We start from the raw sequence: 144,179 nt of genomic DNA, 5'->3' as shown, positions 1-144,179 counted from the left end.
AGTACACAATGATTGCATGAGGATTTGGATCTTAACCTCTTATCAGTATAACTTTCCCAAATACTCTTTCTCATTCCTTAGGTTATTTTTGCATGAGATGTGCCCCAGCTGAGAAGAATCTCTAACATTACTGGCATTCTGAGAAAGTTAAATGATACAATTAGTTTTAATTTGAACTTGATAACTGTCAAATTGCTTGTATTTATATATAACGTGTAATGAAATCATTAGCAATATTGGATGAGTTCAGTGATTGCTTTTCTTTATATCATGTCTAGATGAGAAAAGAATGAATATAAACTTAACGTCTTTAACACTGCTTAAATTTAAAGATACTCTGTTGCTTGGCAGGAGAGAAAGAGGAGTCATGCAGGAGTTAGGAGTCAGGGTGGCTTTGCACCAACCCCATTCATGCCTCTGCCTTGCTTCCAGATTCTTGAGAAAGCCATGCAGAGCATGCTGCAGACACACATCCTGAGACAGGAAGGGCCACTCCAAATGGCCCTGAGCTCTCTGAAGACCTACAGCTCGGGACACCCATGGACAGTGGTGTAGCCCTGAGGAGAGAAACCAAGGCCAGGTTGGATTTCAGTCTCTCAGGTGCTGTGGAAGCGCTCATGCAGTACAAGCACCTACCTCTGCTTTCCAGAGCCCACAGGTCTCACCTGGATGAAATCGTGATACCTGTTGCCCCTTCTTGACCATCTGTAAATAAATGCAGTCCTTGTAACTGTATGCACACACATTTGTGCTGGCTTGTGCCTGCATGCTGTAACTTACTGAAATCACGAAAGCTCTAATAAACTTAAACAAGAAAAACTGGTCCTGGAAAGAAATGTCCTTTTTTTTTTTATTTAAAGAAAAGGAAACGAAAAAAAATACATGGAGATTAAAAAAAAGGGTAGAAATAATACAAAATTACAGACAAACAAAAGGTAAGAAATTGCCGGTTGATAAGTTACAAATTGTCATCTTCAAAATAGCTGTTCAGGTTATAGAATTAAAGTATTTAGAATGACATTCAAAAAAGTGACCCTACAAACCATTCTCCTCTATGATCGAACAAAAGCTCAGTAATATGATTATCAGTCCTACACATTTGTTTTACATCTCAAAGAGGGTAAGATTAACCATATCAAAACAGAACAGAACATTTAAAAAAGAAATAAAAAACAATTTAAAGAAATACAGATTTCAAAGCAAGTCCACTGGAGATCTTCATTATCTAACTGTCTCTAGCTTCTTACACATAGTTGTCCCTATCTTCACCCACTTTATATACTTATTGCATATTATAGAACTAATCAAATCATTACAGTTCTATAGGCTTCACTGAACCTGATGTCAGTTTCTGATCTCCTGCTTGGGAAATTTTCAGCTATTACTTCTCTAAATATCCTCTTGACATCCTTTATGTTGTCTCCTTCTTTTTCATTCATCCCTATCATTCTTATGTTATTCTTCTTTGCATCATCTTGCAGTTGTTGAATTGTTGTTTCCTGATTCCTGGTTATTTTTAAAAGATCTTTCCTTTCCTGTTCACTAGCTGCAATCCGGTCTTCAAGGTCTGAAATTCTATCTTCACTTTCATTAAGGCGGTTTTTACAACATTCAGTGGAGTTTTTTATTTCCTGTATATCTCTGTGCATCTGCATTATGTATTCTGTTTGTTTCTTATATTGCTCTTCTAGGGATTCTATCTTTTTGTTTAGTTCCTCCAATTTATTATCTGTGTTTTCTTTAGATATATTCAGAATCTCTTTCATTTCTTTTATCATTTCTTCTTTTATCTGGGAGATTATTTTCAGTTTGAATTTCTTTAAAGCTTCCTGGAGTTGCTTGTCAATTTCAGTAGCTATTGTGTCCGATATTTGAGGTGGATGGGATATATTTTCTTCTATATACATTGGTCCTAGGGTTCTTGAGATGGGCTGGAGGTTTGAGGTTGTAATTTGGTCTTTTGTTTTGTCATTTTCCTATATTTCTGTGTTTCAAGTGTTATTTGAAAGCTTCCTCAGGATCTGTTGAAAATCCCCTTCTATGTTTGCAGCTCCTGAGACTCTGGCACCACGCTACCCCAAGCCATTGGGCCTGCAGAACCAATGGCCCTCCTCTGCCTGCTCAGAACTCCGCAGTTCCAGACAAGCTGGGCCTCAGGGACACTGTGCGCCCACCTGCCCCTTGGAAGCTCCACAGCTCGTCAATTGCAGCCGGGTTAGGGTACTCACCACAGGCCGCGGTGCCTCAGGAACCTGTGATCCCTCCCTGCTTGCAGAGATATCCACAGTCCTCCAGACACATGGAGAGGCCGATGCAGGCACCCCAGATCCGCCCAGCTCCTCCTCTGCACACCGATGGCCAGGCGTGGCCGCAAAACAGGCTGGGCTCGGGGGATAGTGTGGGCCCACCCACCTGTCGGGAGCTCAGCAGTTCTCCAAGTGCAACCAGGATGGGGAGGCGGATGTAGAGGCCTCAAACCCACCTCTCCCCTTCACTGCACCTGGAAGCCTGGAGGGACCCAAACAGTCTGGGCCGAGATATCCACAGTCCTCCAGACACACGAAGAGACCGATGCAGGCACCCCAGATCCGCCCTTTAGTGTAGTTGAGTTCTAAGAGCCCTGTCCTACTGGAAGGCAGGGTGTAAAGGGGAATGGCTAGGGTCAGAGATGAAAGTTGGGAATTTCAGGTGTCATCAGAGGACATCACTCATAACTTTAGAGAAACCTTTCCCATTCCATCATGGTCCAGCTAGGCTCACATTTGTAATCCCAAGGTGAAATTATTGGAATTCTAGTGAGTTAACTTCAGACTAACACTTCCAGTGCAGCCCAAGGCTAGAATAAAACACTAAGCCATATATTCAATTATGGGGAGCCAAGATGTCCTAAGTCCAGCCAAGATGGTGGTTCACCAGAACAAAGGCCACACCCAGGGCCACACCCAGGTTTAATAAATTCTCCATGAAGTGAGTTTGCTTGGGATGATTGACAGTGAAAATGGTGCAAAATATGACAGCCATGACTGTTGTGAGCTGGGCTAGGTAGAAGACTTGAGACCACCTCTGTGCTAAGCAGAGGGAAAATTTTCAGGGAGAGCAACCTGCATAACGCAGCTGATGTGGCATTTAATAATTTTGGGTTGTTGCTTCAATTTTGATGCATAATCCTTTTCAACCTGTGAAATCACAGCCTCTTTCTCAAGGCTGGATTCCAGTGGACAGTGTGGAATACATCGCCCCATCCTGCTCAGCTCAACCACATATCTGGGGAGTTACTTGAAAGGGTAACACTGACCTGTCAATTTGCTTCAGAGATGATACATTGGTTCCTCAGCCAGCCCAGTTTTCATTGCTTAAAGCCAAATGAAAGGACATAGAAATAGCCTGGCCAGCTCTGTGCAAATCAATATATGGCACTAGGGCCAAGTTTATCCAAAATGGAGACAGTCGCTCTTCTTTCCAAGGAGAGTCATCTGACTGGTTCCCCACCATAACAGTGATTTTAATGTAGGCTCAGATTCAGTTTCCTAAAGCCAGGCCTGGGGAGAACTTACTGTCTCAGAAACACTTGGTTTAACAGAGTTAGACAGGTGCCAATGATTCCTTTCATATACTCACATGGCTGTTTTAAGTAGTGTAGTATTCAAATGTTTTTTATCATACTATTCTTTCCACAAATAGTCTTTAAATGTCTATTTTGAGTTTGGTATTGTGATGGGGAAAACCTGAGTAAATCTTAAATAATGTTGGAATGGATAGAGAGGCCGGAAAAGGTCAAGGTTAAAAAGAAATATTTAGAGTGAAATCTGAAACAAGAAATGGAGCAGGGAGAAATAATACCAGAGAGGGATTTGGAGAAGGGAATCAGGAATATCAAACAAAGGATTCTGGCAATTGTACAGTTTCCAAAATAAGGCAGAAATGTAATAGTGCAAGGTACATAGGTATTGTAGAGCCTGGAATTTCCAGGTATCTTCCCCAAGGCAAAGCTTGAAGGCAGAGATTTGGCTCTAAATTCTCGTGGGACAAGACCTGACCTGACCTGGCATTGATTATCAGAGTTTTATTCAAGCTCCATTTAAAAAGTCACACTACCTGTACCATTAGCCATACTTCAAAAAACCAGTCTATTTGGATTTCCCAGCCTATTGACTATTATGATTCTATGCTGGTTTCCTGAAGGGTTATTCTGCAGACAGATATGTGACCTGTTTCAGGAACAAAAGGGGAAAGTTCTTTAGAATCTGCAAAATATAGACTTCCTTCTACCTCAGGGGGGTGATTTTCATGTTCTGAAGTTAGCATCAGGGCACTGAGCTATGATCCAACTTCACCATCGAAACTTTCCAGTAGATTCTCAGTCCAAAGGCTTGCTGGACAGGCCCCATTGTGTCTGGACACTTTGCCTTTATTAACTGTATTTCACTCCTCAGCTCTGTAATCCTCAACTCATTGATTCCCTCTGCAACTTTGGTCGATGATTAGATACAAATCCAGTGTTTGATCCTTCATGAGCTTTTGCTCATCTCCTGGAAAGGATGTTTGAGCTAATATAACACTTTGCCTATGGCTCCTTTTTAAACTTTATTACTTCTTCCTGTGTACCAGGGTATTTGGATTTACCTTATCTCCTGTAAGTGCAAACTCCATGAGATCAAGTATAGATCTCATCTTATTCACCCAATCTTAAGCATACCTTAGTCGAAAAATTCTCTCAAGGGATCATACAGGTGCAGAAGTGAGGAAGCAGGATTGCACTCCAGCTTCATATCACCATGACACCTTCAATCTTTACTCTTCACAGCCCGTAGTACAACAATACCAACTCTTTGTTGATACAAAAACCAGAAGTTAGTTTAGAGAATATGATCAACATGTTTACCACTGTCATTTTATTATAATTGTAATATGATTTTAATGTATGAATGAAAAATCAGGGTTTTCAAACATAAGCATTTATTGATCTCTTATTTTTGTGAACCAATCATATGGTTAAGGCTAATAGTCCTCATTGTATTGATGAATAAAGGCAATCACAGAGATGACAAAGGGTTTATATGAGACCCTTATGGTGAGAATGATGATTCCTTCAACTTATATCTATTTTTCCCTTGCCTTTACATACTCATGTAAGCAGATCTACCACCAAATGGCTGGAAACTAAAGTATTTAGTGTCCTCACTTCTTTGTAGCATATTGATGGTATAATGATGGACACTTATCATATAAATGAAGAGGCAAGGAGAAGATATTAATGTTCACTAATCATCTTTTAACTGAGAGATATCCTAGAGTGATCATAATACGACCTTTGGAAAATCCAAAAATGTAAGTATTATCTTTCTCATTTAATGGCTGAGGAAACTGACTTACAGAGATTATGTAAATTGTTCAAATTTGCATAGATAAAAAATAGCAGAATCAGTATCAGAGCCCTTGTTTAAATAGGGCAAAAAGGTAAATGTTTATGAATGTTTATGGACCCATAGAGGATGAAGTCCTTGGATTATTTTTCTTTAATCATTGACTCTTTACAAAACCATTGACTTGTCATTATTTGCATTATTTTTAATGCAAATGGACCCATAGAGGATGAAGTCCTTGGATTATTTTTCTTTAATCATTGACTCTTTACAAAACCATTGACTTGTCATTATTTGCATTATTTTTAAAACAAGAAAGTGCCCATCTTTTGCTATTTTAAGAAATTTAAACTGCTGTTTTAAATTGAAATAATACAGCAACAAATTAAGAAGAAAACAATCTTTTAGCAATGGTGTTAACTATTAAAGCTTTACAAATGAGATTCCAGGCAACTTCTCTTTTAGGTATAATGCACCTTTGACTTATATTTAAGTGGCCAGAAAAGCTCTATTATTTAATAAGGCATTTACAATCTACACATTTGATTACAAAATAAACACAAGGATAAATTTTCCCATTGTTTCCGTACTGCAAATTCTACTACTGTCCAACAATCACAGTTATTTTTTCTTCAGTGTTACGCCAATGACATTTTGTGGAAATCTGCAATATGACTGAGTAAACTTAAACTAAATCAACTGCTTCTCATGTGCAGTGGCACAATTATAAAACTTGCCTGATAAACACTGGTTCTTCTGTCTCTAAACTTTTTTGGTGACTTCATTGATAAATGTGCCCAGTGTACACATTATGGGAACCATTGTTTCTGTAGCACTTAACTATATAGCTCCAGAAGAAGTGTGTAGACAGAAAGATTGCTGATTGAAAATAATTCCAGACAGAAGTGTGATGCAATTGTAGCTTTTCAAGAGGCTAATACCTGACATCTTGATTTATAGCCTTAAAATATGCACAGAGAAAAGATTTATCTCAATTCATCCATCATTCAGGCATCAGGATTAAGGAGACTGTTGTTTGATAAAGGCCTGGACATGATACTGAAACAAGTTGAGCCCCATGGAAAAGACTTCGGTTTAACTCATGTGGATAGAAATAAAAGTAGTGGATATAGCTACAATAAAATTGTAGACATTGCAATCTTCCTAAAAAGCACCTTGGAGATTGTTCCAAACTGTGTCTTTCCTATGGTCTCAGAGTGGTACCATTTATCTGATAGCCAAAAAGATGCCAGTGTGTGAAGTTACAGACCACAGATGTCCATCCTTTTTTATACATGGCATGAGACAAATAGGAGCCTGTGAAATCAATCCCTTGATCAGAGGGAAAGCTGAAAACAAAACAAGAAGGAGTCCTAATGCTTACAGGCCAGAGAGTCACCAGCACAGCCTGAGTCAGCTCTCATCTTTGACCTTGGATATTCCTAATTTTGGTCTTGGTGGTAGCAGACTCAGAGGGGGTGAAAGAGCAAACAAAACAAAGAAACTCGCTGTTAGCAAATCATGTAAGTCTTCAGAAGTCTCCATGTAAGTCTTCAGAAGCTTACACATACCTAGCCCTTGTAAGACTTTGCTAACATGAATGGACCAATCACAGAATGAGTTAAATCATCCTTATGCCAATAGCATTTCCTGTGTTTTTATCTACACTTTTCTCTGACTTCCTTTCAGAGTTTAAAAAATGCAGTGTTTGGACCTGACAATCCTTATGACCCTGAAAAAATATGATCTAGAGTGACTAGCTATTTCTTTTCTGCATCAAGTCCTGTTTCTAATCAACATATGGGTCAAATTTATATGGAAACTAATGCATCTTGCTGAGTATGTTTTCCTAAAGCACTGATTTAACTGATAGCACTTTCACATTATACAGTTAGAGTTACAGAAAGCCCTTTACAATTTAAGATTTATTCAGCAAGGGGATGATAACTTGGGTAATGTTTATGGTAATGATTTGCTTTTTCTACCTCCTGCAGCCATTCTTCCAACCCTAGTACTTACCTCTGGCCAAAGCAGATATTTTTGTTGTTATGACTGAGGTTTTCTCCCAATTAGTTTTTTGAAAGCAGCTTTTACATCTTTGTTCCTCAAACTATAGATGAGGGGGTTCAACATGGGGATGATAATCGTGTAGAACACAGAAGCCCACTTATCTTGGTCCAGGGAATAACTGGATGTTGGTCGCAGGTACATAAACATGACTGTGCCATAGAAGAGAGTGACACCAGTAAGGTGAGACCCACAAGTCGAGAATGCTTTGAGCTGCCCCTCTGTGGAAGTCATTCTGATGATTGTGACGAGGATGAAGACATAGGAGATGATGATGAGGATGGTGCTGAACTCAATGAAGCCACACAAACTGAACAGCAGTATCTCACTGATGTAGGTATCTGAGCAAGAGAGGGCCAGGAGTGGTGGGATTTCACAGAAGAAATGGTTGATGATATTGGAACCACAGTAATTGAGGCTGAAAGTGAGGGAAGTGTGGACCACTAAGCTCACTAGGCCTGTCAAGTAAGAGCCCAGCATGAGAGCCATGCAGACTCGCTTGGACATGAGGATGTTGTAGTGGAGGGGCCGACAGATGGCCATGAACCGGTCATAAGCCATTGCTGCCAGGATGTAGCACTCAGCATCCACAAAACCTACAAAGAAAGGAAACTGTGTAGCACAGCTGGAGAAAGAGATAACTTTGTGCTTTGTTAGGAAGTCAGCCAACATCCTGGGTGCGATGGCTGAGGAATAGCCCAGGTCAACAAAGGAAAGGTTGCAGAGGAAAAAGTACATGGGCGTGTGCAGGCGAGGGTCTGTGATGATCAGAACGATCATGCCCACATTCCCCAGAACATTGAGCAGGTACACAATGAGGAAGACCACGAAGAAGGTGATCTGCAGCTGAGGGTCCTGCGTGATGCCTAGGAAGATGAACTTGGTCTCTGTCGAGTAGTTCTTCTTTTCTTTATCCATGTGTATACAGATCTGGATTTGGGTTACTGCTGAAGGCAGTAAATCAGTGTCACTGGAAACATTTAAATTAGAGCTAAACAACCAGGCCGTTGGAATTTTATATGTAGAAGTAAATGAGGATTTTGTTCAGGGTGACTTGCAAAGGTCCCTCCACTGATGACAGTTCTGGTGACAGTTTTGGTGACTGTGATGGCTGTGTGGCTTCTCCAAGTGTCCACGCACTATAGAAGAAGAGCTGAGCTTCCTGGTAATGCTGTGTTCTGCTTCTCCAAAGACCCCACTGTTCTGCTCTCATTCATGGTATGCTATCAGGTGTGTGTTGGCACTGATTTGGGGAGTTATCCAAGGTATTAGTGAGGAAGAGTGGTTTTGAGTGATCTTTTTATCTGTGGAATACAAAGTAAGCATAAATGCAGATAATGCAAACAATTAATTCTCATTATAGGTCAGGAGAGAGAAGAAAATGAAAGACTCAGAGATCTCAAAGTGTAACACATTTTATGCACCAGTAGAGGATATAAAACCTTCATTGCTGAGGGGCAGAAATATAGGAATAGGTAATGAAAAACTAATTTTTAAAAGACCAAGGATGACTCAACATTTATTATATTGTATAATTCATCAGTTACTTAAAGGTATTATATAAATTCATTCTCACAACAACTCGGAAAAGCGGCTATGAATCATTAACTCTATATTACATCTGAAAAGAACACTAAATACTTAGTCACTTCCATGAAGTCAACAGCCAGTGAGTAGCAGAGCTGGGTCTGACTTACATGGCCCATTTCGCCTTGTTGCCTTCTGTGTATATGTGATTCGGTAACAGGAAATTCAAATTTCATGCAATTTTATTTTTCCCATTCTGTCTCTTTTGCCTGACCTGGGAAATAGCCCTTTAGTTTCTCTGACCTTTGAAGGCTTGGAAGTGAGCAATGTGGATATTTCTTGCATAATTCTGCTGCATAACTGAGTAGCTATTGCTGAGCTCAATCCAGAGTTAAGAGTAATGGATACACGAGGAGGGGAAAGTGAGAGCACTGTACAATTCAGTGGTTACACAGGAGGATCATATGTGTGTGTCTTTTCACTGGCTGGATGAATATCTACTGAATCGCACAAGTGAGTGTGATCAGTGTAAACAAACAAAATCAAATCCAGACAAAACTAAACTCAAGGAAACAGCATATGCTACCTAAACTTGAAGGGAGAAGATGTGCATCTGCTTTAATTGGTTTATTGCTTGTTTTTTCTTAGGGTTGTAGACATTTGTCAAAGGAATTTTCCCCTAAATCCAAGGATTTAAAAGTGGTGAAAGTCTTGTTTCTTGGTTTCAATATTTACATAGAAAATAATCAATCACAGCAAAGAAGGTGATCACAGTAAAGAAAAAATCATCCCAGAAATTTATAAAACACTTATATTAGCTACTGTTCAGTTCTTTCTCCTGCTGTGAATGTGCAGATTATTTCATACATTAGGGCAATCAGGAAACAGAATGGAAATAATTGCAGAGAGAAATTATTTGAAGAATTTATTTCTGATCAAGAAATTATATCCATGATACACAAAGAAATTTAAAAACTCAATAATAAGAAAAGAAACCATGCAGTCAAGAACAGGCTTGAGATTTGTGTAGATACGTGGTGAAGAAGGTGAATGAGCATGAAATAGATGCATGAAAAATTTCAGATGAGTGTATACTCATAACTTCAAAAGTATTCAATGCTTATCTCATGGCACTGATGCATTGCAGGCTATCTCTAACCTTCCAGGAGAAAGGATTTCATTTTCACAGTACATCCGCTTCTTGATAATACTCACCGAGGCCCTGCTATGAAATTCAAAATCAGGGTTTGACTAAAGGAGAAAAGAAAAAAAAAACCTTAATACTTTGCAGTTTTGGGTAGCTAATGTTCTGCCTGTCTGACACCTGATGAAAGTGCAGAATGTTGAGAAAGTATATTCTATTGTCTATAACACTTATTTAATGGGGCCAGCAAAATATTTTTTGGTGGAAATAAAGGTATAAGAAAGCATTGTAGATTTCTATGGCCTGAGTTTGCAAGGCTATATGGAAGGAATAGGAGAGCCAGAGCTTGGAGATCCAGTACGTGTTCTTTGTTTCAGTTATTAACTGTTTGATCTTGGTGAATGGCTACATTTGATGCAGCATCTTTCACTGAGTTGGAGCAGAAGATGGATTCTAGCAAAGTCTCTACTCCTAGCATCTTCTGAATTTTGATTAAGGTTGAAATATCTAAAATCCAAATGCACAGCCTCCTCTCTTTGAAAATTTAGACTGTCAGGGACCTGGCACCAACAGAAACTGTGCTCTATGAGTCACTGGACTGAAAACCCACTCCAAATCAACCACATTGCCTCCCCACCCTGTGGTCTCCAGTGTGATCTAACCTGTTCCCAATGCAGATGAGAGGCGGTAGGTCCCCTTTTCTTGGACGTTTTCCACTGAAACCATACATTTGTACAAACATTGGAAGATGAGGTATCATCCCCATTCCTTGTTCTTCTTACCTTTGCTCCTGTGTGCAGGAAGCACTTAAGTCTCAGAGTTACTACCCATTTCCCAGGAGCAATGTGATGCACTGATTCTCTGCACTCATGGGACACACCAAGATCTGATGAGCCATCATCCTCTAAGGAATTGAACTCTCTTCTTTTAACCTTAATGAAAAAGAAGGAAACAAAGAGATTTGTAAGGCTCTTTCATGATGCCAGAACTCCTTGTAAAACTGCATGGGCTCTTTCATCCAGCCTACACATGCCTACCTGGTGTGATTTCAGGGGTAACTGAGAAAGGTCTTTCTGCTGATGTGTGTAAACTCTTTGAAAGGATATATTGTATTCAATGCCCTATAGAATGACATTAACATATTACTATTAGGGTTAAAGAAAAAAGTAATGAATGGTCTTTATAATTAGAAACAAAGAGACGGGACCCAAGGAAACCTTGGGAGGTATTCTATGGGCTTATCAATTGCATTCTGCCTGTGGTAGAAGTGGTTATGCCACATGTGGAAACTTCATCAGATTATACACATTAACCATGGAGTTCTTTGTAGAATAACAATGAAGATTCATAGCAAGTGGAACCAAAGAGCTGCCAAAAACAAAATGTTGCATAAATTCATAGTTTAAATTTGTATTTGTCTATGAAGAAAATAAAAAAAAATCTATTTAAAAACCCTCCTTCTGTGTCCTGTGTGACCTGTACACTGGACTGTCTCATGGGTAATCAGAAACTCTCAGTGGAAAGATTTGATTGATATTTCATTTCCATATTTATGTGAAAGAAACTTTGGGTATTTTCTTTAGTAAGAATGCCTTTTGGATTTCATATTCTAGAAGATTGAGGAGCTTCATTCTTTTCAATTGTCATTAAATGTTAACGCTCATTTTTTTTTTATTTAAAGAGAAAAAAAGAAAGCAAATAAAAAAACAAAGCAGTAACAGGGTACAAATAATACAGAATTTCAAGAAAAAATATACAGTAAGAAATCACTAGGTAATAGGTTACACACTGCCATCTTAGAAACAGTTGTCCAAATTATAAAATTAAAACATATAAAGTGGACATTCATACAGTGAGATTGCAGACAGTTCCGTTCAATCGTAACGCTCATTGTAATTAAGTTAGCAGGTACCGTTATATAATGAAAAAGATCAGGTGACTGGGCATGCACTCAAAAATCTCCATAAATACAACTGTTTTCAATACAACTGTTGTGTTCCCCCTGTGAGCCTCTCAAACAATCTTACATTTTAGTTGGAGCCATCAATTATCAGGCTTAGAAAAGCTTTTGTTAAAGCTCTAAGTCCTTTCATCTGTTTTGAGTTACCTAACTTATTAATTCACAACTGGTGCGATTATATCAAATTCATTAAATAGTATTTCATACATTTAAAGTACATTTACATAACATGGAGACAGACATAAGGCTCAGATAGTCATATATAAAAGATACTTTAAGGGATATTTGGCACTCCTGTTGAGCAGAAGTGAATTTTTGTTAAGATTGTCCTGACTTGGCATGAGTTTTGTATCTTCTCTCATGAGTTCTATGGTGTATTCTCCCATTAGCATTGCCATCTTACATTTTCCTAAAGCCCCAGAGGAAAAACATCACTTCCACTGAGAGCTCTTTCAAGTTCTAGACACTGGGTATAAGTACTTCTTCCAAAGTAAGTGGCTATATGCAGTAATTCACTGTTTGACATTTAATGCCTCTCCACTTCCCCTCTAATATTTTTGAAAGCCTTTTCTTCCAAAAAACATCAACATCAAGATTACCACATGCCATTCTTCAGAGTGAGCCAGCATTCCCCAGATGATATTAAGTAAGTATTCATCATTTAGTTTTTCTGTATTCTTTATTTAACAAAGGAAGACTTTTATAAATACTCTGCTACTTTGCAGCTATGGTAAAAAAATGATTAATTATACCCATTCTGGGGTCAGGAAAAACTGTGTCTGAATCCTAATTCAGATCCCTATCAGCTATTCAGATAAGTTACATTTCCAGGCCCCAATTTTGGGCATATAAAAAAAAGAAAGTGCTTGTATGTAGAAGGGTACTTGGCAAATAACGACTGCATCATAAATATAAATTCCTGTAATCATCTGGCTTTAGTCCCTTCTACTTTCACCTGGTAGAGAACTGAATGAATAAGTTATCACCATTACCATCAGTTCATTGAGATGGCATCTTTACTAGTCAGTATTGCTTCTATTAGTTGGCCTCTAAATGATAGTTGCTTGGTTAATAATTTCAAGTTCTTTTTTTTTATTTAAGAGGAAAAAGAGAAAAACACAAAACAAAACAAAGCAGTGTAAGGTTACACATAATACAGAACTACAAAAAAAAACATAACAGTAAGGAATCACCTGTTAATAGATTACATATTATCATCTTGGAAGTAGTTGCTCAAATCACAGTATCAAAGAATACAAAGTAGACATTCAAACAGAGAGACTGCAAACAGCTGTGTTCAATGATCCAAAAACATTAATATAGTCAGCTATTTAACACCCCTAAACACACTTGCTGTTATATCCATTAGAGCTCTTTTTTTTTTCCTCCCTCTCTTTTTTACAACAAAATTTACACATTTTGGATTTTATTACTCCTTAGTTCTTATTTCTTTTTTGGGGGGGGGGAGAGAATAAATGGCAAAACATTGGCAAATATGGCAAAACAAAGCTGTAAGTCAAAACCAAGGCTAGACAAAGCACATGATGTAGAACAGAGTACAAGGTTATTAACAATGGTTATCAACGTTGTCTCTTGTTTCCTTAAAAGGAATTGTCTATCTCATTAGATATTATAAAGTTGGACAAAACAGTAGAGAACAAGACCAATAAAACTTAGGCATTGTGAACATTACAGGACTTCCAAAGGAGACAATAGTCAAACCAGAATGGGCATCTTTGTGAATCTTATTGCCTTCAAATTAGTTGCCTATAACCTCAGACTTGCTACTATTGCACAGAATGGAACAGAGTCTAATCAGTCAAGACAAGATCGTGGGAGTATTACAGGACTTCAAAACAAGTTAATAGGAGATCGAAAAGAGTTACTATTATATATCCTAATTTTTTAAATTTTTCCGTTAATTAAAATAAACATAAGAAATAGCTAAATAATTTTTTTAAAGAATACTAGTTACCATAGTGTCTGTCTTTTTCCTTAAAATATTTGGATAAAACTTCATATACTATAGCTTCAATTATTTCCATATCAAAAAGCCCAGAATAAAGCCTTTCTAATTAATAAGTGAAAATTTTATAAGGCTTCAAGGCCACATAATGGGGAATCATGATTATCACATATTTTTATATATTTGAATCATTACTTACATTAGGGAAACTATTCGGTATTCATACATGCGAGATTGATTTATTTCACTTATGAGTATGGTCTCAAGCTGCGCCCATTTATTGATAAATATCTCAATGCGATCCTTCTTTCTAGCTGAATAATACTCCATTGTATAGAAATACCACAACTTTTTTATCCATTCCTCAGTTGATGGACACTTGGGTTGTTTCCAAGATCTGGCGAAATAAATGGGGTCTTTAACTTTTTCCTCACTTTTGAGACCCAATCTTCTGTTCTCCTCCACTAGACTTCCTGCTCCTGAGACCTTTTTGCCCTCTGCGATTTCTGTGACATCTCTAGCCCCTTCTTGCCTCTGGACATTGCTTATGGCAAATCAACTTTTAATTCCTGTACAGATGACACCTTTGTTGGTGGGATGCTAAGCCCTGGCTCACACTGGACAATGTACAGGGTGCTCCAGGAATCTGTGTTTACTCTGCCTCCTACTCCTTGCACACTTCCCCTAATGCTGCACTCTATAATCCTACCTCTTCAGCTTTGATTTATACTTTTTCTTATCCTGCTAATCAACACCTTGTTGCTCCCAATGGAGCCTGGTTTGCCTGTAGTTCTAATATAACTCCTTGTTCCATGCATCACCTGTTTACCCAGTGCCCTGAGCTTTACATATTAGTCCATATCTTTCCCCAAGTGTATTGGTACCCTAGAGATAATGGTAAGAGTCACTTGTTCCCTAGCTTTGACTTAAAGAGTCCTGTAAGAGCAAAAAAAATCCTGCATTATTACCTGTATTACTAAAAATTGAGATAACAAGGTCAATAGGTTTAAGAGTGTCCAGCCTAATAGTCAAAAGACCAAAATTATAGACACTTATGTGTACTCACTGACCAAGATTTAGCAGCCCTTAGTGATTCTGTCTCCAAATTAGAGGATTCTTTAAGTTCACTGACTGAGATGGTTTTACAAAACTGGCGGGGTCTAGATCTCCTGTTCCTAAAGGAAGGAGGCTTTTGTCTGACATTAGGAAAATATTGTTGTTTGTATGCCAATCATTCTGGGGTTATCAGACAAAGTATGGCCAGCCTTAAAGGGCAGCTACAGGATCAAGAACAAGCCAGACAAACGGAACAGAATTGGCTTGAGGGATGGTTTTCTCTATCTCCCTGGTTGACAACGTTAATCATAGCAGCCTCCAGACCTCTGTTAATCTTATTACTTGTTTAACAATTGGACCTTGCATATAAACAGATTAGTAATGTTATACTAAGATGCTAAAAATTAAAATAATTGATTAAAAGATAATTAACAAAAATATTTACTTAAACATGTAGTTATTAGTAATATTGTCATTCTATACTGAGCTCAATACCCTAGTAACCAAACACCAACCACATAGTTATAAATTAACTGACCACGTGGTTCTGCTGTGCTGTAATGCGTCATCCCCCCACCTTAGTGACCTGTGTGCTATGTCAACTTTTGTTCTCCTTGTAAGAGACAAATGATGCGGTGTCAACCACTGTTCCCTTTATGAGAGACAAATGTTCCTGGAATTGGCAGACCAAGGGCTATGAATTGGCTAACCACCCACTGTGAAATGTCTCTTACCTCTGCAAAGGGGAACAAAGGCCCACCTTATTTCTGTTTCTCATCACTATGTACTTAATGATCAATGAGCTAATCATAAATGAACTATAAAAATCAGTCAAAACTCTAACTCAGTTGCACAGTTTGCAAATTCCATCTGCACTGTGTCGCTGGGAGAGCTAAAATAAAAGCGATTCTTTTAAAAAAGACATCTTGTGCCACTTGTCATCTTGGGGTCTTGCCCGTTTTTCATCATGGGGCCCTGTTTTTTGAGTAGAGTACTACATTTGGGGGCACTCCGGGATTACATGGGGACCCCTCCCCACATTTTTTCACCAATCGATCGGCTTGAAACATCTGTAAGTATTTGGATCTTTTATTCTTTGTAATTTGAGTGTGCACCTTTGAAGTTGCAGAGAGCTTGGCTGGTTCCTTCTCCACCCAAGCGGGATGCCCTCCGGAACAGGGCTTCTAGGCCATTTGTGATTTGGGATTTTTTTTTATCTATTTGGTTTTGTGCTTGGCATATTTTTACGGTGGAGCCATTTGTTCATTTGAATCTGTTACCTCAGTACTAACATTTAGATTTCTTTTTTCTCTGAAACTACTGTTGCAGGTTCCATGTGGCTTATTGGACTTAAGGGTCATAATGAAAATTTATTTCCTTTTAGGTCGCTGAACCATGGACAGAAAATCCTTTGTTTTTGTCTTTAATGTTGGTCTTGTCTTTTGTGGCGCCTTGTTTAATGTTTTAGTTCTCAACTGATTATGTACAACCTTGGCATGTCTTCAAAAGTATTTTTCTGGTTAAAATGTAAATATATAACAATACATATATATTTACACACACACACACACACACACACACACACACACATATATATATATATATATATATATATATATATATATATGGCTTTTAAAATCATATTGGCATTACTAAATAAAGCCAGGTCATACTGTTATTGAGCCAGTTTAAAAAGTTACAGTTTTTAAAGTGTAACATTTTAAGATGGTAAAAAGACATAAAATGATTTAATATATTTTAGACTACTAAGAAAGTCACTTCAAGGATTTTGTTAAAATTTTTAATGTTGTCTAAAAAGCTAGAAAAAAGGTAATTGGTAATAAACAGAAACAGAAAAACAAATGTGTTCAGAATTTGACAGCACTGGATCAGTAAACCTTTACTGCAAAATGTTTCCATTAAAATGAGATTGTATTCTAAAAAGGGGAGGACAAACTAGAGCCCTTTGTCATCCCAAGTTTATATAATGATAAAAAGTCAGTGTTGACCATATATAAAATATATTTGCCTATGAAAATAAAAATTAAGAAGGACTGTAATTCTCAGTCCCATCCGGACTAGAAGCCATCAGCGTTCAGAATTCCTGTACTCCTCTTCCTCACCCCCCTTTTTCTAAGGACCCTCGGGGCCTTATTTCTCTTTTGAAATTTGTCTTCTCCATTCATCACCCCACTTGGGATGACTGCCAGCAGATTTTACAAGTTTTGTTTTCAGTAAAAGAGAGAGAAAAAAAAAAACCCTTCGTGTTGTGGGATAAAAAACGGTGTGCATTCCAAATAAAAACCTGTCCTCTGACCCCAAATGCCAGAACCATGTTTTCCCTTTGTCCTGCCCCAATGGGACAACCAGAGGTAAGAAGGCTCTCAGTCAGTATTGCCAGTTGTTCTCAGAAGCCTTTAAGGGCTGCCAGAAAACCCACCAATTTGTCCAAGGTAACAGAGGTGAGACAATTAGATGATGAGTCTTCCTCGGGGTTTCTAGAGAGATTGCTAGAGGCCTATTACATTTATACACTTGTAGATCTGGTAGCACCTAAAAAGGCAAGGGCCATTAATAATACCTTTGTAACTGTCAGCACCTGATATTAAGCAAAAGTTGCAAAGAATTAAGAGATTTTAAAAAATGCCCCTCAGTTAGTTATTAGAGTTTTCTTAAAACTGAGTCTTTCCTCCAGCTGGTGCAAGCCATTCCACAGATTCCAGTTCCTGTGACTAAAAAACAAATATAAAAATTTCTAGGAGCCATAGGATATTGCCTGCTTTAGATTACAGACTCACTAGACCAGGCTTTTCAGCAATTGAAATCAGCCTTAACAGAAGCTTCAGTTCTGGCTCTGTCAAAGTTGCAAAAACCTCTTTCCCTCTATGTTGATAAAAAACAAGGGATAGCAAAAGGAGTACTGACCCAGAGTTTAGGACCATGGCAAAAGCCTATTGCCTATCTTTCCAAGAGACTTGATAATGTGGCAGGGCAATGTCTGCCTTGCCTGCAGATGATTGCCTCGGTGGCCCTCCTGGTGAAAATGGCCCAAAAGGTGACATTTGGACAAAAACTTTTAATTATCTCCTCTCATTCACTGGAGACTCTCATCAAAGCTTCACCGGACGGATGGCTGCCTATCATGCATTACTTCTAGATCTGACTACCATCAGTTTCAAGGGGACAGTGTCTTTAAACCCAGATACTCAGCTGCCTGATGATGACCTCTCCTTGCCCCTCTGATCATTTCATGGGGCTTTGACCAGACTTGACAGATGAGCCACTGTCCTGAGTTCCATCATATTTCTCTGATGAAAGCAGTCACATATATCAAGGTAAGCAGGTCGTGGGAGCCACTGTAACAGACTCTCAGATGCTATGGGAACAAATCTTAGAGCCAAAAACATCAGCCCAATGGGCTGAACTCATTGCCCTCACTGAGGCCCTCAAGTTGTCAGACTGGTAGCGGATATGCATTTGCTACTGCCCATGTTCATGGGGCCATTTATCAGGAATGAGGTTCACTGACTTAAGGGGGCCAAAAGATAAAAATGCTCCCCAAGTTTTGGATTTGTTAGCTGCCATTTGGATGCCAAAGAATATGGCTATTAAATAATCTAACAGATGCAGCTCCCCAAAAAGCAGCCACAAAATCAGTGGGGATTGAGACAATCCCGGCATTGCTACTGATTCCACCCACTCTGTCAGAGCCCCTTTGCACTCAAAAAGACTTACATTTGGCAGCTCAACTCCAAGCAAAGTCTGATATCCCCGGGGGCTGGTACCAACTGCCTCATACTCAAGTCCTCCTCTGCGAGGCCTTGAGATAAAAACTCATCCAACAAGCCAATCAGTCCACTCACATGGGAGGATCAAAACTCGCTGCCCTTTTTGAGATCATTTCTTTATCCCTCAGTTATCGAAGCTTACTCTGTCTGTGACCCTTAGAGACCCTCAGTGCCAGTTGGTAAATCCTAAGCAACCACAACAAATGAAAACTACTTGAAATCATGGGACTATGCCTAAAAAACATTGAGAATCAGAGGTTACAAAAATAAAAATACCTGGACTTTAAGGGAATGAGTACTGGTAGGTAGCTTTTCCTAATAAGTCTTGAGTCAGCCCTGATAGCAGGTTTCCCAATTTGTCCTCCCTTTATCCATGGGGTCTGACAATGGCCCGGGTTTTATAGCCCAGATAACTGAAAAACTAACCCAAGCTTTGCAGATTGATTAAAAACTCCATTGTGCTTACCGGCCTTAAAGTTGAGGACAAATAAAAAGGATAAACCAGCCTTTAAAAATGGTAGTAACTAAGATGACATTCAAAACTGGTGAGAACTGGGTGAGTCTCCTTCCTTTTTCCCTCTTGCATGAACAATGTACCCCCTATGTTACAGTTGTTTCCTCTTTAATGTTCTATGTGGGAGAACTCCTCCTCTTATTCCTAAGATTTCTGAAAAAAAATTAGCTGATCTGGCTAATCAAGATCTTCCTAAGTTCCTCCAGGCCCTTCAACTAGCTCTGACTTCCACAAATCAGTTATTCCGAGAACAACAACCTCTGCCTACAGCCCATCTTGAGGATAAACGTCCTGCCATGAAACCTAGGACACTACTCATCAAGAGACATCACCGTGAGTCCCTCAAACCATGGTGAGAAGTCCCTTACACAGTGGTCCTCAGCACTCTGACTGCCTTCAATGTCACAAAAAAGCCTGCCTCAATTCATCATTGCCACCTCAAGCCAGTTCTGGCCTCTGACAACAATCAACCTACAGATCAGTGGACTGTTGTTCCCTCCAAGGATTCTTTAAAGCTTAAGATTGCCAAATGTATCTGATAATCTTGTTCTTAGGTGTTATTCCTTATGGAGACCCCAAGGAGATACCTTGTAACCCACTGTTTAAAACTTACAATTACTGACTATTTCACTGGTAAATTATTGGAAGCCAATGCTACTGTCTATAAGATAATTAAGATAAATTTATGTTCCCTATTAGATAACATCCCAGCAAAAATTAGACAAAAAATTATTGTTGGGTTTGCATGTCATGCTGCCTGATTGGTTGCTAATAGTGACTTACAGGGACCTATGTATTCAAAAAAAATTACAGTCCACTCGCTGGTATCTTTGTCCCCCAAAGCAATAGCCAGTCTCTGATTAAAGGTGTTCACAATCTGTAGAGAAGAAATATTTTTGTAGACATTGGGGTTGTAAATTTGTATCTCCTTGCCAGGGAAATAAATGGGGTCTTTAACTTTTTCCTCACTTTTGAGACCCAATCTTCTGTTCTCCTCCACTAGACTTCCTGCTCCTGAGACCTTTTTGCCCTCTGCGATTTCTGTGACATCTCTAGCCCCTTCTTGCCTCTGGACATTGCTTATGGCAAATCAACTTTTAAATTCCTGTACGGATGACACCTTTGTTGGTGGGATGCTAAGCCCCTGCTCACACTGGACAATGTACAGGGTGCTCCAGGAATCTGTGTTTACTCTGCCTCCTACTCCTTGCACACTTCCCCTAATGCTGCACTCTGTAATCCTACCTCTTCAGCTTTGATTTATACTTTTTCCTATCCTGCTAATCAACACCTTGTTGCTCCCAGTGGAGCCTGGTTTGCCTGTTCTTCTAATATAACTCCTTGTTCCATGCATCACCTGTTTACCCAGTGCCCTGAGCTTTACATATTAGTCCGTATCTTTCCCCAAGTGTATTGGTACCCTAGAGATAATGGTAAGAGTCACTTGTTCCCTAGCTTTGACTTAAAGAGTCCAGTAAGAGCAAAAAAAAAATCCTGCCTTATTACCTGTATTACTAAAAATTGAGATAACAAGGTCAATAGGTTTAAGAGTGTCCAGCCTAATAGTCAAAAGACCAAAATTATAGACACTTACATGTACTCATATACCAAGATTTAGCAGCCCTTAGTGACTCTGTCTCCAAATTAGACGATTCTTTAAGTTCACTGACTGAGATGGTCTTACAAAACTGGCGGGGTCTAGATCTCCTGTTCCTAAAGGAAGGAGGCTTTTGTCTGACATTAGGAAAAAATTGTTGTTTGTATGCCAATCATTCTGGGGTTATCAGACAAAGTATGGCCAGCCTTAAAGGGCAGCTACAGGATCAAGAACAAGCCAGACAAACTGAACAGAATTGGTTTGAGGGATGGTTTTCTCTATCTCCCTGGTTGACAACGTTAATCATAGCAGCCTCCAGACCTCTGTTAATCTTACTTACTTGTTTAGCAATTGGACCTTGCACATAAACAGATTAGTAATGTTATAGTAAGATGCTAAAAATTAAAATAATTGATTAAAAGATAATTAACAAAAATAGTTATTTAAACATATAGTTATTAGTATATTGTCATTCTATACTGAGCTCAATACCCTAGTAACCAAACACCAACCACATACTTATAAATTAACTGACCACGTGGTTCAGCTGTGCTGTAATGCGTCATCCCCCCACCTTAGTGACCTGTGTGCTATGTCAACTTTTGTTCCCCTTGTTAGAGACAAATGATGCTGTGTCAACCACTGTTCCCTTTATGAGAGACAATTATTCCTGGAATTGGCAGACCAAGGGCTATGAATTGGCTAACCACCCACTGTGAAATGCCTCTGTCCTCAAGCAAAGGGGAACAAAGGCCCACCTTATTTCTGTTTCTCATCACTATGTACTTAATGATCAATGAGCTAATCATAAATGAACTATAAAAATCAGTCAAAACTCTAACTCAGTTGCACAGCTTTGCAAATTCCATCTGCACTGTGTCTCTGGGCCAGCTAAAATAAAAGCACTTCTTTTAAAAAAGAGGTCTTGCGCCATTTGTCATCTTGGAGTCTTGCCCCGTTTTTTCATCATGGTGCCCTGTTTTATTTGAGTAGAGTACAACAAAGAGCTGAGTGCCAATTAGTGACAAGGGAACTATGTGGCAAGGGGAACTTAGAGTGTGAAGTCCTCAGGTGTCCCTGCCTCACCAGAAGGAAATGTTTAATTGGATTAGGAATTTGGTTCCATTTCAGCAATAATTGTCACAACCATGCTTGGCAATATGATCACTTTCAGAATTCAGAAATTATATGAGTCTGAATGAGTAGCAAGCTTGTCTTGGAGAACTGATGCTAGCTTTTATTTCATCCTTACTCTGTTGCAGACCATTACTATCATTTAAATGTAATTTCCTCACTTTACACGGTAACTATGATCCTTTTGTTTTCACATACTGGGTTTCTAGGTGGAAAATTAATAGAAACGAGTGAAAATCATTAAGATGAAGTCTGCTGCCTCTAACACAGACTTCCGACTCTCTGTTCTGTTGTGTCCTGCCCTGGCCTGTTCTCAGAATATTTTCTGACATTAGTGGGTTTTTTATTCCTGGAGGATTGAACCTTAATCCTGAAAATATTTGCAGCCCATTATGGAAAGAGTCCACTGATCCTTGAAAGAAAGCAGGGGTAGCCATGAAATGGCAGGGATAAATAAGAAATTTAGAGAAGACCTAACACCACCACTTCTCAAAATTCAATGAAATCAAATGGGAAATTGTTCTTCCCAATTCATTCCTGGAAGCAAGCATTACCCTGATACCAAAACCAGAGAACAATCCAAATAAGAAAGAGAATTACAGACCATTCTGCCTAGTGAAAATTGAAGCAATATCCTCAATAACATACTGGCAAACAGACTGCAGAATATCATCGAGAAGATTGTACAACATGATCAAGTGGAATTATTCCCTGGGACGCAAGGGTGGTTCAACATACATAAATCCGTACATATAATACACCGTATTGAGAAATCCAAAAGCAAAAATCATTTGATCATTTCAATAGATGCAGAAAAAGATTTTGACAAAGTCCATCACCTATTCATAATAAAAAACCTACAAAAATCAGGAGAGATGATCTTTATCTCAATCTGATAAAAGCCTTTTATTACAAACCAACAGTCAACCTCATACTAAGTGGACAAAAACTGAAAGCTTGCACTCTAAAATTAGGAACAAAACAAGGATTTCTACTGCCTCCACTCTTATTCAATATAGTCCTGGAAACTAGCTGGAGCAATTAGACAAGAGAAAGAAGTAAAAAGAATAAAGATAGGAAATGAAAATGTTAAACTATCATTATTTGCAGAATACATGATACTCTACTTAGAAGACCATAAAAATTCCACCAAAAGACTTCTAGTTTAAGAAGAAAATTCAGTAATATAGCTGGTTACAAAGACAACACTCAACAATCACTAGATTTCATAAACAAGAATAAAAAACTCATGGAAAGAGAAATCAAGGAAACAATAACTTTTACAATAGCATCCAACAAAATGAAATACTTAGGAATCAATCTAGCAAAGGATGTAAAGGACCTCTATACTGTAAACCACAGTACTCTCAAAAAGGAGATTGAGGACGATATTCTAAAATGAAGAGCTATCCCATAGTCTTGTGTAGGGAAATTCAATATAGTGAAAATGACCATACTTCCAAAGCTATTGTATAGATTCAGGGCAATCCCAATCAAAACCCGGTAGCATATCTCAAAGAATAACACAAAATTATTCAAAAATTCATCTGAAACCAGAAGAGACCTAGAGTAGCAAATGTGATGCTGGGCAACAAAGGAAAGATAGGGTTCATCAAAATCCCTGACTTGAAATTATACTATAAAGGTATTGTGATTAAAAAAAATATAATACAACAAAAAACAAAACAAACAAAACCAGACCCAAAGATCAAAGGAACAAATTAGAAGATGGAAAAACAACCCCAGACCACTAAACCATCTTATCTTTGACAAAGGTGCCAAACAAAGTCATAGGAAGAAAAGCAGCCTCTTTAATAAATGGTGCTGGAAAAACTGGCTCTATACGTTCTGAATATTATCTTTCAACGTGTATTAAGCTAAGATCAGAATAGATCAAAGATCTTATATTAAAACAGAAACATTAAATCTGCTGCAAGATAGAGTAAGTAAAGCTCTGGCAGACATTGATGTAAGAAAAGACGTTATGAAGAAAACTTGGATTGAACAGCAAAAATCAAAGACAATTAAGTGAGAATCTCACCCTGATGAAAAACTTTTTAACAGCAAGAGAAATCACTAACAGAGTGAAAAGACAACCCACAATGTGGGAGAAAATATTTGCCAACTCTTCCTCAGACAAAGTATTACTATTGAGAGCACGGAAAACTAAAAAATTTCAGTCTTCCCAGATTTAAAGACCCAATCCAAAAATGTGCATCTGAGGTGAAATACACAGTTCTCAGATGAAAAAATAGAAACAGCAAATAAATATGTGATAAAATGTTCTGCATCACTCGATATTTAACAATTGCAAATTAAATAACATGATATGTCACCTTGCCCCAGAAAAAAAAATGCCTACTGTTAAGAAATCAAGCAATAACGAATGCTGGAGAGGTTGTGGGGGGAAAAGGAATCCTTCTCCATTGTTAGTGGTAAGGCAACCACTGTGGAAATCAGTGTGGAGATTCCACACAGACTAGGTCTACAGGTCCCACTCAACTCAGCTATTCTCCTTCTGGGTATCTACTCAAAAGAATAAAAATCATCACACCACAATGATATATGTGCACCCACGTTTATAGCAGCACAGTTTGTGGTAGCCAGATCTTGGATGGAATGCAGGACCTCTAGCTTGCCAGGCAGGCGATTAAGCTAAATCCCTGCACCACTTTTTTACTTTTTAACTTTCAAATAAAATGCGTTTGGGAGAAAAAACAAGGACTGAGGTAAAGACTTTCAGTGCAAATACCCATCAGAGGAGCTGAGGTCAACATTCCAGAAGACAGCCACCTCCACAAGCCTCCACCATCTTTCATGGGGTATCCACAGTTCCAGGGTGGGTTTTTTTTCTGTAATTATTCTTGGTGGGGAAGGCAGGCAGGAGAGCAGGAGCCAATCAGTGATGAAGAGGCCGGCTGTAAAAACTGTCCAATCAGGCGGGCCAAGGTAGGCGGTCTCTTCCGGTGTCATGGCGTCAATTGCAAAGCCAGGGCAAAAAAGACAACGCTAGATGTTTCCTAGACCACTATTTTTTGCTTCTATTCACTGTGGACTGCTTAGAAAGAACCTGGGAGACCTCCAAACTACGCAATGGTGATGTTATGGGATAGGAGCAAATAAATGGGGTGGAATCCGGTTGGGACCAGTTAGAAGTGGTTTGAAGGGGCTGGGGTTTAGCTCAGCTGCATAAGTGCCTGCCATAAAAACAGGCAGTCATGAGTTCGATCCCCGGTACCAATAAAAAGGAAAAAGACCAAAAAAAAAAAAAAAAGAAAGAAAGAAAAAGAAAAAAAAAAAAACAAGAAACAAGTGGTGAGAAGCAGCTGTGCTGTCTAGAACCTGTGTGCTTAGCCTCAGACCCTGAGGTCCATGAGTGCTAGCAGTGAGTCATCCTCTATCCCTTTTACTTCTCGCTGGGGCCAGGACAGTTCTGGGTCCCTAGAACGCTGTCACCACTGTGATACAACCAGGCCACAAGGCCATTTTTGAAATCGCCTGCTGCCCTTGCTCCTCCAACAGTCTGGGCCCAGGACGGGGCATGAGGAGACCCTGATTCCATTGTGCTTTCAAGCTGGATGCAGGTGTAATAAGCTAGGTCTCTGCTCTTATTCCTGTCAGCCACAGATCTGAAAGCCAGAAGTTTATAATTGTCTGTGCTGCAGGACCTCGTAGCCACAAGTGCTCTCCTTAAAGTTATGCATTTATGTATTTTGTGGTCACCTAAATTTATACTATGTTCTCACATTTCCAACCCCATGACAGGTGTTGGCAAAGATTATGAGAATTCAGAGATGTATACTTCAGTGGAGGATGGCTTTCGAAACACCTGGTGAACTCCTGTGTACGATAAATAACAGTGCAAAGAATTTCTGAGCATTCTTTATGTGACACATGTGCTCATAGACTATGTTTGTGAGAACAGCCATAGAGGTTTGAATTTTGAGAAAAATGAAGCAGATATAAAAGTGTCATCAAGGCCAGGGTAAAGTGTGCTTGCTAAGACAAATTCCAGAAAGGGCTGCCTGTTAAATTCTCTTTGAAAAATGCCTAAATTTAGTCATTTGCATGAACATATACACGTGATTTCCTTCTGAATTGAAAGGAATATGGGTGTCATCTCTGAATTAACAGCTGATTTAATAGGTTGGTTGATCATATACATTGTTTAAATATGGAAATGCTCTGTAATGGACTTTACTAATTTGTGTAAAGAGACGCCCTAAATTGAAATTGTGCAGGGATATCAGTAGTTAAGGCATGAAGGCTTTTCTGCTTAGGGTGGATCACATGAGCATGGAAAGGATGTGGAAGTGACGGGAAGGACACTGTGTGCAAATAGCAGGACATACAACAGAGAGGGTCTTCACTGAAAGTCAGGTAGTTCTTAGGGTAAGCATGAAGTTAAAGTTGAATTATGATACCTTCCTTGAGTTGAATAGCACAAGCTCTGGTAACAATCAGTATTCCACATCCCTGTCAACCCATGAATTCTGCGTTGTTCACTTGAGATCTAGTTTTGATTATCTTGAATTATCACCCAGTATCATGAAGGTGAAATTTGAATTTCTTTGTACCAAGGATCGAACTCATGATCTCAAGTTTGCAAGTTAGGTTTTCATGCTGCTAGCTAAATACCCAGCTCTGAAACTGTTTTCTGTATGTTTTAGATGGTATCATCCTTGTTCCTCAGAAAATGTTGAATATTGTGGAATTTTTCTATATTGTATGGCTATAACTTTTTAAAGCAAACCAGAGGTGTCTTATGCAGTCACTTTTCAAGTTTCACATTTTCTGTGCGGTATCTCAGTGAGGGTTTCTCTATTTCAGACAGCTCTGTAACTTATGCTAGCCCCAAACTCAAGACAGTTCTCCTGCATCAGCCTCCCAAGATATATTTCTTATATCTGAATGGAAAGTGATCACTTATTGACACTGAGCTATAATTTGAAGCTTGCACCTGGTTTCATTGTTTATACGTTTTTTACATACCACAGTTTTCCATGAACATTTGAGTTATTATTTATGTACCATATTTGATGTTATTTATGTTTTGTTCTGTGAAACCAAATTCAAATATCAAAACGCTGCTTAAGTATATTAAGAACAAAGGACTCAGTGGCCTAATTGAGATTTGAAGAGATATCATAGGTCTTACATCAAAGTGATTGATGAGATATTTGTCTGCCTCTGTGCTTTAAGGATGCTGGTACTGCAGGTTCTCACTATGAGCTCTGCATTATAGACAATGCACAGCGACTGTTTTTTTTTTTTTTTTTGTCTTTTTTTGAGAAGGGGTCTCACTATGCAGTTCAGGCTGACCTTGAGCTCACTTTGCAGCCCAGGCTGGTCTCAAACTCGCAAGGATCCTCCCACCTCAGCCTCCTGAGTGCTGGGATTACAGGCTTGAGCCACCAAACCAAGCACACAGGGACTCTTGCAGTGACTCAGCAAAAGAATCAGTGCTCATATTTGGCTGTTACATTAGCTTTGAGTTTCATTATGGCATCAAATTTGCTGTCTCAAAATATGTGTATGTACAAGCAATTAATCCCCAAGATTTGGAATTAAGATATTAAGAAATCAGTCTCCATTCAGCTGTTATGTGGGTTTTATTTGTTTAGTTTAGTTTGTTTTATTAAGACAGGTTTTCTGTACATACATCAGCTAGATTTGAACACTTTATGGAGTGCAGAATTGCCCTAAGCTCAAAGCAGCCATCCTGCATCAGCCTCTTGAGTGCTGGGATTATAGATATGTGTGGTTTTACCCTAGAAAATATTGAGGCTTGTAACTTAGCTGTGTTGTAGATTGGCATAATAGATGCCATCTTGACCTTTGCATTTAACTAGTGCCCTGTATTTCACCAAGAAAAATGGAAAAGTCACTCAGGGTAGAAGACCCAGGAGAAAAGCAAAATTAGCTGTACCCAAAAAAAAAAAATTAACCTGCTCAACAAAAGAAGCAGAATACAGTTGTCATCCAAAAATTATTATAAGATGCTAGCTAAATGATTTCCAACAAGATCTTTTTGTGATTCTATCTTTTAAAGTATCTGTAACTTTCCAGTTCAAAGCCTCTTCTTTAGATCCTGAAATGGGGATGGGGTTTTTTTATACAACTGGTCCTGAGACCAGCTAATGAAATTCCACATTTCTCAATTGGTTTGCTTGTCTTCCTATATTGTTGTTCACAAACTCAACTCAAGCTGCAGAAACCTTTACTGACACAAGCAAACAACAGGATTAAATGACATTGCCACTGAAATGAAAGAATAATAGTGAAAAGAAGAGGAGAAAAAAGACAACTGCCATGTGTTATAATGCCCACCTCTTTGCCCTAGTGATGAAGAGACTGAAACAGGAGAATGGCCATGTATTCAAAGACAGGCTAACCTACATAGCGAGTAGGCTGGCCACAACTCCTAAGTTAGACTATGTCTTTAAATCAAAAAACTAAAATGAAAAACATAAACAACCAAGGTGACAGAAAGACTATTAAAAAAATTATAGAGCTGAGTGAAAGTTGACTTATGCAAAATGGGATTTATTGAATGATGCTGCAGAAGAAGGAAGGCTATGTAGTGGCATCCAGGAGGCAGTGACAAAAACAGATTTAGGAATGGCACCTACTGTGCTACAGCACAACAATGAGCTCCTTCCTCCAATACATTTGCATTTCACTAGAATGAGGACTTTTAAAAGCTCATGGAAATGTTAAATTCATGGCAAACAAGCAGCTTGAAATCCAGGCTTTGGAACATGGCCTTTAGCAGAATTTCATAATTAAATTGAAATAAGAAAAATATAATCCTGCCCTGTTTGCTGTCAAATGAACCTAGTTTAATGGCTCACAACATTGAGAAAGGAAGTCACAAACCAAAAGAAGTTCAAAAATTTTCTTAGAAAAAAAGAGAGAAGAATAGCCTTGAATTTTCAGGAGTGGTCTTCAGTGTTTTGGCCAAAGACCTATTGTCAGGGGTCATTTATACAGGAAAGCCACAATGTGGGTACAGTGTGTGTCTCAGACTACATTCAACCTATAAACTTATAGCTGCTTAACTAATATTACTCATCAGGAGAACAAGTCAGCCAGAAAAGGTATGTGGGAAGAGCCAAGGCATTTTGTGGGAACAATAGTCCAGTTGTTCTGGTCATTGATTATGGTAATTGATGCCTAGCAGGACTTCCTGGAGGAGGTGGTGGTAACTGTAGTACATTTCAAGCTGTTGCTTTTCTCTTTAGGAGCATGTAGACCTGGTCACTGCATCTTCATCTTCAGTTCTGGCTTTCTTCAGCTGTGCCTGTTGCAGTGATTGTTGTATTTAGTTTTTTGCATTGACTCTTGAAGGTTCCAGTTTCCCTCTGATTGTATATCGATTTCTGTCTACATTGACATCCTTTGCTAAAATCACAATAGTATTTGAATGGATAAAGTGATGTTTATACATTTAAAATATTCATTAATACAGGCCAGGGCTTTAAGCTCAGCAGGCAGAAATGTCTGCCTGGAAAGTGCTAGGTTGTAACTTTGATCCCTGGTATCTATAAACAAAAGTAATTTAAACTGCAAGGAAAGAAAATCATTTCATTTGTGAAAATGTAAGTTTACAAAATTCTAACTATGTCAATGGCAAATTAAACATTGTTAATAGTCATATTTAGTATCTAAAGTTGTTGGTTCTGGGGATTGAGGTCAGTTATACAAGAAGCTGCCTGGAGAGCACAAGGTCATGAGTTCAATCCCTCATAAAAAAAAAAAACTCGCATTTGTCAGTGATGCAGTGCTATGAGCACATTTATTGAAACTGATACTTGTTAATTAATAGCCTTAATGTTTCCTTTGTGGTCTATGAAATACCTGCAGATAACATGGCAATTACAGTAAATGATGTACTGTACCCTACAGGATTGCTATTTTCTGAGTTGTTTTAATTTTTGTTTTCCCACATACTTGAAAGTTGAAAATGTTGGCTGATGCTAGCTAGAAAAACTGTGATAATCATTTTATTCAATTTAGTGATATATTTCCCTATATTCATTAAGAACATTTTATTTGCTACAATTACCCCAAGTCAAATTGATAAACAATTCTTAAAGTTACAGGCAGCTGAGTTAGTTAGAAATACAGGCAACCATACCATGATATAGTGGAATGAAATTCCTGAACTTCTATGTCTGGTATGAATTTGTGTTCTCTAAAGTGCAAGAATGAATTTTAGGAACAACAGAGTTGAAGAGCAGAATATATTTATTGAGAGATAGAAAGTGAAAGTATTTTGCTCTAAGTAGGATTTTTTCGAATTGGGAGGTGGAACCAGGGGACTTTTACCTTGAAGTCACTTTCCTCTCCCCTATTCAACCTACCTGTGGCCAGAAAAGAATCTCAATCAGCTACTTGCATATCAGCAATGCCACCTTTAATTAAGCACCACCCAAGTCACAAACTATATGTATGCCACCCACATATTTCCAGAAGAAAATGCCAGACCCCCAGTGGTCATGGGGTTCTCCCCATATTCTTAGAATAAAGGCCATTTTGACTTTGTATTCTGTTTTTTACTACACCAAAAATTCTATCTGAAAGCTTCTATCTGAGAAAAACAGGAGGGATTCTGAGCTTGTAGCAAAAGACTGTGTCTTTTCTAGAGACCTTATGGAATAAAATCATGTGATGAGATAGGTTTAAAGTGGGTTAGGTTACTGAGACTACCAAGGAGGTAAATTAGCACAATAGAGAAGCAAAATATAAGAAATGTAAAAGTGGCCTTTTATTTATAGAATGTGGAGAGGAGCTCACAGCTACCAAGGGTTTGGCTCCCCTCCTCCCCCGAATGACTATGGGGTTATAGGGTATATGTGACTTTTGACTGGATGTGGTGCTTGGAGGGCACATTGATGTCATGCTAGGAGCTGATGGGAATTTTCTTTAGGCCCCTGGGAAAGAAAGAGGAAGTTGTATTCAAGGAGAAAAGAGGAAGTGGCCATATGAGTAAGCATCCCTGATTTCTCATTCTTCTACCTTGAACTACAACCATGACGTCCTGTAAGTGTTTGAAGGTCAAAGCTCTTTCAAGTACATCCTTCGGTTTGAATGAAGAAATCAAAACAAGTATTTTTTCTATCTGTCTTCCTCCATGGCTGTTGGTAAACCATTCATAAGAAATACTTTGAGTCAATTCCTTAATGCATGGTCCATACCATAACCAAAATTACAGGTCAGTTCAGTTTCAGAAAAAGAAGCAGCACTTAAAGGCAGGGTTAAAGCCTTCAATGCAAGTATCCATGGCATGGTGAGATCAACATTGTGTGATACAAACTACTACTGATTTCTCTGACTTCAAGAAAGAGAAAAGTTTATACTAATATTGTTATCCTGGAATGAATCTCCCGGTCTACTATGTCTGATATTAGGATTTTGTCCTGTAAAGTCAAAGAATGAATTTTAGGAACAACAGAGATTAAGAGAAGAATATACTTATTCAGAGAAAAAAGGTGCTTGACAGAGAGAAGGTATCCTGAGCAGGTTGCCAAAGACTGTCCATTCTAGGGACCTTTATAGAGTAAAATCATGTGGTGAAGTGAGTTTAAGGTGGGGAAAACTAGGAACTCACAATGCAGATGGGCATAAGGTGGCAGAGAGTTATGGTAGCCAATAAGATTATAAGTTCAGGTAAAGTTGATTTAATTGGGAACAAAGGGGGAAGGGAGTCACATAGAAAGCAGGCATTCTTAGGCAGCTGTGTGTCTTCCCTTAGGGGTTTGGGAGGGTGACTCCTGAGTTCCTCGGGATGATAGGAACTATTTAGAATGTCAGTCTTTAGGATAAGGATACATTTCTTTAAATGGTGACTCCTGACTTCCTCAGAGTGCTAGGGAACCTTTTAGAATATCAATCCTTAGGATATGGATGAATTTGCTTATCATTTGTCTTGAGCCTTGGTCCATATCATGAGGTGTCAGTCTTCTCCATAGTTGCAAGGTATCTGGTCTCCTGCATGGGCTCCTTGGGGGACCTAGCCATGTCTCATGCCAATAGTATTTAAATAACTCAGGACCGGCACTGTTTAGAAAATTCATTACAGATGTCTTGTGCTCTGGGTGAATGTTCTGGGGATAACAGTGTGCAATGTATATACCATTGTTGCCCCCTGATTGACATGTTTTGGAATTTAATTTTAGTTGATGTGTTCTTTTTTCCTTGAAATCAAATGGATTTGAAAATTAAAAGCCTGAGGAAAGCTCTTCAGTACAGATACTCCTCTGTCGAGCTGAGATCACCACTGTAGAAGAATGGCAGCTCCAGAAGTCTCTGCCATGCAGTCTGTTATTTGGGATCCTCTCTTGCAGGGTGGGGCTCCTTTCCCTGTTTATTTTTGACTCAGAAGGACAGCAGTAGAGCAGGAGTCAATCAGTGATGAAGGGGCAGGCTATATGAACTGTCCAATCAGGTGGGCCACTGCTGGCTGTGACTTCTGTCTGTTCTGGTGTCTCAGCATGATTTACCTGTTCTGAGTGCAACAGTGGTAGCAAAATGCTTGCTGGATCTCATTTAGTACTTTTGATGTCCTGTGGCCTGCTTGGCAAAGAACCTGAGAGATCCTGTAGCCATGGAATGGTGAGGTTGTGGATAGGCGCCCAGAAATAGCGTGGATTGGGCAAAACAGGTTACAAGTGTTTAGGAGTAGTTCCAGTGTCTGGAGCCTCAGGTATTTAGTTAGCTTCAGCTCCTGAGGTTCTCCAGCTTTGGCCATGGTTCATTCACTATCCCTTTTGCCTCTTGCTGTTGGCAAGGGTAATTTGGGGTCCCCAGAACCCTGGCTTCACTATTTCAGCAGCAGACTCAAGAATCATCTTTGAAATTCACTGCTAGCCTGGTAAGTCCACTATCTTAGTCATTGGGCGGAGCTTGGGAAGACCCTGACTATGATGCTTTTGTAGTTTGTAGAGCACTAATGAGCTAGGTCTATGCTCTTTTCTGCGGAGGAGCAGATCTGGAATGTCCAGAGTTTATTAATGTCTGTAATGCCGGGCCTCATAGCCACAATGGCTCAACTTAAACTTGGGCTTCTTTGTATTTATAGTGATCTCCTAAATTTATAGTATGTTCTCCTATTTCCATCCTCATGACAGGTAGTGACAAAGGTCCTGAGAATTCAGAGACATGTAGTACTGTGGCTCAGCGGAGAAAGGCTTCCGAAACAACTGGTGAACTCCTGTGTATTATACAGATCAGTGCAAAATAATTTCTGATCATACTTAATTATTTAGGTGGCACAGACTAGGTTTGTGAGAATAGCCATAGAGTTTTGTATTCTGAGAAATATGAAGCAAATATGAAAGTGTTATCAAGGACGGGGTAAAAATTTGTGAAGGACAAATTCCAGAAAGGGCTACCTGTTAAATTCTCATCAAAAAATTCCAAAATTTACGCATTTGCATGGAAATATACAAGTGATATCCTTCCGAATGTAAAGGAATAGGGGTGTCACCACTGAATTAAGAGCTGATTTAGTAGCTTGGTTGTTAATAGACAATTTAAATATGGAAATTCTGTACAATGGACTTATCTAAGTAGTGTAAATGAGAAGCCCTAAATAGAAATTTTGCAGTGATATTGTAGTTAGGCATGAAGGGTTTTCTGCTTAGTATGGATCAGAGGAGTGTGGAAAAGATGTGGAAGTGGCTGACAGGATACAGGCAGCAAATAGCAGGACATACAACAGAGAGCGTCTTCACTGAAAGTCAGGTAGTTCTTAGAGTAAGTATGAAGTAAAGTTGGGTTCTGATTGCTTCATTGAGGTGATCAACACTAGCTCTGGCAACAAACAATCAGTATTCCACATCCCTGTCAACCCATAATTTTTGTGTTCCATACTTGAGATCTAATTTGATTATCTCTAATTATGCCCCATTGTCATGAAGCTGAAATTTTCAATTTTTTTGTACCAAGGATCAAATGCATGACCTATGCTTTCCAGGCAGGTGTTCATGCCACTGAGCTAAATACGCAACTATGAAAATGTTTTCTGTGTAGTAAGGACGATACCCACATTGGTTCTGAGAAAGTGTTGAATATTGTTGGAATTTTTCTGTATTGTATGGCTATAATTTTTTTTAAAAGAAACCAAAGGTGTCTTATGCAGTCTCTTTTTAAGTTTCACTTTGTCTGTTCGGTGTCTCAATCAGGGTTTGTCTATTTTAGACAGCTCTGTAACTTAGGATAGCCCCAAATTCAAGGAAGAAATCCTTCACCAGCCTCCCAAGATATATTTCTTATATTTGAATTGAAAGTGATCACTTGGTGACAGTGAGGTATAATTTACAGCTTGGGCCTGGTTTCAATTTATATACATATTTTTAAAATACAGCTGTTTTCCACTAACACTTGAGTTATTATTTATATACAATATTTGATGTTATTTATGTTTTGTTCTATCAAACCAAACTCATGTTTCAAAATGCTGCTTAAGTATATTAAGAACAAAGTACTCATTGGCCTAAATGAGATTTGAACAGACATCATCTGTAGTCTATCAAAGTGATTACTGAGATTTTTTATTTAATTTTGAAATTGGTAAAATAGAACAGAACAAGGCAGCATAAGGTCAACTAAGATCACACAGTGAAATTGGTACACACCTTCACAACAGGTTACTGGGATAACAGTATTAGGTATCACAGTATATTTTGTTATCTTTGTCATAGTTGTTCTTTAATCACATATATCAAAATGAGATGAAATATAGAACATTATAGAACTTATCAAAACAGAATATTCAATTGAGCAGTACCATTAATCAGAATAGAGTGAAACAATAATAAAAACATTTTCCTTCAAAGAGATAGTAGAAGGAAGTCCCCATTATTTGCTATGTTCAACTTCCCATGAGATGCTCAGAATTCTGGTTCCTATTTGCTAATGTGGGGTGACAGGAGAAGAGGGGTAGGGAAGTGGGATGTTTGATTCTAGGTGGTGCATCAGTAGGTTTGGGGTTGCTTACTAGGGAGGCAAGCTGGTTGTTTGGTTTCACAGCGCCCTAAGTTCCAACATAGAACGGATCTTAGGAGCTGCTGCTGGTTATCCCCCCGGAAGGGCTACAGTTTTCCAGAATGCCACTGCTCACCAGGGAGGGGAGGTGCTTGCTTGGCTTTCCAGTGTCCTAAGTTCCAACATGGCAGGGATCTTAGGAGCTGCTGCTGGTTATCACGCTGGAAGGGCTGCATTTTTCCAGACTGCCACCGCTGACCGGGGAGGGGAGGTGCTTGCTTGGCTTCCCAGGCAATTGATGAGACATTTATCTGCCTCTGTGCTTTGTGGTTGCTGGTCCTGCAGGCTTCTCACTGTGAGCTCTGCTTCAGAGAAAGTGCACAGGAAATCTTGCCATGACTCATCACAAGAATCAGTGGTCCTATTTGGCTGTTACATTAGCAGTGAGTTGCAATCTAGCATCAAATTTGCTGTCTTCAAAAATGTGTATAAACACAAAATTAATGACCAAGACATGGATTTAAATTTGAACAAATCAGTTTTCATTCAGCTGTTTTGTTTGGATTTATTTGTTTAGTTTAGTTTTGTTTTATTGAGACAAGCTTTCTGTATGTATATCAGGTGGATTTGAACACCCTGTGGAGCCTAGAATTGCCCTGACCTCACTGATGCGTTCCTCTCTCTGCCTTTTGAGTGCTGGGTTTATAGATATGCACCACCACACTTTGCTTTTGATTCAGATTTGTAGGAGAGAATTTAAGATATCCCAAACCTGGGGTCTCAACCTTCCTTTGAGAAATATATGTATGATCCTTTAGGAGGCAGTGACCTTTGAGGATGTGGTTGTGAACTTCAGCAATGAGGAGTGGATTTTGCTGAGTCCATCCCAAAAGAACCTCTACAGAGATGTGATGGGTGAAATCTTTAGGAACATGGCTGCAATAGGTAAGGATGAAATCTTTTTGGCACTCATGCTGTCAGAATATTGTTTGTTGCTCATTAGTGCTGTTTCATTAAAAAGAATATGAAAATATTTTTAAAAATAGCTCAGACCTGGACACATTATATCATAAATCTAAATAAAATCTATTAATTTGTATGCATTACTCAACTGAGTCCTGGTATTTCTATGTCTACAATTCAGGAGGACTTGGGGACATCCAGGAAGCTGAAAAAGAAGGCAAAATTTACTGGAGATACTTAAGGTAATTCACACTCACAAGGAGAGGAATGTTCCTGAGTAATTAGTGAGTCAGCAGAAAAGTGACCACCAAAGAAATGAGGCACCATTCAATTTAATGTCAGTAATATTCCCCAAAGATGTATAAGCTAGTGTATATATGAGGGAATTAAATCATGAAAATGTATGACATTGCATATAGTTGTATACGAAAGGCATACACTTTGAGTTATGACATTCTGCCTTCAGTTTTTCTACCCATATATACATGTGAATACAACACATTCATTATCTAATAATTGCTAAGATTGCAATAGAATTTGAAATAAAACTGAGTGCTCATGTTTCCAAGCCACGGCCTAGACAATTGTCGATTCTGACTAATATTCTTAGTAGGCAGTTGGAATGTTAGTGCACTCATTTTGAATATCAGTATGCAGTTGTCTCTAGAAATTGATCCCCTCATACTTGTCCTGAATATTTTTAAAATGACAAAATCTGCATAAAATACTGATACATGCTTATTCATATACAAAGCAGATCATGTTATAACAGATCAGGCCTTGAAGCTTATCTATCTATCACTGGATTTGTGGAGAAGGAAAATGTTAATAGACTCTCTGTGATTGTGCATTCTTGTAAACCCAGCACACTAGGAATCAGATTTTGCAGAGTGGCAATTTCAAGTTCAAACTTCACAGCTTAATGATCTATGAAAATCTCTTAAAATAGATTTTTAAAAAGCTATAGATTTATGCTAAGACCTGTTCTTCATTCCGAGCCCAGAATGGAAAACAATGTGTTATGTAATGTCAAAAAATAAATAATATAATGTCACTTGCCATAAGAATTAGATGGGTCTTTCAACCATCAATTCAGTGAAATAGCTCAGCTATAAAACCTAAAAGGTCACTGGCTTTCTTTTAGAGGAGAAACCAAAATACAAAATGTGGAAAGAAATGAAACAGAGTTGTTAGAGAAAAGTAAGACTGACCATATGGAAAAGGGGACTACAGGTTAAGTACAGAAGGGAGATTGTGATGGGGAAACATATGAGAATAATCTGCATGTGATACATATATGTACCCATGCCCAAAGTGAAGCTAAAGATTATGCATTTCAAAGTACCAACTTTTAAGATTTCCAAATGTGTACCAGTCTTTTGGTTGTTTTCAACATATCTTACAAGGCCTTTCTGTTGCTTCATGGTCGGAATTTCTTAGCAGGCATTAAAAACAGAACTTGATATTAATGCAGTCATTAAATGGAGACCAATTTCACTGTGAATTTTTCTGTTTTAAATTTAATATAAGGAAAGATTAAATAAGATAAAATAAGTATAAATAATACTGCTTTTAAAGTGAAAAAAACAATAAGAAATTGCAAGATGATGATTACAAATGCTGATCATAGAAATAGTTATGAAATACAAAAGTGAAACATATGAATTGGGGATTCAAACAGTGAGACTGCAAACAGTTTTGTTCAACTCTCGAAAAAAGCTTAGTAATATGGTTATAAATCCTATATGTGATTTTTTTCTTTACAGAAATGACAAGCTAGGGAAATCTTATGGATACACATCTTGGAAGCAGTGTAAAGAAGTATTCCTTTGTACTGCAGAAGGTAATGTGAATGTGAAAGAAACAGAAACACACCACGATGTTCAGATCCATGAAAAATTTTGCAGTGGAGGGAAACCCTATGTATGTCAGCAGTGTGGAAAAGGTTTCACCAAATCTGGACATTGTAAGCAACATGAAAGAATTCACATTGGAGAGAAACCATATGTATGTAAGCAATGTGGGAAAGCTTTTACCAGACCTGAATGTTGTAAGCAACATGAAACAATTCACACTGGAGAGAAACCCTATGTATGTAAGCAATGTGGGAAACGTTTTACCAGACTTGAATGTTGTAAGCAACATGAAAGAATTCACACTGGAGAGAAACCCTATGTGTGCAAGCAATGTGGAAAAGGTTTCACCCAACCTGGAAATTGTAAGGAACATGAAATAATTCACACTGGAGAGAAACCATATGTGTGTCCGCAATGTGGAAAAAGATTCACCAGATCTAAACATTGTAAGCAACATGAAAGAATTCGCACTGGAGAGAAACCCTATGTATGTAAGCAATGTGGGAAAGCTTTTACCAGACCTGATTGTTGTAAGCAACATGAAAGAATTCACACTGGAGAGAAACCCTATGTATGTAAGCAATGTGGGAAAGCTTTTACCAGACTTGAATGTTGTAAGCAACATGAAAGAATTCACACTGGAGAGAAACCCTATGTATGTAAGCAATGTGGGAAAGCTTTTAAAACACAGGGAGCTTGTAAGAGTCATGAAAGAATTCACACTGGAGAGAAACCCTATGTATGTAAGGAATGTGGGAAAGCTTTTACCAGACCTGGATGTTGTAAGAAACATGAGAGAATTCACACTGGAGAGAAACCCTATGTATGTAAGCAATGTGGGAAAGCTTTTAAAACACAGGGAGAATGTAAGAAACATGAAAGAATTCACACTGGAGAGAAACCATATGTATGTAAGCAATGTGGGAAAGCTTTTAACACATGGGGATACTGTAAGAAACATGAAAGAATTCACACTGGAGAGAAACCCTATGTATGTAAGCAATGTGGGAAAGCTTTTAACACACATGCAAGTTATAAGGTTCATGAAAGAATTCACACTGGAGAGAAACCCTATGTATGTAAGCAATGTGGGAAAGCTTTTAAAACACAGGAATATTGTAAGAATCATGAAAGAATTCACACTGGAGAGAAACCCTATGTATGTAAGGAATGTGGGAAAGCTTTTACCAGACCTGGATGTTGTAAGCAACATGAAAGAATTCACACTGGAGAGAAACCATATGTATGTAAGCAATGTGGGAAAGGTTTTAACACATGGGGATACTGTAAGACGCATGAAAGAATTCACACTGGAGAGAAACCCTATGTATGTAAGCAATGTGGGAAAGCTTTTAACACACGTGCAAATTGTAAGGTTCATGAAAGAATTCACACTGGAGAGAAACCATATGTGTGTAAGCAATGTGGGAAAGCTTTTAAAACACAGGGAGATTGTAAGAAACATGAAAGTTCACATTCAATATAAAACCAGTGTATATAGGCATCATAAGAATGGTTTCAGCACATGTACATATTGCATAATGCATGAAAATCTTCACACTGGGCAGAAAACTTACATATGTAAGGAATGTGGAAAAGGTTTCAGCAGAAATGCTCATTGTACAATACATTATAAAATTTACATTGTTGAGAAACCCTGTGTGTATGTGAAGAATGTGGGAAAGCTTTCACCACACATGGATTTTGTAAAATACATCTATGACTTCACACTGGTGAGAAAGCCTATGTATATAACAATGTGGCAAAGCTTTTACTGCATATAGTCATTGCAAAACACGTGAAAGAATTCACACTGGGAAGAACCACTGGCTATGTAAGCAAGTGGAGACACTTTCACCAGCCAGATTGTAAGTGAAATACATGAAAAAACTCACACGAGATAAATCCTATGTGTTATGGGAATACTCTCAGCATGCTTGATCATTGTTACATATCTGAAATAGTTCACTAGGCAGAGATGATATGTGGATTAACTATGTGAAAAATATAGCCATCTTTCTTGTTAAATACATAGAAAAAGCATCACTGTTCAGACAGTTTAGATCTAAGTTTACTTTAAAAACCCCAAGGAGACCTGAAGAAATAATCAATACAGAAATTAGATGTCAATATTTCTTCACAAATATTCCAGAAATGACAAATCTGAGGTGGGGCTCTCCTTAGGTGCACATGTTGCATTTGGTTTTCAGTTAAACACTTGTACCTCTCTAGATTTTTTAATCTAGATGTTTTTGTGCTTCAACATGGCATCTTGTAACTAAACATGCTAAACTGAAATGGGCTTTTCACTTTCAAGTATGGATAGTGCCTCCATACTCAATATTTTGTCTTTAAAACTTAAATTTTGTATTTTTATGGTGAATTTTAATGTTGTTTATTTAAAGAGGAAAAAAAGTGTAGAAATAATAAAGAATTTCAGAAAAATAAACAATAAGAAATCACTAGTTGATTAGTATCATATTGTCATCTTAGAAGTAGTTGTTCAAGTTACAACTTTAAAGCATACAAACTGATATTCAAATAATGACACTGTCATGGTTCACCTCAATGATCCACCAAAAAGTTATTAGTATGCCTATCTGTCCTACACACTTTTTTTTTTCTTAAAGAGGGTAAGATTAAACATAGCGAAACAGAGCAAAACAGTTCATAAGAAAACAAGTTAAGGAAACACAGATTTCAAAGCAAGCCCACTGGAAATGTTCACTGTCTATCTTACTGTCTCTAGTTTTCTTCAAAATAGTTGTTCCCATCCTCACACACATTGAATATATACTGAACATTATAGAACTAATCAAATAATTACAGGATGATGCAAGCTTTTCCGATCTTCAAGACTGATTTTGGCGAAGTCGATAATGACTACCATAATGTCTCTCATTGTCTTTGTAGTAGCTGCCTTTATCTTTATATATGCTGAAATGGAACATAAGAGACTAGACTAATATCACTCTGAACAGTGAATAATAATATCCTGAGAAGGAGAAAGGTGAGGAATTGCCTAAAAAAAGAAGGCAGAGGACATACTTAAAAGTGTATCAGGATTTAAAAGCTAAAGTCTTGTTGCTCTGTTTAGTTTGGTTATATTTTGTTCTGGTCTGTCTACTCATATTAGATTTGAGGGCACAGAGAGATAACCCAAAATAGCACGTTATACCATGGTAATTATCCTTAATTTCCTATTAACTAAAACTGAATCCCTATATTACTTACATTGTCTTCAATGACTGATGTTCTTTGAAGCTGGATTGTTTCAATGTTATTTGGCCTTGACTGATTTTATTCACATTTGGTATGCTTGCTGGTATCAAGTTCAAGAGCAGAGGCAACTACTCTGAAGATGACAAGGTGTAGAAGATATCCATTGGTGGGCTGGGTGTTTAGCTCAGTGGCTTAAGGCACCTGCCTGGCAAGTGTGAGGTCATGAGTTTCATCTCCAGAGCCAAAATAAATAAATAAATAAAAGATATCCATTCCAGGTTTGATTATTTTTTTAATTAAAGAGAAGAAAGGAAATAAAAAACAAAGCAGTAAAAGGGTACAAGTAATACAGAATTTCAAGAAAAAATACCGTAAGAAATCACTAGTTAATAGGTTACATATTGTCATTGCTAGGGTTATTTCCAAAAGATGAAAAATATTAACAAAAGATGAGAAATATAAAATAAAAAGTGTCCTTTATTCTGAGAACATGGAGAGAAATGACCAGCACCCTCACCGCTGGCGTCCAGCAATCTCTCCAGCGGACACGTCGCGTGGGGGCCTATAAATAGCCTCGGTTTGGGGTGGACACCTAAGGCGGGCATTAGGCATACACAAGTAGCCCCTTGGTCCTAGGTTTTGCACCATATGTAAATTTCCAGGGGCTGGAAGATGGCATCACAGGTAACTTCCTAGGGGCAGGGGAGATGGGGCTTCCTGCTTCCGGTTGTGGCTTTCCTGGCTACAGTGTCCTATCTGGGCCAAAATCCTTTTAGCCATCTTAGAAACAGTTGTCCAAATTGTAAAATTAAAGCATATAAAGTTGACATTCATACAGTGAGATTGCAGAAAGTTCTGTTCAGTGATCCAACAAAAGCTCAGTAATATGATTTTCCATCCTACAGACTCAAGCATGTAGTTATATCCCTTAGACCACCTTCCTTTCCTCTCTTTTTTACAATAACAGTTACAAGTTTTGAGTTTTTTTACTCCCACAGTTCTTATTACATTTTTTTGAAGAGAATAAATCCTAACATGACTAAACAAAACAGAGACAGTTAGAACAGAAGGATGGGCATAGTACATGATGCAAAAATAGAATATCAGATGATCAAAAATGGTTACCATTGTGCCTCTTGCTATTTTTAAAAAGAGTTGCTATATCATCAGATATAATAGAATTGATCAAAACAGTACAGAACAAGACCAATCAAACCTACACTGGAAACCTTGCAAGACTTCAAAAGAAGATAATAGTCAAACTATAATGGGCCATCATAATAAATCTTATGGCCTTCAAAGTGGTTGTCTATACCCTCAAACTTGGTACTATCAAACAAAATAGAATATAGTAAAATCAGACATAACAAGATGTGGAGTGCAATACTGGGGTTCAAATCTGGTTAATAGGAAAACAAATAGTTACTATAATTTATCCTGCTATTTTTAAATTTAGTTTTCCTTAATTGAAAAAAATAAAAAATTTTAATTTAAAAAAGGGTGGAGATTGAGATAAAAGAGGACATTGTAATAGAACAACACTGGTCAGAATGGAACAATTTAAGCATAATTGTGTTTCACTCCCAGATAATCTAACATAATAGTAGTCACCAGAGTGCCTCATTCCTTGAATTATTTGAGTATAACTTCACATACAATAGCATCAAGCATATCAAGACAGTGTGAAGCCATTCAACAGAATGAAAGAATTACAGGGTATTTAGAACCAGTTAACAGAAAACGAACAATGGTTTCTATATTATCTCCTTGCCTTTTAAAAATTTTTCTTTATACTATCACATATAGTAGAATATAGTAAGATACATGTTAAAACCAGTGGAAACAGATAGTTTGTTAGAGAGGGACCATTCTTGCACCACTGAGATTGAGCCCAGTGTTGATAATGTTGGTTAATTTTGAATATGCTGGTGAGTTAACGTTGCAAACATTTAGCTGAACACTTTTGTTTATGTTTGGTAGGAATATTAGCCAACAGAGTGTTTTCATTTATATTATTTTTAAGACATTATTATCTGGCTTCATTCTCAGGATAACTTTAACTTTGTCACTTAAAAGAAGTTGATGGTGGGTTTTCCTTCAACTTGATCAAAGAATTGAAAAACAATCAGTATTTATTCTTTATTATATACTGGATAAAATTCACCAGTGCACTTTTTGTATCCCAGCTTTGTTGTTGTTATTAAGAAGCTGTGATTTTTACCCATTGCCTGTGCTCCTTATTGCTCTGTTCATCAGACTATTTCATTCTGATGCGTGTTTTTCTGGGACATCAATGCTCACCACATATCCATTAAGGGTCACATGTCATTTTACTTTCAGATGCTAACATTTACTTTTGTCTCTTCAAACTATCTCTATAATATGTAATTTTGTAACTCCTTTCCCTTACTCAGTTTTTAATGCACACTCTTGCAGGGTTTGGTTACTGATGGAGGAAACTGGGGCTGGTGAGGGCCTGGTCTCTTATTTAAGGCTTCATACCCTGACCTGCCTGCAGTGTCCCCATCTCCTGACCTACTCCCTGTAAACATCTGTCCTACTCCATAGCTACGGTGAGTCCACACGTGGCAGTTCAGATCTGCACCTGGGTGGAAAACATTCAGTCATGTTGGGGTTTGTGACAGACTGGCCTTCTCATACAGAGCTCCCCTGAGTGAGACAGGCATGTAGGAAGGAGCTCTGGAACCATTCCAGCTCTCCCCTGTCCAGTGTGCAGTGTGTGATGCTTTCCTGAGAACTCACTGATGGAGGAGACAGCCTGGACCTGGGTATTTTTTAGCCATGGTTCCTGCTAGGAGACATGGTGTCCTGAACCTCTGCCTGGACCATCTCTGTGACTTGAGATTTCCACAGAGATGTGAGCAGACTCAGTCTTCTTCTACCAGGCTCTAGCTCTATGCTGAGGCTTCAGGTGAAAAATCTGTGACCCTCAATTTATCTTATATACATTTAACCTGGAAATTCCACTCCTAAGGGTCATTATAAAAATGAGATTTACAGACACCATATTCTCTTCTTAATCAGGTAAAATGTGGACAATTAGATACCATGAATGTTCCACAGCACAGCTGCTGAGTTAATTATAAATTACAGCCACTGAAAATGCTAAAAGAAGGCCATGTCCTAGGCCATGTCCCTGATCTTTCCTGAGATGGAAGAGAGCTTGTGTCCTGGCTCTCTCTCCACCCAGCAGTGAAGAGACACAAGCCTGCACAGCAGATGAGGACAGGAGCGAGGAGCTGGTCAGTGGCAGACCCTCGTCCTGGGAGGGATGCCTTTATGGCTTTTCCATTGCATTATTTATAGTGCTCCATTCAATATTGCTGCTCTTCTGTTCAATTCAGTTCAGAATAAATAGTTGGTATTTTCTTGAATAGGTGAGTGGAAATGGATGATTTAATTTTCTTTTATGTGTAATGTAGGATAAGCATATGGAAGAACATTCAAGCTTCACTTTATAGATACATAAAATAAGGAGTCTTTTTATTCAGAAAGGCAACACATCATTCATGACTAACTTTTAAACCTGCCATGTGGATCGTGCTGTGGTGGGTGTCCTGCCCTCCTTACCTGAGAAGTCACTGTGACCATCTGTGTCTGGCACAGGACACCCAGAATCTTCTTCAGAGTCTCTTTTTCCAGCAAGGAGGACTATAATCTTCCTGTGCTCAGGCCACTCAGGGAGTGTGCAGCATGCAGAGGAGCCCAGTACCTCCTGCCTTACACCGTTTTCTACCACAGCATCCATGCTGCAGCCCTGCAGGCCCAATAAGGCAGAGCCCCCAGGGTGCAACAAAGACCCTGCCACCTCAGCCCCAGGGGCCTCAACTCCTGGGTCCTGGCCTCAGCCTCCACCAGGCTCCAGGCTTTGCCATGTATTGGACATTCATAGTGGTCCAGACACACCATCAGTGCCTTGGTACAAAGTCCATTTTCCACAGTGACCCTTCCATTCTGCAAATTTTGATCCTTTCCTTTAAAAAGGCAGTTGAGGCATTGGAGACAAAACCCCACACTTTGGCATTATGTTTTGTTTTTCTTTCTTTCCCCTTCTTGTTTTCTTCTTCCCTTTCTTCTTCTTCTTTCTTCTTCTTCTTCTTCTTCTTCTTCTTCTTCTTCTTCTTCTTCTTCTTCTTCTTCTTCTTCTTCTTCTTCTTCTTCATCTCTTCATCTTTGTCTTTGTCGTTCTCTTGGACTTCTTTGTCTTTGACTTCTTTATCTTCTTCTTGGTTTCTTTGTTGCTTTAAGCATATATTTAGAGGTGCATTTGGCCAAAAACCTTTCTTTGTCTTTTCACTTTCCAGTTTACTGAAGTTTTTACAGATCTCTAATGCAATTCTAACCCTATGTGTTTGAATGCTCAGAATCCATTCTGTGGCTTGGTAGAATGAGGGAAGTAAAGCAGAAACTGAACTTGGGGAAGTTTTTGTGCATTTTAGCATATCGTGCAACAACCCCTGACTCATGGCTTTTTACCTTGAAAATATGGACTTCAGCAGCAAGTGGGTCTGCCACAGACAAAATGAGTTTCCTGTAGGTGTTTCAAACAATCTCATTTCCCCTCAACTTGTGAAGCACATGGTATAAGTTTCTTATGGCCAAACTTGAAAAATTATTTCCAGTACATGAAAGGCTGCCACTGATCCTGAAATGATGACAGAACTTTCTTGTAAACAGATAGTCTGATTCACACCCTGGACAACAGAAACTAAGAGAGTCAGAGATGGCTGGCACAGATAGAAACAATGAGCAAGGGTCCCAGCTCATTCCTTCTTCAAAGATTTCTGTGAATCAAACTCTTGAAAATTTGTGCAGCATTCTGTGTGGGAGAAAACTCTATTCTTAGTCCTAGGAGTTCTGGGGAAGGCTGTTTAGAGCTCTGATGGGAGCTGGGAGATATGGCTGTGCTCTGCCCTTCCCATTGTTGTTCAGCACCTGCTTTCAAACGTGTCAGTGGATGGGGGAACAACACATTTCAGGGATGTGTGCCTGGATGAAACCAGTTTAGGAGGCTCATGTCTGGTGTTGGCCATGTCTGGTGATTCCCTTTGAGTTAGAAGAATTTGCCATTTCCTTCACAAAATGGACTCATGAAACCTCTTTCACACTTGTAATGAAAACCATCTATCTGACTCTTGGTTGTAAATAAAGGTTTCCTGTTTTGGTTTTTGCATTATTGTTGTTTTTCAAATGCAATGAATCAGCCCTTTGTAGCTCCCTTTGTATCACTGAAATCATGGAAAACATTTTCAAAAATGAAAAGATTAGTACATACACAATGGTCTCTACATTTTCCCTGTAGACTTTTTTTCTCTAGGATTTTCTCTTCTTTCAAAGAGCAGTAGCAGCCAGTCTCCTCCAGAAATGTTTGGCCAATCAGAATCTGATGCACTGATATGAAAGACCCAGGGCACTCACTGGTAAGCAGCGGTAGTGTGGACCACTGCAGCCCTTTCAGGGGGGAGAACTAACAGTGTCTCCTGAGATCCACGCCATGTTGGAACTTAGGACTCTGGGAAGCCAAGCCAGCACCTCCCCTCCTTGGTAAGCAGTGGTAGTTTGGCCCACTGCAGCCTTTCCAGGGGGAGAACTAGCAGTGTCTCCTGAGATCCATGCCATGTTCGAACTTACGACTCTGGGAACCCAAGCCAGCACCTCCCCTCCCTGGCAAGCGGAGGCAGGGTGGCAGACTGCAGCCCTTCCAGGGCGAGAACTAGCAGTGTCTCCTGAAATCCATGCTATGTTGGAACTGAGGACGCTGTGAAAACAAATGACCATTCTGCCTCCTTGCTTAGCAATAGTGAACCTACTGCTACATGGCCTAGAGTCAAATATCCCACTTCCCCTATCCTCCTTCCCCTCCTCCTCCCCGCCCATTAGCAAGTGGGAACCAGAAATCTGAGCATGTCCTGGGAGGTTGACCATAGAAAATAAGGGGGACTTCCTTCTACCATTTCTTTGAAGGCAAATATTTTTATTACTGTTTTGCTCTTTTCTGATTAATGGTACTGCTCTATTCAATATTCTGTTTTGATAAGTTCTATAGTGTTCTATATTTCATCTCATTTTGATATACGGGATTGAAAGAACAACTATTATAAAGATAACAAAATATACTGTGATACCTATGACTGTTGTTCCAGTAACCTGCTGTGAAGTTCTGTACCAATTTCACTGTACAATCTAAGTTGGCTTTATTCTGACTTGTTCTGTTGTATACTTTCAAAATAAAATTAAAAAAAAAGAAAAAGAAAGACCCAGGGTAGTAAATCACAGTGAGAGAAAGGTCAGCACTGGGTGGGGACTAGCAGGAGAGAACAGGGGTATGGATGGGTCCAACACTGAGAAGAAAGCTGGCACTCGACAGATGTGAAGATTGTACCAATTGAAGATGTGCTTACGTGTGACTCAACTGAACATGTGGAAACTAATGAAATCTTAACTTAAAATTACCTTAGAATTTAATGTTTCAAAGAACTGTAGACTTAAGAGTAGAAAGGAAAACTGAGAGAAATAAAAGAGGTAAAGGGAAGGGGAAGCAAAGGGTAGGTGCTTTGCAGGACTTGAGCCCTGAGTGGAGCTCAGGAAACCTGCCATGGAGCCAGCGAGAGACCTGCCTTGGAATTCCACCAGACCAGTTATCTGCCCTTTATTTTCAGGTTGATCCCAGAGCTGTTGAGGTCATTGGATGTGGAGCTGGCACAAGATCTGTAAGTAGACCTTGAGTCAGTCCAGTACCAGCCCTGCTTTAGAAAAATCACCAACTGTCCTTGCTCCTTGCAGGGCCCAAAATCTCCCAGGGCCTGTCAGGGACAGCTCTGTGCACAAATGCACCCCAATAAAACTTCCCATTCTCCCTCACCCCACTCACTTCTGCATGCCTCTGTGTTGCAGGAGGCCCCAAGTCTGAGACTCTTTCTCCCTCTAAAGTGTCCCATGTCCTCCTCAGAAACCAACAGACCCAGGACAATTCTGTCTCACTGCAGTTCTCATTTTCAGTGAGCCAGGCTTGACCCAACTCAATCAAATTAGATTGTGCTGATTGTACCACCTTGCTTAGCATCACCTGCCAGGAGCCAAGAAGAGAAACTCTGATCCTGAGAGGACAGGTGTAAGCAGCACTACAGGTCTGGCCTCCCTCCCAAATGGCCCTCCCAGGGTATCCTGTGTGCTAACCATAATCAGGCCTCACTTGCTGTCAGAGGTCCCTGGACAGTGCTGTTACTACCTGTCCTACACTCTGTAGGAATCCTGAAATGCAACTCCCTTTTCTACCCTTGTGGCCCGTTGCCTCTGCGAGAAAGCAAGTGGAGTCTGCAGTGTTACTCTAATGGTTGCTCAACAGGGTGCTGCTCTATAACTATCTGAGAAGTGAGTGGACAGTGGGAGTGCATCCTGCCTGCCTTTCCTCCACCTTCAGTTCGTATGCATCACTTCATTCTGTGTGCCTTTGTGAGTCTCTCTTTCCCCTGTTTTATGTCCATATGTATAGAGGCCAAGAAGTTATGCACATTCACCATAATGTGGGTGGTACATGGTCTGCTCTCCAGGGTGCCTGTGTTTCCTTCATAACATGGAAGCACAAGAGACCAGTGTTTGTATCTGCTCTGGTCATTGCAACATGGTCAATACCTGGTACACTGATGATTTAAGGCACCCACCAGCTCCCTCCATAATGTCTGTGTGGAACTGGGTCATCTGGAATCCCCCAGAGATTCTTGCTCTGGATACCATGGAAGCACATGGAATGACTGCCCAGTGTCCTTCAGAGTGTAGACAACTTCTCCACCCAAGTGATGGATCCTTGGCAGGAGGCAAAGCTTCCCCATGGGAAAGGAAAAACTGCAATGAAGCCAGGGTCCCCGTTCAGAGAAGACCTAGTTTTAGACCCAACTCCTTCTTCCTACTTCCCTTGTCAACTTAGAAAAGACACCATGCCTCTCATGTCCTTTCCAGTGTGTCTCCCTGAGCTATTGAGGTCATATTGGCATCTGTTTCCTAGGGACATCATCAGAGGTGAGAGATGACACTTTTAAATTTGTGGGCTGATGTCATGTGTACACAGTGTACAGAATTAGAGATGAAATGGATGAACGGTTGGGAGGGAGGTTTATACATTACACACAGGCCTAGATCCTTCTGTATGGTGGTGTAAATGACACTCACCTCCTGGACATGTTTGCCTGGTGTCATCATGAGGGGGCAGAAGTTCATCAGATCAGCCATCATTTTGTTCCCTAAGCATCTCAATTTCTTCTATGTATTGGTTCTATGGCCCCAAGTCAGGACCTCACACAGGCTAGGCAAGCAGTATGGATGCAGATGCACCCCCAAATCTACCAGCACTGTGCCTCATTCACACCTGTGTGAGTCACTACACCCGTGACCAGCATGCTCAACTGCTGACAGCTCACCTTTTGATGGCCACCTCCCGAGTAGTCCATTCGTTGACCATAGGTCACAGGTAGTGAATTTTGTTCAGTGAATTAGCCAGACTGAAATTTAGCCCAGGTCCTCACACATGGTAGGCAAGTACTCTATCCTGAGCTCTCTCCCCAATTCCTTACTTGTTCTTAATAACAGAACATGGCAGACGTGATGGGATGTTACTATCAAGGTTCACACATAAAATGCCTGTGACCAACCTCCTGATCTCTCCCTCCTCTGTTCTTCCTTCTTTTCTCTCTCTTTTGTTTTTTCTTTCTCTCTGTATTGCTATCTCTGCATCTTCCCTGAGGCGAGGCTGACTCTTTGCAGAGAAAAAGGGTAAGAGACAGAGCAGACATCAGACCTCCATTCTAACCTTGTTCCTGACTATTAGCAAGAGAGAGAGAGCCTGAGAACAGATTTTGCCACAGATGTGCTTCCACTGATTCTGCAGCCTGATTTGGAGAACCTATGGTGGATCCCCCAGCAGCACCTCCTGATTCCTAACCCATAGAACCTGACAGAACTGAAGTTTATCTGTTGTACCTAAGTTTGCAGCCACGCATTCATCAGTGGTCACTGATGTGCTATATCAGTTGTGAGGTTCTGCCCCACACCTGTCCCTTGATCACTCTTCCCTTCCTTTATTCTGACCAGGCCCTCTGTTCTCTCTTCTCATCTCTTTATTGACTAAAAATAAATTTGAATTTGCATCTCTAAATTGTTGGTCCTCTGTCTTCTGCCACACAGACTCTGCTCTGTACAGCATTAGGGCCTGCATGTCTCAGGTTCAGGCATCAGTTCCATCTCAGTGAGGCTGTTCAGATGCCCCCATGTAGTGACTTTGACCTCTGTGTGCCCTTGCTTTATTGGGATATAGCGCTGGGTCTTCTCTTCCACTACATTCTGCTGTGGATTGTCCCACTCCGCCAGCATTCCAGCTTCTGGGTGGCCACTGACATATTGTCCTTTTCTGTGTTGGTGCCAGCCTCTTTCAGCCAAGGAATAGGGTGAGAATTTGAGGTACATAGATTGACTAGATCAGATCAATTGTCCTCTGCGCAACCCAGTGTGTGATCTTGGCATCATTGTGTGTTCATGTATGTGTGTGTGTGTGTGTGTGTGTGTGTGTGTGAGTGTGTGTGTGTGTGTGTGTGTGTGTGTGTGTGCACATGTGTGTGCATCCCTTGGGATGCTGCTTGAAATCAGTCCCACATATTTAGGCTCAGTCCCAGGAGCTTGGGGTCTGCTTTTCTAATGCCTTTGGGTGTCGGCTGGGTCCTGTGCTAGGAGGTTTTTCTCTTTTGGACTTCTCCCCTATCCTCTTCACTCTGCCCATGTCCTGTGCCTAGGACCTGGCATTGTCCCTCTCTCAGCACTGGTTCTCAAATGTCCATCGGGAGTGGAATAACACACATGGTCCTTTACTGTGGAGGTTCTAGCATGCTCGGGGGTGAGGCACTAGAGGGTCACATGGGGTTCTCTTCACCTGAGCACTGTCCCCATCCACACCTGCCTGTAATTTGATACCATCCCTACTAAGGTCATCATCCTCAGGTTACCTCACATTGCCATTGTCACATGCAGTCCGTTGGGCAGGGCAAGGCCTGGACTTAGAACTCACCACTCACTGTCACTGATGCCTTGCCCAAGCCTGTGACACTTTATAGGCCCACTTGGTTCAAAGACCATGGGAAAACTTTCTATCATCCATCGAATTCAGGAGCTACACCTTAGCTCATACTGGGGCACCCACGTGCTCAGCTATTTCTTTGTGGGAAACCCAGTGGCTGCTGAATCAGTGACCTAACCTCTTCTGCTGTGCAGGCCCCAGTGGCATCACAGTGCGGCCAGGACTGGGGGAATAACTTCAGCCTGGAGTATTTATAGTGTGGAGCGACCAATCAGCTGGCCTCTGTGAAGGCTGCAGGGGTTTACACCATGACACAGAAGATCTGTGATTGAAGACCTCCCCCTACCCCCAAACCCTGAGGAGTCATGGAGAGCTCTTGGGTGCCCTCCATCTTTGTGGCCTGGGCACGAGCCTAGCAGATTCTAGTTCTGGGCTTGTTTTTACTACCTGGGACCTGATGCCACTGCTGTTTCCCAGTGCTCATTTCTCCCATTTGTTTGCCTCCATGGCCATTATATTTCTTTAATTATGTACACAAGGCCTCATTATTCTTAATCAGCCTGTGTTCATGTGTCTCATTCTTTTACTGAATTACTGGGGAAATATGTGACTTATAGGTGGTGGCATACTGAGCCAGACATTATGCAAATTTACTCTGTCCAGAGAAGAGGACATAGGCAGCCATATTCATGACATTGTATGGAAATAAACCACAGGGCAATTCAATGGACATCCTGCCTGCAACACTGCACTTTCTATTCTAGGCCATAGACTTTACTAGGAATACACAGTGCCTCACATTTTAATGGTTGTATTACATCTACAATACTTTACTTTTGTGATTTTTTTCTTGTTAAGCACTCATAAATTACAATTAATAATTTAGCATTGGAAATATCTAAAGCATAAACATGGGTGTGACTCCCATGGTGCTGCCCTGTAACAAAAGAAACTGTGTTAGTCTCCTTCATATAAAACAGACATGAAATGACCTACATGTAATTAAATGTGGATGAGTTTTGATGTGTATATGTCTATAAAGCCAGGAACATAATTAAGAAAACAAAGAATCCTAAGAATTACAAAAAATTCCTGAATTCCTTTTCTATGCCCTGCCAAGAGTCCATGAATACGTGAATGAGATATTGATGCAATCTGTCTGGATTTTCCCTTCTCAGACAAGAAGAGATTAAACAGTTTCTTCATTTAGAGATGCCACAAATTTTATTTTGACTGTCTTTTCTGGACTTATGTTAGTTTCATTTCATTATCACCAAGGAGCATGGAGATGTTCTCAGAATGCCCATAATAATTTTCCTTGAAGGATATGAAATGTTTCATGTTATAACACCCATCTGTACAGGAAAGGAGGATTCATAGCAAGTTTTACTCTCACATGCCTATGAATGATCATTTCATCCTTAGATGTTTACCTCAGCCACACACTGTAGTGCTCCATACTCTGACCACCTTTGTGTGGGACAGCAGGTGGTGAGGGCAAGGGGAGGCTTTCCAAGGCCATGGACATCATCACCCCTTGCTGATGAAAGACACATGGGCACCCCTCCTAGGGAATTTGTCTCCTAGTCACTGTTTTCACTTCCTGTTCTCCGATCCCAAACAGACCATGGGCTTTGTGTCCCTGCTGGGTAGTTTGCCTTTCCTAGAGGTGATGGTGCTGAGCCTGTTCAGTCTTGATGCTCTTGGTTGGTCTTCTTCAAGCAGCGTCTCTGTGCTGGGCTCTCCACCTACTTCTAATTATTGGTGGTGGAGGCATCACACACTCTCATGGGGCTGAACCTGCCAACTGCAACTTGTTCATGCATCTGTCACCCATCTAGTGATCCCATTTGTTCTGTTCCCGGGTTGGCCCTGGAAAGCCAGCTGCCACCACCATTCTTATACATGTTCTTGAGTGAACATAGATTTTTATTTCAAAGAAAAAATACTTAGATGTGAAATTTCCAGATTATATGTCTTATGTGTGATTAGCTTACAAACTGTTAAGGTACACTTGGAAACATTTTTTAAAATCAGAGATGGTTGTTTTATTTTTGGTACTGAGGATTGAAATTATGACCTCAGGTTTGCCAAGTGGGCACTTATACTGTTGAACCAAACCTCCAACCCTGTTTTCTTATTTTGTTTTGCTTTGTTTTATTGTGTTTTTTATGCTATAATATGTTATGTTATGTTATGTTATATTATGTTATGTTATGTTATATTACACTATGTTTAGTGTTGGTGAGGATTTTGGGTCTCCTTCAGTGCATTTTCAGTGCTTTCTGATTTCATTTTTTATAATTCACCTGATAAAGTATGACATATCACATAATCCTGGGTAATTTAATTTTGGAAAAAATTGAAAAAGTAAGCGAGAGCCAGGTTTGGTAGTAAACATCTCTAATGTCAGAAGTTGCAAGGCTGAGGCAGCAAGATTGCTGTGAGTTGAGGTCAGCCTGGGCTACAATGTGAGTTCAATGAAAACCTAAACTTCTTGGCAAAATCCTGTCTCAAAAGTAAATAAATAAATCAAAATAAAAAATACATTTAAAAGGTTTAAAAAGCCACAAAATCCATCTATAACTCAACAAATCAAATCCTGGTGAATTTTTCTTACACACATACTTTTGTTAGCAAACTGATCATTATATTTACCATGAGGTAGACATTGATCTACTGCCAAGAAGTTGAACTGTTTCAACTTTTTTGACCTTTTATCTGAGATGAATGTAGATATGCTACTGAATATATACTCTTAGGATTTGGAGAGCTTAGTATAAAGAGAATTTGATGGTTCTTTTTATTTTTGTACTAACTTTATATATGGAAGTAGGATTTGAGCAAAGGATTACTGTTTTTTGAAAAGACTTTCTTGTCTTATTTTAATGTAACTCAGTTACATATTAATAAGGACCACATAAAAGATGCTATTGTTAAGTCCATAAAAGGATAAAATACAGAAGAACAATGAGAGAATAACATTGGCTACTGTATTGTGCACAATGATTTCTTAATGATCTATATTTTCATACATTTGTAAAATGTGTTAATTTTTTTACAAATTTTAAAGCATGATCTCACTAAGATTGTGAGTTTCCCAGGCCAGGCTTAAACCTTTCTTTATTCAATCTCCCTCCCTCTCCCAGAGTGCTAGGATTGCAAGTATTATCTTGAGTTGATAATCAGCAAAAATTTTGTGCATTCATAGAATGAAATATTTGGCTTTGATCTTTAGACATGTTGCAGAGAGAGTATACCTAGTTAAGCTATGTACCAACTTCTTAATTGTCAGTTTTTTTCAAATTAAGTAGGATTGAAAATCCCATTAACACTGTTTGGAGATTCTCTGTTTTGTAACTGTGGTCATCATGCACTTTAAAATATCACTGCAAATGCCTTTTGCACTGGTATTGAGGCTTGGTGTCCTTGAAGCACATTCTGTTTTTTTTTTTAATCCCTCATGGATTTTCATGATTGTTTGAAGTGAAACCACAAGAAAAGTGTGAAAGCTAATGCCACTTGGGGCACAGTACTCTCCAGAAGGCCAGGACAGTTTAAAATATTATTTTTTCTACCATTGGACTTTCCAAGTTTTTGTTTTGCACTCAGTTTCTATGGATTGTATACTGAGATTTTCACTTAGCTCCATGGTTTTCCACATTTAAAATTCTTTTTATTTTCATCCAGATTCTGAATAAGTGGCTATATTCCTGAGCCTGTCCTTAAATTTTTGATGTTGTTGCCTCAGCCTTCCAGACTGCTGGCATTACCAGACACTCCATCATAGTGTTTTCATCATAGTGTTGCTGAAAACTCATTGGCTGAGCATGGAATGTTGAAAATGCCTGCAATGCCTGCACTCAGGAGGCTGAGGCAGCAGGATTCCTGGGAGTTCCAGACAAGCCTGCAACACACTCTGAGTTCAGCTTAGGCCAGAGCTACACAGGAAGAACTAGACCAAAAACTGAAAAAGAAAAAGAAAGAAAACTAAAGGAAAGGGAAATGAAGGAAAGCGGAGGGGGAGGGGGAGGGGAGGGAAGGGAAGGAAAAAGGAGAACCAAAACAAAATTCCTGGTGACTGTTTGAGTTTTTCTCTACTGGGCTGGCCTTTTTAATCTGTGGTCCAGTTCTTGCAGTATAGGACCATTTTGACTGTTGTCACTTTATTATATACCAGAAAACTCTGTATTGTGTTGCCTCTAACTTTAATATTTTTTCCATGACTATAGGATAGACTCTTTGTCCTTCCATCTGAATTTTCATATTGTTTTTCTATTTCTAGGAAAATGGCACTGATATTTTGACAGGAATGGCATTTGAACACCTGTTTGCTCTGGGTAGCATGTACATTATAACAACATGAATTCTTCCCATCCACCATCACAGTCTGTCTTTTCTTCTCTTAGTGCCACTTCACTCATTGCTTCAATTTCTACAATTTTCCAAGAAGAGGTGTGTTTGGTTCAAATTTTACATGAGTATTAATTCTTTTCAATGAATTATTAAATGAATGGTGTTCCTTGTATTTCGGGCTGCAGTTTGTTTGAAGCACATAGATATGAATTGATTATGACTTGTGGATTTTGTACCTTGAAACTGAAGTTATTTGTCAGGTTGTTCTAAAAGTTTTTCAGTTGAGTTTTAAGTTTCTTATATGAAACGTTGTGTCCTCAGGAAAGAGAGACACCTCTTAATTCTTCCTTTCAGATTTGGTAAACTTTTGGGTTCTTATTATTGATATTTCTTTTTGTTCTTATTTTTTCCTCTATTCTTTGATTATTTAAGCATATATTTAGAACTGCATTTTGCCAAAAAACATTTCCTTGTGTTTTCACTCTCCAGTTGACAGAACTTTTTACAGATTTCTACTGTAGATCAAACCCTAGGTGCTTGAATGCTGACAATCCACTCTCCACCTCAGTAGAATGAGGGAAGCAAAGCAGAAACTGAACTTGGGGACACTGCTGTGCCTTCCAGCATTTTGTACAGCAAACCTTGACTCATGCCTGTTTACCCATAACATATGGGCTTCAGTACCAATGAATCTGTCACTGACAAATGAGTTTCCTACATTTACTTCAAAGAATCTCATTTCCCCTCAATTTGCTAAGTACATGGTCTAAGGAGTCTTACACCCAAACTTCAAAAATAATTTCCAGTAAACAAGAGACTGCTACCCATCCTGAAATCATGATGGGATTTTATGTAAAGACATAGTCTGATCCACACCCAGGCAATCATGAGCTGAGAGGAGCAGAGATGACTTGTGCAGATAGAAACACCTTGAAATTGTCAACCAGCAGCAGCATCAAGCAGGGAGCACAGCATGGAACCCTCACATTTGGGTGATGGAATCATTTGGTGGGTTTTGCCTTGGGTTTACTGAGGTGGCTCAGTAAATCTAGGTTGCTGTAGTGCAGTGCCAAAGGGAAGTCATGTCCATGTAGCATTTATTTGGAGTCATTCTTTTGCAATTGTGAAACCTGCATGCATGAGGTTTCACACTGCTGCCATTGCAGACTCACCCACAGGCATTATCTCCATGAGTTGTAAAGGATCAGTTTATTTACACAACATGCAGAATGCTGTTCTCAGCCTTGTTTTTCTCAGACTTGTAATTTTCAATCATTTCTTCAAAAGAAGCTAAATGATTTAGGTTGAGCAAACTTCAATTGTGTTGCCGTACTCCTGTGTGATGTCCTTGCTGACAGACCTGAAAAGGAAGTGAGGTGGAACTGCTGGGTGTTCAGCTCCAGAGGGATACTCTGCTCAGCTGTGTCAGTCAGGGCTGCCCCTCACCTGATTGGCCAATCTGGCATCCAAATACCATTGCTTGGCATTATCCCTGGTGTTGGGAAGCACTGGTTTGCAGTGTAGACTCCCAACGCACTGGTTAGTCCATGAAAAACCTTGCTGTGCTATGAGTTTTTCACCCCTAGACCTGCACCTCTATGGCCCTGGCCAGAGTTCCCTCCAATAATCATTAATGGCATTCTCCAAACAGCTCTCCTGTGCATGCTCTATGTGTAGGCTAGGGACGGTCTCAGTTCCTTCCTGCTTCAAACAGCACTGTGAATCAGTCTCTTGAAAAGAAATCTTGAAAATTTGTGTTGCATTCTGTGTTGGAGAAATCTCTCTTTTTAGTCCTGTGAGGTCTAAGGATGGTTCCATATATAGCTGTGGTGGGAGCTACAGGACAGGACTCTGCTCTGTCCCCCATGTTCTCTCCAGTGCTGTTCAGCTCCTGCCTTAAAATGTGCCATTGGATGGGGACACAGCACATCTCAGTGATTTGTGCCTGTGTGAATCAACTTGGGAGGCTGAATGTTTCCTGCACCTGTTGGCCACAGGTGGTGATTTCCTTTTGAATTACAAGACTTTCTCACTTCTCTCACAAAATGAACTGGTGAGACCTCTTTTACTCCAATAATTCAAACCCTGGGAATGTGAAGCACTTTCATCACCAATCAAAGCACTAAACAATGAACCAATCACAGATCCTAGGTTTAGCTGCCTCTTTGACTTCATGAGTCTTTGGTGGGGACACCCAGATACAAACCATAACACCTTCAAAAGTAAATCCTCTGAAGATGCCCATGCTTTGGACTAGAAGATAATTCCTTGACTTAGTCCAAGGTTTATCTTATTTTATTTTATTAATTTATTTTTTAAGACTCTCACTGTGTAGTTCAGGCTGGCCTTCAATTCACTATGTAAATTAGGCTGACCTAGAACTTGCAACAATCCTCCTGTCTGTGCTTCCTAAGTGCCAGGATTACACTAATGTACCATCACACCCAGCTATTGTTTGTTAAGCTGTATTTATTGATTCACTTGAGATTACTCAATTTAACTACCTTTGTTATACTTAAGTATAGAAAAATGCTAATAAATGTAATAAAATTCCAGCCCAATGTAAACAACTTAGCAACTTAGCAAGGCCCTGTCTGAGAATAAATTATGATAAAAGTACCAAGGCAGTGCATTCAATCTTCAGCACAGCAAAATTAAATAAATCTATAAATAAACAAAACTTCATATAAAATAATCTATAAATAAACAATACTGCTTAGAAATAAATCTAAAAAAACAAAATTGCTTGTTAATAAATCTATAAGTAAATAAAGCTTTTGTGGATAGCTCAGATGAGAAGTGTTTTAAAAGCAATTTTATTTCATTATAATTGACATACAATGAAATTACAGGTTTAAATACAAAATTGGATGAAACTTGACATGGGGCAGGGATATAGCTCAGTGGCAAAATGCTCCCTGGCAAGCACAGGGTCCTGAATTTGGTTCCTGGTACCAAAAATAAACAAAACTAAAACTAAAAACAAACAAAAAATCCTCTAGGAATCTTGTCATACATGAGCCCCTTGAAAACCATCACCAAAGTGGTGATATATATGTCACCTTCACATTTTCCTTATGGCTCCTTATAATTGCTTCCTTCAATCATAAGCAATGTGTCTGCTTTTTGTCTCTGAAAAACACTTTGTATTTTCTAAAGGTGACAGGTCAGTAACCACACAGGATGCAGAAGATTTTTGTTTTTCTTTTGGGGGGAGCTGGTAGGGTTTATTCAATCCTCATAACCATGTTAGGTTTCCCACATGCTGCTCCTTGTCAGTGGCTGAGCCATCACATCCCACTGTGTTGATGAACCACAGATCCTCATGTGTCTATCAGTTGAGGCCCTTTTTGGTGTTTCCAGTTTTGAGCTCAAAAATAAATTTGTTGTAGTCATTCTTGTGTTTGTACAGCTGTAGCACTCATTTCCAAGGGGAAGATACTCAGTGTGCAGTTGAATATTTCAGGTCTTGCTTGTTTAACTCAGAAATTGTTTAACTGTCTTTCAAGTAGTTGTTCAAAGCAGAGTAAAGATTTCTGGTTCTTTTGTATTTTTAAACCCTGTTCTTTTTAAAACTCTTGTTCATTTATTTTTCAGTGTTTTTCAGTTCATTTTATAAAATTTACCTAAGGAAAGTTTATTTCTATTACATAAAGTTCAGTATTTTTTGACTTTGGGTAGAATTTTAAAGGTGGAAAAAACCCAACAATACTATATATATATATATATATATATATATATATATATATATATATACACATATGTAAATCACCTATAATTTTGACATCACAAAACTTCTGCTGTGTGATCATTGACTTCATTGTCAACTTGATGGGCTTGAGAGCTGTCCAAGGGATTAGTAAAGTTTACTTCTGGGCTCATCTGTATGCGTCATGGAGGAATGAAGTTAGTTACTCTATCTGATCCCTGGCTTCTTCCTCCCTGGTGCTGTCCCTCTGCTCTGCTTCCTGGCCATTATGGACTGCTTAGAGCACTATATAAGAATGTAAATATGCGATAGCAAATTGTAAGAATTATACAACAAAAATAGTGATTGTCTGCTCTGCTCCACACTGACTACCACTGTTGCTGATGTCTTGAACATGTACATTCCCTGACCTTGGGACGTCACCCCAGAAAATCTTTCTTGAGTTCCCAAAACAGGCCAACAAATGTTGACACAGTGTCCACGAACAGTCCATGTTACCTTAAGCCAATTCTTCTGCATCTCCAAGGAGAACATGGCCCTTTTGTGTTCTCCCCGTGACTCTGCAGAAGGCCATTCTAATCCTACTTTGTAAATCCATTATGTGTCACACACACACACACACACACACACACACACACACACACACAAATTAAATCTGATCCTCTAGTGAACCCTGACACAAACTGCCTCTAGCTACCTGTGCAACCTCCCATGAACAATTTGATGCCTCACTCATGTGAAAAATCGAAAGCAGAACTGTAGGAGTGCTGTGCCAAGTATGGGTTAGTTAACGGAAGTGTTGGTATGAGGCCCACTGGGTTAAAATTCTTTCCACACGTTTGTCATTGGAAAAGGTATTAAATGTTGGTGTCTCGGCTCACACAGCTCTGAAAACAAAAATAATTCCTAACCCCTACTCTTGTAAGAATTAACATATGTAATGCACCTCAGAGAGGCCCTGGCATTACATCTGTAAGTGTTACAGATGCTTGTTAGTATGTTATATTAACATGTAAACATATATTTATGTTATGAAGACATCAGACGACGGATACCGAAAGCACTCATTTCTCTGTAATAAAAGAAGGGCAACAACACAAATAACAGTGGCATCTGAGCACTTGCTATATGCTAGGAACCATGGGCAGAGCTCTGCAGGGTTTTCATTGGATCTTCACAACAGTGCCAAGAGATGAGTATTGCCATTCTTCACAGTTTGTTTTTTTTAATGGAAAAAACCACGCAGTATTTCAAAGCAAAATAATAGAATAACAATAATGGAAATTGAGGCTCCCAGAAGAGAAGCAGTGTACCTAAGGTGTCAGGCCCTGGAAGACTTGAGTCCAGACATCTATAAATTCCAAGCCTCAGACTCAGTCCACTCCTCTGCTTCCTCTCACAGCAGGCCTGGGGCTCAGTCTCCCAGAAGCTCCACCTGAAGCCACACCCAGCATCAGAGAAACTCTAACCCCCACTGCCATGCCCACCACCTCATTCTTGCCTCCTGGAGGGCTCTGCACCTCCTGGTTCCCAGCTTCTGGCCCCGCCACTCACATTGCTTGGCCCCACCCCCTGGCCGCCAGTGAAGGTTACACTCCACCCGGCCCAACCTGGGCGGCCCGGGCCCAGGGATGGTCCCTAGCCACTGGCCTCGGCATCCCACTCAGTCCCGCCTCGCCCCCAGCCTCGCTTCACAGGGGATGCACGGAGTGGCCATTTTGGCGCTGGAGACCCCTTCTGGAGACCTGAGCACTCTTCCTTCCTCGGCCTAGGCTGTGGCTGGGCTGGGACTGGGGTCTGGCCAGGTAGGCAGAAGCCAGCCCGTGTTGAGTGGCGGCGCGGCCCAGTGGCCCGAATTTAGCGGAGCAGGTGCCTTGGTGGGGGGTCCGGGGAGGCTGTGGCGCGGCACTGGGGCGACCTAGCCTCAGGTCTTCAGGGCCCTCTCTCCTTTCCACCCTCCTCTCTGTCGGGGTCCGCATGGCCAGTCTGGCACAGGGCTTGGGATCCTCCCGCCACCCCCCCCCCTCCCACTAGGTGCTGTTGAGAGCCCAGCCCTGGTTGGATCCTGTGGCAGGGAGCCTCAGAATCTCACATGGCCTCTGCTGTCATTGAGCCGCGGACATTTACCCCAACAGGACGATTTTATTCCACTTGGATCTCCTCCCTGCAGAATGAGAGAGGACCTAGATGTTAAATTAAGACAGCAGTTATTATTCTACCTGCACATGCTTTGTCTCCAGTCCATTCCATTGATAAGGGCTTTCTGCTTGTTTCAATATTGGCGCCTCTTGGGTGTTTAAGCTTTGTGAGGAGTCTGAATGTGGCATGGGGCTTTGAGGGATGAGGAAGTGTGATCAGCAGTTTAAAAATTTAAGTCCACAAAAAAAAATTCACCCACATTTTTTAACCTGCTGCAGAATACCCATCTTGTCAGTATTCGGCTGTCTCTAACCATACTCCCCAGTTCTGCTCACATCATTTGTGTATTTGCGTAGTGTTGAATATTTATATTATATGCATAAGTAGAGTTTTACTTAATTATCCTGTTATTGACCATGTACACAAGTCAAGTTCCTGTTAGAAAAACTGCATTGAGCATATATCTTTTTTTCTTGGGATAAATTCCAGACATTGGAAGTAGTAAATCAAAGTTCTGTGTTCTTTCTCTGGTACTTGATATGAATTGCTTCTCAGAGAAGACATGTTTACAATAGACACCTTGCAAAATTTAGGTATTTTCCCAATTCTATGGAGAAATTTGGAGTTCAGCAAGTTGTTGAGTCATTTTTTGTACCAGCTGAGAGGCCACACAAACGACTGTTGGATTTTATTTTTAACTGATGTACCATGATCATCCTTTTGTTTTGATTGACTCTATTCTGTTTTATTTCATTAGGGTTTATGCTCTTGACAATTAAAAAAAATAACACTTTCTTTCAAGGCATGGTGGTGCATGCCTGTAATCCCAGCACATGGGACAAATAGACATGAGGATCACAGGGAGTTCAAGGCTAGCCTGAAATACTTGTTGAGTCAAGGTCAGCCTGCAGTACATAGCAATACCTTGTCTCAAAGGAAAATAAAACAAACAAACGATTTTTTTCTTCTTTTTTATTTCAATGTATGTAGCACAGGTAGACATTAATAAAGTATGAAAACAATTTTATAAATAGATTAATTTTTTCATAACAGAATAATGGTTAATACACTGTGTTCAATGATCCCAGGGATTTCTGTATGAGCTATATGCCCATGCACTTTAAAAGCTGTTGTTGTTTTTTAAAAATTTTGAGACAATCTCTAAATAATTTACTCAGCTCTCCAAGTTGGGTTTAAACTTGTGGTCCTCTTTCCTTACTCTCCCTGGGAGTACAGCTATAGGATATCTTCCTTTGGTAAGTCACAATAGTTATGAATGTTTGTGGGGTAACATGTGCTTTTGATCTATGGCTCCTTTGTAGAAAGAATCAGTCCAGTTAATGTGTCTACCACCTTACTAACCTACAAATACTTTCACAGTGACTACAACTGCAAATCCCATTGTTTAGCAGTTTTGAAAGCTATCCTTCTTATTAACTGTGGCCACCATGCAGTTTAGTAATCATTGAAAATTTCTTTTCCATTGTAAATGAGACTTCGTATTCTTGGATGAAAATCCTCCTTTCCCCATCCCTCATGGAACTGATCATTCCTTAAAATCAAAGTGACCAAGAAAGATGTGGAGGCTCACGCTGCTTGGGGCACACTGCTCTCCAGAAAGACCAGGTGATGGTGCTTTGTAGTCCTTCAGCTTGCTCCCAATTTTTTTCCTTAACTCAATTCAGGGAATTGAATGCAGGCCCGTGCACTGAACTACAGTAAATTCTGATTTTAAATTTCTTTTTTATTTTGAGCCAGGGTTTGCATAAGTAAGTACACTGCTGAGACACCAATCTTGGGCATAGACTCTTACATGTCTGTGTGTGAACACACATTGATGTCAGAGACATTTCATTTTCAAAACCAAGATCTTCCATGCACACATCCTACTCTCATCAGTGTATTACTTTGTGATCAGATTCCTTTTCCTCTTTCCTTGTGGGCCCAGAAAGACTGACCTTAGCATCCCCCCAGCTCTCCCTGGTTCTCGTGACCCACTCTGATGCCTTGAACTCTCTAAGTGAAGTGTAGCAAGGCTCCCAGTGTCCTCCTGCTTCAAACAGTGCAGTGAGCCACAGTCTTAAACACAAAGCCTGAAAAGTTATGCAGATCTCTGTGTGGGATAAATCTTTATTGTGAGCACTGCAAGGTCTGGGGACACCTGTGTAGAGCTGTGATGGGAGCTACTGGACAGGGCTCTTCTCTGCACACATGTCCTCCCCAGTGATGCTCAGCACTTGCCTTAAAACACGCCATCAGATGGGGATACAGCACATGTCAGGGATGTGTGCCTGCATGAATCAGCTTTGGGAAGCTCAGAATTTTCTACATTTGTTTACATGTGGTGATTCTCTTTTGAATTACAAGAACTTTTCATTTCTCACAGAATGGACTCATGACACCTCTTTGTCACTTCTAATACAAACTAATTATCTGCCTGCTGCTTGTAAGAAAAGATTTCTTATTGTGGATTCTTCATTATTCTTGGTTCTGTTTTTCAAATGTAAAGAATCAGATCTTTCTCTCTCCCTTGTACCACTGAAATTATGGGAAAGCTTTTCCAACATGAAAAGATGAGTAGATAAACAATAGTCTTTACATTTTATCTGTACACTTTGGTCTACCCAGGATTTTCTCTTCTATCAAAGATCAATAGCAGCCAGTCCCCTCTAGGAATATTTGGCCAAACATAATCTGATGCAAGAATATTAAAGACCCAGAGAACTAAATCACAGGGTGAAAAAATCAGAGTGAGTGGGGAATACTAAGAGAGTACAAGGATATGGAAGGGTCCAAAACTGAGCAGAGTGCTGGAACTCAATGGATGTGGAAATTGTACAAATTGGTGATGTGATGACGTGCTACTGAATTGAATATGTTGAAATGCATGATATCTTAACTTTTAATTAAAATTACCTTAGAATTTGATGTTGAGAATAATTATAGAGATAGGAGTAAAAATCAAAACTGAAAGAAATAAAAGGGGATGCGTTAAATGGGGATGGGAAGCTAAAAGCAGTGTCTTTGCAGGACTTGGCCTAATTGGAGTTCAAGACACCTGTCATGGTGTGAGTAAAAGTGCCAGTTATGGAATTCCTTAAGAGTGGGTGCCTGACCCTAGTTTTCACTTTGATCCCAGAGCTGATGAGGTCACTGAAGGTGTGGATGACCAAAGCTGTGCAATTGGGACTTGAAGTTAGTCATGTACCAGCCATGGATCAGCAGGAGAACAATCACCAACTGTCCTTGCTCCTTGCAGGCTGCAGAACTTCCCAGTGCCTGTCACAGACAACTCTGTGCACAAATCCTCTCCAGCAAAGTTTCTCATGCAGCTTTGACCAACTCATTTCTGCATGCCTCAGGGTTGCAGGAGGTCCCAAGACTGGCAGTCTTTCTCCTTGTCAAGTGTCCCATGCACTCATCAGAGGCCCACAGGCCAAAGCCAAAATCTTCTGAATGCAGTGCTTAGTTTCAGTGAGCTCAGGTTGATCCAATTCAGCTGGGACATCTTGTAGAATTGGACACCAGCCTCCTGCTCCAGTTGCAGAGAGCCCAGCCCAGCCTTCTCACTGCCTTGAATGGGACAGTGCTGGTCCAAGAAGACTTCCCCTGCTGATAGTAGTCCCTAAAAGTCCTGTGACCACCCTGCTCTTTTCTTTAGGAAAGCATGAAATTCATCTTCCTTTCCCACCCTCGAGGTGTTGTCTCTGTGAGAAAGAGAATGGTGTATGCAGTGTTGCTCTAATTCTGCTTACTCTACAGGGTTGGTGCACTGCAAATATCTGTGAAGTGAGTGGTCAGAAGGAGTGTGTTCTGCCTGCCATTCTTTCCTCTTCAGTTCATATAGTGATGCATCATTCCATTATGTGTGTCTTCTGGGGACACCTATTCCTCTATTATGTGTTCACATATGCAGAGGCCAGGAAGTTAGGCACATTCTCAGTAATGTGGGTAGTACCTGATCTGTTCTTTAGAGGGACTTGTGTCCTGGATAACATGGAATCACAAGTGAACAGTGGCTAAATTTGCTCTGGCCATTGCATCAGTGTCATAGCCTAGTAAATTGGTGGTGAAATGCACTCACCAGCTCTTTTTATGATGTCTGTGTGAACCTGTGTCCTATGGTATCCTCCAGAGATTCTTACTGTGGATACCTTGGAAGCCCATGGAATGACTCTCCAGTGTCCTTCACAATAAAGATAACAGCTTCACCTACGTGACAGATCCATGATAGGAGGAAAGGCTTCCCCAAGGCTATGAAAAACCAGCAGTGCTTACAGGGTCACAGCTCTGAGGAGAAAGTTCTGGACCCAAATCCTCCTCCTGACTTCCTACATAAACCTAGACAAGACACCATGCCTCAGGTCTTTCACGAAGTGTCCCCATGCAATATAGAGGTCATCCTGGCATCTACTTCGTAGGGGTATTTTCACCAGTCTGAGATGACAATTGTAATGCCTGTTAGCTAGTGTCTTGTGTACATAGTGTACAGAATTAGAGGTTAAATCCAGGAACCGGTGCGATGAACGTGGAATACAGTGCTGCCTGGTGTTAGAAATGACACTGACCTCCTGGACATATTCCCTGGTGGCATCGTGAGGGAGCAGTTCTTGAATTCAATCATCTTTATGTTCCCTAAGCATCACAATTTCTTCTACGTACTGGTGTTATGGCCTCGAGTGAGGACCTCACACAGGCTATGCCAGCACTATGGATGGAGTTGCACCCCCAAATCTTCTGGCATTGCTTCTACATTCACACATGTGTGAATTAGCACTCCCATGATCTGACTCCTACTCAATAGCTGACAGATGACCTTCTGATGCCAAAAGCTGAGTAGCCCATTCCCTACATTATGAGCCTCACTTAGTGAATTATTATTATTATTATTATTATTATTATTATTATTAGTGTTGTTATTTTGCATTAGCAGTGTTGAAATTGAGCCCAGGGCCTCATGCATAGTAACCAAGTACACTATACTGGGCTCTCTCCCCAGCTCTTGACTCACTCTTAAATAACTGAATATGCCAGACATCATGTGATGCAAATACTAAGGTTCAAGCATTAAAATAACTGTGACCCATCTTCTGTTCTTTCCCTCTTATGTTCTCTCTTACATTTTAGTGTTTATTTTTCTCCCTCTCTGGAGCTCTCACTGTGGGGAAGCTACTGCTATCTCTGAAGCTTGCAAGAGGAGAGCCTGATGAGCTTTGAGTGAGAAAAGGGAAAACAGTCCAAAAGGCTTTTGCCTTTGGTCCTGCCTATAAGCAAGGACAGACCCTGAGAGCAAATTGTGCCCTAGTGCCATCTCCCCTGAGCCTGTCTTTACAGAGATATGATGGTTACAGACCCAGCAAAGCCTCTTGGATTCCTGATACCCAGCAACTCTGAGAGAACAGAGTTTATCTCTTATGTGAACTGACCTGTCTTCTATCACACATGTCTAGTCACATTTTCAAAATGTATGTAATGACTGGATAGAATTTGACCTCTCTGCCTTCTTTCACCAATCATAATCATTAAGGATTATCCAGTGAGATTGCTGTACAGTGTTTTCCTATGGATTTATTTCGTAGGTTCTCACTTCATGGTTTTCTGTGTTTTTTTTTTTTTTATTCATTCAAATGTTATTGGATATTCACATTTCAGTTTTCAGTTGTTGGAAACAAAGTTCATATGAATATCTTATAAAATTCTCTTCATGACATAGAGAGGATTGTATGTACAGAATCCTAAGATAGTCAGATGAGTTAATGTGAAATTAACTGTCAAAATGATATCTGAAGTGAATGTACCACAAGCAAGAGAGAAGAAATTTCCTTTGTGCACTTCCTCACCAATACCACTGTGTTTTGCTGAAAAAAAGAAAGTCTGCTTTTGTGCTCTTCAAAACAAAAACAGGGTTTCTCTTGTGGTATGAATATTCGTTTACCTGATAATTGACAATGAGAGGAGGCATGTAGAAACTGGGAAGGGTTCATGAGACTGCCAAGGGCATGTTGAAGGCCTTATATGTGATAGACTTGTGAATCCCATGGAGGACTTGGACTCACAGCTGGCTCCTGTGGAAGTCACACTGCATGACCCAGGGAGTGCTGACCTCTCCTGAAGTTAAGGCCCCATGACTAGGACAGTCCCTGTGAGAGTTCCTTGGTATTGCATGACAGGCCTACTACTTGACAGAAGATGGAGGTGGAGGAGCCCCTAGCCCTCCTCTCTACCCATAATACATGTGTACAATCTAGAAAGCTTTGGAATATGGGAGCAGCCGAAAGAGTTAAAGCAAAATGTGAGTGAAACAGTCCCACCATGGGTGTTATACCTATTGGAAAATGACAGAAAGAAAAGGCAAAATGCAATCTCAAACATCTAGTCCATCAGGAGCAAGAACAACCTACTTTGAAATAGAGGACTTGAAAAGTCATAAATCAGAAACCTCAAAAGATAGAAAATGAAGTAAAGAAACACATCCATGAGGCTATATAGGAAATTGAATTAGAAATAATTTCTCATGTAAAGAAATAACAACTATAGTAAACTAGTTGCTCAACATAGCTAGACAAGAAATACATAAAACAAAAATACAGGAGCATGGTAAATTGAAACTATGAATGAACAATGTAGAAAACAAGCAGAATCTATGAAACATATGTAAAGAGATATTCAAGAAACAAAAAAATATACTGAAAGCTGGCAAAACCATTTAAATGAAGCTGAGGATAGAATTTCATAATTTGAGGACAGTATTGCAGGGAGTGATCATGAATGTGTAGAACATATAAAAATAACAAAGCATCATGAAATGACAATCCATAAGCTTCAACATGATGCCAAGAGAAGCAATGTAAGACTCATAGACATCAGTGAAAATGCAGGAGTCCATGCAAATGACATAACTAAGCTATTCACATAAATAAAAACAGAAAAATTCCAAACATGGGGAAAATTCTGATATACAAATGAGAGCCACACAAAGTGCCTAACAGTCACAACAAACATAAGTCTATGCTCAAACATACAGTAATTAAGATCTCAGACATACAGCATAAAAACAGAATAGTAAAACTGTTAGAGAAAAGACACAATGCACCTGTCCAGGAAAGACTATGATTACTATTAAGGCAAACTTTTCAGCACAAACCTTCAGGGTAAGATGAGTTTGGTGTGAAAAATTTCAAACCCTAAAAGAAAACAACTTTCAACCTAGACCGATGTACCCAGAAAAAGTGTCTTTCAAATTTAATGGAGAAACAAGATACTTTGATTAGAAAGAACAACTGAAGAAATTCATGTCCAACAAACCAACCCTCGAAGGATTACTGAAAGACATGCTAGATGGAGATAAAAATGACCACAATCTCCAGAACAACAGAAAGAAATGACCAGGCTCGGCAAGAAATTGAACAAGGGAGAAAAGCAGGAAATCAACGACAGGAATACAACATGGCAAAGTCAAGTAAGTACATATCAGTGATATCTAAAAAGGTAAATGGGCACAACTCACCTATAAAAAGAAACAGGTTGACAGAGTGGATCAAGAAGCAGGAACCCATAATATGCTGTATACAAGAAACACATTTTACTAAAAAAAAAAAAAAAAAAAAAAACAACTTCATAGGTTAAAAGACAAAAGATGGAAAACAGTTTTCCATGAAACAGGAACCCAGATAAAGCAGGATAGCTATTCTGTTTGCAGAAAATGTGAACTTTAAACCTAAAATGTTTAAAGGAGATAAAGAAGGCCACTACATATGTTTAAGTGAGAAACTACAAGAGGAAGAATTACAAATATATATGCATCAAATACAGGAGCACCCAGCTATATGAGACAAATACTAACGGACATGAAAAACCAAACACAAGTATATAATTGAAATAGGAGACCTTAACACCCCACTGTTAGAGACAGATCAATGAGACAAAAAACATGGGGTTTAAGAGGGCAGCTAGTTTAACAAAGAGGCATGGTACAAGTACATAAATGGCCTTTGGGGAACTTAAATATTCTCACAGACCCTGACAAGTTGTGTGCTGATTTCTGTGTTTGTTTGAATCCACACTGATTATCTGTCTGTTTGTCCATTTTTCCACTCTGTGAACAGCTGTTCCTTTCATTTTAAGCTCAGTAACTTTTCCCTTTTTCCAAGTTTGCATTGTTTGATCAAAGATATGTTTGGGTTGTGAATTTACGAAGCACGGTTTCACATTCGTTGCCAGCTGCTCGAAATGTCACAAAGACTGGATATATGAATGCAATATGTTGTTCTTCATCACTGATTTATAGTCTCATTATTTAGAAATTATATTATTAGGATGAATAAACAAAGTCCTGGAGGAGAAAAGATGATGGATAGGTAACAGCAGGCTACAGAGATTCTCTGAGATGTCACCTTAGATTCCAAAAATAATATAGCATAGTGAGACCCAGGCAGAGGGAGATAGACCCTCCCAAGCCTGGAAAAAATTAAGCTGAGAGAAACCATTTAAAAGTACAGTCCCAGTGCTTCTACTGAAACAGCTACAGTCTTGGTGCTGCCACTTGAACTTGCTGCCACTCCTACACTCATGCAGCCAAGATTTATGGAACTACACAAAAGCTCATCAGTTTCATCTCACTGGAGATGCATTTGCACTGAGGATGGGAGTCGGTGATCTTAACTGACAAGCTGAGCTGGCAGGGATCCCTGCATCGACCTGTGGCGAATGACGGGGATAAAGGCCTTCCATAGAGCCTCAAAGAGATGACATTCTGGGACGGGGCAAATTGGCCAGAACAAGGGGCTGCAGTGGCTTTGGTCAGCTTCTCCCTTCTCAAGTGGGATTGATGGGGAGCACCTGACCTGTGTCATGCCTCAGGCTGAAACCAATAGGCTAGCCCATACCAGTCCCAATGCCATAATGCAGTGAAGTCTTCAGCAGGCTGATTAATCCAGAGGGGGCTGGCCCAGCATAGGCTTCCCTGGTCTGTATCCACATAGTACACTGCACTGGGGGGGAACATACTATCAGCACTTCAGACAAACTGTAACCTACAAACAAAGAATCTGGACCACTCATATACACCTGTATGGAAGGAACAAAAAATAATAAGAGGAAGCAAAAAGAAAGCGTTCCCATTCCCCAATCATGAGAGCATAGATCCAGGAACTTAAATGCAATATCAGATACGGCCCCAGTAGACATACACCTATATCTTCAGGAATGCATAGACAATTTGAAAGGTGAAGTATTTAACTGAATAAAGCAAGATATAAATAGAATAATTTAAGAAATGCTAAGTACCTCTCAAAAAAAAAACATGGAAAAAGGGAAGAAAACAAAAAAAGGGGAGAATCGTTTCATGAGGAAAATAGAGAAAAGTTAGAAGAAACAAAGCTGGTTCAAAGAGAGAATCATGAATTTAAAAACTACTTTGCAAGCTGGCAAAATTAATTGCAAGAAACTAGGGTAGATTATCCAAACTAGAGGTCAGGTTTGCACTGTAGGATCATGAAAGGAAAAATTTCTTAAATATAACAAGGAAACAAGTAGTAACAATACAAAGGCTAGATGATGACAAATAGATGTATAACTTAAGAATAACGAATGTGAATGAAGCAGCAGGAGTACAAACAAAGGAACTACAAAGTCTATTCACAAAAATAAGGAAAACATCCCAAGCATAGGAAAAGGAAAAGACACTCAGCTGTATGAGGCATACAGAACTCCAGCCAGCTAAACCAAAACAGAATTACACATAGGCATATAATAATCACGATCCCAGAAATCCAATATAAGAACAGAATATTAAAAGGTGTCAGAGACAAGAAACAGATCATCTATAAGGGAAAGTCCATCAGAATTACATCAGACTTCTTGGCACAAACCATCAAATCAAGAAGAAAATGTAGTGAATCATTCCAAGTCCTGAAAGAAAATAACCTACTGCCCAGATTGATGTATCCTGAAAAGTTTTTCTAGAAATTAATGGAGAAATAAGATGCTTCCAAGATAAAGAGGAACTGGGAGAATTCACAACCACCAATCCAACCCTACAGAGAATACTATAGGACGTTCTAAAGAGAGAGAAAATCACCAAGATTTCAGGAACAGTGGTAGAGAGGCCACAATGAATGGAGCAAAAAGCAAAGTGAAGAAGACAAATAGACAACTGATGACAGAAAAATAGAACAACAGAAATGAGACAGAGAAGGTTGGATATAATTTCTAATGCAGATGTCCTATATACACTAAATTAAGGAAAAAAAGAGAGAATCACAGACAGAGTGGATCAAGAAATAGGGCCAACTGAAATGCTCTTTATAGGAAGTATAATTGACCTGAAGAAGGGTATTTGGACCAAAATTGAATATGAGAACATAGAACTTGATGTGATAGGGAATGAGAGAGTAATAGGGGCAACTGGACCAGTATTTATGGCTAGGTTGGAAAGAAAGGCTTTAATAAGTAAAGAAATATAACTAGAGATCAAGTCCTGGAGTGAGAATGTTCAGAAACACTTAGATAAATAGCAGGTTTCCCACACAATATAAAACCAAAGGTGTTGGAGAGACCCAAAAATACACAGTACACCCTGGGGGAGTGAAAGCGGAAGAATAGACTTTATTTTTTTTAATTTAAGAGGAAAAAGAGAAAAACACAAAAGAAAACAAAGCAGTGTAAGATTACACATAATACAGAACTACAAAAAAAAACATAACAGTAAGAAATCACCTGTTAATAGATTACATATTATCATCTTGGAAATAGTTGCTCAAATCACAGTATCAAAGAATACAAAGTAGACATTCAAACAGAGAGACTGCAATCAGCTGTGTTCAATGATCCAAAAACATTAATATAGTCAGCTATTTAACAGCCCTATACACACTTGCTGTTATATGCGTTAGAGCTCTTTTTTTTTCCAGGGAAGAATAGACTTTAAAAAGACAGAAGAAGATATTGCTATAAGTGTATCAGGAATTAAAACCCATATTACTTGTACCACTCTGTTTAGATAGAACTTATTCGTATTTTTATCGGTACCAGGGATCGAACTCACGACTGCCTGCTTGCAAGGCAGGTGCTTATGCCGCTGAGCTAAATCCCCAGCCCCCTCCATCCCGGTTTTTATACAAGCACTAAATCTGAGGGCACAGACAGCTATCCCAAAAATATCAGGATATACCACAGTAATCATCTTTAATTTCCTGTTAACTTAAACCAGATTCCTCTATAACTTATACTGTTATATCATTACTGAATTTATTTAAATCTGATTTGTTTGATTGCTTCTTGTTATTGACTATTTTATTCAAAACCGTTAGGTTGATAGTATCGTCAGAGTGTAGACAACTACACTGAAAATAGAAATGATTCTCTATAATACCCATTCTGACTTGATTAATATCTGTTTTTGTAGCTCTACACTATCTACAAAGTTCTATTTCTGTTAATACTGTTATGCAGTGATATATTCAATTATACTTTATCTGATGATATAGCCATTTTTATTGATGATAACAAGAGACAACACAGTAACCATGGTAGAACTCCTTGTACAGCAGTTTTATATGTCTTTTTAGTTTTATGTATATCTAGGATTATGTTTTGCTCTGTCCTGCTTTGTTCTGTTTCTCCCTCTAATATAGAAAGGATAGTAACACATGTTAAGATGCATGCTTCCATAAAACCTATCAATAATTTAGAAAAACTGATTTTATGATACATGATAAAATGAACAAATACTTTGAAGGAGAAAAAAGGGGACTACAGTACCCAGGGCTGGTTCCATAGTGTCATGATGTGAAATCAAACAATACTATTAATCTTCAACTAGAGTGATTTTAATGTGCTTTGGTTTGTTTAAACTCAACATAAATGAAGATATGGATAAATACATACATGATTAAGTGTATAGGATTGATTGCCATATTACTTAGTTTTTATTAGATAGTTGAACAGAACTACTTGAAGTCTCCCTGTTTGAATTCCCATTTATATGGTCCACATTTGTATCTTGAACAATTGTTTGAAAGAGGACAATAAAACACACAAAGTAGTGATTTATTACTGTTTATTCTTTAATTTGAATGTATGTACTATTTATGCCTGCTTTCTGTTTTGTTTTGTCTTTCTTTAAATAAAAATAAATTTAAAAATATAAATAAATAAAGTCCCTTAGCAGTTAGATTAGTGGACCAAGATCTGATTGATAAATAAGAAAGCAGCTGTCTGGTAACATTTTTAACCAGTTGTTATCCATTGATTAGAGACCTCAATGATCTCCAGATCACTATAGGAGACACCTCAAATAAATTTATGAAATTTATTCCTAAATGTTCACATTGGTCATTATCAAATGAAGTAATACATATTTTTGGTTTGATGATGCCTGTATAAAGGTTTCACACGGTTATGACAGTTGATTTTAATCAACTATATGATGTATTGCATATATTCATAATTCTGGATGCATAAGACTCCATGATTGTAAAATGGGGATTACTTATGGTAACAGATTTTTGTCTCATGTGCACACCTTTGCTGCTCACAAAGACTTGTGAGATTCACATTCAACTAAAGATCAATAAGTTTTTCAATAATATACAAAAAACTTCTTGTGTATTAGATAAGGGTGACTGACTAAAAGGGATATTTTATGTCAAACAAGAATTTAGATTATTACAAGAATCTCGTGATTGTCATGATGCAATACTATGTATGGTTCTGATTCCTGATATATTATGTAAAATATGCAAGTGTTAATACTGTAGGTATTCAAAGGCTAAAATGTCCATGGATAGAAGAAAATAGGATTCATTTAATGTTCTAAGATGTTTCATCTTTAGATAAAATAGTAATATTACACTTACTGCCTTTAATATACTGTATTGTTATGAAAAACTTCTTTTGGATGTTTGACAGCTAAGGTTTGGAAGCCAAAACTCAGAGAAACAGATGGGCTAAATGGATAGCCAATATTTTGGCCCCAGCCCTTCAAGGGTGGTGGAGACCCAGGATATAAAATAATCTCTGATTGCATCATCCTAAGATATTCAGTGAGCCCTTGGTTGTCTCATCAAGGAGATGATGAAACCACAGAGGAAAGTCACCTTCAATGCAAGGTGTGCCTAAGAAGAGTCACAGGAGAAAAATCTCCCAAGCTTTCACAGAGAGCAACGTGGTGAAGCAATGATTGTGACTCTTCTAAGAGGCTGACACTGACAGAAGAGCCATGAGGTGTTATGAATGGTTCTAAGATAACTCCTGAGAAGACCTAAGTGACCTTGATAGGAAGGTCTTTTGGCAACTCTTGGAGGTGGACTAAATGTCTTTTGCATAATGGATGTATATGAGTCCTGGGGGCCAGGGGTGGAATCTCATGGTTTATGCCTGTGCCCCCCAGGCCTCATGAGTTTGAATTGTGCATTTATGATGGTTCATTGTCTAGTGTTCGGATTGATAGTGTCAGTCCTAAACCCACATTGGGTGGAGCCAGGATGTAATTCAATGGCAGGAAGAAGGTGTATCTTGCTTTTTTGATATGTTCCTATGTGCTTTTTGCAGCCTCCATGAACTGTGGCCCAGCCATACCTGCCTGCCTTGGAGCCAACTGAGTGTGAACTGAAACCTGCAAAAAATGTAAGAAATAAATCTTTCCTTTCTGAAATTGGGCTTCAGGTATTTTGTCTCAGCAACAAGTAAAAAGTAATTAAGACAGAATTTGGTACCTAGGAGTGGGGTCTTTTGCTGTGACTATTCTTGACCATGTTTTTCTAGAGGCTTTGGAAATGGCTTGTGGGCAGAGTTTGGAAAGGTTTGGACATGTCGCCTGGATGTGTAGAGCTGGAGCAGCTTAGGCTGTTCTGTAGAGGGGATTCTGGTCAGAGCTCAGGAGACCAGAAGGCTGATAGAGGGCCTGATAATAAAAACCAGGCTTGGGAGGTTTCTGTTGGGAAGAAGGACTGCATTGGTTGTTGGACTCCACCTGATGTGTGGTATGGCTTGGCAGAAGGTTTGTCTGCATTTTGCTACTGCCCAGAGACTTTGCTGAGACTGAGACAAAGGGCAATGGACTGATTAATCTTGAAAAAGAAATTAAAAAGCAATCAAACCTTGAGGCTGTGGCATGGCTATTGTTGGGGGCTTTTAGCCAGATTTATGTTGCATATCAAAAGCAAAGAGATCAGCAGGATAGTGTACAATGCTGTGAGTTTGGCCAGAAGGAAAATTCCAGGAAGATTGTGGGTTGCAAAGACAGAGTTGAGATTTTGATTTCTGAGGAGAAACAGAGAGATAAGAAAGATGGCCCCAGGGCATCATAGGAAGGGGGTCCCCACCCTGTGCAGCCTCACTGCAAAAGTGAAAGAATTTGCTCAGAGGGAAAAGCTGCAGAGTGCCATGTTTTAGAATGGCAACAGAAGCCACTTGAGGTTCCAGAATGGTGGCCCCTTTGAGAAGCTTTTCCTCACAATCATGTAAACAGAGCCCTGCAATCCAGGCAACTGACCCCTATAGCCAAAAGGCAGAAAAGTGTATGTACTGCTCCAGTCAGCAGCAAACCTTGGTGGCATTCACAAGGTGCTGATTTGAGGTGCAAGGAAAATGCACAAATTCTGAGGCAAGATGGCATCCACCTCAATTGCAAAGTGCCTGGTAGGCCAAAAGGTATGCCCCTGAGAGGGTAATTTGTGAAGACGTAAGGGTGAAGCCAAAGGTGCGGTGGAGACTGCAGATGTTTGGAAAAGGCAAGAATGTGGTTGATTCAAGGGAAGTTGCAAAAAGAGAGCAGAGAAGATATAAGAGAAAAGCTGGTGGAGTTAAAATTGTTGGAAATGCCATGGGGGTGGAATTACCCAAGCCTTTTGGAGTTTGCAACCAGATTGCTTCTGATGCTGAACATGGAATCCTAGGACTTAATGTTCACCCTGCTGGACTTCTTTTGTTTCCAGTACTTTATATTCCCATTCTTGTAACTTTTGAAATGGTAATGTTTACCTTGTGCCTTTGCATATGAGAAATGTTTAACCTTGTTTGATTTGTACAGGGGTTACGGTTAAGAGTTTGCCTTAGATCTTGGAGGAGACTTGGGAATTGGACTGTTCAGGAATGCTGAAACATAGGACGTTGGCAACTCTTGGAAGTGGACTACATGTCTTTTGCATAATGCATGTATATGAGTCCTGGGGGCCAGGGGTGGAATGTCATGGTTTATGCCTGTGTCCCCCAGGCTTCATGAGTTTGCATTGTGCATTTGTGATGGTTCATTGTGTAGTACGTGGATTGATGGTGTTAGTGCTACACCCACATAGGGGTGGAGCCAGGATGTAATATAATGGCTGGAAAAAAGTGTGACTTGCTTTTTGCTGGTTCCTGCTTGCTGTTTGGAGCTGCCATGAAATGTGGCCCAGCCATGTACACCTGCCTTGGAGCCAACTGAGTGTGGACTGAAACCTCCAAAAAATGAAGAAATAAACCTTTCCTTTCTCAACTTGGGCTTCACGTATTTTGTCTCAGAAACAAGTAAAAAATAACTAAGACAGTAGTTAATGCAGGTCTCATGTTAGCTTGGCCTTGGACATCATGAAGAAAAGTCTGGCCTCTGAAGATATAGTGCAATGTAAAAGCTTGGCTGAGGGGGGAGCTAGGATCGCTAACATCCTCTGACAATTGCTGGCTATACTGGTAATTGACTGCTGTTATGAACTGATGGACTATGATGAGTTTAAATTGGAGTTCTCCTCAATGCTTCCCCACCTTAAGCTGGCCACCCATCCTGGGAGTCAACAAAACAAAATAAGAGAGAGTTGTTGGAAAGGGTTGAAGATGAATACATGTGCAGGGCTGTGGTGTGGCCTGGGCATCATTGAATTGAGAATCAGGAGACACCACACGGAACAAGATAGGCCACAGCTGAGGCCACCTGGAGACGTCCTGAATAATTTTTCTTAATTAGAATCATCTGTTGTTCTGTGGGGTCCCTGACCCTCTCCCAGGGGCCTGCTCAGGTTTTTACCATTGTCAACACACTTCCTTGCTTGTTCTGATTAAATATGGGCTGCCTAGTGACAGGTGGCTGGCTGGTTAGCAGAGTTATGTGTTCTGAAGAAGATTTCACTCTTCCTGTTGCCCTCAAGACAATGCCACTTTTCTCCTTCTTTTGGTCCTTTGCTGTGCAATTTTTTGGGGGCTAGGTATTTAGGCATAGGCTCCAATAAAAACTTACCTTCTAGATAGGATAACTGTAATTTTCCTGAAAATTTTGTTGCATGTAAATTTTCTTTACCTGTAGAAGGAAGTGTTATTATCAACAAATATATTGCTAACTTATAAACATATGCTACCTTTTTAACATATTGAGGGGTATTATAGTGATTTCTCAGAAGGCATGATTATACACCTCTTTACATCATTGTGAGCATTCCGCATAACTTTTCTAAGTCAGTACTTATAAGTGAAATTGGTAGATAATAAAGGAGGCCTCCATCAACTTGCTAAGTACTATGTAACATGAGTCTCGGTATTTCTAGCAGTTCATTTGTTTTAACCATGAATTCCTGACCAGATGCCAGTTATGCCTGCTTGGCACAGAATGGATTGTACAGGAAATTAAGTGGTTTTGATCTCCAAAGAATTGCTGGAGTCAAACTGAAACAGGTATGCTAAAAAACTGTTAGGGTTTACATAGATTAAAAACTCATTTACATAATTAGTTGAAGAATGAGTTGATGCATTTGGAAGATTATTCAGAACATACAGCTAGCTGAATTATATTAGCTATTTATTTCTTTACTTTTATACAGGTACAAAATACCTGACTTATAGAATTTAATATAAATATATTATTTATCTCATGGTTTCCATGAGGGATGTTTGATTTTGACTGTTTACAAAGCATAAATATCTTGGAAAAAAGTGAAAAGGAAAAAGTAACTTTTTTATGAGATCAAGGAGCTAGAGAACAGTTTCAGAACCTGATAGGAAGGATCCAGAGACCAGATTTGGTTCATGGGTTCTAACACACATGGCTGCAGTTTATACATATAGAAGCAATCATAGTAATCTCGTACACATTTCTGAAGCTGAAAGGTGTTAACAAATGGATCACCAGGCTTTAGGGAATATATGACTTCTAGGAATATTAAAATCCTGAAGAGTGTTATACTGAGATGCTAAAAATTAAAATAATTGATTAAAAGGTAATTAACATAAATAGTTACTTAAAATGATAGTTATTAGTAATATTATCATTCTACTGAGCTCATTGCCCTAGTAACCAAGCACCAACCACATAGGTATAAATTAACTGACCACGTCATTCTGCTGTTCTGTAATGCGTCATCCCCCCCACCTTAGTGACCTGTGTGCTATGTCAAATTTTGTTCCCCTTGTAAGAGACAAATGATGCTGTGCCATCCACTGTTCCCTTTATGAGAGACAAATGTTCCTGGAATTGGCAGACCAAGGGCTATGAGTTGGCCAACCACCCACTGTGAAATGCCTCTGTCCTCAAGCAAAGGGGAACAAAGGCCCACCTTATTTCTGTTTCTCATCACTATTTACTTACTGATCAATGAGCTAATCATAAATGAACTATAAAAATCAATCAAAACTCATAACTCAGTTGCACAGCTTTGCAAATTCCATTTGCACTGTCTGGCTGGGCCAGCTAAAATAAAAGTGCTTCTTTTAAAAAAGATGTCTTGCCCCATTCGTCATCTTGGGGTCTTGCCCCGTTTTTTCATCATGGGTCCATGTTTTTTTTTAAGTAGAGTACAACAAAGAGCTGAGTGCCAATTAGTGACAAGGGAACTATACAGCAAGGGGAACTAAGAGTGTGAAGTCCTTGGGTGTCCCTGCCTCACCAGAAGGAAATGTTTAATTGGATTAGGTTCCATTTCAGCAATAATTGTCACCCCCATGCTTGGCAATCAGATCTCTTTCAGAATTCAGCATTTTTATGAGCCTGAATGAGTAGCAAGCTTGTCTTGGAGTACTGATGCTTGCTTTTATTTCATTCTTACTCTGTTGCAGTCCATTACTATCATTTAAATGTAATGTCTTCACTATACACGGTAACGGTGCTCGTTTTGAGTTCACATACTGGGTTTCTTGTTGGAAAATTAATAGAAATGAGTGAAAATCATGAAAATGAAGTCTGCTACCTCTAACAGAGACTTCCAACTCTCTGTTCTGTTGTGTCCTGCCCTGGCCTGTTCTCAGAATATTTTCTGACATCAGTGGATTTTTATTCCTGGAGGATTGAACGTGAATCCTGAAAACGTTTGCAGCCCATTATGGAAAGAGTCCACTGATCCTTGAAAGAAAGCAGGGTAGCCATGAAATGGCAGGGATAAATAAGAAATTTAGAGAAGACCTAACACCATTACTTCTCAAAATTTAATGAAATCAAATGGGAAATTGTACTTCTCAGTTCATTCCTGGAAGTAAGCATTACCCTGATACCAAAACCAGAGAACAATCCAAATAAGAAAGAGAATTACAGACCATTCTGCCTAGGGAACATTGAAGCAAAAATCCCCAATAAGATACTGGCAAACAGACTGCAGAATATCATCAAGAAAATTTTACATCATGATCAAGTGGAATTATTCCCTGGTACTCAGGGGTGGTTCAACATACATAAATACATACATATAATACACCGTATTGACAAATCCAAAAGCAAAACTCATTTGATCACTTCAATAGATGCAGAAAAAGATTTTGACAAAGTCCATCACCTATTCATAATAAAAAACCTACAAAAACTGGGGAGATGATCTTTATCTCAATCTGATAAAAGCCTTTTATTACAAACCAACATTCAACCTCATACTAAGTGGACAAACACTGAAAGCTTTCACTCTAAAATCAGGAACAAAACAAGTGGAGACAACTGTCTGCACTCTTATTCAATATAAGCTGGAAACTAGCTGGAGCAATTAGACAAGAGAAAGGAATAAAAGGAATAAAGATAGGAAAGGAAAACCTTAAAATATCATTATTTGCAGAAGACATGATACTCTACTTAGAAGACCCTAAAAATTCCACCAAAAGACTTCTAGTTTAAGAAGCAAATTTAGTAATATAGCTGGTTACAAAGGCACCACTCAACAATCAATAGACTTCATAAACAAGAATAAAAAACTCATGGAAAGAGAAATCAAGGAAACAATAACTTTTACAATAGCATCCAACCAAATGAAATACTTAGGAATCAATCTAACAAAGGATGTAAATGATCTCTACACTGTAAACTACAGTACTCTCAAAAAGGAGATTGAAGAAGAGATTCTAAAATGAAGAGCTATCCCATAGTCTTGGGTAGGGAAATTCAATATAGTGAAAATGACCATACTTCCAAAGCTATTGTACAGATTTAGTGCAATCCCAATCAAAACCCCGTACCATATCTGAAAGAATTACACAAAATAAATCCTAAAATTCATCTGGAACCAGAAGAGACCTAGAGTAGCAAAGGTGATCCTGGGCAACAAAGGAAAGATAGGGTTCATCAAAATCCCTGACTTGAAATTATACTATATAGGTATTGTGATTTAAATAAAAAGATGTGGTACTGACAAAAAACAAAACAAACAAAACCAGACGCAAAGATCAAAGGAAATAATTAGAAGATGGAGAAACAACCCCAGACCACTAAACCATCTTATCTTTGACAAAGGTGCCAAACAGAGTCATTGGAAGAAAAGCAGCCTCTTTAATAAATGGTGCTGGAAAAACTGGCTCTATACGTTCTGAATATTATCTTTCAACGTGTATTAAGCTAAGATCAGAATAGATCAAAGATCTTATATTAAAACAGAAACATTAAATCTGATGCAAGATAGAGTAAGTAAAACTCTTGAAGACATTCATGTAAGCAAAGTCTTTATGAAGAAAACTTTGATTGAACAGCAAAAATCAAAGAGAATTAAGTGAGAATCTCACCCTACTGAAAAACTTTTTAACAGCAAGAGAAATCAATAACAGAGTGAAAAGACAACCCACAACGTGGGAGAAAATGTTTGCCAACTGTTCCTCAGACAAAGTATTACTACTGAGATCACGAAAAACTAAAAAATTTCAGTCTTCCAAGATGTAAAGACCCAATCCAAAAATGTGCATCTGAGGTGAAATACACAGTTCTCAGATGAAGAGATAGAAACAGCAAATAAATATATGATAAAATGGTCTGCATCACTCGTCATTTAAGAATTGCAAATTAAATAACACTGATATGTCACCTTGCCCCGGAAAAAATGCCTACTGTCAAGAAATCAAGCAAAACGAATGCTGGAGAGGTTGTTGGGGAAAAAGGAACACTTCTCCATTCTTGGTGGTAAAGCAACCACTGTGGAAATCAGTGTGGAGATTCCACACAAATTAGGTCTACAGTTCCCACTCAACTCAGCTATTCTCCTGCTGGGTATCAACTCAAAAGAATAAAAATCATCATACCATGGTGATATATGTGCACCCACGTTTATAGCAGCAGTTTGTGGTAGCCAGATCTTGGATGGAATGCAAGACCTCTAGCTTGCCAGGCAGGTGCTTAAGCTAAATCCCTGGACCACTTTTTTTAGTTTTTAACTTTCAAATGAAATGGGTTTGGGAGAAAAAACAAGGACTGAGGTAAAGACTTTCAGTGCAAATACCCATCAGACGTGCTGAGGTCAACATTCCAGAAAACAGCCAGCTCCAGAAGCCTCCACCATCTTTCATTGGGGATACACAGTTACAGGGTGGGTTTTTTTCTGTAATTATTCTTGGTGGGGAAGGCAGGCAGGAGAGCAGGAGCCAATCAGTGATGAAGAGGCTGGCTGAAGAACTGTCCAATCAGGCGGCCAAGTTAGGCGGTGTCTTCCAGTGTCATGGCGTCAATTGTAAGGCCAGGGCACAAAAGGGAGCAATTAATGTTTGCTAGACCACTATTTTTTGCTTCTATTCGCTGCGGACTGCTTAGAAAGAACCTGGGAGACCTCCAAACTACACAAGGGTGATGTTATGGGATGGGAGCAGTGAAATGGGATGGAATCCGATTGAGACCAGTTAGAAGTGGTGAGAAGGGGCTGGGGGTTTAGCTCAGTGGCATAAGCGCCTGCCTTGAAAGCAGGCGGTCATGAGTTCGATCCCCGATACCGATAAAAAGGAAAAAGACCAAAGAAAGAAAGAAAGAAAGAAAGAGAGAGAAAAGGAAAAAAAACCCCAAGTGTTGAGAAGCAGCTGTGCTGTCTAGAGTCTGTGTGCTTAGCCTCAGACCCTGAGGTCCACTAGTGCTAGCAGTGAGTCATCCTGTGTCCCTTTTACCTCTCGCTGGGGCCAGGACAGTTTTGGGTCCCTAGAATGCTGTCATCACTGTGATACCACCAGGCCACAATGCCATTTTTGAAATCGTTTGCTGCCCTTGCTCCTCCAACAGTCTGGGCCCAGGAAGGGGCATGAGGAGATCCTGATTCTGATGTGGTTTCAAGCTGGGTGCAGCTGTAATAAGCCAGGTCTCTGCTCTCATTCCTGTCAGCAACAGATATGAAAGCCAGAAGTTTATAAATGTCTGTGCTGCAGGACCTGATAGCCACAACTGCTCTCCTTAAACTTATGCATTTATGTAGTTTGTGATGGCCTAAATTTATACTATGTTCTCATATTTCCATGCTCATGAAAGGTGGAGGCAAAGGTTCTGAGAATTCAAAGATGTGTAGTGATGTGCCTCAGTGGAGGAAGGCTTCCCAAACACCGGATGAACTGCTGTGTATTATACAGAACAATGCAAAGAATTTCTGAACATACTTTATGTGACACATGTGCTCATAGGTGATGTTTGGGAGAACAGCCATAGAGGTTTAAATTTTGAGAAAAATGAAGCAGATATAAAAGTGTCATCAAGGGCAGGGTAAAGTGTGCTTGCTAAGACAAATTCCAGAAAGGGCTGCCTGTTAAATTCTCACTGAAAAATGCCTAAATGTAGTCATTTGCATGAACATATACAAGTGTTATCCTTCTGAATGAAAAGGAAGGTGGGTGTCATCTGGAAATTAAGAGGTGATTTAATAGCTTGGTTGATCATATACATTGTTTAAATATGGAAATGCTCTTCAGTGGACTTTACTAAGTGGTGTAAAGGAGATTCCACAAATTGAAATTGTGCAGGGATATCAATGGTTTAGTCATGAAGGGTTTTCTGCTTAGGGTGGATCAGATGAGCATGGAAAGGATGTGGAAGTGACTGTCAGGACACAGAGTGCCAATAGCAGGACATACAACAGAGAGGGTCTTCCCTGAAAGTCAGGTAGTTCTTAGGGTAATTATGAAGATAAAGGTGGTTTATTGTTTCTTCCTTGAGGTGAATAACACCAGCTCTGGTAAGAATCAGTGTTCCACATCCTTGTCAACCGATGAATTCTTTGTTCTTCACTTGAGATCTAGTTTTGATTATCTCTAATTATGACCAAGTGTCATGAAGGTGAAATTTGAATTTTTTTTGTAACAGGGATGATCTCAAGCTTGCTAGGTAGGTGTTCATGCTGCTGAGCTAAATACCCAGCTCTGAAAGTGTTTTCTGTATACTATGTATGATATTAACATTGTTTCTCAGAAAATGTTGAATATTGTGGAATTTTTCTATATTGCATGGATATAATTTTTAAAGCAAACCAAAGGTGTCGTATGCAGTCACTTTTCAAGTTTCACATTGTCTATGGGGTGTCTCAGTCAGGGTTTCTCTATTTCAGAGAGCTCTGTAACTTAGGCTAGCCCCAAACTCAAGGAAGTTGTTCTGCATCAGCGTCACAAGATATATTTCTTATATCTGAATGGAGAGTGATCACTTGGAGACACTGAGCTATAATTTGAAACTTGTACCTGGTTTCATTGTTTATACATTTTTTACATACAGCAGATTTCCATGAACATTTGAGTTATTATTTATGTATCATATTTGATGTTATTTATGTTTTGTTCTATGAAACCAAATTTAAATATCAAAATGCTACTTAAGTATATTAAGAACAAAGGACTCAGTGGCCTAAATGAGATTTGAAGAGATATCACTGTTAGTACATCAAAGTGATTCATGAGATATTTGTCTGCCTCTGTGCTTGATGGATGCTGGTCCTGTAGGCTCTCACTATGAGCTCTGCTGTAGAGGCAGCGCACAGGGACTCTTGCAGTGACTGAGCATAAGAATCAGTGTTCCTATTTGGCTGTTACATTAGCTGTGAGTTGCAATATAGCATCAAATTTGCTGTCTCAAAAAATGTGTATATACAAAAATTAATCCCCTAGATGTGGAATTAAGATTTGAAGAAATCAGTCTCCATTCAGCTGTTTTGTTTGCTTTTATTTGTGTAGTTTAGTTTTGTTTTATTGAGACAAGTTTTCTCTATGTATATCAGCTAGATTTGAACACTTTATGGAGCACAAAATTGCCCTAACCTCAAAGCAGCATTCCTGTCTCAGCCTCTTGAGTGCTGGGATTATAGATTTGTGTGTTTTTACCCTAGAAAACATTGAGGCTTGTAACTTAGCTGTGTTGCAGGTTGGCTTAATAGATGCCATCTTGAGCTTTGCATTTAACTACTGCCCTGTATTTCATTCAGAAAAATGGAAAATCACTCAGGGTATAAGTCCCAGGAGTAAAGCAAAATGAGATGTACCCAAAGAAAAAAAAAATTAACCTGCTCAACAAAAGAAGCAGAATACAGTTGTCATCCAAATATTATTATAAGATTCTAGCTAAATGATTTCCAACTGTCTTTCTGTGATTCTATCTTTTAAAACATCTCTAACTTTCCAGTTCAAAGCCTCTTGTTTAGATCCTGAAATGGGGGTGGGGGTTCTGTATAGAAGTGGTGCTGAGAGCAGCTAATGAAATTCCACATTTCTCAATTGGGTTGCTTGGCTTGCTATATTATTGTTCACAAAATCACCTCAAGCTGCAGAAACCTTACTGACACAAGCAAACCTCAGGATTAAATGACAGTGCCCCTGAAATGAAAGAATAGTAGTGAAAAGGAGAAGAGAAAAAAGACAAACACCATGTGCTATAATGCCCACCTCTTTTCCCCAGCAATGAAGAAACTGAAACAGGAGAATGGCCATATATTCAAAGACAGCCTATCCTACATATTGAGAGCAAGGCTTCCCAGAACTCCAAAGTGAGACTATGTCTTTAAATCATAAAACTAAAATGAAAAAAAAAAGCAGCCAAGTAGACAGAAAAATTATTAAAAACAAACAATAATAGAGCTGAGTGAAATTTGAGTTATGTAAAATGGGAATTATTGAATGATGTTGCAGAGGAAAGAAGTCCATATAGTGGCATCCAGGAGGGAGGGACTAACACAGACTTAGGAATGGCACCTATTGTTCTACAGGACAACAGTGACCTCCTTCCTCCAATACACTTGCAGTTCACTAGACTGAGGACTTCTAAAACTCATGGAAATGTTAAACTCAGGGCCAACAAGCAGCTTGAAATTATGGCTTTGGAACAATGCCTTTAGCAGACATTTCATATTTAAATTGAGATAAGAGAAATATAATCCTGCCCTGTGTGATATCAAATGCAGCAAGTTTAATGGCTCACAACATTGAGAAATGAAGTCATAAACCAAAAGATGTTCAAAAATTTTCTTAGAAAAAAAGAGAGAATAGCCCTGAATTTTCAGGAGTGGACTTCGGTTTTTGGCCACAGAACCATTGTCAGGGGTCATTTATACAGGAAAGTCACAATGTGGGTACAGTGTGGGTCTCAGAGTACAATCAACCTATAAGCTTATAGCTGCTTGACTAATAATATTCAACAGGGGAACAAGTCAGCCAGAAAAGGTATGTGAAAAGAGCCAAGGCATTTTGTGGGAACAATAGTCCAGTTGTTCTGGTCATTGAGTGTGGTAATTGATGCCCATCTGAACTTCCTGGAGGAGGTGGTGGTAACTGTAGTACATTTCAAGCTCTTGTTTTTCTCTTCAGGACCATGTAGACCTGGTCACTTCATCTTCACCTTCAGGTCTGGCTTTCTTCAGCTGTGCCTGTAGCAGTGATTGTTATATTTAGATTTTTGCATTAACTATTTGAGGTTCCAATTCCTCTCTGATTGTATATCAATTTCTCTCTACATTGATATCCTTTGCTAAAATCACAGTTCTATTTAAATGAATAAAGTGAAATATTCATTAATACAGGCCAGGGATTTATCTCAGGAGGCAGAAACACCTGCCGGGAAAGTGCTAGGTTGTAGCTTTGATGCCTGTTATCTAAAAAAATGTGATTTAAATTGCAAGGAAAGAAAATAATTTCATTTGTGAAAATGTAGATTTACAAAATTTATAACTAAATATGTCAATGACAAATTAAACATTGTTAATAGTCATATTTAGTATCTAAAGTAGTTGGGTATGGAGATTGAACTCAAGGATATAAGGAGCATCCTGGAGAGCACAAGGTCATGAGTTCAATCCCTCATACAGAAAAAAAAAATCACAATTGTCAACGATGCAGTGCTATGAGCACATTTATTGAAACTGATATTGGTATTTAATAGGCTCAATGTTTCTTTTGTGGCCTATGAAATACCTGCAGATAACATGGGTATTACAGTGAATGATATACTGTCCCTTATAGGATTGCTATTTTCTGAGTTGGTTTTATTTTTTGTTTTCCCACATACTTGAAAGTTGAAAATGTTGGCTAGTGCTAGGTAGAAAAACTGTGATAAGTGATTTTTTCACTTTCATGATATATATCCGTATATTCATTAAGAACATTTTATTTTCTACAGTTACTCCAAGTCAAATTGATAAACAATTCTTAAATTTACCAGCAACTGAGTTAGTTAGAAATAGAGGCAACCATACCATGATATAGTGGAATGAAATTCCTGACCTTCTATGTCTGGTCTGAGTTTGCGTTCTCTAAAATGCAAGAATGAATTTTAGAAACAAGAGTGTTGAAAGGTGGAATATATTTATTGAGAGAAAGAAAGTGAAAGTATTTTGCTCTAAGTCCGAAATTTTGGAAGTGTGAGGTGAAACCAGGGGACTTTTACCTTGAAGTCACTTTCCTCTCCCCTATTCAGCCTACCTGTGGCCAGAAAAGAATATCAATCAGCTACTTGCATATCAGTAATGCCACCTTTAAGCAGCACCCAAGTCAAAATTATATGTATGCAGCCCACACATTTCCAGAAAAAAAGCCTGACCCCCTGTGGTCATGGGGTTCTCTCCATGGTCTTAGAATCAAGGCCATTTTGAATTTATATTCTCCTCTTTACTACAACAAAAATCCTATCAGAAAGCTTCTGTCTGAGAGAAAGAGGAGGGATTCTGAGCCAGTCGCAAAGGCCTCTGATTTTATAGAATAAAATCATGTGGTGAGTGTGATGGCTCAGACCGCAGCATAAAACCCAAGGAAGCAAGAAATTAAAATTTGGGGAGCAAAGGCTTGATTGTAGGACAGGCCAGGTGATGCAATCTCAGGGATCCAATTTGGAGACTGTGTGCCTTACAGCTAAAAAGGTTGGGTTTTAAAGCTGAAAACCACAGGAATGTTGTGAACTTTGACCCAGTTTGATAACTTTCATGTAGTTAAACATTTCTTAGGGACAGTACATTTTATTGCAGATAGGCTGAAGGGGTGGGGGATTACAAGAAACTGAAACTTAAAGCTTTTATGGGAAATGGAGACTTAACCTAAGAATTGGGGAGGGTAGGGGAATTTACAAGGAACTGAAACTTAAGTCTTTACTGGAGAAGGAATTTTAATCTCTATTGAAATGGCACATATAGAACAGGAAGGGGGCACATCAGTTAGAACTAGGTTACAACAGTGAGATAGGTTTAAAGTGGGTTAGATTACTGAGGTTACTGAGGAGGTAAATTAGCTCAATAGAGAAACAGAATATAAGAAATGTAAAAGTGGCCTTTTATTTAAAGAACGTGGAGAGGAGCCCGCAGCCCCCAAGGGTCTGGCTCCCCTCCTACTGGACTAACTATGGGGTTATGTGGTTGTGTTAACTCAGACCCCGGAATAAAATGCAAGGAAGAAAGAAATTAAAATTTACGGAGCAAATGTTTTATTTTAGGCCAGGCCTGGCAAGGAGTCACCAGGAGCCAATTTGGAGACTGGGCATTTGACAGAAAAAAGTCAGGGCTTCTATCTTGTACATCGACAAACAGCTGCTGGTCACACAATGCAAGGAGGGGGATAGGGTGTGGCGCACTACAAAACAGAAACATGGTGCCTTCCATTTCATGGGAAGAGCAAGATTCAGGTAACAAGCAAGTTTTCCTGTAAACAAGCAAGTTTAGATAAGAAGAAATCCTGTTTTCCTCTGCAGAGACTAGAAGTCTAGCAGTGATTAACAACTTCTGTTAGCTTATCTTAGCATCACATCTGTTATTTGTAGAGGGCAACAATGGTTAATGTATCAATTAGGTAAGATTTTACAATTCCATACAGAGGAGAGCATTGATTAACATATTAATTAGATCATCCAGAGGGGGAAGGGAAAAACACATATACAGTAAGGCCAAGTTACAGGTATTGCTATGATACAAAAATAATGAAACTATTTTTCTAGACTACAACAGAGGTATATGTGACTTTTGAGTGGATGTGATGCTTGGAGGGGACATTGATGTCATGCAAGGAGCTAATGGGAATTTTCTTTAGGGCCCTGGGAAAGAAAGAGGAAGTTGTAATCAAGGAAAAAGAGGAAGTGGCCATATGAGTAAGCATCCCTGATTTTGGCTTCTTCCACCTTGAACTACCACCAAGAGGTTCTGTAATAGTTTCTAGGGCAAAACTCTTTCAAGTACATCCTTCAGTTTAAAGGAAGAAATCAAAACAAAGAATTTTTGCCACCTGTCTTCCTCTATGGCTGGTAGTCAACCATTCATAAGAAATACTGTTAGTCATTTCCTTAATGCATTGTAGATACCATAACCAAAATTACAGAACATTTCACTTTCGGAAAACAAAAGTAGCACTTAAAGTCAGGGATAAAGCCCTTCAGTGCAAGCATCCCTGGAAAGGTGAGGTCAACATTGTAGAATACAAAGTACTACTGAATTATCTGACTTCAGGAAAGAGAAAACTTTATGATGATATTGCTATAGAGTAATGAATCTCCCGGTCTAATATGTCTGGTATGAGTTTGTGTTCTCTAAAGTCAAAGAATGAATTTTAAGAACAACAGAAATTAAGAGCACAATATACTTCTTTAGAGAAAGAAAGCCACCTGAGAGAGAGAAGGGGTCCTGAGCGGGATGCCAAACACTGTCTTTCTAGGGAACTTTATAGAGTAAAATCATGTGGTAAGATGAGTTTAAGGTGGGGAAAAATCGGAACTCACAATGCAGATGGGCATAAGATGGGACAGAGCTATGGTAGCCAATAAGATTATAAGTTCATGTAAAATTTGATTAAATTGGGAACAAAGGGGAAGGGAGTCACATAGGAAGCAGGCATTCTTAGGCAGCAGTGACTTTTCCCTTAGGGTTTTGGGAGGGTGACACCTGAGTTCATCAGGATGATAGGAGATATTTAAAATGTCAGTCCTTAGAATAAGCATACTTTTCTTTGATTGGTGAGTCCTGACCTCCTCAGAGTGCTAAGGCACTATTTAGAATATCAGTCTTTAGGATATGGATGAATTTGCTTATCATTTGTCTTGAGACTTGGCCCATAGCATGAGGTGTCAGTCTTCCCCATAGTTGCATGGTATCTCGTTCTGCTACATGGACTCCTTGGAGGACCTAGCCCTGCCTTATGCCAATACTATTTAAATAACTCAGGTGCCTGTAACAGTACTGTTTGGATAATTGATTACAGATGTCTTGTGCTCTGGGTGAATGATCTGGGGATTACAGTGTGCAATGTATATTCAAGTGTTGCCCCGATTGACATGTTTTAAAATTTAATTTTAGTTGATGTGTGCTTTTTTCACTGAAAGTAAATGGATTTGAAAACTAAAAGACTGAGGTAAAGCTCTTCAGTACAAACACTCTTCTGGTTGAGCTGAGTTCACCACTGTAGAAGAATGGCAGCTCTAAAAGTCTCTGCACTACAGTCTATCTTTTGAGATCCTCTCTTGCAGGGAGGGGTTCCTTTCCCTGTTGATTCTTGACTCAGAAGGAGAGCAGTAGAGCAGGAGTCAATCAGTGATGAAGGGGCAGGCTATATGAACTGTCCAATTTTCAGGCCATTGCTGGCTGTGACTTTTGTCTCTTCCAGTGTCTCAGCATGATTTACCTTTTCTGAGTAGAATACTGGTAGCAAAACGCTTGCTGCATCTCATTTAGTACTTTTGATGTCCTGCGGCCTGATTAGCAAAGAACCTGAGACATCCTGGAGCCATGGAATGGCGAGGTTGTGGATGGGAGCCCAGAGATAGGGTGCATTGGGTGAAACCAGTTACAAGTATTTAGAAGTAATTCCGGTGTCTGGAGCCTCAGGTATTTAGTTAGCTTCAGGTCCTGAGGTCCTCCAGCATTGTCCATGGGTCCTTCACTGTCCCTTTTGCCTCTTGCTGTTGGCAAGGGTGATTTGGTGTCCCCAGAACCCTGGCTTCACTATGACAGCAGCAGACTCAAGTATCATCTTTGAAATTCACTGCTGGCCTGGTAACCCCACAATCTTAGGCATTGGAAGGAGCTTGAGAAGACCCTGACTATGATACTTTTTGTAGCTTGTAGAGCAGTAATGAGCTAGGTCTCTGCTCTCTTTCCTCAGATTAGCATATCTGGAATGTCCAACGTTTATTAATGTCTGTAATGCAGGGCCTCATAGCCACAATGGCTCAACTTAAGCTTGGGCTTTTTTGTATTTATAGCAATCTCCTCAATTTATAGTATGTTCTCATATTTCCATCCTCATGACAGGTAGTGGCAAAGGTCCTGAGAATTCAGAGATGTATAGTAGTGTGCCTCAGTGGAAAAAAGGCTTCCCAAACAACTCATGAATTCCTGTGTATTATACAGAGCAGTGCAAAATAATTTCTGAACATACTTAATTATTTAGGTGGCACCCTTGCTCACAGACTAGGTTTGTGAGAACAGCCATAGAGTTTTGAAGTCTGAGAAAATGAAGCAAATGTTAAAGTGTTATCAAGGACGGGGTAAAAATTTGTGAAGCACAAATTCCTGAAAGGGCTACCTGTTAAATTCTCATCGAGAAATGCTGAAATTTAGGCATTTTCATGGGCACATACACATGATATCCTTCTGAATGGAACAAAATAGGGTTGTCTTCTCTGAATTAAGAGCTGATTTAGTGGCTTGGTTGTTCATAGACACTTTAAATATGGAAATGCTCTGCAATGGAATTTACTAAGTGGTGTAAAGGAGAAGCTCTAAACAGAAATTTTGCAGTGATATCAATAGTTAGGCATTAAGGGTTTCCTGCAGAGGATGGATCAGAGGAGCGTGGAAAGGTTGTACAAGTGACTGACAGAATGCAGGAAGCCAATAGCAGGACATACAACAGAGAGGGTCTTCACTGAAATTCAGGTAGTTCTTAGATAAGTGTGAAGTTAAAGTTGGGTTCTGATTGCTTCCTTGAGCTGATCAAAACCAGCTCTGGCAACAATCTGTATTTCACATCCTTGTCAACCCATGAATTTTCTGTTCCATACTTGAGATCTAACTTGGATTATCTCTAATTATGCCCCAGTGTCATGAAGGTAAAATGTGGATCTTTTTTTGTACCAAGGATTGAACTCATGACCTATGCTTTCCAGGCAGGCATTCATGCCACTGAGCTAAATACCCAACTATGCAAGTGTTTTCTTTGTTGTATGGCAGATATCCACATTGTTTCTCAGAATATGTGAATACTGTTGGAATTTTTCCATATTGTATGGCTATAATTTTTAAAAACAAACCAAAGGTGTCTTATGCAGTCTCTTTTCAAGTTTCACTTTGTCTGTGGAGTGTCACAGTCAGGGTTTCTCTATGTTAGACAGCTCTGTAACTTAGGATAGCCCCAAATTCAAGGAAGAAGTCCTTCTCCAGCCTCACAGGACATATTTCTTATAAGTGAATTGAAAGTGAATGCTTGGTGACAGTGAGCTATAAATTACAGCTTGGGCCTCGTTCCATTTTATATACTTACTTTTTAAAAACAGCATTTTTCACTAACATTTGAGTTATTATTTGTGTACCATATTGGATGTTATTTATGTTTTGTTCTATGAAACCAAATTCATGTTTCAAAATGCTGCTGAAGTATATTAAGAACAAAGTATTCACTGGCCTAAATGAGATTTGAAGAGACATTATCTGTAGCCTATCAAAGTGATTGATGAGATTTTTTTTCTTTTTTTAAATTTTGAATGTGGTAAAATACAACAGAACAAGGCAAAATAAGGCCAACTGAGATCATACAGTGAAAATGGTACACAACTTCACAACTGGTTATTGCGATAACAGTAATACGTATCACAGTATATTTTATTATCTTTATAATAGTTGTTTTTTTTTTTTTTTTTTTTTTTTTTTTTTTTTTTTTGTCTTTTTCCTTTTTATCAGTACCGGGGATCGAACCCACGACTGTCTGCTTGCAAGGCAGGTGCTTATGCCGCTGAGCTAAATTCCCAGCCCCAATAGTTGTTCTTTCAAACACGTATACCAAAATGAGATGAAATATAGAACATTATAGTACTTATCAAAACAGAATATTGAATAGAGCAATACCATTCATCAGAATAGAGCAAAACAGTAATAAAAATATTTGCCTCCAAAGAGATAGTAGAAGGAAGGCCCCCTTATTTATTATGGTCTGCTTCCCAGGAGACGCTCAGATTGCTGGTTCCCATTTGCTAATGGGGGTTGACAGGAGAAGAGGGGTAGGGAAGTGGGATGTTTGATTCTAGGTGGTGCATCAGTAGGTTCACTACTGCTTAGTAGGCAGACAGGCCAGGTGTTTGCTTTCACAGCGTCCTAAGTTCCCACATGGCATGGATGTCAGGAGCTGCTGCTGGTTCTCCCCCTGGAAGGGCCGCATTCTGCGAGACCACCACCGCTTACCATGGAGAAGTGATGCTTGCTTGCCTTCCAAGTGTCCTAAATTCCAGCATGGCATGGATCTGAGGAGCTGCTGCTGGTTTCCCCCTGTATAGGCCACAGTCTGGCACATCCTCACCACTTACCAGGGAAGGGAGGTGCTTGTTTGTATTCCCATTTGATTGATGGGATATTTATCTGCTTCTGTGCTTTGTGGATGCTCTCACTGTGAGCTCTGCTTTAGAGACAGTACACAGGGAATATTGCAGTGACTCAGCAGAAGAATCAGTGCTCCTATTTCACTCTTACATTAGCAGTGAGTTGCAATCTATCATCAAATTTGCTGTCTTCAAAAATGTGCATATACACAAAATTAATGACCAAGACATGGATTTAAATTTGAAGAAATCAGTTTCATTCAGCTGTTTTGTTTGGTTGTATTTGTTTAGTTTTTTTTTTTTTTTATTGAGACAAGCTTTCTGTATGTATATCAGCTGGATTTGAACACCCTGTGGAGCCTAGAATTGCCCCGAACTCACTGAAACCATCCTGCCTCAGCATTTTGAGTGCTGGAATTATAGATATATACCACCACACTTTGCTTTTGATTCAGATTTGTAGGAGAGAATTTAAGATATCCCAAGCCTGGGGTCTGAACCTTCTTTGAGGAATATATGTATGATCCTTTAGGAGGTGGTGACATTTGAGGATGTAGTCGTGAACTTCAGCAATGAGGAGTGGACTTTGCTGAGTCCATCCCTAAAGAACTTCTACAGAGATGTGATGGGCGAAACCTTTAGGAACATGACTGCAATAGGTAAGGACAAAATACTTTTGTCACTCATGCTTTCAGAATGTTGTATGTCATTCATCAATGCTGTTTCATTAAAAACAATGTGAAAATATTTTTAAAAATAGCTCAGACTTGGACACATTATATCATAACTCTAAACAAAATCTATTAATTTATATGTATTATTCTAATGAGCACTGGTATTTCTATGTCTACAATTCAGGAGGACTTAGGGATATCCAGGAAGCTGAAAAAGAATGCAAAATTTACTGGAGATACTTAAGGTAATTCGCACTCATAAGGAGAAGGAATGTTCCTGAGTAATTAGTGAGTCAGCAGAAAAATGCCACCAGAGAAATGAGGCACCGTTCAATTTATTGTCAGTAACATTCTCCGAAGACTTATAAGCTAGGGTATATATAATGAGTGGATTAAATCAAGAAAATGTATTGCATATAGATTTGTATGAAAGGCATACACTTTGAGTTATGACATTCTCTCTTCAGTTTTTCTACCCATATATACATGTGAATACAACACATTCATCATCTAAAAATTGCTAAGATTGCAATAGAATTTGAAATAAAATGGAGTTCTTGTGTTTCCAAGCCATGCTCTAAAGAATCAGCCATTCTGACTAAAATTCTTAGAAGGCTGGTAGAATGGTAAGTGCACTTATTCTGAATATCAGTGTGCAGTTGTCTTTAGAAATTGATCCCCTCATACTTGTCCTGGATATATTTTTAAAAATTCAAAATGCACACAAAATACTGATACATGCTTACTCATATACAAAGCAGATCAAGTTATAATAGATCAGGCCTTGAAGAAGCTTAACTATCTATCACTGGATTTGTGGAGAAGGAAAATGTTAATAGACTCTTTGTGATTGTGCATTCTTGTAAATCTAGCACACTAGGAATCAGATTTTGCAAAATGGCAAATTCTAGTTCAAACTTCACAGCTTAATGATCAGTGAAAATCTCTGAAAACATATTTAAAAAGCACTAGATTTTATGTTAATAGCTGTTCTTCATTCCCAGCATGGAAAAGAAAAAATGTGTTATATAATGTCAAAAACAAATAATATAATGTCATTTGCCATAAGAAATAGGTGGTTCTTTCTCCCATCAATTTGGAGAAATAGCTCAGCTATAAAACCTAAAAGGTCACAGGGTTTCTCTTAGATGAGAAAGCAAAATATAAATTGTGGAATGAAATGAAAGAGTTACTAGAGAAAAGTAAGACTGACCATATGGAAAAGGGAACTACAGGTTAAGGACAGAAGGGAGATTGTGATGGGGAAACATATCAGAATGATCTGTATGTGATACACATATGTACCATGCCCAAAGTGAAGCTAAAGATTCTGCATTTCAAAAGGTACCAAATTTTAAATTTCCAAATGTGTACCAGTCTTTTGGGAATGGTTGTTTTCAACATGTCTTACAAGGCCATTCTGTTACTTCATGGTCAGAATTTCTTAGCAGGCATTAAAAACAGAAGTTGACATTAATGCAGTCATTAAACTGAGACCTATTTCACTGTGAACATTTCTTTTTTTTTATTTAATGTAAGGAAAGAGTAAAAAACCAAAATAAGTAGAAATGATACCACTTTCAAAGTGCAAATAAACAGTAAGAAATCTAAAGACAGTGATTACATATGCTGCTCATAGAAATAGTTAATGAAATACAAAAGTGAAACATATGAGGAGTGGGGATTCAAACAGTGAGACTGCAAACAATTTTGTTGAAATCTCCAAAAAAAAACTTAGTAATCTGGTTATCAATCTGATATGTGATTTTTTTTTAACAGAAATGACAAGCTAGGCAAATCCTATGGACATACATCTTGGAATGAGTGTAGAGAAGTATTCCTTTGTACTGCAGAAGGTAATGTGAATGTGAAAGAAGCAGAAACACACCACAATGTTCAGATCCATGAAAAATATTGTAGTGGAGAGAAATCCTATGTATGTCAGCAATGTGGAAAAGGGTTCACCAAATCTGAACATTGTAAGCATCATGAAATAAATCACACTGGAGTGAAACCATATGTATGTGAGAAATGTGGGAAAGCTTTTAACACACGGGCAAATTGTAAAATACATGAAAGAATTCACACTGGCGAGAAACCCTATGTATGTAAGCAATGTGGGAAAGGTTTTACACAACACGGAGCTTGTAAGCAACATGAAAGAATTCACACTGGAGAGAAACCATATATATGTAGGCAAATTGGGAAACGTTTTACCCAACAAGGACCTTGTAAGCAACATGAAAGAATTCACACTGGCGAGAAACCATATGTATGTAAGCAATGTGGGAAAGCTTTTACCCAACATGTACATTGTAAGCAACATGAAAGAATTCACACTGGAGAGAAAACATATGTATGTAAGCAATGTGGGAAAGCTTTTAACACACGGGCAGATTGTAAAAAACATGAAGGACTTCACACTGAAGAGAAACCCTATGTATGTAAGCAATGTGGGAAAGCTTTTAACACACGGGGAGTTTTTAAGAAACATGAAAGAATTCACACTGGAGAGAAATCCTATGTATGTAAGCAATGTGGGAAAGGTTTTACCCAACATGGAGCTTGTAAGCAACATGAAAGAATTCATACTGGAGAGAAACCATATGTATGTAAGCAATGTGGGAAAGCCTTTAACACACGGGCAAATTGTAAAATACATGAAAAAATTCACACTGGAGAGAAACCCTATGTATGTAAGCAATGTGGGAATGCTTTTAACACATGGGGATATTTTAAGAAACATGAAAGAATTCACACTGGAGAGAAACCCTATATCTGTAAGGAATGTGGGAAAGCTTTTACCCGACATGGACATTGTAAGCAACATGAAAGTTCACCCTCAAGATAAAAACAGTGTATATAAGCATCATGAGAATTCTTTGAGCACAAGTATATATTGCATAATGCATGAAAAACTTCACACTGGGCAGAAAACTTACATATGTAATGAATGTGGGAACGGTTTCAGCAGAAATGCTCATCGTCCAATACATGAAAATATTTACACTGTTGAGAAACCCTGTTTATGTGAAGAATGTGGGAAAGCTTTCACAACACATGGATTTTGATGTAAAATACATCAATCATTGATGTAAAATACATCAATGACTCCACACTGGTGAGGAAGCCTATGCATATAAAAATGTGGCAAAGCTTTTACCTCATACAGTCATTGCAAAACACATGAAACGATTCACATTCGGATGAACCACATAAGCAAGTGGAGACACTTTCAGCAGCCAGATTGTAAGTGAAATACATGAAGAAACTCACACAAGAGATAAATCCTATGTGTTATGAGAATACTCTCAGCACATATGATCATTGTTACATATCTGAAAGAGCTCACTGGATCCTATGTGTATTAACAGTGTGAGAAATACGGCAATCCATTTTTGTTGTTAAATACATAGAAAAAGCAGCACTCTTCAGACAGTTTAGATCTAAGTTTACTTTAAAAATTCCAAGTAGACCTGAAGAAATAATCAATACAGAATTTTGATGTCAATATTTCTGGTTTTTTTTTTTTTTATTTAAGAGGAAAAAGAGAAAAACACAAAACAAAACAAAGCAGTGTAAGGTTACACATAATACAGAACTACAAAAAAAAAAACATAACAGTAAGAAATCACCTGTTAATAGATTACATATTATCATCTTGGAAATAGTTGCTCATGTTTATTTTAATTAAGGGAAAAATTTAAAAAATTAGGATATATAGTAGTAACTCTTTTTGATCTCCTACTAACTTGTTTTGAAGTCCTGTAATACTCCCAAGATCTTGTTTTGACTGATTAGACTCTGTTCCATTCTGTGCGATAGTAGCAAGTCTGAGGGTATAGGCAACTAATTTGAAGGCAATAAGATTCACAAAGATGCCCATTCTGGTTTGACTATTGTCTCCTTTGGAAGTCCTGTAATGCTCACAATGCCTAAGTTTTATTGGTCTTGTTCTCCACTGTTTTGTCCAACTTTATAATATCTAATGAGATAGACAATTCCTTTTAAGGAAACAAGAGACAATGTTGATAACCATTGTTAATAACCTTGTACTCTGTTCTACATCATGTGCTATGTCTATCCTTGGTTTTGACTTACAGCTTTGTTTTGCCATATTTGACTTTATTCTCTCCCCCCCAAAAAAAGTAATAAGAACTAAGGAGTAATAAAATACAAAATGTGTAAATTTTGTTGTAAAAAAGAGAGGGAGGGAAAAAAAAGAGCTCTAACGGATATAACAGCAAGTGTGTTTAGGGATGTTAAATAGCTGACTATATTAATGTTTTTGGATCATTGAACACAGCTGTTTGCAGTCTCTCTGTTTGAATGTCTACGATGTCAATATTTCTTCACAAATTTTCCAGAAATGACAAATCTGAAGTGGAGCTCTACTCAAGTACATATTTTTTTATGGTTTTCAGTTAATCACTTATACCTCTTTAGATTTTTTAAAGTGTCTTTGTGCTTCAACATGGCATCTTGTAATTAAACATGGTAAACTGAAATGGGCTGTTCACTTTCAAGTATGAATAGTGTCTATGTACTTAATATTTTGTCTTTAAAACTTAATTTTTATATATTTGATGAATTATTTTTAAAGAAAAAAACCAAAAAGTGTACAAATAATACAGAAGTTCTGAAAAATAAACAATAAGAAATCACTAGTTGATTAGTTACATATTGTCATCTTAGAAGCAATTGTCCAAGTCACAAAATTAAAGCATACAAAGTGATATTCAAATAATGACACTGTGAACAGTTCACCTCAGTGATCCAACAGGAACTTATTAATATGCTTATATGTTCTACAAACTTGTTTTTTATCTTAAAGATGGTAAGACTAAACACGACAAAACAGAACAGATCACAAGGTAATAAGTTAAAGAAACACAGGTTTCACATCAAGTCCACTGAGATGTCCATTTTCTATCTTACTGTCTCTAGTTTTCTTCAAAATAGTTTTTCCCATCTTCACATGCATTGAATATATACTGAACATTATAGAACTAATCAAATAATTACAGGATGATGCACGCTTTTTTGATCTTCAAGACTGATTTTGGGGAAGTTGATAATGATTACCATAATGTGTCTCATTCTCTTCATAGTTGGCGTCTTTATTTTTATGTATGCTGAAATTGAACATAAGAGATTGTTGCTCAGTTTGTTTTGATTATATTTTGTTCTGGTCTCTCTACTCATATTAGATTTTAGGGCACAGAGAGGTAACCCAAAAATAGCAGGTTATACCATGATGGTAACTGTCCTTAATTTCTTATTAACTAAAACTGAAACCCTGTATTACTTACATTGTCTTACTATGACTGATCTTATTGGAAGCTGGTTTGTTTGAATGTTATTTGGCCTTGACTGATTTTATTCACAGTTGGTATGCTTGCTAGTATCAAGTCCAAGAGTAGAGGCCACTACTCTGAAGATGATAAGATGTGAAAGGTATATATTGGGGGGTGGGGATTTAGCTCAGTGGCTTAAGTCCCTGCCTGGCAAGTGTGAGGTCATCAGTTTGATCCCCAGTACCAAAAAATAAATAAAAGATATAAATTTAAGGTTTAATTTTTTTTATTTAAAGAGAAAAAAAGGACAAAAAAAACCCAAAGCAGTAAAGGGTACAAATCATACAGAACTTCAAGAAAAAAATACAGTAAGAAATCACTAGTTAATAGGTTACATATTGTCTTCTTAGAAAGTTGTCCAAATTATAAAATTAAAGCATATAAAGTGAACATTCCTACAGCGAGATTGCAGACAGTTCTGTTCAATGATCCAACAAAGCTCAGTAATATAGTTTTCCTCCCTACACACTCAAACAGGCACTTATATCTCTGAGACCACCTTCCTTTCCTCTCTTCTTCACAATAACAATTACACTTTTGGGTTTTTTTACTCTTATAGTTCTTATTACTTTTCTTGAAGAGAATAAAACCTCAAGTGAGTTAACAAAACAAAGTTGGTTAGAACATAAGGATGGGCATAGTACTTGATGCAAAAATAGAATATCAGGTGATCAAAAATGGTTACCATTGTGCCTCTTGCTATTTTTAAAAAGAGTTTCTATATCATCAGGTATAATAGAATTGATCAAAACAGTAGAGAACAAGACCAATAAAATCTACACTGGAGACCTTACAGGATTTCAAAAGAAGATAATAGTCAAACCATAATTGGCATCATAGTAAATCTTATTGCCTACGAAGTGGTTACCTATACCCTCAAACTTGATACTAGCAAACAAAATAGAATATAGTAAAATCAGCCAGAACAAGATGGGGAGAACAATACTGGGGTTAAAATCAGGTTAATAGGAAAACAAAAATTACTATAATATATCCCACTATTTTTTAATTTAGTTTTCCTTTAATTGAAAAAAAATAAAAAATAGAATATTTTTTTTAAAAAGGGTGGAGATCGAGATAAAAGAGACATTGTAATAGAACAACACAGGTCAGAACTGAACAATTAAAGCATTTTGTTTCACCACCAGATAATCTAACATAATATTAGTCACCATAGTGCCTTTTTCCTTGAATTGTTTGAGTATAACTTTGTATACTATACAATCAATCATATCACGACAGTATGAAGCCATTCAAGAGAATGAAAGAATTACAGGTTATTTAGAGCCAGTTAACAGAAAATGAAAAACAATTTCTATATTATCTCTTTGCTGTGAAAATTTTTATTTATACTATCACATACAGTAAAATATATTAAGATACAACATGTTAAAACCAGTGGAAACATGTACAGCAGCTTGATGGGAGTTCCAAAGAAGATGATATTAAATCAGCACTAGCTTTTATGATGTGTTATTTTCTTCAGAATAGCTATTCGTACTATCACCGATACTAAAATCGAAAAACCCAGGGTAAAACCATTGCACTTAATGAGTGAAAACATTATATGGATTCAAATCAATATCATTGGGTGTCATGATTACCACATACTTCTATGTATTAGCATTTCTTATACTAGGGAGTATATTCAGTATTTATACATGTGAATTTGATTTATTTCACTTATTACTATGGTCTCAATCTGCATGCATTTATTTATATGTCAATGTGATCATTCTTTATAGCTGAGTAGTACTCCATTGTATAAAAATACCATAACTTTTTTATCCATTCCTCAGTTGATGGACACTTAGGTTGTTTCCAAGATCTGGCTCTTACAAACTGTGCTGCTATAAAAATGGGTGCACATATATCACTGTGGGATGATGCTTTCAGTTCTTCTGTGAATATGCCTAGAAGTAGAATAGCTGGGTCAAAAGGTGCTTCCAGTCCCAGCTTTTTGAGAAATCTCCAGACTGATCTCCACAATGGTTGCACCAGTCAATACTCCCACAAACAGTGCAGAAGAGTTCTTTTTTCCCAACAGCATCTCCAATATTTGTTGTTGGTGGTTTTCTTGATCTTGGCCATTCTTTCAGGAGTGAGTTGAAATCACAATGTGGTTTTAATTTGCACTTCTCTAATGCCCATTGATGGTGAACATTTTTTCATGTATTTATTTGTCATTTGTATTTCTTCATCTCAAAATTGTTTATTCATCTCAGATGCTCATTTTTGGAATGGGTCTTCGAATTTTGGTGGTCTCCTTTTTAAAAATGCTTTATGAGTTTTAGACAGAAGTCCTCTGTCTGAGGGGCAGTTCACTAAGATTTTTTCCCAGTTTGTGGGTTTTCTTTTCACTATACTGGAGATTTCTTTTGATGTGCAGAAACTTAAGAAGAGGTGATCCCAATTATTGATTCTGGGAAGCATTTCCCATGTGGTTTGAGTCCTGTTCATCAATTCTCTACCTACTCCTATGTCTTCAAGCTTTTTATCCAATTTGTCTTCCAATAGATTTAGTGTTTCTGTTTTAACATTTAGATTTTATTTTAATACATGGTGATAGGCATGTGTCTAGTTTTAGTTTTAGGCATTTGGAGAGCCAGTTTTTCACTACCATTTATTAAACAGATCTTCCAGTGAACATGTTTGGCCATTTATCAAAGATAAGGTAGTTGAGTGTGTTTTTAGTGGTGGTTGTATCTTCTCATCTATTCCACTGATCTTCAGCTCTGTTTCAATTCCAGTACCATGTTGATTGTACTACAGTTGCTTTGTATTATAACTTCAAGTCAGGGATTGTGGTACCTCCTGCCTTGCTTTTGCTGCTTCTAACTGTCCTTGCTATTCTAGGTTTCTTCTCATTCCAGATGAATATTAGGGGTGATTTCTCAAGTTCTATGTGGTATGTTGATGGTACTTTTATTGGGATTGCATTGCATCTGTATAAAAGTTTTGGGAGAATGGCCATTTTCACAATATTTATCCTTCCTATCCATGAGCAAGGGATGTCTTTCCATTTTCTGAGATCATCTTCAATTTCATTTTTCAGTGTGTTATAATTTTCCCTGTATAGGTCTTTCACTTCTTTCGTGAGAGTAATTCCTAAATATTTCATTTTTTTGGTTGCTAGTGTCAAGGATGTGGCCTCTCTTATTTCTGTCTCTGTGACTTTATTGTTAGTGTATAGGAATGCTATTGATTTTTGAGTAGTGATTCTGTATCCAGCTACATTACTGAATTTATTATATCTAGGAGTCTTTCAGTGGAGCTTCGGGGATCTTCTATATACAGTATCATGTCATCTGCAAATAATGATAATTTAACTTCTTCTTTTCCTATCTTTACACCTTTTATTTCTCTCTCTTGTCTAATTGCTCTGCCCAGTATTTCCAGTAGTATATTAAATAGGAGCTGTGATAAGGGACATCCTTGTGGCCCGGAGCTCCTCAGATGAGAAGCACAGTTTGGAAGCAGTGTGATGAGCTCATTCTGGAGAACAAGCAGCACTTGTCTTCCCATCCAAGCCGTTACTTGCCAAGAAGTAGTGATCAATGTGAGGACCAAGGCTTCTGCAGGAGAACCAACACATGAGACAGCACCTTGTAGGACAACCCACAATGCTTCCTTAATGCCTCAACCCTCATCACCTCTCTTCTTCTCCTCCTATTTATCCTGGCAACTTACCTCAGGTGGGATAACTTTGCTCAGTGCCATGCTGATGTAATCCAGCTGACGGTAAGTTGACCACCAGTTCTCAATGCAAAACAGTATCTATGTACTTAATGTTTTGTCTTTAAAACTTAATTTTCATATAGTTTGGTGAATTGTAATGTTTTTTATTCAAAGAGGAAAAAAAACAGAAAAAAGGTAGAAATAACACAGAATTTCAAAAAAATAAACAACAAATCACTAGTTGATAAGTTACATATTGTCATCTTAGACATAGTTGTTCAAGTTAAAAAATTAAAGCATATAAAGTGGTGTTCCAATAATGACACTGTGAACAGTAATATGCTTATCTGTCCTACCCACTTATTTTTTAATCTTAAAGAGGGTAAGATTAAACATGAGAAAACAGTACAGAACAGTCCATAAGAAAACAAGTTAAAGAAACACATATTTCAAAGCAAGTCCACTGGATATATTCACTGTTTATCTTACTGTCTCTAGTTTTCTTTTAAATAGTTGTTCCCATCTTCACACGCATTGAATATATACTAAACATTATAGAACTAATCACATAATTACAGGATTATGCAGGCTTTTTTGGTCTTCAAGAACTGATTTTGGGGAAGTTGATAGTAATTACAATAAGGTCTTTCACTCTCTTCGTAGTAGCTGTCTTTATATTTATGTATGCTGAAATTCAACATACGAGACTAGAATACTGTCTTAGTTACTTTTTACTCGTCGCTGAGACAAAACACCTTCAGCCCAAAGTTGGGAAAGGAAAGTTTTATTTCATACAGTTCTTTGAGGTTTCAGTCCACTCTTAGTTGGCTCCAAGACATGTGGGCATGGCTGGACTGCAGTTCATGGCAGCTGCAAACAGCAAGCTCAAACCAGCAAAGAGAAAGAGACACCTTCCTGCCATTATATCACATCCTAGCTCCACCCCTTTGTGGGTGGAGCACTGACACCATCAATCCAAGCACCAACCTTTGAGAGTAGAGGTTTTCGAAATAGGTGTTGATGATCTTCTGTATTTCAATAGGGTCTGTAGTAATTTCACCTCTTTTATTCCTTATTGCATGGATTTGAACTTTTTCTTCCATTTTTTAAATAAGGTTGGCTAGGGGCTTTTGGATTTTATTTATTCTTTCAAAGAATTAGGTCTTTGATTCATTGATTTTTTCGATTGTTTTTTTAGTCTCTATTGCATTGATTTCTGCTCTGATTTTTATAATTTCTTCTTTACTTTTGGCTTTGGGCTTGACTTGCTCCTCTTTTTCTAGATGTTTGAGGTATAACATCAGGTTATTTATTTGTATTCATTCTGTTTTCCTAATGTGGGAACTCGTGCAATAAATTTTCCTCAGGACAGCTTTCATTGCATCACACAGATTCTGGTACGTTGTATTTGTGCTTCCATTTCTTTGTAGGTATTGTTTAATTACTTCTTTAATTTCCTCTGTGACTCACTGATTACTCAAGAGTGTTATTCAGTTTCCATGTGTTTGTGGGAATTTTGCAGTATCTTTTATCATTAATTTCTAATTTCATAGTTGTATGGTCTGGTAGCATGCAAGGGATAATTTCAACCATTTTGTATTTATTTAAATATGCTCTGTGAATTAATATATGGTCTATTTTAGAGAATGACCCATGTAATACTGAGAAGAATGTGTATTCTGTTGTTGGGTGGAGTACTCTGTATATGTCTATTAAGTCCATTTATTCACAGGTGCGATTCAGTTCTTTTATTTCTTTGCTCATTTTCTGTCTGTTTGATCTGTCCATTGGTGTCAGTGATGTGTTAATATCTCCTGTTAGAATTGTGGTAGTACTAATTTGATTTTCCATTTTTGTAAATACTTGTTTTATATAATTTGGTGCTCTGGAGTTTGGTGCATATAAATTTAAGATAGTTTTCTCTTCCTCTTGGAGTTTTCCCCTAACCAGTATGTAGTGACCTTCTTTATCCCTTCTGATCCTTATTGGCTTGACTTGCTGGCCCTGGCAGGAAACCTCGGGTTCTACATCAGGTTTGATTATTAACTGCTTTCACATCCTACAACGTGTTCAAAGTTGTGTTTTTATAAAAATAGCTATATAATGTTATGCTTAATTGTATGGTCCTTGATGATGTGGACAATTCTATTGAAAATAACAAGAGAAAGCATAGTAAGTACTGTATATCACCTAATATTGTGATCTTATATGTCTCTTTCATATCATGATTTTCTAGGAATTTGTTTTGTTGTCTTATTTTGATCTGTTTTCCCCCATAACACAGAAAGGATAGATATACACATAGAGATTCACACATCGGAAGAATTTCTAACCTATTTATTTGAACAAATAATATAATGCATAATGTAATGAACAGATACTCTGAAGAAGTGACACTAAGAAACCCAAAGCTAATTCTGTAGCATTATGATATAAAATTGAGCAATACTATGATTCACTGTTCAGAGTGATATTAGTCTAGTCTCTTATTTTTTTGGGAATTGTAATTTTAGCATGGCGTTGTTTTACTCTTTTGATGCACATGCTTCATTTTCTCTTTCATAAATGATGTTTCTGAAGTTGAGGCAATATTTGGCATTAAGATATACATTTGTAGAGGCTTGGAGTATGTGTTTTTGACAAAGTTGTGTTCTTTTCACATAACTTGTACATTAATGAATGTTATGTTTTCTAAGTTGTAACAAGACATCTACTGATTTCCTAATATCACTGGATATCATACCATGTAAATTATATTGCCTGATTTTATTTCTCAGTGGAGCCAATATTTGTCATTTAAGTAAACCTTTTTTTTTCTAACCATCAGAATTTTACTTGTTATGTTTATATTACATCTTTGTTTGCTAGTAAGGTTTCCCCACATCTACCAAATGTAAACCATACTACTGTGAATTTCTGATTGTGCCATACTGACAGAATCATAACTTTTCCCCAATAGCGCATCACAATATATATATATATATCAATATCTCCAGAAATTATAAAATTTGGCATGATTTATGAGTAACCATACTTTGAAATCAATTTTTCTTAAATATGGAGTTGTTTTGGGGGAAAATGTTGCTTTTGGATGTATCATGCAAATGCCTTTATTTTATTCCTTGATGCTGTGACTGCATTATATATTTTGTAATTATTACTGTCTTTTCGTAAAATACTGAAGTAATGGCATGAAGGGAAACCTAAATTTTGAGGTGTCAACACAGTAAAAAGTAAATTTGCTAAATTAAGATTCAGATTGTGTTCTGTTTTACTGAATTGTGAATTTATACAATGGCATATCACTTTATTTATAAGGACCAGTGCATGATGTTTGTGGTGTGTACTAATTATCTTTAAACACATATACTATGCCATGAGTCCCAGTTGGTTTCCTGTGGCCTGTGGTTTTCACTTCCATTTTAACATTCATGTAATTTGTAAAGTGTTTAATGCCCTGTTGTTGAATAAAAAATCTGCTTAGGAATTATGTTGTTAAAAATTGTGGTGTTATGAAAACACAAGTGAACGTTGCATTAAATACCTCTAATCCAGTGAAAATAGCTTGCCCAAGTCTCAATTATCCTTGGGAAAATAAATTACTCACCTCTTCTGTAATCACCACTAAAACTATATCTATTTTGTACCTGAAGAACCTGATATACTTCACAAAGTAAAAGACACTGTGAAGTACATTGTCAGCCTCTATGCACTACAGCATGTGGCCAGATCCCCTGTAGCATATTTCTGCTTACCATCAATGGGAATATTTGGAGTTTGTATTACAGCTAATAATAGAATACTGAATCTATAAGACATATATCCTGAGTCCATGCACTTTCTCATTTTACCATGAAAGTAAATCTTGCTGGTCCTGTTGATGCATGCTTGTAATCCTAGCACCTCAGCGGGCTTAAATTAGTGGAAGAGGAAGTTGCGTCTAACCTACACAATTAGAGTGACCTTGTCTCACAATATATCTTCAAGTTCTGCACATGTAGCTCAATGCTTTAGATCTCCTCCGTTTCTTCCCCAGCATCAACATTTTTTAATACTCACAATTGCACATCAGTAGTTGTCCTTTTATCGGTTGGCCATGTATCCATTATTCCAGAGAATCATTTGTGAAACACATTTGTTTTGCAGTGACCATCCTGAGCATCATTTGGGCAGTTGTCAATTTAACCCATTCATTCTTGTATTGAATACATTAGAATTGTCATTTTATATTTCTTGTTATTTTATAAAAACTAACAAAAAGTATGCAATTTTTGATAATTTTGTATTTAAATAATTGCATTGTTAAGGAGTTACCTATAAAGGTTAGGCTAAAAATGATTTCTTTAGTTCAAGCATCAGGAGAGAATGAGATGGGATGATAATGGCTTTGAAGCTGACTTTGGGAGGCAATTGCTATATGGGTTAGCAGAGTGTGAAACAGTTCTTTTTATGCCTGCATTTGAAGTTTTAGGAAACAAGTACGTTGAGGTCAAGAATATAAATGTACGATAGGGTAAAAGAATCACTACTGCAAATTGTGATTTTTCTTTTACTCAGGAAGTGTACTTCTTTGGTAATTTGTGCAGCAGTCTCAAATATGCCTCTATTGGAGTAAAACATAGTGAAACATGAAAGAGCCAGACATTCCATGTTCTGAATGTAGAGGTATTAAAAAACATTTTTAAAATACTATTGCTGCTGTTTTGTGTAGAAAATAAGATAGGGTGACAAAACTTGCAAAAAGGACTTTGTAAGATTTTAATCCTCCTGCATAAGCATAGATGCCACAAAAAAGTCAAACCAAAATGATGAAGAAATAAACTACAGAATGAGAGAAAATTGCCTATTACTCCCTGACAGCTAACATGTAAAACCAATAGGAATGTGAAAGGAACACACATTTTTCAGACTATGTACAAATTGCCAAGAAATACTTGAAGAACTATTGAGCATTTTTGCACAATAGAGAAATGCAAATAGGGACATCATTTCATTGCATAGAGAACTAATCACCATAAGATCTAAAGAACATTCAGAAGACTACAGGAGAAAAGGAACTATTTAACCTTGTTGGTGGAAATGTAGTTAAGTAGTTCAGCTACTACTGAAGTCAGTTTTTAAAGTATTCAAAAGACTAAAATTAGTAATTCTCATTAGTGCAGTGCCTCCATTAGTGGGTTTCTTCCCCAAAGAGTTAAGGACATATTGCAGTGATTCATGGAGATTCATGTTCCTACAGCAATATTCCATTTTCTGTGGAGAGCAGCAGCAAGCACTGCTCCATCCCCAGCAAATACCAATGATGAACAACAAATACTCACTAGTGTACTCCATTTGATAAACTGTGTGATATTTTATTGAGAATTTGGCTGTGACTTAGGTTTTCCAGTAGACTACAGGTCAGTATAAATATGATAGTGATGCTAATGTCACAAGGCCATCACTAGTACACTATTATGTTCATTAGATTTGATGTATTTATCTTTTTTTGGATGCATGTTGCTATGAAGTTCAGGCTGGCTTTGAGGTCACATTATAACCCAGAGTGGTCTCAAACAATTCTCCTTCCTTAGTGTCTCAAGTGCTGGACTCCACACAAGAACCACCAGGCCTAGTTTATATTTGGTATATTAAGTGCATATTTAGGATATTTTATTTCAACTGTTTTTGTTGTTAAAGTATTTCCATATTTTACCTCCAGCATTTGTAGAAACGTTGGCCTTATTGAGGTGGTGATGTGCATATCACCAGCCTCATGACATTGTCTGCTGGGTTCAGAGCTGTCAGTGTACTGCAGTGAAACATAGCTGTACATAACTGTTTCTTTTTCTACTTTCCTTAGAAAACATTTTTAAAATTTCCATGTATAATCACAGGGTCAATAACCCTGGCTAGAGTTTCATGCAAATTCTCAAAGTTAAGTACAGTGTAGCACTGACCTGAAGATACTCTCTGTCATCTGAGAGTCTTTATATTCCTTTCTGTACACACATTTTGTGCTTGAGCCAGCACCTGTTGTGAGTCCCAGAGTCTGCTGCAAATCCATGGAACACATAGCTTTGTGACCGCCTCTAGACTGGTGTCCTATATGCCACTCTGCTGAGGCAGAGCAAAACCTCTGGCACGAAGCCAGAGGCTCTGAGACTCTGAGGCAACACAGGTTTTTCTTTGTGAACACAGATAATCTTATATTTCTGTAAGACAGACAGCTCTTTCCCATATTTCTACCCAGGAAGACAGAAGAGGAATCTGGAGACTGGATTACACAGAGGTGCTGCCTTTCTGCTCCACCAGCCCGGTCTTGGGTGGGAACCTGACAGTGGCCCCGGCTTGCATCCCCCCCAGACCTGCACCTGCCCATGAGTATCTGCCCTCAGAGCATGTCAGACCCAGCCACCCTTGACTTAGGGCAGGAATTGTGTAGTGGGATTCACAGTGGTGGTCAGGCCTTAATGTTACTCTGCTGGACTCAGTGAGTCTGAGTGGCTTGTGGCTGAGTCTAGTAACACCTGTCCTGGTCTCTCTCCTTCCTCTGGGTGCCAGAAGGCCGGGGACAGTGAACCCTGTCCTTTAATGCCCTTGTCATTTGGCATTTGCCCACAAGCACCCTGAAGGCTCTGGGATGAGAGAACCATTTTTTCAGCCATTCCCACATAGTCTCCCTATGCAGGATCCTGAGGATGGGGTCTCGTGTCCTGGGAAAGCAGCCTAACCTGCTCCCTGCTCACTGTCTTGAGCCAATTGTCTGTAAAGACCAACTGTCATCAGACCAAGGTGCCAGGTGACCTAAGCCTTCAGAGTTCTGTTTGGACCTATCGCCAAGGAAGTGAGGTCATGCACTGGGGTCCGCAGTTTGGCCTTCCTCTGTGATATCACCTTTATTTTTGTTGTGGAACAAATCTATGTCCTCCTTAGAAACAACAAGTTAAAATGCTAGAAAACTGTGTACACTTTTAGACTTTCCTGCACTTCGAAGATTTTAACGCAGCAAACATGTAGATGCTTCAGATGTGTCAGGCTGGGTGCCAAATACAAATGTCCATTCAAAGGGTCCATTGTCTCGGAGGACGAAAGACACATTGTCTTCTGTTGAAGATTTGTCAAATGTTAGGATGACTTCCTTTCTTGGGCTTATGTTAGTTTAATTTCAGTTCCATTAGGAAGCAGAATAGCCATAATAATTTTACCAAACAATGTGAAGGTCTCATGTTATAAACCCCATATATCCAGGGGAGGAGGATTCATAGCCAGTTTTACTCTCACGTGCTTAGGAATGATTATTCATCCTTAGATGTTCAACTCAGCTGTACACTGTAGTGCTCCAAACTATGACCCCCAGGGAGGGGGGACAGCAGGTGGTGAGTACAAGGGGAGGTGACATCATCACCCTGTCCTCATGAAGGACACATGTGCATCACTCCTGGCAACTTGTCTCCTAGCTGCTGCTGTTACTTCCTTTCCTCCCATCCCAATCAGACCATGGGCTTTGTGTCCCTGATGGGTAGTTTGCCTTTCCTAGAGGTGATGGTGCTGAGCCTTTTCAGTTGTAATACTCTTTGGTTGGTCTCCTTGAAGCAGTGTTTCCATACTGGGCTCTCTATGTGCTGCAACCCCCCACAATTATGTGGCTGAACCAAGCACATGCACCTGTCATCCATCTTGTGATGGCCATTTTTTATGTTTTGGGTCGGATTTCAAAAGGAAGCTGCCACACCCATTCTTACATAAGCATTTGAGTGGATACCGACATTTATTTCAAAGAAAATGCATCATATTGCTGGTGTATGGATAACTTAGAAATTCTTGCTGTATTTTTCTAAGCAGATGTTTAAAGCAGAGTTATGTAGTTCTTTTTTTATTTTGTTTTGTGTTATTTTGCTATACTATATTATGCTCTGTTATATTATATTATGTTATATGTTGGTGAGGATTTTGAAAGTCCTTCAGGGTGTTTTCAGTACTTTCTGATTTGGTTTTGTATGAGCAACCTAATGAGCTTTGGAATATCGAAAACTTTGAGGATTTTTTTTGGAGAAAATTTAAGGAGGAAAACACAATCAGGGATGTTGTTGCACACCTGTTATTCCAGGAGTCCGAAGGCTGAGGCAGAAAGTTTGTGGTGAGTTTTAGGTCATCCTGGGCTACGAGGGAAGATCAAGGCCAGACTGAACAGCATAGCAAAACCCTGTCTGAAAAAAAAAGAAAGAAGAAAGAGAGAAAAAAATGATAAAAATGAAAAGTCAAAAATAGACTTTCTAGTGAGAAATCTTTGTGAGGTTGTCTTGCATGTGTACTTTAGTCAGCACACCTAGCATAAGGTTTACCATCATGGAGACATTGATGTGCTTCCTGGTGTTTGTACTCTTTCAATTTTTTAAGGCATTTTACTTAGATGACTGCAGATATGCTACTGAATATATCCTCTTAGGATTTGGGTAGTTCAGTATGAAGAGATTTTGATCATTTTGGTTTTTGTTTCTGTCCTCAATTTATATTTAATACCAGAATTTGAGCAATGGATTACTAATTTTATTTTGATATAATAATAAGAATCATATAAAGATACACTTTTTAAGTCTATAAAAAGATAAAATAAGTATAGATTAATAGTGATTAATGTACCTTCTTCAGTGACTTCTTAGATTTATTAAAGATCAATATTTTCATACATTTGTAAAAGCTTTGGTTTGGTACAAATTTTAAGACATGGTCTCACTAATTTTCTAAATGTCCCAGGCTAGGGTTAAACCTTTCCTCATCATTCTTCCCTCTCCCAGAGTGCTGGGATTACAGGTGTATATTATCCTGAGTTGGCAATTATTAGCAATGTTGTGTATTCATGCAATAAAATGTTTGGCTTTGGTCTTCAGACACTTTGTAGAAAGAGTCACTCTACTTAAGCCACCTTGCTATCCTGCAACTTCTTTCACAGTGAGTAGGACTGAAAATCCCATTAACACTGTTAGTAGATTCTCTGCTTTTCTAACTATGGTCAGCAGGCACTTCAGAAGATCACTCCAAATGCCTTCTGCACTAGGATTGAGGCTTGGTGTCTTTGAAGCACATTCTCTTTTTGTTTGATCCCTCATGGAATTTGATGATTGTTTGAAGTCAAACTGCAAGAAAGGTGGGAAGGTTAAAGTTACTTGGGGCACACTCCCCTCCAGAAGGCCAGGCCAGTTTAAAAATTTATTTACCCTTCTAGTGTCAGTTCCAAAGTATTTTTTAAATTGTTGTTCAGTTTCTAGGATTTGAATACAGAGCTTTGCATTGGCTTCTTTCTCTTCACCTTTTAACACTTTTCTTGTTTTGAGCCAGGTCCTTAATAAATGGCTAAATTGCTGAGGCTCACCTTGAATTTGTGATGCTCCCGACTCAGCCTTCCAGACTGCTAGGATTACAAGCCACACCAGCAGACCCGGTCTCATCATAGTGTTGTTAAAAACTTATTGGCTGCCCTGCTGCCGCCTCTCTCACCTGGGGCCATACTACGAGCACTGGGGGACTGGAAGGTGCACATCCAGCTGAGCGGAGGCCGTCCCTGCTGCCGCCTCTCCCGCCCAGGGCCCAACTACCACTGCTGGGGACTGGAAGGTGCATGTCCAGCCGAGTGGAGGCCTGCCCTGCTGCTGCCTCTCCCACCCAGGACCCATACTGCCACCGCTCGGGACTGGAAGCTGCGCATCCAGCTGAGCTAAGGTGACTCCAGTCTGGCCCTGAAACTGTGCAAATTGAGGAAGCTTTAGGTCTACCTGAGAGGAGCCTAGCAAGCCTCTTTTAATGCAGGGGCTCCACTGCCCAAGGAGGGTGCTACTACAAGAGGAGTCCCAAGAGCCCAGAACATAAGAGTCAATTTACAACACAACCAGGGAAACTCTGAAACAACACTTGATACACAGTAATATAGGAAAATGACAAAATGAAAGACCAAAATGCAATCTCAAACACCCAACCCATCCCCCCAAGAAAGCCTAGGAGCCAGGTACATAGAAGAAAATACATGCCATATACCTGAAATACCTGAAACAATAGTAACAGAAATAAAGAAGCAGCTCCGGGAAGCTTTAAAGAATTCAAACTAGAAATAATATATCAGGTAAAAGAAGAAATAATAAAAGAAATGAAGGAGATGCTGAACATATCTAAAGACACAGCTAAAAAAATTGGAGGAACTAAACAAAAGGATAGAATCTATGGATGAACAATATAAGAAACAAACAGAATATATAAAACAAATGCAAAGTGATATACAGGAAATCAAAAGCAACATTGAAAGTTGTAAAAACCGCCTGAATGAATGCGAAGATAGAATTTCAGACCTCAAAGACAAGATTGCAGCCAGTGAGCAGCAAAGGAAAAATCTTTTAAAAATAACAAGAAATCAAGAAATAACAATACAACACCTGCAAGATGATGCAAAGAAAAACAACATCAGGTTGATAGCGTAAATGAAAAAGAAGGAGACAACACAAAGGATGTCAAGAGGATATTTAGAGAAGTAATTGCTGAAAACTTCCCAAATATGAAATTGGAAACTGATATCAGGATCAATGAGGCATATAGAACTTCAAATAGCCATAACCAAAATAAAACTACACCCAGACATATAAAAATCACCATCCCAGAAATCGAACAAAAGAATAGAATAATAAAAGCTGTCAGAGATAAAAGACAGATCTCCTATAAAGGAAAACCTATCAGAATCACAGCAGACTTCTCAACACAAACAATAAAGGCAAGAAGAGCATGGAGTGAAGTATTTCAGATCCTAAAGGAAAATGATTTCCAACCTAGACTGATGTACCCTGAAAAACTGTCCTTCAAAATTGATGGAGAAAAAAGATACTTCCACGACAATAACAGCTGAAGAAATTCATGATCACCAAGCCAATCCTGCCAAGAATACTGAAAGACAGTCTAGATACACTTAAGAAAAAACCACTTAACAAAGCAGACAATTAAATAGAACAGAAAGATAAAGATGCAACTGCAGAAATATACCATGTCACTAATAAACCAATATATAACACTTATAACCATTAACATAAATGGTCTCAATGCACTAATTAAAAGAAATAGACTGGTGGAATGGATCAAGAAACAAAATCCAACCATATTCTGTCTACAAGAAACCCATCTAACCCAAAAGGATACTCACAAAATGAAAGTCAAAGGATGGAAAACAACACTTCATGCAACAGGAACCCCCCTAATAAAGCAGGGGTAGCTATTCTGTTTGCAGACAATGTGAACTTCAAACCAATAATGATCAGAAGAGACAAAGCAGGTCACTACATACTGGTTATGGGAAAACTTCAAGCAGAAGAGATAACTATCTTAAATATATATGCACCAAATTCCGAAGCACCCAGTTATATAAAATAAGTAATATCAGAAATGAAAAACCAAATTAGCAATAATACAATTATAACAGGATGTTTTAACACACCATTGACACCAATGGACAGATCAACAGGACAGAAAATCAGCAAAGAGATAAAAGAACTGAATCACACCTGTGAACAAATGGAATTGATAGACATATACAGATTATTCTGCCCAACAACAACAGAATACACATTTTTCTCAGCAGTACATGGGTCATTCTGTAAAATAGACCGTATATTAACTCACAGAACATATTTAAAGAAATGCAAAAGAATTGAAATCATCCCCTGCATGTTACCATATCATAGCACTATGAAATTAGTAATTAATGATAAAAGATACCGGGAAAATCCCATAAACACATGGAAACTGAATAACACACTCTTGAGTATTCAGTGGGTCACAGAGGAAATTAAACAATACCTACACAGAAATGAAAACACAAATACAACTTACTGGAATCTGTGGGATGCAATGAAAGCTGTCCTCAGAGGGAAATTTATTGCACTGAGTTCCCACATCAGGAAAACAGAACAAATACAAATAAATAACTTGATGCTACACCTCAAACAGCTAGAAAAAGAAGAGCAAATCAAGCCCAAAGCCAAAAGAAGAGAGGAAATTATAAAAATCAGCAGAAATCAATGCAATAGAGACTAAGAAAACAATACAAAGAATCAATGAATCAAAGAGTTGGTTCTTTGAAAGAATAAATAAAATTGATAAGCCCCTAGCCAACCTTATTAAAAAAGGGGGGAAGAAAAAGCTCAAATTCATGCAATAAGGAATGAAAAATGTGAAATCACTACAGACCCAATAGAAATACAGAAGATCATCAACACCTATAACAAAAACCTCTACTCTCAAAGGTTAGATAACACAGAAGAAATAAACAGATTTCTAGAAGCATATGAAGTACCAAAGCTAGGTCAAGAAGAAGTAAAACTGCTGAATAACCCAGTTTCTATTCATGAAATTGAAAATGTAATTAAGTCATTACCTACAAAGAAGAGCCCAGGCCCAGATGCATTCACTGCAGAATTCTACAAGAAATACAAAGAGGACCTGATGCTGACACTCCTCAAACTCTTCAATGAAATTGAAAGGGAAGGAATCCTTCATAAGTCATTCCTGGAAGCAAATATTACTCTAGTACCAGAACCCGAGAAAGACCCAACTGAAAAAGAGAACTACAGACCAATCTCCCTAATGAACACAGATGCAAAGATCCTCAATAAAATATTGGCAAATAGGATGCAGCAAGTCATCAAGAAAATTATACACCATGACCAAGTGGGATTCATTCCAGGTATGCAGGGATGGTTCAATATATGTAAATCAATAAATGTAATCCACCATATCAGTAGAGTCAAAAGTAAGAATCACACGATCATTTCTATAGATGCAGAAAAAGCTTTTGATAAGCTACAACACTCATTTATGGTAAGAACCTTACAGAAAATTGGAATAGATGGTCTTTACCTCAACATAATAAAGGCCATCTATGACAAACCAACAGCCAGTATCATACTAAATGGCCAAAAATTGAAGGCCTTTACTTTAAAATTAGGCACAAGACAAGGATGTTCCCTGTCACTGCTCCTATTTAATATAGTACTGGAAATACTAGCCAGAGCAAGTAGACATGAAAGAAAAATAAAAGGCATAAAGATAGGAAAAGAAGAAGTTAAATTATCACTATTTGCAGATGATATGATACTCTACATAGAAGACCCAAAAAATTCCATTGAAAGACTCCTAGATATAATAAATAAATTCAGCAATGTGGCTGGATACAAAAACAATACTCAAAAATCAATAGCATTCTTATATACTAATAACAAAATCACAGAGAAGGAAATAAGAGAAGCCACATCCTTCACACTGGCAACCAAGAAAATGAAATATTTAGGAATTACTCTCACAAAAGAAGTGAAAGACCTATACAGGGAAAATTATAATACATTGAAAAATGAAATTGAAGATGATCTCAGGAAATGGAAGGACATCCCTTGCTCATGGATAAGAAGAATAAATATTATGAAAATGGCCATTCTCCCAAAACTGTTATACAGATGCAATGCAATCCCAATAAAAATACCATCAACATACCTCATAGATCTCAAGAAATAAATCCTATAATTCATCTGGAACCAGAAGAGACCTAGAATAGCAAGGACAGTTCTAAGCAGCAAAAGCAAGGCAGGAGACATCACAATCCCTGACTTGAAGTTATACTACAAAGCAACTGTATTAAAATCAACATGGTACTGGAATCAAAACAGAGCCGAAGACCAATGGAATAGTTTAGAAGATACAACCACAGCTACAAACACACTCAACCACCTCGTCTTTGATAAAGGGGCCAAACAGGTTCACTGGAAGAATGACAGTCTCTTTAATAAATGGCGTTGGAAAAACTGGCTCTCCATATGCCGAAAACTAAAACTAGACCCATGCCTGTCTCCCTATACTAAAACAGTTACTATTGTCTTCCCTAATTTGAAACTTGAGGAACTAAAATGATTTGATTAGTTCTATAATATGCAATAAGTATAGAAGTTGGGTGAAGATGGGGACAACTATTTGTAAGAAACTAAAGACAGTTAGATAGACAATGAAGATCTCCAGTGGGCTTGCTGTGAAATCTGTATTTCTTTAAATTGTTTTCTTAACTGCTTTGTTCTGTTTTGATATGATTAATCTTACCCTCTTTGTGATGTAAAACAAATGTGTAGGACTGATAACCATATTACTCAGCTTTTGTTTGATCATAGAGTAGAACAGGTTGTAGTGTCACTTTATGAATGTCATTCTAAATACTTTAATTCTATACAATGAACAGCTATTTCTAAGATGACAATGTGTAACTTATCAACCAGCAATTTCTTAGCATTTGTTTTTCTGTAAGTTTGTATTATTTCTAACCTTTTTTTTATCTCCATGTATTCTTTTGTTTCCTTTTCTTTAAATAAAAATAAATAAATAAATAAAATCTAAATTTATCAAAGATCTAAATATTAAAACAGAAACACTAAATCTATTGGAAGACAAATTGGGTAAAAACCTTGAAGACATAGGGATAGGTAGGGAATTCATGAACAAGACTCAAACTGCATGGGAAATACTTCCCAGAGTCAATAACTGGGATCACATCTTATTAAAAAGTTTCTGTACATCAAAAGAAATCTCTAACATAGTGAAAAGTAAACCCACAAACTGAGAAAAAATCCTAGTGAACTGTCCCTCAGACAAAGGACTTCTGTCTAAAACATACAAAGAATTAAAAAAAAATCAGACCCCCAAAATTCAAAGACCCCATCCAAAAATGGGCATCTGAGATGAATAAACAATTTTCATATGAAGAAATACAAATGACAAATAAATATATGAAAAAATGTTCAGCATCACTAATCATTAGAGAAATGCAAATTAAAACCACACTGAGATTTCATCTCACTCCTGAGAGAATCACCAAGCTCAAGAAAATCACCAATAACAAATGCTGGAGAGGCTGTGGGGAAAAATGAACTCTCCTGCACTGTTGGTGGGAGTGTAGACTGGTGCAACCATTGTGGAGGTCAGTCTGGAGATTTCTCAGAAAGCTAGGCTGGAAGCACCATTTGACCCAGCTATTCCACTCCTAGGCATATTCCCAGAAGAACTGAAAGCATCATACCACAGTGATATATGTGCACCCATGTTTATAGGAGAACAGTTTGTAATAGCCAGATCTTGGAAACAACCTAAGTGTCCATGAACTGAGGAATGGATAAAAAAGTTGTGCTATTTCTATACAATGGAGTACTACTCAGCTATAAAGAATGATGACATTGACACGTTTATAAATAAATGGACGCAGCTCGAGGCCATACTTATAAGTGAAATAAATCAAACTCACCTGTATAAATACCGAATAGTTTCCCTAGTGTAAGAAATGATAAGAATACATGAAAGTTCGTGGTAATCATGATTCCCAGTCACACTGGTTTTAAGCCATATAATTTTTTCACTCATTACTTGGAATGGTTTTAATTTGGGTGTTTTTATTTTATTGTCTGTGATACTACAAATGACTATTTTGAAGAGAATAAGAGCGTAATAGCTAGCGCTGACTTAATATCATCCTGTTTTGAAGCCCCATCAAGTTTTTGTTCATTTCCATTGGTTCTAACATGTGGTACCTTATTATATCTTAATGTATGGGATACTATAAGCAAGTTTTTTATAGACAAAGAGATAATATAGAAATTGATGTTTGGTTTTTGCTAGCTGGTTCTAAATTCCCTGCAACAATTTCATTCTCTTGAACGATTCTTACACTGTCTTGATAAATTTGATGCTATAGTATACGAAGTTAGACTCAAATATTTCAAGGAAAGTGTCACTATGGTAACTACTATTAATGTAACGCTATCTGGGGGTGAAACACAATGATGGTTAAATTTTTCGATTCTGACCGGTGTTGTTATATTGATACGTTCTTTTTTTTTTTTTAATCTCAGTCTCCCCTCATTTTTCTTTCCTTTTTTTAAAAATTAATTTATTTCTTAGTATGTTTTAACTAAGTGAAATTAAACTAAAAATAGTGTGACAGATTATAGTAATTTATTTTTTGTTTCCCTATTAACCTGATTTCAACCTCTGTAGTGTTCTCCATATCTAGTTCTGACTGATTTTATTATATTCTGTTTCGCTTAATAGTATCAAGTTTGAGGGTATAGGCAACCATTTGGAAGGCAACCAGATATTCTATGATGCCCGTTATTATTTGACTATTATCTTCTTTGGAATCTTGTAAGCTCTCCAATGTGGTTTTATTAGTCTTATGTACAGTTTTGTTCAATTCTTTTATACTAGCTGATATAGGCTACTCTTTTTAGGATAACAGGAGGCATAATGGTAACCATTGTTGATCACCTAGTAATCCCCCCTTTATTTTTTTATTTTTCATTTTATGCTATGTCCATCCTCCTGATCTAAATGACTCGGTTTTGCTTTGTCACATTGGGTTTTTCTATGGTGCGTCTTGCTTTGTTTTTTGTTTTTTAGCCTTTTTTTTTCAAACTTTTTTCTTTTCCTCTTCAAAGAAAAAGTTAAAAAAAACTGGAAGTAATGGAAACTAAAATGCACGATTGTTAGTGGAAATAAGAGAGGAAGGAAAGTGATCTCAAGGATATAACTGCAAGTTTATTTAAATGTGTAGGAAAGAGATCCATATTGCTGAGTTTTTCTTGGATCATTGAACAGAACTGACTGCAATCTCACTGTATTAATCTCCACTTTGTATGCTTTAATTTTGTAATCTGGACAGCTGTTTGTAAGTTGAGAGTGTGTGATCTATTAACTGGTGAACTCTGACAGTATGTTTTTTCTCTTGAAATTCTGTGTTGCTTCTAGCCTTTTACTGTGTTGCTTCGTTTAGTTTTGTTTTTCTCTTTAAATAAAAAAAAAACTTACTGGCTGAGCAAGGAATGGTGAAAATGCCTGTAATGCCTGTACTCAAGTGGTTGAGGCAGCAGGGTTCCTGGGAGTTCTAGACAAGCCTGCAACATATTCTGAGTTCAGCTCAGGCTACAATGACACAGGGAGACCCTGACTATAAAAAGAAAATAAAAAAATAGGGAAGAAAAGAAAGGAAAGAAGAAACAAAATAAAATGCCTAGTGATTTTGTCACTTGGTGTGCATCTGGGCAAGCTGTTTTAGTCTGTGGTCCTTTTCTTCCAGTGTAAAACCCTTTTGACTACGGTTACTTTATAGTACCTGGAAACTAGTATTTTGATGCCTCTACTTTTAATGTTCTTTCTATGGCTATAGGATGACTCTATACTTCCTTGTGAATTTCCATTTTTTAAATGTTTCTAGGAAAATGGCACAGATACTTTGACAGGAATGGCCCTGAAACACCTGGTTGCTCTGGGTAGAATGTACATTATAACATGAATTCTTCCCATCCCTCATCACAGTATGGCTTTTCTTCTGTTAGTGCTCTTCTACTTATTGCATTCCAAGAAGATGTGAGTTTGCTTCAATTTCCCTAATCATTAGTTATTTTTGATTATTTGTGAAATGAATTGTGTTCTTTGTACTTGAGGCTACAATTTGTTTGTAGTACGTAGTAATGAATTGATTAGGGCATGTTGCTCATGTATCCTGCTATTTAAGTGATTTGTGAATTTGTTCTATATGGTTGTCAATGGAGTTTAAATTTCTTATATACAATGCTGCACCCTCAGGAGAACTGCAACAACAATTAATTCTTCCTTTGTGATTTGGAAGGCTTTGCTTTCTCCTTCTGGATTAAATTCTAGGGCCAGGACTTCGAGTACTGTATGTTGAAAAGAGTTGCAAGCCTTGTCTCCTTCCTGACCCTAGAAGCTAAGTTTGCAGCTTGTCAGCCCCTGAGCACCATATGAAGGATGAAGCTTGCCATGCTGTGCTGAGGTCCATTCCTCCTACTTATAGTTTATGAATGATTTTTATCCTGAAAAAATGGTGCCCTTTTGAGCTTCTCAAAGCTGTTTTTCCAAATCTCTTCAAGGGTTAGCTGTGCCTTATGATGTGAATGTGGTAAGTGACACAATAGTTTGTGCGAGAGGGAACATACTTGCACCACTGAAATTGAGCCCAGTGTTGATCGTGTTGGTTAATTTTGAACATGCTGGTGTTAATGTGGCAAACATTTAGCTGAATACTTTTGTTCGTTAGGAATATTAGCCAACAGAGTGTTTTCATTTATTTTATTTTTAACACATTATTGTCTGGCTTCATTCTCAGGATAACTTGTCACTTAAAAGAAGTTGGTGGTGGTTTTTTCTCCAACTTGATAGAAGAATTGAAAAACAATCAGTATTCATTGTTTATTATATGCTGGATAAAATTCACCAGTGCACTTAGTGTATCTTAGCTTTGTTGTTGTTATTAAGCAGCTGTGATGTTTACCCATTGCCTGTGCTCCTTATTGCTCTGTTCATCAGAGTGTTTCCTTCTGATGCATGTGGTTCGGGGACATCAATGGACACCACATATCCTTTAAGGGTCACGTCTCATTTTATTTATGGATGCTACCATTTACCTTTGTATCTTCAAACTATCTCCATAATATATAATTTTGTGAGTAACTCCTTTCAGTTACTCAGTTTTTAATGCACACTCTTGCAGGGTTTGGTTACTGCTGGAGGAAACTGGGGCTGGTGAGGGCCTGGTCTCTTATTTAAGGCTTTGTACATTGACCTGCCTGCAGTGCCTCCATCACATCGCCTGCACCCTGTAAACACCTATCCTGTTCCATAGCTATGGTGAGTCCACATGTGGCAGTTCAGATCTGCTCCTGGGTGGAAAACATTCAGTCAATTTGAGCTCTGTAACAGACTGACCTTCTCATACAGAGCTCCCCTGAGTGAGACAGGGGGCCTCAGGCATGTAGGAAGGAGCTCTGGAACCATTTCAGCTTTCTCCTGTCCAGTGTGGAATGTGTGACGCTTTCCTTAGAACTCAATGATGGATGAGGCGGCCTGGACTGGGCCTTTTTTAGCCATGGTTCCTGCTACGTGCCATGGTGTCCTGCACCTCTGCCTGGACCATCTCTCTGACTTCAGATCTCCACAGAGATCTGAGCGGACTCAGTCTTCCTCTACCAGGCTCTAACTGTATGCTGAGGATTCAGGTGAAATATCTGCGACCCTCAAATTCATCTTATTTACATTTAGCCTGGAAATTCCACTTCTAAGTGTCATTATAAAAAACGAGATTGATAGACACCATATTCTCTTCTTAATCAGTTAAGGTGTGGACAGTTAGAAACCATGAATGTTCCACAGCACAGCTGCTGAGTTAATTATAAATGACAGCCACTGAAAATGCTGAAGAAGGCCATGTCCTAGGCCATGTCCCTGATCTTTCCTGGGATTGAAAAAGCTTGTGTCGTGGCTGTCTCTCCACCCAGTAGTGAAGAGACACAGGCCTGCACAGCAGGTGAGGACAGGAGAGAGGAGCTGGTCAGTGGCAGACCTCTCATCCTGGGAGGGATGCCTTTGTGGTTTTTCCATGTTATGTTCCACTGCATTATTTATAGTGCTCCACTCAATATTACTTCTCTCCTGTTCAATTCACTTAAGAATAAATAGTTGGTATTTTCTTGAATAGGTGAGTGGAAATGGATGACTTAATTTTCTTTTATCTGTAATGTAGGATAAGCATATAGAAGAACATTCAAGCATCACTTTATAGATATATAAAATGAGTCTTTTTTTCAGAAAGGCAACACATCATTCATGACTAACTTTTAAACCCCCAACACATAAAGCCATTTGGATCCCGCTGCAGTGGGTGTCCCTCCATCCCTACTTGAGAAGTCACTGTGCTCATCTGTGTCTGGTAGAGGACACTCAGAACCTTCTTAAGAGTTTCTTTTTCCAGCAAGGAGGACTTGAATCTTCCTGTGCTCAGGCCACGCAGGGAGTGTGCAGCATGCAGTGGAGCCCAGTACCTCCTGCCTTACACCATTTTCTACCAAGGCATCCATGCTGCAGCCCTGCAGGCCCAATAAGGCAGAGCCACCAGGGTGCAGCAAAGACTCTGCCACCTCAGCCCCAGTGGCCTCAACTCCTGGGTCCTGGCCTCAGCCTCCACCAGGCTCCAGTCTCTGCCCTGGGTTGGACTTACATATTGGGCCAGACACAACATCAGTGTCTTGGGGCTAAGTCCATTTTACACAGTGACACTTCCATTCCACAAATTTGATCCTTTCCTTTGAAATTGAGGCTGAGGCATTGGAGACAAAACCCCACAGATTAGCATTGCTTTTTGCTTTTCTTTCTTTTCCTTCTTCTTTTCTTATTCTCCTCCTCCTCCTCCTCCTCCTCCTCCTCCTCCTCCTCCTCCTACTCCTCCTCCTTCTTCTTCTTCATCTTTGTCTTTGTCGTTCTCTTGGACTTCTTTGTATTTGACTTCTTTGTCTTCTTCTTGGTTTCTTTGTTGCTTTAAGCATATATTTAGAGGTGCATTTTGCCAAAAACCTTTCTTTGTCTTTTCACTTTCCAGTTAACTGAAGTTTTTACAGATCTCTACTGCAATTCTAACCCTATGTGTTTGAATGCTCAGAATCCATTCTGTGGCTTGGTAGAATGAGGGAATTAAAGCAGAAACTGAACTTGGGGAAGTTTTTGTGCATTTTAGCATATCCTACAACAACACCTGACTCATGGCTTTTTATGTCAAAAATATGGACTTCAGCAGCAAGTGGGTCTGCCACAGACAAAATGAGTTTCCTGTAGGTGTTTCAAACAATCTCATTTCCCCTCAACTTGTGAAGCACATGGTATAGGTTTCTTATGGCCAAACTTGAAAAATTTTTTCCAGTACATGAAAGGCTGCCACTGGTCCTGAAATCATGATGGAACTTTCTTGTAAATATATAGTCTGATTCACACCCTGGCTGACAGAAGCTAAGAGACTCAGAGATGGCTGGCACAGATAGAAACACCTCAAGATTGTCAACTACTAGCGACAACAAGCAGGAACCACGTTGCTGAGCTTTCATTGTTGGGTGATTGAATTGTGTGGTGGGTTTTGAACTAGGTTTTCTGAGGCAGCTCAGTAAATCTAGGTTGCTGCATGGATCCCCTTACTGCAGTGCAATACAAACAGAAAGTCATGAACATGCATCATTTATTTGAAAATTTCTATTGCAGTTATGAAACCTGTATGCATGAGAGTCCACATCTCTGCCATAGCTGACCCACCCACATGCATTACCACCATATCTTGTAAAGGGTCAGTTTATTTATACAAAATGCAGAGTGACATTCTCAGCCTTGATTTTCCAGACTGGTGCATTTCTTGAAGGGAAGTCATTTCTTGAAGGGAATTTCTTGAAGGGAAGTCATCAGTCATTCTTGAAGGGAAGCTAAATGATTTAGTTTGAGTAAACTTCAAGACTGTTGCTATGATTCTGTGTGATGTCCTCACTGCCAGACATGAGGAAAGCAATGAGTGGGATCTGCTGGAGGTTTAGCTCCAGAGGGACACACTCTGCACAGCTGTGTCAGGCAGGGCTCTCCATCACCTGACTGGCCACCCTGGTATCCAAATACCCTTGCCCAATGCAGTCTCTGGCTTTGAGAGGTGCTGGATTGCAGTGGAGATGCGCAGTGTACTGGCTGGCCCTGGGGAAGCCTTGTCATGCCATGAGTTTGTCATCGTTAGCCCTGCACCTCTGTGGCCCTGGGGCCAGGACAAGGTTCTCCCCAGTTGCAGTGAACAGCCTCATCCAGACAGCTCTCCTTGTGCGTACTCTATGTGGAGGCTAGCAAGGATCCCAGCTCATTCCTGCTTCAAAGAGTACTGTGAATCAACCTCTTGAAAATTTGTGCAGCATTCTGTGTGGGAGAAAACTCTATTCTTAGTCCTAGGTGTTCTGGGGAAGGCTGTTTAGAGCTCTGATGGGAGCTGTGAGATGTGGCTGTGCTCTGCCCTTCCCATTGTTGTTCAGCACCTTCCTTAAAATGTGTAGGTGGATGGGGGAACAGCACATTTCAGGGATGTGTGCCTGGATGAAACCAGTTTAGGAGGCTCGGTGTTTTGTGTTGTTGGCCATGTCTGGTGATTCCTTTTGAGTTAGAAGAATTTGCCATTTCCTTCACAAAATGGACTCAATGAAACCTCTTTCACACTTGTAATAAAAACCATCTATCTGACTATTTTTGTAAAGAAAGGTTTCCTGTTTTGGTTTTTGCATTATTGTTGTTTTTCAAATGCAATGAACCATCCCTTTGTAGCTCCCTTTGTATCACTGAAACCATGGAAAACATTTTAAAAAATGAAAAGATTAGTACATACACAATGGTCTCTACATTTTCCCTGTAGACTTTTTTCTCTAGGATTTTCTCTTCTTTCAAAGAGCAGTAGCAGCCAGTCTCCTCCAGAAATGTTTGGCCAAGCAGAATCTGATGCACTGATATGAAAGACCCAGGGTACTCACTGGTAAGCGGCGGTAGTGTGGGCCACTGCAGCCCTTCCAGCGGGGAGAACTAACAGTGTCTCCTGAGATCCATCCATGTTGGAACTTAGGACTCTGGGAATCCAAGCCAGCACCTCTGCTCCCTGGTAAGCAGTGGTAGTGTGCCCCACTGCAGTCCTTCCAGGGGGGAGAACTAGCAGTGTCTCCTGAGATCCACACCATGTTGGAACTTACGACTCTGGGAAGCCAAGCTAACACCTCCCCTCCCTGGTAAGTGGAGGCAGGGTGGCAGACTGCAGCCCTTCCAGGGGGAGAACTAGCAGTGTCTCCTGAAATCTATGCTATGTTGGAACTGAGGACGCTGTGAAAACAAATGACCATTCTGCCTCTTTGCTTAGCAATAGTGAACCTACTGCTACATGGCCTAGAGTCAAATATCCCACTTCCCCTATCCTCTTTCCCCTCCTCCTCCCTGCCCATTAGCAAGTGGGAACCAGAAATCTGAGCATCTCCTGGGAGGTTGACCATAGCAAATAAGGGGGACTTCCTTCTACCATTTCTTTGAAGGCAAATATTTTTATTTCTGCTTTGCTCTTTTCTGGTTAATGGTAATGCTCTATTCAATATTCTGTTTTGATAAGTTCTATAGTGTTCTATATTTCATCTCATTTTGATATACGGGATTGAAAGAACAACTATTATAAAGATAACAAAATATACTGTGATACCTATGAAGGTTGTTCCGGTAACCTGGTGTGAAGTTCTGTACCAATTTCACTGGACAATCTTAGTAGGCTTTATTCTGACTTGTTCTGTTGTATACTTTCAAAATAAAAATAAAAAAAAAAAGAAAAAGAAAGACCCAGGGTAGTAAATCACATTGAGAGAAAGGTCAGCACTGGGTGGGGACTAGCAGGAGAGAACAGGGGTATGGATGTGTCCAACACTGAGCAGAAAGCTGGCACTCGACAGATGTGAAGATTGTACCAATTGACGATGTGCTTACGTGTGACTCAACTGAACATTTGGAAACTAATGGAATCTTAACTTAAAATTATCTTAGAATTTAATGTTTCAAAGAACTGTAGACTTAAGAGTAGAAAGGAAAACTGAGAGAAATAGAAGAGGTAAAGGGAAGGGGAAGCAAAGGGCAGGTGCTTTGCAGGACTTGAGCCCTAAGTGGAGCTCAGGACACCTGCCATGGAGCCAGCAACAGGCCTGCCTTGGAATTCCACCAGACCAGTTATCTGCCCTTTATTTTCAGGTTGATCCCAGAGCTGTTGAGGTCATTGGACGTGGAGCTGGCACAAGATCTGTAAGTAGACCTTGAGCTCAGTCCAGTACCAGCCCTGCTTTAGAAAAATCACCAACTGTCCTTTCTCCTTGCAGGCCCCAAAACCTCCCAGGGCCTGTCAGGGATAGCTCTGTGCACAAATGCACCCCAGGAAAACTTCCCATTCTCCCTCACCCCACTCACTTCTGCATGCCTCTGTGTTGCAGGAGGCCCCAAGTCTGAGAGTCTTTCTCCCTCTAAAGTGTCCCATGTCCTCCTCAGAAACCAACAGACCCAGGACAATTCCTTCTCACTGCAGTGTTCATTTTCAGTGAGCCAGGCTTGACCCAACTCAATCAAATTAGATTGGGCTGATTTTACCACCTTGCTTAGCAGCACCTGCCAGGAGCCAAGAAGAGAAACTCTGACCCTGAGGAGGACAGGTGTAAGCAGCACTACAGGTCTGGCCTCCCTCCCAAATGGCCCTCCCAGGGTATCCAGTGTGCTAACCATAATCAGCCCTCACTTGCTGTCAGAGGTCCCTGGACAGTGCTGTTACCACCTGTCCTCCACTCTGTAGGAAGCCTGAAATGCAACTCCCTTTTCTACCCTTGTGGCCCGTTGCCTCTGTGAGAAAGCAAGTGGAGTCTGCAGTGTTACTCTAATCATGGTTGCTCAACAGTCTGCTGCTCTATAACTATCTGAGAAGTGTGTGGACAGTGGGAGTGCATCCTGCCTGCCTTTCCTCCACCTTCAGTGCATATGCATCACTCCATTCTGTGTGTCTTTGTGAGTCTCGCTTTCCCCTATTTTATGTCCATATGTACAGAAGCCAAGAAGTTAGGCACATTCACCATAATGTGGGTGGTACATGGTCTGCTCTCCAGGGTGCCTGTGTTGCCTTCATAACATGGAAGCACAAGAGACCAGTGTTTGTATCTGCTGTGGTCATTTCAACATGGTCAATGCCTGGTACACTGATCATTTAAGGCACCTACCAGCTCCCTCTATAATGTCTGTGTGGAACTGGGTCATCTGGAATCCCCCAGAGATTCTTGCTCTGGATACCATGGAAGCACATGTAATGACTTTCCAGTGTCCTTCAGAGTGTAGACAACTTCTTCACCCAAGTGATGGATCCTTGGCAGGAGGCAAAGCTTCCCCATGGGAAAGGAAAAACTGCAATGAAGCCAGGGTCCCCGTTCAGAGAAGACCTAGTTTTAGACCCAACTCCTTCTTCCTACTTCCCTTGTCAACTTAGAAAAGACACCATGCCTCTCATTTCCTTTCCAGTGTGTCTCCCTGAGCTATGGAGGTCATATTGGCATCTGCTTCCTAGGGACATCATTAGAGGTTAGAGATGACACTTTTAAATTTGTTGGCTGATGTCATGTGTACACAGTGCACAGAATTAGAGATGAAATGGATGAACGGTTGGGAGGGAGGTTTATACATTACACACAGGCCTAGATCCTTCTGTATGGTGGTGTAAATGACACTCACCTCCTGGACATGTGTGCCTGGTGTCATCATGAGGGGGCAGAAGTTCATCAGATCAGCCATCATTTTGTTCCCTAAGCATCTCAATTTCTTCTATGTATTGGTTCTATGGCCCCAAGTCAGGACCTCACACAGGCTAGGCAAGCAGTATGGATGCAGATGCACCCCCAAATCTACCAGCACTGTGCCTCATTCACACCTGTGTGAGTCACTACACCCATGGCCAGCATGCTCAACTGCTGACAGCTCACCTTTTGATGGCCACCTCCCGAGTAGTCCATTCCTTGACCATAGGTCACAGGTAGTGAATTTTGTTCAGCTTTGTATTAGCCAGACTGAAATTTAGCCCAGGTCCTCACACATGGTAGGCAAGTACTCTATCCTGAGCTCTCTCCCCAATTCCTTACTTGTTCTTAATAACAGAACATGGCAGACGTGATGGGATGTTACTATCAAGGTTCACACATAAAATGCCTGTGACCAACCTCCTGATCTCTCCCTCCTCTGTTCTTCCTTCCTTTCACTCTCTTTTGTTTTTTCTTCCTCTCTGTATTGCTACCTCTGCATCTTCCCTGAGAAGAGGCTGACTCTTTGCTGAGAAAAAGGGTAAGAGACAGAGCAGACATCAGACCTCCATTCTAAACTTGTTCCTGACTATTAGCAAGAGAGAGAGAGCCTGAGAACAGATTTTGCCACAGATATGCTTCCACTGATTCTGCAGCCTGATTAGGAGAACCTACGGTGGATCCCCCAGCAGCACCTCCTGAATTCCTAACCCATAGAACCTGACAGAACTGAAGTTTATCTGTTGTACCTAAGTTTGCAGCCATGCATTCATCAGTGGTCACTGATGTGCTATATCAGTTGTGAGGTTCTGCCCCACACCTGTCCCTTGATCACTCTTCCCTTCCCTTATTCTCACCAGGCCCTCTGTTCTCTCTTCTCATCTCTTTACTGACTAAAAAAATTTGAATTTGCATCTCTAAATTGTTGGTCCTCTGTCTTCTGCCACACAGACTCTGCTCTGTACAGCATTAGGGCCTGCATGTCTCAGGTTCAGGCATCAGTTCCATCTCAGTGAGGCTGTTCAGATGCCCCCATGTAGTGACCTTGGCCTCTGTGTGCCCTTGCTTTATTGGGGTATAGCGCTGGGTCTTCTCTTCCACTACATTCTGTTGTGGATTGTTCCGCTCCTCCAGGCTTCCAGCTTCTGGGTGGCCACTGACATATTGTCCTTTTCTGTGTTGGTGCCAGCCTCTTTCAGCCGAGGAATAAGGTGAGAATTTGAGGCACATAGATTGAATAGATCAGATCAATTTTCCTCTGAGCAACCCAGTGTGTGATCATGGCATCACTGTGTGTTCGTGTATGTGTGTGTGTGTGTGTGTGTGTGTGTGTGTGTGTGTGTGTGCACATGTGTGTGTATCCCTTGGGATGCTGCTTGAAATCAGTCCCACATGTTTAGGCTCAGGTCCCAGGAGCTTGGTGGCTGTTTTTCTAATGCCTTTGGTAGTCGGCTGGGTCCTGTGCTAGGAGGTTTTTCTCCGTTGGACTTCTCCCCTATCCTCTTCACTCTGCCCATGTCCTGTGCCTAGGACCTGGAATTGTCCCTCTCTCGGCACTGGTTCTCAAATGTCCATCGGGAGTGGAATAACACACATAGTCCTTTACTGTGGAAATTCTAGCATGCTTGGGGGTGAGGCACTAGAGGGTCACATGGGGTTCTCTTCACCTGAGCACTGTCCCCATCCATACCATCCCTACTAAGGTCCTCATCCTCAGGTTACCTCACATTGCCATCGTCACATGCAGTCCATTGGGCAGGGCAAGGCCAGGACTTAGAACTCACCACTTGCTGTCACTGATGCCTTTCCCAAGCCTGTGACACTTTATAGGTCCACTTGGTTCAAAGACCATGGGAAAACTTTCTATCATCCATCGAATTAAGGAACTACACCTTAGCTCACAATGGGGCACCCACGTGCTCAGCTATTTCTTTGTGGGAAACCGAGTGGCTGCTGAATCAGTGACCTAACCTCTTCTGCTGTGCAGGCCCCAGTGGCATCACAGTGCAGCCAGGACTTGGGGGAATATCTTCAGCCTGGAGTATTTATAGTGTGGAGCAACCAATCAGCTGGCCTCTGTGAAGGCTGCAGGGGTTTACACCATGACACAGCAGATCTGTGATTGAAGACCTCCCCCCACCCCCAGCCCCTGAGGAGTCATGGAGAGCTGTTGGGTGCCCTCCATCTTTGCGGCCTGGGCATGAGCCTAGCAGATTCTAGTTCTGGGCTTGTTTTTCTACCTGGGACCAGATGCCATTGCTTTTTCCCAGTGCTCATTTCTCCCATTTGTTTGCCTCCATGGCCATTATATTTCTTTAATTATGTACACAAGGCCTCATTATTCTTAATCAGCCTGTGTTCATGTGTCTCATTCTTTTACTGAATTACTGGAGAAATATGTGACTTATAGGTGGTGGCATACTGAGCCAGACTTTATGCAAATTTACTCTGTCCAGAGAAGAGGACATAGGCAGCCATATTCATGACACTGTATGGAAATAAACCACAGGGTAATTCAATGGACATCATGTCTGCAACACTGCACTTTCTATTCTAGGCCATAGACTACTTGGAACACACAGTGCCTCACATTTTAATGGTTGTATTACAGCTACAATACTTTACTTTTGTGATTTTTTTCTTGTTAAGCACTCATAAATTAAAATTAATAATTTATCATTGGAAATATCTAAAGTATAAACATGGGTGCAACGCTCCCATGGTGCTGCTCTGTAACAAAAGAAAGTGTGTTAGTCTCCTTCATATAAAACAGACATGAAATGACCTACATGTAATTACACGTGGACCAGTTTTGATGTGTATATGTCTATAAAGCCAGGAACATAATTAATAAAACAAAGAATCCTAAGAATTACAAAAAAATTCCTGAATTATTTTTGTATGCCCTGCCAAGAGTCCATGAATATGTGCATGAGAAATTGATGCAATCTGTCTGGATTTTCCCTTCTCAGACAAGGAGAGATTAAATAGTTACTTACAGTAGGGTAAGTCAGAGGAGAAACACAACTGCAGTGATGTGGAAAAGGTAGGACAGGTAAATTACAAGGCCATTGGATGACTGGTGGCCAGAATCTAGTCAGAAGGAAAAGAAAAGAAAATATATTTGTGTAGTGAGTTGATGAAAATGTTCTGCAAGAGGACACTGGTGAAGGTTTCACAATATGGAGAAGGCACTAAATGGTACCAAACTCGTCAACTGAAACAAGAATAAACTCTTAAATTTCATTTGTGATGATTCTATCACTGGCATCCCTGAATAGAATAATAATAAATAGAATAATAGGTAAATCTGGAAGAGAGGGGAATGGCAGGAATGGGTCAAGAGCTGCCTGCAGGTAGAGGTCAAGAGATGACTCCTGCTGGGGAGCCACCAGGAGATCCAGCTCTGCAGCTGGTGGAGAAAGGACAACATGTGTCTGCTCTTGCTGTGGGGTCAGAGCTGGTGAAGGAGCTGCAGGTGGAGCTGGCATGAGCTCTGCGGGTGCAAATTCAGCATGCACTGGAATTGCCTCTGCAGTTTCAGGAGAAGAAAACATCACTGACTTTCCAGGGACTTCTCAGGGCCAAACCTTCCCACTGCCTGTCAGATGCAGCTGTGTGCATGAACACAGCCCCAATAAATCCTCCCAGACTGCATCCCCACACTGACTGCTGAGGGAATCAGGTTCCTGTGTCTCCCATCATCTGGGCACATAGTTCGGTTCAGTAGCACATTCCACCCTGTCAAGGCCACAACCCACATCCAGGGCTCCTTACCCTGTGACTTAGGCACCAAGGACTTAGGAGGCTCCAGATGGTCCATTAGAAGCTTGGCCTGGGGATCCACCTTGGAGTTCAGCTCCAGTGAGGAGTCAAGGACAGGAGATGCATCCTTAGAGCTAACAGGGAGGTAGCAAAGTAAGAGGTCTGGCCTCTCTTCGAACACCACCTACACAGGTTACCTTAGGGGGGGCACATGGGTCTCAAGCCCAGCAAGTTCAATGTCCACTCCCACCCTCTCCCAACTACAGTGTGGCAGTGTGGGCCTTGGGATCCCTAGAGGCTGACAGAATGCTTCCTGTGAGGCAGTCCTTGCTTAGTGGTATGACACCACTTCCTTCTTTAAGGAAGTGTGACACAGTTTTTCCCTGCCCTTCCCAACTACAGGTCAGCTCAACAAAGGGAAAGACTGATATCTGCCATTTCTTTGCACTTAATGGCTCAGGGCTGGTGCTCCGTGAATATCTGAGAAGTAAGGAGTCATCGATATGTATCCCGCCATTCTGCAGTGTCTAGGTCAAGCAAAGATCTGCTGCCCAGTTCTCTTGGTCTCTGTAGAACTCCTCCTCCATGGTCTGTAACCACTTCCAAACAAGGCCTTGTACACAGAAAGACTTCTTTGAGGTGAACCATATCTGTTCTGCTGGCAATGCTGACTCTGTGGCCTCCAAAGAACATCAAAACTCGAAAGGGCAGTTGTTACACCTGTTCTGCTTACAAGATCATGGACAATACTCAGAAAAGTGTCTTCACACAGGGTGCCTTCATGTGTATTTTGGCTTGATGACACCCACTCACTTTGCAGTGATACCTGTGGGCCATGGACACTTTGCCATCCCTAAGAATTCCTGCCCTAAGCATACCCTGAAACCCCTAGAGTGACTCTCCAATCTCCTTTCCAAAGAACAGAACCGTTTTCCCCATGTGTGTGTCAGTGAGGGGGATGGAAGGTCATCCCTGGGAATCAGGACAGCCTCTGTAGCAGGTCTTCATGGGGCCAAGGTCACAGCTAATCCCTTGCCATGGATCCCCCATTTCCTCCGCAGTGACCCTGCACTCTGGATCCACTCAGCACACCACAGTTCAGTGTTGTAAACCAAGACTTAGGTGCTTGTACCTGGCCAGGACTTGAATACACAGGTGGCCAAGTCCCACAGGGCTGCTCAGGTGAGAACTTAACTTCTCTGTATCTGAACTAGTCCTGGACTCAGTGTCTCTGAGTGGCTGGTGGTTGAGGCTAGGCATATGTGTTCTGTGCTTCCTCTTGTCTCTGGGTGCCTCTGGGCACCTGTGCGTGCCAATGCATCCTGGCCTGGGTTGCTGACAGCTGGGTGTTTCCAGTTGAGCTTCCTGAAGCATCTGGACCAAGTGAACCATCCTCTCCATATGTTCGCACATGGTTCCCTGACACAGGGTCCTGATGATGGGGCCACTAGCTCTGGGAAAGCATCATAGCATGTTCCTTGTTCACTGTCTCGAGCCAGCCATCTATTAAGGCCAACTGTCACCAAACCACAGTGCCTGGTGACCAGAGCCTTCAGAGTTCTTTTTGGACTTGTCACCAAGAAAGTAAGGTCATGTGCTGGGGTCCACAGTTGAGGCTCCACCTCTGATGCCTCCTTTGTTTTTATTGTGCGCTAATCTGTGTCCTGAGAAACAGCAAGTTAAAAAACGAGCAAAATATGTGTGTTTTTAGACTTTTCCAACCAAATGATCCTTTCCCTTGAGGATGAGGTGCACAGTTTCTTCATTAAGAGATTCCTCAAATTTTATTTTGACTGTCTTTTCTGGACTTATGTTAGTTTCATTTCATTATCACAAAGGAGCATGGAGCTGTTCCCAGAATGTCCATAATAATTTTCCTTGAAGGATATGAAATGTTTCATGTTATAACACCCATGTGTACATGAAAGGAGGAATCATAGCAAGTTTTACTCTCACATGCCTATGAATGCTCATTTCATCCTTAGATGTTTTCCTCAGCCACACACTGTAGTGCTCCGTACTCTGACCTCCATTGAGGAGGGACAACAGGGGGTGAGGGCAAGGGGAGGCTTTGCAAGGCCATGGACATCACCACCCTGTGCTGATGAAGGACACATGGGCATCACTCCTGGGGAATTTGTCTCCTAATCACTTTTTCATTTCCTGTTCTCCCATCCCAAGCAGACCATGGGCTTTGTGTCCATGCTGGTTAGTTTGCTTTTCCTAGAGGTGATGGTGCTGAGCCTGTTCAGTCTCAATGCTCTTGGTTGGTCTCCTTCAAGCAGCATCTGTGTGCTGGGCTCTCCACATACTGCTGCTAATTGCTGGTGGAGCCACCACACACTCTCATGGGGCTGAACCTGCCAACTGCAACTTGTTCATACATCTGTCACCCATCTACTGATCCCATTTGTTCTGTTTCTGGGTTGGCCCTGGAAAGCCAGCTGCCACCACCATTCTTATACATGGTCTTGAGTGAACATAGATTTTTATTTCAAAGAAAAAATACTTAGATGTGAAATTGCCAGATTATATGTCTTATGTGTGATTAGCTTACAAACTGTTAAAGTACACTTGGAAACATTTTTTAAAATCACAGATGGTTGTTTTCTTTTTGGTACTGAGGATTGAACTTATGACCTCAAGTTTGCCAAATGGGCACTTATACTGTTGAACTAAACCTCCAACACTGTTTTCTTATTTTGTTTTGCTTTGTTTTATTGTGTTTTTATGCTATAATATGTTATGTTATGTTATGTTGTGTTATGTTATATTACACTATGTTTAGTGTTGGTGAGGATTTTGAGTCTCTTTCAGTGCATTTTCAGTGCTTTCTGATTTCATTTTTTATAATTCACCTGATAAACTATGACATATCATATAATCCTGGCTAATTTAATTTTGGAAAAAAAATTAGAAAGTAAGCGAGAGCCAGGTTTGGTGGTAAACATCTCTAATGTCAGAAGTTGCAAGGCTGAGGCAGCAAGATTGCTGTGAGTTGAGGTCAGCCTGGGCTACAATGTGAGTTCAATGAAAACCTAAACTTCTTAGCAAAATCCTGTCTCAAAAATAAATAAATAATCAAAATAAAAAATACATTTAGAAGGTTTAAAAAGCCACAAAACCATCTATAACTCGACAAATCAAATCCTGGTGAATTTTTCTTACATACATACTTTAGTTAGCAAACTAAGCATTATGCTTACCATGAGGTAGACATTGATCTACTGCCAAGAAGTTGAACTGTTTCAACTTTTTTGACCTTTTAACTGAGATGAATGTAGATATGCTACTGAATATATACTCTTCGGATTTGGAGAGCTTAGTATAAAGAGAATTTGATGGTTCTTTTTATTTTTGTACTAACTTTATATATGGAAGTAGGATTTGAGCAAAGGATTACTGTTTTTTTGAAAAGACTTTCTTGTCTTATTTTAATGTAACTCAAGTACATATTAGTAAGGACCACATAAAAGATGCTATTGTTAAGTCTATAAAAGGATAAAATACAGAAGAATAATGAGAGAATAACATTGGCTACTGTATTGTGCACAATGATTTCTTAATGATCTATATTTTCATACATTTGTAAAATTTGTTAATCTTTTTACAAATTTTAAAGCATGATCTCACTAAGATTGTGAGTTTCCCAGGCCAGGCTTAAACCTTTCCTTATTCAATCTCCCTCCCTCTCCCAGAGTGCTAGGATTGCAAGTATTATCTTGAGTTGATAATCAGCAAAAATTTTGTGCATTCATAGAATGAAATATTTGGCTTTGATCTTTAGACACTTTGCAGAGAGAGTATATCTAGTTAAGCTATGTACCAACTTCCTAACTGGCAGTTTTTTTCAAGGTAAGTAGGATTGAAAATCCCATTAACACTGTTTGGAGATTCTCTGTTTTGTAACTGTGGTCATCATGTGCTTCAGAATATCACTGCAAATGCCTTCTGCACTGGTATTGAGGCTTGGTGTCTTTGAAGCACATTCTGTTTTTTTTTTTTTTTTTTTTTAATCCCTCATGGATTTTCATGACTGTTTGAAGTGAAACCACAAGAAAAGTGTGAAAACTAATGCCACTTGGGGCACACTGCTCTCCAGAAGGCCAGGACAGTTTAAAATATTATTTTTTTCTACCATTGGACTTTCCAAGTTTTTGTTTTGCACTCAGTTTCTATGGATTGTATACTGAGATTTTCACTTAGCTCCATGGTTTTCCACATTTAAAATTCTTTTTATTTTCATCCAGATTCTGGATAAGTGGCTATATTGCTAAGGCTGTCTTTAAATTTGTGGTGCTGTTGCCTCAGCCTTCCGGACTGCTGGCATTACCAGACACTCCACCAGTCCTGTTTTCATCATAGTGTTGCTAAAAACTCATTGGCTGAGCATGGAATGTTGAAAATGCCTGCAATGCCTGCACTCAGGAGGCTGAGGCAGCAGGATTCCTGGGAGTTCCAGACCAGCTTGCAACACACTCTGAGTTCAGCTTAGGCCAGAGCTACACAGGAAGAACTTGACCAAAAACTGAAAAAGAAAAAGAAAGAAAACTAAAGGAATGGGAAATGAAGGAAAGAAGAGGGGAAAGTGGAGGGGAGGGAAGGGAAGGAAAAGGGAGAAACAAAACAAAATTCCTGGCGATTGTATGAGTTGGTCTCTACTGGGCTGGCCTTTTTAATCTGTAGTCCACTTCTTGCAGTATAGGACCCTTTAGACTGTTGTCACTTTATTATATACCAGAAAACTCTGTATTTTGTTGCCTCTAACTTTAATATTTTTTCCATGGCTATAGGATAGACTCTTTGTCCTTCCATCTGAATTTTCATATTGTTTTTCTATTTCTAGGAAAATGGCTCTGATATTTTGACAGGAATGGCATTTGAACACCTGGTTGCTCTGGGTAGCATGTACATTATAACAACATGAATTCTTCCCATCCACCATCACAGTCTGTCTTTTCTTCTCTTAGTGCCACTTCACTCATTGCTTCAATTTCAACAATTTGCCAGGAAGAGGTGTGTTTGATTCAAATTTTACATGAGTATTAATTCTTTTCGATGAATTATTAAATGAATGGTGTTCCTTGTATTTCGGGCTGCAGTTTGTTTGAAGCACATAGATATGAATTGATTATGACTTGTGGATTTTGTACCTTGAAACTGAAGCTATTTGTCAGGTTGTTCTAAAAGTTTTTTCAGTTGAGTTTTAAGTTTCTTATATGAAACGTTGTATCCTCAGGAAAGAGAGACACCTCTTAATTCTTCCTTTCTGATTTGGTAAACTTTTGGGTTCTTATTGTTGATATTTCTTTTTGTTCTTATTTTTTCCTGGCTTCTTTGATTATTTAAGCATATATTTAGAACTGCAGTTTGCCAAAAAAACATTTCCTTGTGTTTTCACTTTCCAGTTGACAGACTTTTTACAGATTTCTACTGTAGTTCAAATCCTAGGTGATTGAATGCTGAGAATCCACTCTCCACCTTGGTAGAATGAGGGAAGCAAAGAAGAAACTGAACTTGGGGACACTGCTGTGCCTTCCAGCATTTTGTACAGCAAACCCTGACTCATGCTTGTTTACCCATAACATATGGGTGTCAATACCAAGTGAATCTGCCACTGACAAATGAGTTTCCTACATTTACTTCAAACAATCTCATTTCCCCTCAACTTGATAAGCACATGGTCTAAGGAGTCTTACACCCAAACTTCAAAAATAATTTCCAGTAAGCAAGAGACTGCTACCCATCCTGAAATCATGATGGGATTTTATGTAAAGACATAGTCTGATCCACACCCAGGCAATCATGAGCTGAGAGGAGCAGATATGGCTTGTGCAGATAGAAACACCTTGAAATTGTCAACCAGCAGCAGCATCAAGCAGGGAGCAGAGCTGCTGAACCCTCACATTTGGGTGATGAAATTATCTGGTGGGTTTTGCCTTGGGTTTACTGAGGTGGCTCAATAAATCTAGGTTGTTGTAGTGCAGTGCCAAAGGGAAGTCATGTCTATGTAGCATTTATTTGGAGTCATTCTTTTGCAATTGTGAAACCTGCATGCATGAGCTTTCACATGTCTGCCACTGCAGACTCACCCACAGGCATTATTTCCATGACTTGTAAAGGATCAGTTTATTTACACAACATGCAGAATGCTATTCTCAGCCTTGTTTTTCTCAGACTTGTAATTTTCAATCATTTCTTCAAAGAAGCTAAATGATTTAGTTTGAGCAAACTTCAATTGTGTTGCCGTGCTTCTGTGTGATGTCATTGCTGACAGACCTGAAAAGGAAGTGAGGTGGACCTGCTGGGGGTTCAGCTACAGAGGGATACTCTGGTCAGCTGTGTCAGTCAGGGCTGCCCCTCATCTGATTGGCCACTCTGGCATCCAAATGCCGTTGCTCGGTGTTGTCCCTGGTGTTGGGAAGCACTGGTTTGCAGTGTAGACTCCCAATGCACTGGTTAGCCCATGAAAAACCTTGCTGTGCTATGAGTTTTTCACCCCTAGACCTGCACCTCAATGGCCCTGACCAGAGTTCCCTCCAACAATCATTCATGGCATTCTCCAAACAGCTCTCCTGTGCATGGTCTATGTGAAGGCTAGGGACGGTCTCAGTTCCTTCCTGCTTCAAACAGTACTGTGAAAGAGAAATCTTGAAAATTTGTGTTGCATTCTGTGTTGAAGAAACCTCTCTTTTAAGTCCTGTGAGGTCTAAGGATGGTTCCATATATAGCTGTGATGGGAGCTACAGGACAGGACTCTGCTCTGTCCTCCATGTTCTCTCCACTGCTGTTCAGCTCCTGCCTTAAAATGTGCCATTGGATGGGGACACAGCACATCTCAGTGATTTGTGCCTGTGTGAATCAACTTTGGGAGGCTGAATGTTTCCTGCACCTGTTGGCCACAGGTGGTGATTTCCTTTTGAATTATAAGACTTTCTCACTTTTCTCACAAAATGAACTGGTGAGACCTCGTTTACTCCAATAATTCAAACCCCGGGAAGGTGAAGCACTTTCATCACCAATCACAGCACTAAACAATGAACCAATCACAGATCTTAGGTTTAGCTGCCTCTGTGACTTCAGTCTTTGGTAGGGACACCCAGATACAAACCATAACACCTTCAAAAGTAAATCCTCTGAAGATGCCCATGCTTTGGACTAGAAGATGATTCCTAGCCTTAGTCCAGGGTTTATCTTATTTTATTTTATTAATTTATTTTTTAAGACTCTCACTGTGTAGTTCAGGCTGGCCTTCAATTCACTATGTAAATTAGGCTGACCTAGAACTTGTAACAATCCTCCTCTCTGCACTTCCTAAGTGCCAGGATTACACCCATGTACCATCACACCCAGCTATTGTTTGTTAAGCTGTATTTATTGATTCACTTGAGATTACTCAATTTAATTATCTTTGTTATACTTAAGTATACAAAAATGCTAATAAATGTAATAAAATTCCAGCCCAATGTAAACAACTTAGCAACTTAGCAAGGCCCTGTCTGGGAATAAATTATGATAAAAGTACCAAGGCACTGCATTCGATCTTCAGCACAGCAAAATTAAATAAATCTATAAATAAACAAAACTTCATATAAAATAATCTATAAATAAACAATACTGCTTAGAAATAAATCTAAAAAAACAAAATTGCTTGTTAATAAATCTATAAGTAAATAAAGCTTTTGTGGATAGCTCAGATGAGAAGTGTTTTTAAAGCAATTTTATTTCATTATAATTGACATACAATGAACTTACAGGTTTAAATACAAAATTGGATGAAACTTGACATGGGGCAGGGATATAGCTCAGTGGCAAAATGCTCCCTGGCAAGCACAGGGTCCTGAATTTGGTTCCTGGTACCAAAAATAAACAAAACTAAAACTAAAAACAAACAAAAAATCCTCTAGGAATCTTGTCATACATGAGCCCCTTGAAAACCATCACCAAAGTGGTGATGTATATATCACCTTCACATTTTCCTTATAGCTCCTTATAATTGCTTCCTTCAATCCTAAGCAATGTGTCTGCTTTTTGTCTTTGGGAAACACTTTGTATTTTCTAGAGGTGACAGGTTATGAAGACATCAGACGACGGATACCGAAAGCACTCATTTCTCTGTAATAAAAGAAGGGCAACAACACAAATAACAATGGCGTCTGAGCACTTGCTATATGGTAGGAACCATGGGAAGAGCTCTGCAGGGTTTTCATTGGATCTTCATAACAGTGCCAAGAGATGAGGATTGCCATCCTTCACAGTTTTTTTTTTTTTTTTAATGGAAAAAACCACGCAGCATTTCAAAGCAAAATAATAGAATAACAATAATGGAAATTGAGGCTCCCAGAAAGAAGCAGTCTACCTAAGGTGTCAGGCCCTGGAAGACTGGAGTCCAGACATCTATAAATTCCAAGCCTCAGACTCAGTCCACTCCTGTGCTTCCTCTCATAGCAGGCCTGGGGCTCAGTCTCGCAGAAGCTCCACCCAGCATCAGAGAAACCCTAACCCCCACTGCCACGCCCACCGCCTCATTCTTGCCTCCTGGAGGGCTCTGCACCTCCTGGGTCCCAGCTTCTGGCCACGCCACTCACATCGCGTGGCCCCACCCCCTGGCGGTTAGCGAAGATTACACTCCACTCGGCCCAACCTGGGCGCCCCGCGCCCAGGGACGGTCCCTTGCCACTGGCCTCCGCATCCCACTCAGTCCCGCCTCGCCCCCGGCCTAGCTTCACAGAGGATGCACGGAGTAGCCATTTTGCCGCTAGCGCCCCCTTCTGGTGACCTGAGCACTCTTCCTTCCTTTCGGCCTAGGCTGTGGCTGGGCTGGGACTGGGGTCTGGCCAGGTAGGTGGAAGGCAGCCGGTGTTGAGTGGCGGTGCGGCCCAGTGGCCCCCGAATTTAGCGGTGCAGGTGCCCTTGGTAGGGGGACCGGGGAGGCTGAGGGCGTGGCACTGGGGCGACCTAGCCTCAGGTCTTCAGGGCTCTCCTTTCCACCCTCCTCTCTGTCGGGGTCCGCATGGCCAGCCTAGCACAGGGCCTGGGATCCTTCCCCCCCCCCCACTAGGTGCTGTTGAGAGCCCAAGCCCTGGTTGGAACCTGTGGCAGGGAGGCTCAGAATCTCACATGGCCTCTGCTGTCAGTGAGCCGCTGACATTTACCCCAACAGGACGATTTTATTCCACTTGGATCTCCTCTCTGCAGACTGAGAGAGGACCTATATGTTAAATTAAGACAGCAGTTATTATTCTACCTGCACATGCTTTGTCTCCAGTCCATTCCATTGATAAGGGCTTTCTGCTTGTTTTAATATTGTCGCCTCTTGGGTGTTTAAGCTTTGTGAGGAGTCTGAGTGTGGCATGGGGCTTTGAGTGATGAGGAAGTGTGATCAGCAGTTTAAAAATTTAAGTCCACAGAAAAAAATAATTCACCCACATTGTTGAACCTGCTGCAGAATACCCATCTTGTCAGTATTTGGCTGTCTCTACCCATACTTCCCAGTTCTGCTCACATCATTTGTGTATTTGCATAGTGTTGAATATTTATAATATATGCTTAGGTAGAGTTTTACTTAGTTATCCTGTTACTGAACATGTACACAATTCAAGTTCTTGTTAGAAAAACTGCATTGAGCATATGTCTTTTTTTGTTGGGATAAATCCCAGACATTGGAAGTAGTAAATCAAAGTTCTGTGTTCTTTCCCTGGTACTTGATATGAATTGCCTCTCAGACAAGACATGTTAACAATAGACACCTTGCAAAATTTAGGTATTTTCCCAATTCTATGGAGAAATTTGGAGTTCAGCAAGTTGTTGAGTCATTTTCTGTACCAGCTGAGAGGCCACACAAAAACAACTGTTGGATTTTATTTTTAACCGATGTACCATGATCATCCTTTTGTTTTGATTGACTCTATTCTGTTTTATTTCATTAGGGTTTATCCTCTTGACAATTAAAAAAAAACCACTTTCTTGCAAGGCATGGTGGTGCATGCCTGTAATCCCAGCACATGGGACGAATAGACAGGAGGATCACAGGGAGTTCAAGCCTAGCCTGAAATACTTGTTGAGTCAAGGTCAGCCTGCAGTACATAGCAATACCTTGTCTCACAGGAAAATAAAACAAACAAACGATTTTTTTCTTCTTTTTTATTTCAATGCAGCACAGGTAGACATTAATAAAACATGAAAACAATTTTATAAATAGATTAATTTTTTTCATAACAGAATAATGGTTAATACACGGTGTTCAATGATCCCAGGGATTTCTGTATGAGCTATATGCCCATGCACTTTAAAAGTTGTTGTTGTTTTTTTAAATTTTTGACACAATCTCTAAATAATTTACTCAGCTCTCCAAGTTGGGTTTAAACTTGTGGTCCTCCTTCCTTACTCTCCCTGAGTGCTGGGAGTACAGGTATAGGATATCTTCCTTTGGTAATTCACAATAGTTATGAATGTTTGTGGGGTAACATGTGCTTTTGATCTATGGTTCCTTTGTAGAAAGAATCAGTCCAGTTAATGTGTCTACCACCTTACTAACCTACAAAGACTTTCACAGTGACTACAACTGCAAATCCCATTGTTTAGCAGTTTTGAAAGCTATCCTTCTTATTAACTGTGGTCACCATGCAGTTTAGTAATCATTGAAAATTTCTTCTCCATTGTTAATGAGACTTTGTATTCTTGGATGAAAACCCTCCTTTTCCCATCCCTCATGTAACTGATCATTCTTTAAAATCAAAGTGACCAAGAAAGATGTGGAGGCTGAAACTGTTTGGTGCACACTGCTCTCCAGAAAGACCAGGTGATGGTGCTTTGTAGCCCTTCATCTTGCTCCCAATTTTTTTCCTTAACTCAATTCAGAGAATTGAATGCAGGCCCTTGCACTGAAATACAGTAAATTCTGATTTTAAATTTCTTTTTTATTTTGAGTCAGGGTTTACATAAGTAAGTACACTGCTGAGACACCAATCTTGGGCATAGATTCTTACATGTCTGTGTGTGAACACACATTGATGTCAGAGACATTTCATTTTCAAGACCAAGATCTTCCATGCACACATCCTACTCTTATCAGTGTATTACTTTGTGATCAGATTCCTTTTCCTCTTTCCTTGTGGGCCCTGAAAGACTGAGCTCAGCATCCCCGCAGCTTTCCCTGGTTCTCTTGACCCACTCTAATGTCTTGAACTCTCTATGTGAAGTGCAGCAAGGCTCCCAGTGTCCTCTTGCTTCAAAGAGTGCTGTGAACCACAGTCTTAAACACAAAGCTTGAAAAGTTATGTGGATCTCTTGTGGGATAAATCTTTATTGTGAGCACTGCAGGGTCCGGGGACAGCTGTGTAGAGCTGTGATTGGAGCTACTGGACAGGGATCTTCTCTGCACACCATGTTCTTCCCAGTGATGTTAAGCACTTGCCTTAAAACCCACCATCAGATGGGGACACAGCACATGTCAGGGATGTGTGCCTGCTTGAATCAGCTTTGGAAAGCTCAGCATTTCTACATTTGTTTACATGTGGTGATTCTCTTTTGAATTACAAGAATTTTTCATCTCTCACAGAATGGACTCATGACACTTCTTTGTCACTTCTAATACAAACTATTTATCTGCCTGCTGCTTGTAAGCAAAGATTTCTTATTGTGGATTCTACATTATTCTTGTTTCTGTTTTTCAAATGTAAAGAATCAGATCTTTCTCTCTCCCTTGTACCACTGAAATTATGGGAAAGCTTTTCCAACATGAAAAGATGAGTAGATAAACAATACTCTTTACATTTTATCTGTACACTTTGGTCTACCCGGGATTTTCTCTTCTTTCGAAGAGCAATAGCAGCCAGTCTCCTCTAGGAATATTTGGTCAAACATAGTCTGATGCACGAATATTAAAGACCCAGAGAACTAAATCACAGGGTGAAAAACCAGAGTGAGTGGGGAATAGTA

At 39.3% G+C, this 144,179-nt stretch overlaps 2 protein-coding genes across 2 annotated transcripts; one reads left to right on the top strand and one right to left on the bottom strand.

Moving 5' to 3' along the window:
* Positions 1-7,409: 7,409 nt before the first annotated feature.
* On the bottom strand, positions 7,410-8,348 carry LOC134475035 (olfactory receptor 5AR1). Its single transcript, XM_063244400.1, has one exon. The coding sequence runs from the start codon at positions 8,346-8,348 to the stop codon at positions 7,410-7,412; it is 939 nt and encodes a 312-aa protein (XP_063100470.1).
* A 29,695-nt stretch (positions 8,349-38,043) lies between these two features.
* LOC134475034 (zinc finger protein 709-like) lies at positions 38,044-141,017 on the top strand (the record flags this gene model as incomplete). The annotated part of the gene is made up of 2 exons (XM_063244399.1): positions 38,044-39,357; positions 140,808-141,017. Coding segments are annotated over 2 exons (1,524 nt in total), but the record flags the coding sequence as incomplete, so codon positions are not given.
* Positions 141,018-144,179: the final 3,162 nt, after the last annotated feature.

The sequence above is a fragment of the Cavia porcellus genome, unplaced genomic scaffold (genome assembly GCF_034190915.1).
Source record: "Cavia porcellus strain 051 isolate PalLab524CR breed Dunkin Hartley unplaced genomic scaffold, mCavPor4.1 scaffold_50, whole genome shotgun sequence".
Classification (NCBI taxonomy): Eukaryota; Metazoa; Chordata; class Mammalia; order Rodentia; family Caviidae; genus Cavia; species Cavia porcellus.
Note: the sequence above shows the minus strand (reverse complement) of the source record. Positions and strands in the feature narration are given on the sequence as shown.

What these genes read in the sequence shown, in the direction of transcription:
- LOC134475035 (XM_063244400.1), bottom strand. Translation starts at nt 8,348, where the DNA reads ATGGATAAAGAAAAGAAGAACTACTCGACAGAGACCAAGTTCATCTTC.